Here is a 144,179-nt window from a genome sequence, read left to right as displayed (position 1 = left end):
AAAAGTTTCCAATTTGTCGGCAACGAAGTGGGCCACAAAATAAAAATGCATTGAAAGCGAGAATAAACGGCTAAAAGTAATTATCAGTTCCTGGGCTAGGGGAGTGTAAAATACTTTGCTTAGGATTGATCCAATAGTTTAAAAAAAATACTGTACATTCAGGTTTTCTTCTGGTCTCCCAATCTGCAATTATTAATTCAAGACAGACAATTAGCCTCATTGTCACACCTGCCACATCTTAAACCTTTAAATATAAATGACCCTTGGCTCCATTTGTTGAGAAAGGTATAATTTTATTAGAGATCAAGTGTATTGCAATATAGCCAGAACTGAGAACTGCGTGACAAAATCCCTAAGGATTTTGGCAAAGGAATTCTGGGAGTTGATGTCCACAAGTCCTAAAAGGGCCAAGTTTGAAGACCCCTGTCCTAAGTTCTACTTTTTCCTCCCTCCACTGCCCCTTGCCACCCACCCCTCTGTAACCAATCACTTGCAGCTCCCTCTTTCTTACTACTGGATGACCTTGGAGCAGCGTCTCAAGGAAGCACAGCCTCTACTTTTGTTTCCCCACGCGTGCCCTCCCCCCTATTTCCCCTCCCCACAGTTCATGGCAATCTGTCACCTCATAACAGTGAAGCACAGCAAGTATAAGGTCGCAGCTGACACCCAAGTTGATACCAAGTGTAGGTATCAAAGTTGTAACTTACTCTTGGTCTATCTGTTTTCATTAGCTGAGCTGGTGCTGCCACATGCACCATTGGCTCTTCCTAGCAAAGAGCCAATGGTGCATGTGGCAGCACCAGCTCAGCTAATGAAAACAGATAGACCAAGAGTAAGTTACAACTTTGATAACCTACACTTAAAAATTGGCAGAACGACTGAGCTTGGCTTGAGGATTCTGGTTGTAGTTTCATGTTTCTTCCCTGGCTATTTCCCCTCCGATCTGTTGAGAAGATTGTACCTGAGGTGTAAGGTATGCAAGTTACTGAAAAAAGATAAGAGAAAGATGAGATGAAATGAGATGAGGTAAGGCAAGGTAAGATAAGATAAGACAAGATAAGGCAAGGCAAGGCAAGGCAAGACGATAAGATAAGATAAGATAAGATGAGAGGAGAGGAGGGGAGGGGAGGCGAGGGGAGAAGGGAAGGGAAGGGAAGAGAAGAGAAGAGAAGAGAAGAGAAGAGAAGAGAAGAGAAGAGAAAAGAAGAGAAGATTCACAATGGAACATGAGAATCAGTATTGAGAACATGAGAATCACTCTAAATGAAAAAGATCCTAGAGATGTCCACATCTAGTTGAAGAAAATAAAAACTGATTAAAGTAACAGAACACTATTATCTGGGGACTCACTGGGGGTATAAGTTTTGGTATGAAAGTTGCAGCCGTGAGAGTTTCCACAATCTCTAGGATAAATTCAGAAGATCCTTAAATTGCCAATTTAATCTTTGCAGCAAATGGAGAATCATCCAATATTGGTTCAATCTCTGTAACCAGATCTGGATTTTTTCATTCCCAAAGAACTTCTCCCTTCTATTAACTATGCTTCAGATTTTTCTACCTTCATTCATTCCAAACTATAGCTTTTTTTGGATATATAGAAAAGAGCTTCAGATAAATTTTTTCAGATTCAGGAAGCTTTTAAAAAGCTTGGGTCACCATATTCCTTGATCATCCAAGGTTTAAACAAAGATAAGTATGATCAACTCAAGAATGGGAAAAATGGGATTTTTAAAAATAAAATTATATATTTGGTTATTGATGAGAAGCCTGTATCATCTAAGCATATTTTGCAAAGTAATAAATCATTTCAAATTGGTTTCATATCAAGCAAACTTCCTAAATTAATGAAATCTTGTCAATCAAGATCATTAACAACATTTAAGGATATAACCATATCATTTAGAAATAAGAAAGTCTTCAAAATTATACAAACCCCATGATGAAGTAAAACAGATTCTCTTGAAAGCTTTTTAAAAGAATGAGAAAAGGATATGAATACACTTAGTCAGCTGGAACTCTTTAGGTTATAAAATTCACTTAAAAACTACTCTGGCAAGTCAAAAATTGACAATAAAGGTAAATGGTACTGCTGTGCCTTAAAATTGCAATTTATTAATATCAGTGTAGATTTGGGGAGGTGCTGTAAGATCAATTCACGTTGCCATTTCTGGTGCGGTCCACTTGTAGATAAACATTTTGGATGAAAGATTTTGAGGTAGATGAAAAACTCTGCAACAGCCTTCAGCAGTTAACTGTAGGGCCCTTCCAAATAACTGCTTTGCACCAATCTAAGCTGGCATTGTTTTCATTCTATCGTCTCTTTCCTGCAGCTGAACTGATGAACCTCCAGATCAGCTGAAACTCAAGAGGGAATGCTGAAAAATTAGTTTCGCTGCTTCAACATCAGAGTTGAGAAAGGACAGTAAAGGATTGTTTTATTCTGTCTTTTGGGCTATGATCTCTCAATGGACTTTCAATATTTGTTTTCATAGTATTGACCATGCCATTCTCCCAGGCCTATTACATTTTCCAAAAATTCTTGCAAAGCCATCGTAGAACAAATGAAGGATAAAGGTAGAAGATAGGGTGTTGTCTTGGGCAAGCTTTGGCTCAATTTATCTTAAAACCTTCATATTTTGGGGAGGACAATCAAAAGCCAGCGTGAATCAGTTCCCCTAAAAAATGGGGAGTGAAAACAATAGCTCTGTCAAAGTGACAGTAGCACAGTTTCATTACTCGTTTTTTTCAGGAGAAAGAAATTAGTTCAATATTTATTGCAAGCTACTAGAGTTACCACAGCAAAACAGTGGAAAGTTAACATGCCTCTTTAGGGCAATGGCTTTTCAAAGAATGAGAAACAGCCTCGACAGAACAAGTAACAGATTAGCAGAAAATTCAGACAACTTTTAATTAAAATATATTTTACTCGTATTTTTGTGTGTTATCTCAATCAGCACAAATGTCTTTCTAGATGAAAATATAGGTGTTTAAACATTTCAGCTTTTCATTAATGTTACAAAGCCACATTGTGTGCCTGTGCCTTTTGTTCTTGTTCTGTTTTGGCTCTATGCACTTCTGCTTTATATTTCTTTATTTTATTTGGTTTCTTCACTTTCAATATGTTGATCATTATTTAAAAAAAAAAAATAACAGGAACAAGAAGTGTCCAACTTCATTTCCTGAGATCACCCGCTCAAGTAAAATTCAACATGCCTTTTAAAGTCCAAGGGATCCAGAAAGTTAACCAGGACACAGTCACTTTGTTGTTGTTAGTTGCGAAGTCGTTTCCAACCCATCGCGACCCCATGAGAACATTCCTCCAGGCCTTCCTGTCCTCTACCATCTTCTGGAGTCCATTGAAGCTCAGGCCTACTGCTTCAGTGACTCCATCCAGCCACCTCATTCTCTGTCGTCCCCTTCTTCTATTGTCCTCAATCTTTCCCAGCATTAGGCTCTTCTCCAGTGAGTCCTTCCTTCTCATTAGGTGGCCAAAGTACTTGAGTTTCAACTTCAGGATCTGGCCTTCTAAAGAGCAGTCGGGGTTGATCTCCTCTAGGACTGACCGGTTTGATTGCTTTGCAGTCCAGGGGACTTGCAGGAGTCTTCTCCAGCACCATAGTTCAAAGGCCTCAATTCTTTGGTGCTCAGCCTTTCTTATGGTCCAACTTTCACAGCCATACATTGCAACTGGGAAAACCATGGCCTGGACTATACGTACTTTTGTTGGGAGGGTGATGTCTCCGCTTTTTAGTATGCTGTCTAGATTTGCCATAGCTTTCCTCCCCAGGAGCAAGCGTCTTTTAATTTCTTGACTGCAGTCCCCATCTGTGGTGATCTTGGAGCCCAGGAAGATAAAATCTGCCACTACCTCCATTTCTTCCCCATCTATTTGCCAGGAATTGAGAGGGCTGGATGCCATGATCTTGGTTTTCTTAATGTTGCAGTTCAAGCCAACTTTTGCACAGTCATTAGTGCAAGTTTGCACAGTCACTAACAAGGTTGTATTTTTGTTTCCTGGCTTAAGTTATTCATCACTGGTGACCCAAAAGTCAACCTTGCCTGAATTGAAACAGATCCAGATAATACTACTGCAGGATCCAATCTGGGTTGGTAACCAGGACCAGAGATTGAATCTTCCGAGCTTTCAGATTTGTGTTGGAGCCCATCCTCAGGGAACTTCTCTCTCACCAGAAAGTGGTGAGATTCACTGGTGGGAGAAGTTCAATCCAATCCACCTTTGGGTATTAAAGAAATGTAGGCATCCTTCCAAGGGTCCAGCAGAGGATTCCCCTGTAGAATAGAATTGATTAAGTCCTTCACCAATGTCCAATCCAGTTTGGATCCTGCAACATTATCCTGGGATACATATAGTCAAGGCCATGGTTTTCCCAGTTGCAATGTATGGCTGTGAAAGTTGGACCATAAGAAAGGCTGAGCGCCAAAGAATGGAGGGCTTTGAACTATGGTGCTGGAGAAGACTCCTGTGAGTCCCCTGGACTGCAAGGCGATCAAACCGGTCAGTCCTACAGGAGATCAACCCTGACTGCTCTTTAGAAGGCCAGACCCTGAAGTTGAAACTCAAGTACTTTGGCCACCTAATGAGAAGGAAGGACTCACTGGAAAAGGGCCTAATGCTGGGAAAGATTGAGGGCAATAGAAGAAGGGGACAACAGAAAATGAGTAGCTGGATGGAGTCACTGAAGCAGTAGGCGTGAGCTTAAATGGACTTCAGAAGATGGTAGAGGACAGGAAGGCCTGAAGGAACGTTGTCCATGGGATCACGATGGGTCGGACACGACTTCGCAACTAACAACAATAACACGTATATTTGCCTTCATTTGCCATTAACCACCTTCCAAATAATAATGAAATCAGACTGTTTCTGTTGATTGGCTCAAAAAATGTATTAATAGCGGTGATGTAAGAAATCTGAACGTTCCTCAATGTTTGTAATTTGGTTTTGCCCAGCAATAGCTTTGTTTGGGTTTTAAATTCTACATACATCAGTATAATTTGGGGGAGAAATGTGATATTTGAGACTCTTAATGTAATGTTCAAGTATGGAATTTCTCATCTCATGGAGCACTTTGGCTCTATGAAGACTAGTGTGGCAAATAATATGAATTTATGTACCTGGGAAGAAACATACTTTGTGTGATTTTAAGGATTTGAGTTAGTTATTTTTTGGGAAACATCTCTGCATTTTAAACATGAGAAGGTAATGCAAAAAGTTTCCATACTGTCTAGATTTAATAAAAAGCTTAAGGAGTGAATTAACTGAAGACAGTCATCTATGCTTATGATATGAATTTTTTTACCCTTTTAGTTTTTCTTTTCTCACATTTAGTTTATTTTAATCACTATAAAATATCCTGGTCTTTGATCTTCACTGGCCATTTTTATTTTTGGAGTGCTTGGCTATGAGTTATCTATGAATAACCAGAATATATATTAATAAGTTTGGTTACAGAAAAGCCTTACTAAAAAGAAATAGAAAAACAATCACAAAACAAGCCTTACTAAAAAGAAATAGAAAAACACAGAAAAAGAAATAGAAATACAGATAGTCCTCGACTTACAATAGTTCATTTAGTGACCGTCCAAAATTACAACGGCACTGAAAAAAGTGACTTATGGCCATTTTTCACACTTACGACTGTTGCAGCTTCCTCTGACCACGTGATCAAAATTCAGGCATTGGCAACTGACTCATAGTTATGATGGTTGCAGTGTCCTGGGGTTATAAGATAAGATAACCTTTATTGTCATTTTTTTAATTGTGGGCACAACGGCGCACATCAAAAATGAAATTTAGTTGCCCGCTTTCAAAGTGAAACATATACATGACACACACCTAAACATACTATATAAAACATATGTATAGACCCACACCCCTATATATACATAACAAAAGAATATTAAATACTGTCCATCTTGAATATATAAAGGAAAGAGGAAGCTTGAGAGTTCACAAGGTTAATGCTGTATGGAATGAAACTATGGCTGAATCTGGGTGTTCTGCTTCGGATACCACGGAGCCCCCTCCTCCCAAAAGGTAACAAGGAAAGCAGGTTGTGAAAAGGATGTGTAGTGTCCCAGATAATCTTACGGACCCTGCTCAAGCAGCGCTTCTGTGCTATGTCCTGGATGGGAGGGAGGGAACGGCCAATGATCTTTTCGGCCATCCTCACCACTCTCTGCACCGCCTTCCTGTCTGAAGCAGTGATGCCTCCAAACCAGACTATGATGCTGTATGACAGGATGCTCTCGATTGTCCCCCTGTAGAAAGTGGTCAGGACAGGGGAAGGAAGATGTGCTTTTCTCATGCAACGCAGAAAATGCAGGCGCTGCTGTGCCCGCTTCACCAGTGTCTCGCTGTTGAGTGACCAAGCCAGCCTATTTGTTAACTGCACACCCAGGAATTTGATGCTGGTAACCATCTCCACAGGTGAATCATTAATGCACAGAGAAGTGTGGCTGTGCCTGCCTTTTCTGAAATTGACGATGATCTCTTTGGTTTTTCCAGTATTTAAAACTAGGCTGTTTTCCTTACACCAGTTCACCAACCCCTCAACCTCCTTACGGTAAGCTTCCATCTTGTCATCATGGCCCACTACTGTTATGTCATCTGCGATCCCCTTTTGTGAACTTCTGACCCGCAAAGTCAATGGGGAAGCCATTGTGTGACTAACTTAACAATTGCAGTGATTCACTTAACAACTGTGGCAAGAAAGGTTGTAAACTGGGACAAAATTCACTAAACAAATGTCTCGCTTAGCAGTGGAAATTTGGGGGTCAGTTTTGGTCTTCACCCTATTATGAAAATGAGATTTAAATTGGGGGGGGGAGAATTGGCAACGTTGGGATCTGTTCTACTTCCTGCTAAATCTTAAAATCAATATAATTCACCTCATTTTTAGGGGACCAAGTTAGATGGTGATTTGGAAATAATCAGGTAAACATTTGCATATATTGCCTATTTTTCTATAGCTAAGATTCCCTTTATTTCCCCAATGAGAAAGCAATCCTTTTTAACTGAATGCAAAATAACCTCCTTGCAGCGTTCTATGGCACTGTGTTTCTTTCTAGCAATCTTTTAAGTTTCCACTCGGATGCTAAAAAAGCAAAATGGATTATTGTGCTAGGAATTTAGAAAAAAGAAAAACAAAAATAGAGATACCTAGGAATTTGGAGTTAATTGTATGAACTCCCTTAAGAGTGTTCCTTATTCCTTTGAGTCAGTACTCAATTCAAAATCCTATTACATCAAAACACATCTCGACATCTACCATATATTCCGGCGTATAAGGCGACCCGGCCTATAAGACGACCCCCGTCTTCGGCGCCGAGTCGCATGCCTAGAAAGTCGTCTTATACGCCAGAAACTACCGTAATTTCCGGCGTATAAGACGACTCGGCGTATAAGACAACCCCCGACTTCGGCGCCGATTTTAACACTTGCGAAAGTTGTCTTATACGCCGGAAAATACGGTACTAAATATACATTTATTATATAGATTATTGTGCTAGAATTTAGAAAATAAAATGAAGATACAGATACATGGGAATTTAGAGTTAACATATATGAACTCCCTTAACACGGTAGAGAAGAGGGTGCTTAATCATTCCTTCTGTGTCTGCACTCAATTCAAAATCCCATTCCATCAAAACACATCTCTACATCTACTAAATATACATTTATTATATAGATTTATCAGTTCTTGCTTTTTTTTTAAAAAAAAAAGCATGCTTGTAGAAATCCCATTAGGTTCTGAACTGACGGGTCAGCAGGTTAATTAATATTTATTTCTTGTGATATTTTAAGGTTACTTTTCAGGATTAAGTCTCCCATGGAAGTCCAAACTTATTAATAGATAAAACGTGATAATATCCAGCAATCCACAAATCCACAATCTAAAAAAAAAGGAGAGAAGCAGTTCAACATTTCTAGCAGCAGAAAATGAAGCAAAAGCCAATGCAAAATATATTTTAAAAAATTGAAAACAGGAGCGGATCTTTACTGCACCAACTAAACAGCAGTTTGAAACGTTATTTTTCAAGACCCAAGTGCCATTTACATCTGTCCAGTAAGAAAGTTGTATGGATGTAGGCCAGCTTTTCTTGGCAAATGATGCCAGTATGTATGAATGGTAAATTCTCCAGTAGGAGCACAATACAGATTTTCTTGCAGATCATGATTAGATTAGAAGAAGCTACCATTTCTACATATTTAAGAAATAATTCCTAGATGTGGCAGACTAGCAGACCAATAGCAATAGCAATAGCAATAGCACTTAGATAGTCCTCGATTTACAAAAGTTCATTAGACAACATCACCACCAGATGGATCCGTAGCTGGCTGACCGGTCGTACTCAGCATGTGGTCCTCAATGGAACTGCATCTACATGGAGGGAAGTGTGTAGTGGGGTGCCCCAGGGCTCTGTTCTAGGCCCAGTGCTCTTCAACATCTTCAACAACGATTTGGATGAGGGGATAGATGGGAAATTCATCAAATTTGCAGATGACACCAAGCTGGCAGGAATAGCCAACACTCCAGAAGACAGCCTTAAGATACAAGAGGACCTGGACAGACTTGAACACTGCGCGCTATCTAACAAAATGAAATTCAATGGTGAAAAAAGTAAGGTTCTACATTTAGGCAAGAAAAACCAAATGTACAGGTATAGTATAGGGGGTACCTTGCTCAATAGTAGCAACTGTGAGAGGGATCTCAGAGTCCTAGTGGACAATCACTTAAATATGAGCCAGCAGTATGCTGCAGCTGCCAAAAAAGCCAACTCAGTGCTGGGCTGCATTAACAGAGGGATAGAATCAAGATCACGTGAAGTATTAATACCACTTTACAATGCCTTGGTAAGGCCACACTTGGAATACTGCATCCAGTTGTGGTCACCATGATGGAAAAAAGATGTTGAGACTCTAGAAAGAGTACAGAGAAGAGCAACAAAGATGATTAGGGTTAGGGTTAGGGTTAGGAGGAATGATTGCTGGAACTCGGTATGTCTAGTTTAATGAAGAGAAGAGAAGAGAAGGATGAGGGGGGACTTGATAGCAGTGTTCCAATATCTCAGGGGCTGCCACAAAGAAGAGGGAGTCAAGCTATTCTCCAAGGTGCCTGAAGGCTGGACAAGAAGCAACGGGTGGAAACTAATGAAAGAGAGAAGCAACCTAGAACTAAGGAGAAACTTCCTGACAGTTAGAACAATTAACCAATGGAACAATCTGCCTCCAGAAGTGGTGAATGCTCCAACACTGGACGTTTTTAAGAAGAGACTGGACAGCCATTTGTCCGAAATGGTATAGGGTTTCCTACCTGAGCAGGGGGTTGGACTCAATGACCTCCAAGATCCCTTCAAACTACTACTACTTCTTCTTCTTCTTCTTCTTCTTCTTCTTCTTCTTCTTCTTCTTCTTCTTCTTCTTCTTCTTCTTCTTCTTCTTCCTCTTCCTCTTCCTCTTCCTCTTCCTCTTCTTCTTCTTCTTCTTCTTCTTCTTCTTCTTCTTCTTCTTTTTGTTATTATTATTATTATTATTATTATTATCATTACATCACTGAAAAAAGTGTCCATTTTTCATACTTCTGACCATTGCAGCATCCCCATGGTCACATGATCAAAATTCAGACAATTCAGCAGGTCAGCGGTTCAAATCTCACCGGCTCAAGGTTGACTCAGCCTTCCATCCTTCCGGGGTAGGTAAAATGAGGACCCAGATTGTTGGGGGCAATGTAAATATATATATAAACATTGCTTACTGGTGTAAACTGCTTAGAGAGTGCTTGTACTTAAAGCAGTATATAAGTCTCATAAATAATAATAAATAATAATAAATAATAATAATCCCCTTTTTCTGACCTTCTGATAAGTAAAACCAAGGGGGTAGCCAGCTTCATTTAACAACCGGGTCACTAACTTACCAACTGCCACCATTCACTTATAACAACTGCATCGAAAGGTCGTAAAATGGGGCAAAACTCACAACAAATGTCTCACTTAGCAACATAAAGTTTGGGCTCGATTGTGGTTGTAAGACAAGGACTATGTCAACGCTGCTAATATTGAATATTCTTGCTTTGACAATATATGCAGAACTGTCTGGTATTTTTAGAGTTAAATCAGTTGACAGCGAAAGGGGAGGAGAATATAAGGAAAGCCCGGGAAAAAGAAACCGAAGTGAATCTTTGCCCTCCAAGTTAATTGGAAGATGTGAATCATGACCCCAAAATAGGGGAGAGGAAATGCCTGGAATGTTATGTGCAAAGGAAGGGAAATTCAGATCTTAGCATTCCACCATGCCGTGCTGACACTCTGTAACACTAATAAAGGATTTTTAGGTTAAAAAAAATGCCTGAAAGTTCTTTGAAGTGTTTCATTAATCAGACACATGACAGACTACCTGTATACCGCTTCACAGTGCTTTACAGTCTTTACTGAGCGGTTTACGGAGTCGGCCTCTTTCCCCCAAACAATCTAGATCCTCATTTTACCGACCTCGGAAGGATGGAAGGCTGAGTCAACCTTGAGCGGGTCAGACTCAAACTCCAGGCAGTGGGCAGAGTTAGCCTGCAATACTTCGTTCTAACTACTGCACCACCACAGCATTCCAAGGAAGTAAAGCTGGAATTGTGCTGTAAACTGAGGCTATTTGAGAGAAGGAGAAGAACACAGGATGTGTAAAATTCAATATCAAACCAACATTTCCTCCCATCAAAGACAGGAGCACAGACAACACTGAATATCAGGATCGTGGAATGAACATCGTCAACCATCCAAGACTCTGAATCTTCTATTTTCTCTTTTTACAACCAGCCCCTCTCCTCCCCGCCGGGCTATATGAGTGGGCTTTTTATTATTTATTTGTTTTTCAGGGACAGGATCCAGATATTTTTCCGTCATACAAACCTTCAGGAAGAGCTAACAAAAATGGCTTTAAGTGGGTTTGCAGTAAGCATCCAATATTATTTCATTTTTTTATTACTTTATTCCATATATATATATATTTGCCATACACAGTTAAAGGACAGCCTGAAAGCCCAGGATAATGTGGTTATTTCTCTCCTTGCCTCTGGAAAATGTCTAAATGAGGGATGTTTTCACAGGCTTCCTCAAGCCTCCCCAAACAATTTCCTGGAAATAAGACTTAGTTAAATGGAATTTTATTTCAGGGAAATTCCCCAAGATTGGGGTGTAAGAATGTTGATTTGCTTAAGACAGTTGTACAGCCTGATAGTGTCAGCCTGGCAAATATAGATATAAATATCCAAGACAGATTAGAGACATTTGGGTAAACAAACGTACGGAATCTGTTTTAATTTTAACAGAAATTTTTCATTGATGTAGGGTTTTTTTTTCCCCTGCCCTTTGTTTTCAGCCTGGCAGAGACTGCCTTCTTGTGGCAGAATTTTCCCTGAAGCATGTATCACCATCAAAATGTGCCTCCTACGTTTCTTTTAATCAGGACTAAATCAGGATTTATGAAACAATTATAGATTTGAGTGCAAAATTCACAACGGTAATATTTTTCATTAGTAGGTCTCAATTGAAAATATCTGCTATGGATTTTTTTTTAAACGGACCAAATACTGCTGTGATTGCTTTTTTTTTATTATTTGAAAACCTATTTCTTTATCGTAACAAATTAATGCCGATCTAGGAAAAGTGAGAGGTATAGGGATTAAGGCACCAAGATCGAAACCGGGAGGCTGTGAGTTCTAATCCCACCTTAGACACAAAGCCAGTTGGGTGACATTGGGGCAGTCAAACTCTCTCTCAGCCCAACCTACCTCACAAAACTTACCTCACAACTTACCTCACAAAATAAGATGAGGAAGGAATATTAGATATGTTCATTGCCTTGAGCTTTTTCTAAAATTAATAAAGGCAGATATAAACAAATAAAATGAAACTAGGCGTAGTCCTTGACTTACAACAGTTCATTTAGTGACCATTCAAAGTTACAACGGCACTGAAAAAAGTGTCTTAGGACCATTTTTCATACAACTGCTGCAGAATTCCTGCGGTCACATGATCAAAATTCAGAAGCTTGGCAACTGACTCATACTTATGACCCTTGATGTTGTCCCAAGGTCATGTGATCCCTTTTTGTGACCTTCTGACAAGTAAAGTCAATGGGGAATCCAGGTTTGCTTAACAACCATGTTAACACACTTAACAATTGTTGACATTGATCATGTGATCAGTATTCAGATGCTTGACAACTGGTTCATATTTATGACGGTTGCAGCGTCCCGGCATCACATTGAGCCCCTTTTGACATTGACAGGCAAAATCAATGGGGAAGCCAGATTCACTTAACAACCAGGTTACTACCAACTGTAGTGACTTAACAAATGTGGCAAGAAAAGTCGTAAAATGGGGCAAAACTCACTTAACAAATTTCTCACTGAGCCACATAAATTTTGGACTCCACTGTGGTCATAAGTGGTCATAAGCAGTCCAGAAAACTTAATTGCCAATGTACTAATAGAAGAAGAATGGAGAAAAATAGTGGACACACAAATAGAAAACCACATACAAACATGTAGATTATATAATTTTTTTGCTTGTAATTAATACAGATATAGATATTGGACCTTATGTAGAGAAATAATAATACAAACATATGAAACATTGTGGATGACAAAGTAGTGGGATCTTCTGTATCTTGGCAGAAATATTTAATGTTTAATATTAAAAGTAATGAACAAACCAGGGATAAACATTTTAACCAAATTGTTGAGTACAGATGATGTACATTTAGCAACCACAATTGGGACCAGAAAATCAGTTGTTAGGCAAAGTAGTCACTAAGTGAAACAGCAACCATGGTTAAGATCTTACCTCCGCTTCCCTTAACAGACCTGCAAAAGGCGTAAATGTGAGGATTTTTCATCACCATGGTAACTAGAAATTATACCTACATGAGGCAGTTGCGAAAGGAGGACTACCTACATAATTTGTGATACACAAATAACTCCAGTTGTTGTTGTTGTTGTTAGTTGCGAAGTCGTGTCTGACCCATCGCGACCCCATGGACAATGTTCCTCCAGGCCTTCCTGTCCTCTACCATCTTCTGGAGTCCATTTAAGCTCATGCCTACTGCTTCGGTGACTCCATCCAGCCATCTCATTCTCTGTCGTCCCTTTCTTCTCTTGCCCTCCATTTTTCCCAGCATTAGGCCCTTCTCCAGTGAGTCCTTCCTTCTCATTAGCTGGCCAAAGTACTTGAGTTTCAACTTCAGGATCTGGCCTTCTAAAGAGAAGTCAGGGTTGATCTCCTCTAGGACTGACCGGTTTGATCGTCTTGCAATCCAGGGGACTCGCAGGAGTCTTTTCCAGCACCATAGTTCAAAGGCCTCAATTCTTTTGCACTCAGCCTTTCTTATGGTCCAACTTTCACAGCCATACATTGCAACTGGGAAAACCATGGCCTTGACTATACGTACTTTTGTTGGGAGGGTGACGTCTCTGCTTTTTAGTATGCTAATAACTCCAGACAATTAACTAATATCTACATTTCTTACTCTATAATTTACAATAAAAGGAAATCAGCACTGTATGATAAGGTTGATGTGCCAGGTTTCTAAAATAAGTCTTACACAAAACAGGATTCATTTACTAAAAATGCAAATTAGTAATTTTGTCTGCTATCAGGCTTTAAGACTAGCATTTTGTTGGCATTATGTCTTGCTAGCTGTTATGTTCAGAGGAGAAGCATGGATAATGACAGCTACGACGATCTGGAGAAAAGATGCTTTTGAAACATGGATTCGCAGAAGATTACTTTAAATCAGGGATCCTCAACCTTGGCAACTTTAAGACTTGTGGACTTCAACTCCCAGAATTCCTCAGCCACAAGTCTTAAAGATGCCAAGGATTTTTGAAGATATGATACTGTGGGAAGAATCCAGAGAAAGAGATATTTTGGGAAATATTAAAAAGGCAGATTATATTTTCCCAGAGGAATAATGGAGAAGATCTTTCAAAAAGGCAGAAACTCAGCAGAAGCCAGCTTTTAGAAATGCAGATGTAATAATCCTTTAAGAAAGGTTGAAGCCTTCCAGCTAGAAACTGAAGAGATTAGGAAGACAAAGACCCTTAAAATCTACATACCCCACCCAAACTCTAAGGACAGGAGACATAATAGGATTAACCCACCAATATCAAAAGGGCACACTCAGACTCAAATCAAAATACATGACACAGGAAACACAAAGCCTCAAACAGGAACAGGAAACAACCTCAAGAGCCCCAGAAGGTATAAAAGCCCACCACTCTGGTCCATGTGGTCAGTTTTTCCAGAGCAACCTTTCTGTCTGGTTCTCCTCTTCAATACACTACAACCTTCTTTCTAAAGCAGTCTCCACATTGTTTATTCCCAGCTTGGGCTGGACCCTGATGAAGATTTTTCTTCCAACAGTACTTAATCCTGCTTAATTTTTTTTAAAGAACGGATGGTGTTGTTAGGTGTTCCTACTTTCTGTAACTTGCAAATTAAATCTAAAAAGTTGTAGATGAGTCTTAGTCTGGATAAGTTCTTTCGTGCTTGCTAGATTTGATCAAATTGGTTACGCTCTGTTTCCACAGGGTTATATTTGCATGGTAAAATGAAATTCAGCAGGCAAAGCCATTCTGGCTTTGAGATGCAATGCAGGGTTTTTAGCAACTAACTTCGAATTGTTCTTCCGCTACTAGTATCACTGCCTATTAAAATGTACAACCTAATAGCAGAGTAGAGCTGGCACAGCTTCTAAGCCGTTTGCTAATATTCCCCCGGAGAAAATTAAAGGAAATAGCAGGAATATAAATAGCTATAATTATATGCATATGCATTTGGAGCTAAAGATTTGATAAAAACAACAACACTGTGCAATTCCACTTCATAATGACTTTAATTAGCTAATTGGTGATGTAATCATGGATGCTCCTCCTGCATTGTGCTTAATTTCTAATATAAAGATTGGCTCAAGCATGTTTAGAAATCCATCATCAAAGGCAGTGGAGTAGTTTTCGTTAATTAATGAAAAGGCACTTATGTTAATGTTTGGGCATTCTTTGTTATGATGCCCTAACAATAAAATGGTTGCCAACAGTATCAAAAATTACCCCCAACAACGTTCATATTACTCAGAATAACAGAGTTGGAAGGGACCTTGGAGGTCATCTAGTCCAACACCCTGCTCAGGCAGGAAACCCTATACCATTTCAGACAAATGGCTGTCTAGTCTCTTCTTAAAAACTTCCAGTGTTGGAGCATTCACCGCTTCTGGAGGCAGGTTGTTCCACTGGTTAATTGTTCTCACTGTCAGGAAATTTCTCCTGAGTTCTAGGTTGCTTCTCTCCTTGATTAGTTTCCATCCATTGTTTCTTGTCCTGCCTTCGGGTGTTTTGGAGAATAGCTTGACTCCCTCTTCTTTATGGCAACCCCTGAGATATTGGAACGCTGCTATCATGTCAGCTCTCATCCTTCTTTTCATTAAAGTAGACATCCCCAATTTCAGCAACCGTTCTTTATATGTTTTAGCCTCCAGTCCCCTAATCATCTTGGTTGTTCTTCTTTGTACTCTTTCTAGAGTCTCAACATCTTTTTACATCTTGGCAACCAGAAGTGGATGCAGTATTCCCAGTGGGGTCTTACTGAGGCATTATAAAGCGGTATTAACACTTCACATGATTCTATCCTTCTGTTAATGCAGCCTAGGACTGTGTTGGCTTTTTCGGCATCTGCAGCACATGGCTGGCTCATATTTAAGTGATTGTCCACTAGGACTCCAGGTTCCCTCTCACAATTACTACTGTTGAGTTAGGTCCCACCTATCCTGTACTATATATTTCTCACCTTTCTTCCCAAAATAAAATGAAATGTTTTTGTGGCATCCATAGCTGAAGGACATAGGGCATATTCAATGTAGGTACTTGTTTGTTTGTTTGTTTGTTTGTTTATATGTAGGGACTATGGGAAAAATATTTATTTGGAATAAATCCTCTCTATTTTCTAATGCAAACTTGTATAAAATGGCTGTGGTAATATATGGTGAGACCAAAGGCAACTACAGTGGATCAAAAAAAGTCAAGATGGCAAGCAGGATTATGCAATCAAAGCTCTGCTTCTTTAACAACAACAACAACAACAATAATAAAGTTGGAAAGGACCTTGGAGGTCATCTAGTCCAGCCCCCAGCTCAGGCAGGAAACCCTATACCATTTCAAACAAATGGTCTGATTAATTGTTCTAACCGTCAGGAAGTTTCTCCTTAGTTCTAGCTTGCTTCTCTCCTTGATTAGTTTCCATCCGTTGCTTCTTGTCCTGCCTTCAGGTGCTTTGGAGAATAGCTTGGCTCCCTCTTCTTTGTGGCAGCCCCTGAGATATTGGAACGCTGCTATCATGTTTTGCATAATCCAGGCAGGAGAAAACAATTTTAGACTCTTTTTTTTTTTCAACTCAGGAACAACACAGCCTTGGATGAGGATGAGAAAAGTTCTCCATAAAGTTAAAAATGAATTTAATCCAGAACAAGGTGAGATTCTAATGAATGGGGGAACCTCATTTGCTATAATTCTGAAAATCAAGAATTCTGTTTCTCGATAGTTGATCTGTTCGTACTCTGGGTTTTTTTTTTAAAGTCTGGACTGTGAAAGGCTGTGGCTGGAAAATAACATAATAAATAAAGGCAGGAGGGTGCTTGCAATTCTGTAATCAGTGCCCAAGCTGCAGCTCATGTACATTGCTAACCATTCCTAAGTCACTTAATCTTTCCTTCCTGTTATATTTATTTAAACATAGCTTATAAGTGGAATACAAGCAAGTTAACTGGGATGTGACAGGTTGACTAACTGGGTTTTTTATTATTATTTTTGGTTTTTTACGGCAAATGGAGCCCTCCAGTGGACATTGCGGTTTGTTGTAACTTGTTAATTTAGTGTTATGGTAAGCTTAATAAAGCTTACATCCTAATATCACCAGGCACCATTTGCTCATTCTGCATACCTGGGTTTTTTTTACGCATGTATAGTGTTCGTGACTATATATAGTCCTTGCTTACAACCACAGTTGAGCCTAAAATTTCTCTAGCTAAGTGAAACTTTTCTTGCCACAGTTGTTAAATATTATGTCATTTTCCCAAGATGTCAATACTGTTGGAGATGCCATCGGGTCTTTACACATGGTGAGAAACAAGAGGATTGGTAGACAAAGAAATGTCCTATCATTCACCCACTCTTGTGCTTCCCTGCCTTCGACATAAAAATAAGGACTTTCTATCCTCACATATTTCTTCCAAAATCTAGCTTTTACTTCAAATGCAATGCGCAACCATTGGCTTTGCTGACAGTGGGGTAGCCCATAGATAGCACTAGTACTTAGACTTATATACTGCTTCATAGAGCTTCACAGCTCTCCCTAAGCGGTTTACAGAGTCAGCCTGTTGCCGTCAACAATCTGGGTCCTCATTTTACTGACCTTGGATGGATGGAAGGCTGAATCAATCTTGAGCCGGTCAGGATCAAACTGACCTGCATTCTAACCACTGTGTCACCACAGCTCTTAGTTGTATCATGGATCTTTTTATCCAGTGACATAGTCTGCTAGTTTGTTATTCACTACAGGTAGTCCTCAACCTACGATCACAATTGAGCCCAAAATGTGTGTTGTAGAGTGAGGAATTTGTTAAGCGAGTTTTGCCCCATTTTACGATTTTTCTGGCCATACTTATTAAGCGAATCACTGCAGTTGTTAAATTAGTAACACGGTTTTTAAGTGAATCTGGCTTCCCCATTGACTGCTTGTCAGAAGGTTGCAAAATGGGATCACGTGACCTCTGAACATGACAACTGTCATACATATAAGTCAGTTGGCAAGCATCTGAGTTTTGATCACCTGACCACAGGGATGCTACGTTTCTAAGTGTGAAAAACGGTCATAAGTCACTTTTTTCAGTGCCGTTATAACTTGGGAACAGTCACTCAATGAACAGTTGTAAGTTGAGGACTTATACGCCTGTCCACTTCAGATTCAATCCCCAATCTTTTTGATTAAAGAATCACGTTCTGTATTATGTGAAGCCGGCTATTATAAGAGGAATAGTGATAGAGACACTGGATGCCACATTCTGTCATATCCCCAAATCTGAGATTTTCCAGACCTTCATTACTTCATAACATAACATAACATAACATAACATAACATAACATAACATAACATAACATGTTGAAGGGACCTTGGAGGTCATCTAGTCCAACCCCCTGCTCAGGCAGGAAACCCTGGTCAGGCAGGAACAACCTGCCTTCAGAAGCGGTGAATGCTCCAACTGGAAGTTTTTAAGAAGAGACTGGACAGCCATTTGTCTGAAATGGTATAGGGTTTCTTGCCTGAGCAGGGGGGTGGACTAGATGACCTCCAAGATCCCTTCCAACTACTACTACTACTTATTATTATTATTATTATTATTATTATTATTATTATTATTATTATTATTATTATTATTATCCCTATTCCATTTCAGACAAATACCTAATTCCAGCAACCGTTCTTTATATGTTTTAGCCTCCAATCCCCTGCTCTTCTCTTTCTAGAGTCTCAACATCTTTTTTACATTGTGGTGACCATTTAGGAAACTTCATTCCATCATAGTAGATCCATCATAGTAGACCTGCTTCTTTGAAACAAACCCTGTATTTGTCCCAAAGGTGCTTTTTCAAGAAGCAACGGGACTTTCGTGTTTTTTCTTTGAAGACGTTTCCCTTCTCATCCAAGAAACTTCTTCAGCTCTGACTGGATGGTGGGGAATGGAAGGATTTATGCTCCTTGCAAGCAGCTGGTCATTTGCCTTCTTTCTGAGAGTCATTGAGGCCACTTGGAGGTTTGTCTAGGTCCTCAGGATCACCTGAGTTACTGTTGAACACTGTTGAACAAAGGCGCAGGCTGTTGGGGATGAGTCTGTGTTGCCTACATCTCAAACAGGGGCAGAAAACATCCTGCAAAAAGCACAGCTCCACAATGCTTTCAGGAGCTCCAAGAAGGCTCTACACCCATTTGCACCACTCAGATGACCCTGAAGTCACAGACAAACTTCCAAGTGGCCTCAACGACTCTCTAAAACAATGCAAATGACCAGCGGTCTGCAAGGAATATAAACCCTCCCATTCCCCACCATCCAGTCAGAGCTGAAGAAGCTTCTTGGATGAGAAATGAAACATCTGCAAAGAAACACAAGAAAGTCCAGTTGCCTCTTGAAAGAAGCACCTTTGGGACAACCATGATCTGGATGACTGAGAATCTCCAAAGACATAAACCCTACATTTCCCTATCATTAAATGTTACAGCTCAGCTGCAATTAATGTGGGTTTGAATCAGGTGATATTTAAGTTAAGGTGCATAATGATAGCAGATTGCATTTAATGCAAATCAAAATTCAGTTAATGCAAGGGTTGCCCACACACAGTTGTGATTACCAGGTTACTGTTGCGGTTTTAGATGCTACTACTTCAATCAATAGTGGTTCATTTTTGCATATGCAAAGTGGTCCAATGGAAGATTCCTTCAGGCTACAAGAGCAAAAAAGAATTAGAGCAAAAATGTAATGTGAATTGAACAACACGAATGCAGCCATACCACTCTAAAACTGAAGTGTCAGAATGCCTGATTTTTCTTATTTTATTTTATTTTATTTTATTTTTGCTTTGTATAATTACTCTGACCAAAATTTATGATTAATCTGTATGGATATATTTTTACTCTTGGCTGTAGTATTTTGCCAATATAAAAATATGACTTTTCATGGCCTATTTCCATCGAGCTGGATCCAATTAACGTACTTTGCATGTAATTATAACTTCGAATAATTCAAATTTGAATAATGCAGCTACTTCATGGTTTTCAAATTTAGACCTAGCTATGAAATCAAAACATGTTGTGGTGCCTTTGTAGAAAGTGTTCTGTCAGAAGAGAATCTGGCTTCAAATTCTTCAACACTGAAATCCCTTAACAAAGCAGCATAGAACAAACATAATTTGGGGAGAAACTAGAAGAAAAATATTGCAATAAGAAGTAGTATAACCATAACCTCAGCTGGAACCCCCAATTTATGGGATAAGTAGGCAGATATTTATTTCAATGCTAGGCAGAGGAGCTTCTGTTTCTATCTCTAGATTGATTAAATTAGGAGGACCAAGATCACTAAAATAAATATATGCAAATTCTGCCTTTGTAATATCACAGAAACATTATTATATTATATAAACATTTTTCTGATTTAAAAAAATGGAATTATATATGTTTATTCTTCCATGACTAAGTCACCTTTACTTCTCTGAGAAAAAGGTCCTTTTTAAAAAATAAAATAAAATAAGCATTTTAAGTCTTTAAGCATCTTACTTGAACGCTACACGTTGTTCAGCTTGGCTCAATGTGATACGATCTCAGTTGCGTAGAAAATGTGTTAGTATTCTTCTCTGCAGCTATTGCAACTGATGAGTAGTAGTAATTTCCACTATTTAAGTTAAAACTTAATAGTCTCTACTTTTGAGTCATGATGCTGCTTCTTCCAAAATCCTTCTCTATCCAGTGTTAGATATCGCTGAATTTTTCCAAGGATGTGAAAAAGGCCGACAAAATAGACAAGCCGAATTTGCATCCGTATTAATGAAATCATATTAAACAAAGGTTTCAGTGGAAACTTTCTTTCATTTCTGTCTTTTCCAGCCTGACCCTAAGTTGCTAGCCTTGCACATCATTTTAACACATCAAATACAAGTCTACAAGGCTTTTTTTTTTTAAAAAAAACCAATGAGTTTCTCAAATAGAAGCATAATCCAATCTATTTTTAATAAGCACAGGAAAAACTTTGATTTAAAAAAAAATAATGTTTGAAACATGCCCCAAAAAATTTAAAAGGGATGCTGCAGAAGAAGTCAACATTTCAGCGTTGAATATTGATGTCTGTTTTCCTTGTTACCTTCTGGGAGGAGGGGGGCTCCATGGTATCCGAAGCAGAACATCCAGATTCAGCCAGAGTTTCATTCCATACAGCATTAAACTTGCGAAGTCTCAAGCTTCCTCCTTCCGTTATATATTCAAGATGGATAATATTTAATATTTATTTTGCTAGGTATATGTAGGGATGTGGGTCTATACATATGTTGTTCATAGTATGTTTAGGTGTGTGTCATGTATGTGTTTCATTTTGAGAGCGGGCAACTAAATTTCATTTTTGATGTGTGCCGTTGTGCCCGCAATAAAAAAAATGACAATAAAGGTATCTTGCCTTGCCTTGCCTTGCCTTGCCTTGCCTTGCCTTGCCTTGCCTTACCTTACCTTACCTTATTTTATCTTATCTTATCTTATCTTATCTTATCTTATCTTATCTTATCTTACCTTACCTTACCTTACCTTATTTTATCTTATCTTATCTTATCTTATCTTATCTTATCTTATCTTATCTTATCTTATCTTATCTTATCTTATCTTATCTTATCTGTACAGGTAGTCCTTGATGTACAACAATTCATTTAGTGACCATTCAAATTTACAACAGAAAAGAGTGACTTGTGATCATTTTTCACATGACCGTTGACACATTCTCTTGGTCACGTGATCAAAATTCACTCACCTTTATGACAGTTGCAGTGTCCTGGGGTCATGTGATCCCTTTTCGTGACCTTTTGACAAGCAAAGTCAATGGGAAAACCAGATTCACTTAACAAACGTGTTACTAATTTAATAACTGCTGTGATTCACTTAACGAACATGGTAAGAAAGGTCATAAAATGGAGCAAAATTCACTTAACGAGCACCCCACTTAGCAACAAAAACACGGAGTACCAAACCATTTTTTTCCCAATTAGGAATAATGTAGCGAGTCACAAGGCAGCCAACAACAAGTTCTAGCTTGTGTGTGGCACATCAAACAAACGATGAGCAGCAGGCCAACATTTTTACGTCAAAATGCATTGAGTACCAAGTTCAATGAGTCTCAAAACCGTTGAGTACAAGGGACCATTTGCATTAGCAATGAGAAAAATTCACACAAAAAAGTTCACAGCGTTTACTCAAACACTAGATGTCTCCATAAGCACAAGTATTGCCTCTCACAGCTTCAGCTTCCGTTCTTAAACTAGTATAATGTGTACTACTGCTATTTACTACTACTTTCCTTGAACGTTTCTTTGGAAACATGATAACACTCCTACATCCAATTAGGAAACAGCTCCTTACTTCTCTTCTTTTTATCCAATCATGCATGGAGTCCAATTTTTTTTTTTTTTAATTATCTGTTAGCCACCTAGAATCACTGTGAGCAAGTAGGCGGCTACATAAATGATCTGAAAATAAATATAAATAAATAAATAAATTGGCCTCTTAAAGTTACCTCTGAATATGTTATAAGTTGTCAGTTTCCTAGTTCTCTAACCAAGGCCAGTATTTTTAAAAATGCCATCTCTCTTACTGCTTTCTCAGCTTGCGTCTTTCCAAGATTCACCCATTATGTCTTATCTTTTCCTCTTTTACTGTGTTGTCCATCTTTACCTGATGGGCTTGCAGAATTTGGGCAAATTCAAATTGGCCCACTCCAATTTTCACAGCTCCCAGGAATTGTGATGCCATAATTCAGTGGCTAATTGAATTGAAGAACGTTTTTTTTTTTTTTTTTCTGGAATTGAGTATGTCCAGTCTAGTGAAAAGAAGGACTAGGGGAGGCATGATAGCTGTGTTCTAATATTTGAGGGGCTATCTATTTGATGAGCATGTCAACTTATTCTCCAAAGCACCAGAAGGTAAGACAAGAAGCAATGGATGGAAGCTAATCAAGGAGAGAAGCAACCTGGAATCAAGGAGAAATGTCCTCATAGTAAGAACAATTAACCAGTGGAATGGATTGCCTTCAGAAGTTATAGGTGCTCCATCACTGGAGGTTTTAAAGAAAAGATTGGACAACCATTTGTCTGAAATGGTATAGGGTCTCCTGCTTGAGCAGGGGTTTGGACTAGATGACCTCCAAGGTCCCTTTCAACCGTGTTATTCTATGTTCTATGCCATACAACAAGGATATGACACTTTGCCCACTGAGCTCTCAGCCATGCCCCCCCCAATAAATGTCAAAGGAACACAGGTGACAGATACCACGTGGTCTTTATTTTTTTAATACCTTCTCATTTTTTGGACATCTGTTACAAATAATGAGGAAAGGGCAATTAAGATTTCATTTGTTGGCTTGGGTCCTGTTTTCCAAATGTCCAAGGGTGTCTAGATTGCCATAGAGCCCTACACAAAGGCACAGTGGCCTTTTTTTAAAGATGTGGGACAGCAAAATTGGGAGATCTCAGGCCATTCCTGGAGAGATTTAACATTAGTATCTGAATAGTGCATTGTCCCTATGAATATATGGAATAATGGTTTAAGGAAGAGCACAATTGTTTTTGCTTATGAGACCTGCCTCCCTGGTAGAGCTGGTACAAAACAGTATTCCAACCCAATTTTAGCGAAATTTAGTCAACAATTCAAAAAAAGAAAGAAAGAAAACCTGAAGAAATGGTTGTCCTGGTTTGGCAAAGATGTTTCAACAGTTCAGGAACAAATCCTACTGAGCTAAGTATTATTGATACTAATTCAAAAGAAGAAAAAGATCAGTCAGGTTAGGCAATCAATTGGACCTGTGAGTAGAGATCTACTCACTAAGCACCACCATCCAGCCCACGGGAACAGATATTAGGCCACTGTACTAAGGACCCGTCCATCTAAATCCAGATAGGATGGTAAACAGAAAAAAATCAAATATCATAAATTCTGACTCTGGGTGGAAATGTAAAAGGTTAAGCACAAGGAACCGTTTATTTCCTGAGTATGAAGGAAACAAAAGAGGGGGAGGGAGGGAGGGAGGGAGGGAGAGAAGGAAGAAAGGAAGGAAGGAAGGAAGGAAGGAAGGAAGGAAGGAAGGAAGGAAGGAAGGAAAAGGAGAGGGGGAGCGGGAGCGGGAGCGGGAGGGGAAGGGGGAGAGAGGGAGAAAGAGAAGGAATAGGAGAAGGAGAGAGGGGGGAGAGAAGAAAGGAAGGAAGGAAGGAAGGAAAAGGAGAGGGGGAGCAGGAGGGGGAGGGAGGGAGGGAGAAGGAGGAGAAGGAGAAGGAGAGAGGGGGGAGAGAAGGAAGGAAGGAAGGAAGGAAGGAAGGAAGGAAGGAAGGAAGGAAGGAAGGAAAGAAGAAAAGGAAGGAAGGAAGAAGAGAAAGGAGAGAGAGAGAGAGAGAGAGGGGGAAGGAAGGAAGGAAGGAAGGAAGGAAGGAAGGAAGGAAGGAAGGAAGGAAGGAAAAGGAGAGGGGGAGCGGGAGGGGGAGGGGGAGGGGGAGAGAGGGAGAAGGAGAAGGAGAGAGGGGGGAGAGAAGGAAGGAAGGAAGGAAAGAAGGAAGGAAGGAAGGAAAAAGAGAGGGGGAGGGAGAGGAAGAAAGAGAAGGAGAGAGAGAGAGAGAAGGAAGGAAGGAAGGAAGGAAGGAAGGAAGGAAGGAAGGAAGGAAGGAAGGAAGGAAGGAAGGAAGGAAGGAAGGAGGAAGCAGTCCCTTTCTTGAAAAGTCTTGCTGGAAATCTTAACATGTAAATATTTGCAGCAGGAGCCACAAATAGCTTTAACCTGCATTGATCCTGGCTTTCATTTCCCATCAGTCATGGTTACTTGCTTCTCATGACTGAATGGAGAAATATTCCAGTTATGATACATGTAATTAATTACTGTCAGAAGCTCTGCCCAGGCAGAACTGCTTTCTGCTTTAGTTCAGCTACCCCTTACAGTTAAGTAGGAGAAATTTAATTAAAAAAAGGCTTTGATGCCGTGCATCAGAGTGAGATGGAGTGGAAGAATGCAATTACAGCAGGCGCTTATGACAAAGAGAAAGGCAGGTAGGGGGTCTTTATGGTTTATGGTATAAAGAGAGGGGGATTTGGGGAGGGGGGTGCATCTGCATCTCAAATACCTAAAGAATTGATTTATGGAGGATGGCAAACTTACAGCCAGATACTGCTCTGACAAAACCCCAATTCGCCATACGTCTAGATCAGTGGTTCTCAACCTTTATAATGCCGCGACCCCCAACCGGTCATAAGTCGAGGACTACTCAACCGGTCGTAAGTCGAGGACTACTCGACTACTGTTGGAGCATTTACCGCTTCTGGAGGCAGGTTGTTCCACTGGTTAATTGTCCTAACTGTCAGGAAGTTTCTCTTTAGTTCTAGGTTGCTTCTCTCCTTGATTAATTTCCACCCGTTGCTTCATGTCCTGCCTTCAGGTGCTTTGGAAAATAGCCAGCCAGCCATGCTGAGGAATTCTGGGAGTTGAAGTCCACAAGTCATAAAGTGGCTAAGGTTGGGGACCCCTGTATTAGACCGAGAGTGTTTAGGAGGCCCCCAGCTGCATAGAAAGCCCATGTGAATGCTATTTGCCCCAGCAGTTATCTCACCTACGGAAATATCTGGTTTCAAGTGCAAGAAAGAGCAACCTGTTAGGCCTAAAGCACAATCTACAGCTCTGTTCTCTTACATGAGCATCCTTGAAACAGAAACAGTAGGGACAAAGGATGTTACAAGAGTTAGAACATTATAATATCCACCTTTGGCATTGCTAGGATGATTTCATAACACCCAGAGCCCTATACAGAATACAGAATAAGAGAGTTGGAAGGGACCTTGGAGATCTTCTAGTCCAGACATGTCAAACTGCCAGTCCATGGGCCGGATGCGTCCTACCGAAACTGCACCCACCCTATTGCCGGCAATGGGGACAAAGTCATGATACGTCGCACAATGTCACGTGATGTTGCGAGTTTGACATGCCTGTTCTAGTCCAATCTCTTTTTCTCTGTCTATCATCTCTCTTTATCTATATCTATCTATATCTATAACCTCTATCTTTACCTCTATCTCTCATCTCTAGCTCTCTATATCGGACTCTCTCTATCTGTCTGTATCTCTATCTCTAGCTCCATCACCTTCTCCATCTCTGTCTCTGTCTCTCTTTATCTCCTATCTCTATCTATCTCCCTGTCTCTCAATATCTCTATCTCCTATCTCTATCTCTCTGTATCTTTCTGTATCTCTATCTCTATCTCCTTGAAGCAGTAGGTGTGAATTTAAATGGACTCCAGAAGATGGTAGAGGACAGGAAGACCTGGAGGAACGTTGTCCATGGGGACGCGATGGGTTGGACACGACTTCGCAATTAACAACAACAACATCTCTATCTCCTATCTCTATCTCTCTGTATCTCTCTATCTCCTATCTCTATCTCCTATCTGTACCTCAATCTATCTCTCTATCTCTCTGTCTCTGTCACTCTCTCTCACTCTCTGTCCTATCTATGTCTCTCTATCTCTCTGTCTCTGTCTCTCTAAAGCTCTCTCTCTATATCTCCTATCTTTCTCTCTTTCTCTCTCTCTCTGCCTCTCTCTCTATTGTTCTCTATCTCTATCTGCTATATCTATCTCCGTCTCTCTATCTCTCTTTCTGTCTCTCTATCTCTCTGTCTCTGTCATCTATCTCTCTGTCTCTGTCTATCTATCACTTTCTATCTCTATTTCCTGTCTCTATTCCATCTCTCTCTGTGTGTCTCTGTCTCTCTCTGTCTCTTTCTCTGTGTCTCTCTTTCTGTGTGTGTGTCTCTCTCTTTCTATCTATCTATATCTATCTATCTATCTATCTATCTATCTATCTATCTATCTATCTATACTGCTCACAAAAATAAAGGGAACACAAACGTATAGGATTTTTTTGAGCAGTATCTATCTATCTATCTATCTATCTATCTATCTATCTATCTATCTATCTATCTATCTATCCATCTATCTATCTCCATCTCTCGCTCTAGCTCTATATATGATATGACCAATCAGGGAAAAAAATCCCTTTTGTTTATTCTTCAACTATGCAAGGGTATATTTTCATTATTCTGCTTCTACTTTTCTTGATACACAGGTGGTTGATTATCTTAATACACTTTTATTTAGAAAACTAAAGTCATTGCTTAATGTTTAAAAACATTATACCAGTTTCTACGGCGACTTGAAAAACTCAGCGCTTAGAGTTTTCTCATTTTATAAGATTACAAGGTTAGGGTAATACTGCATGAAATCAATTGCTATGGCCCTGCCCATTCAGTTTAGACAAACACCCGGCTAAAGGGATTTATAAGTTAGCTGTGTTTACCTACAGAAAGATGATCTTTCAAGTAACTTTAGTAAGAGCAGTACAACTCTAAAGGCAAACAACAATCTCCCTTTAAAAGGATCTGTCAACAAGCTGAGGGTAAAGGACATGATCTTGAAAAGTTTGTAGCTTAATTTTGGAGGACAATCGTTCGTCATTGCCATGAATTCAGCTTTTTCAGAGTCAAAATATTTTCTGAAAAAACATTATTAGAAACTCAAGCTGATGTCAGAAGAATACAATATGTTGTTTGCCTTAAAGGTGTACACTGTGGTTATGGTGTAACTATCTCTGCACTACACTGTTTGCTTTTAAAGCCCTGGTCGTGAAAGGCTAAACTTAAGCCATATTCCATCCAACTTAAAGAGATGGATTGCTGGAGAAAAAACAGGAAACAAAGAAGAAGAAAAAAGCAATGGATCTGAAGTGGCTAGAAAGGCTAGAAAGGAAAGAGATATAATTAAGCAGATTTTTTTTTCCCCAACATGGAAACCTCTGAATTAGAGAAAGCCGAATTGTTGACTTGCTGACTGTGAAATGGAAGTTATCAGGGAGTGTTCCACCCATATCAGCTGGGTGTGGTAACATTATTGCATAAATGAGGCATTGATTCCAGTTCATCGTTTGATTCACCTGTGAAAATTCAGAATCAGAATCAAAATAGAATTGCAATGGACCATTTATTTATTTATTTATGAGACTTATATACCACTTTAAGTGCAAGCACTCTCTAAGCGGTGTACACCAGTAAGCAATGTATATATATATTTACATTGCCCCCAACAATCTGGGTCCTCATTTTACCTACCCCGGAAGGATGGAAGGCTGAGTCAACCTTGAGCCGGTGAGATTTGAACCGCTGACCTGCTGAACACAGTCAGCTAAAGTGGCCTGCAGTACTGCACTCTAACTGCTACACCACCTCGGCTCTTCATGGAGATCTTCTAGTCCAAGAAGGAGACCTTATACCAGGGGTGTCAAACTGCCGCCCTGCAGGCCGGATGCGTCACGTGGAAGCCACACCCACCCCATTGCCGGCAAAGGCAAAACTGTCCTGATACGTTGTGCGACGTCATGTGATGTTGCGAATTTGACATGTCTGCCTTATACCATTCCAGACAAGTAGCTGTCCAGTCTCTTCTTGAAAGCCTCCAGTGATGGAGCATCCACAACTTCTGGTGGCAAGCTGTTCCACTGGTTAATTGTGCTCATTGTTAGGAAGTTTCTCCTTAGTTCTAGGTTACTTCTCTCCTTGAATAGTTTCCATCCATTGTTTCTTGTCTTGCCTTCGGGCGCTTTGGAGAATAGGTTGATCCCTTTTGTGGAAGCCCTTTAAAAATATTGGAACACTGGTATCATGTCACCCATAGTCCTTCCCTTCACCAGACTAGAAATACCTAATTCTATTTCCAATTGGTTGGTTGTAATCTATTTTCTTAAACTGGTTTCCATTTAGTACCAAAGGATCTTTTTAAAATTATAGTAACTGGAGAGGATAATGTTAATCAGTTCTATCTACCTCAATCACCAAGCTGCTGGGAGAAGAATTGAAATGACGTAGTTGTTCAGTCCCTATAGTACAGGGGTTTTCAACCTTGGCAACTTTAAGACTTGTGGACTTCAACTCCCAGAATTCCTCAGCCAGCAAAGCTAGTTGAGGAATTCTGGGAGTTGAAGTCCACAAGTCTTAAAGTTGCTAAGGTTGAGAACCCCTGCTATAGTAGGTAGCAGCATCCGGTCACTCTTGCCTGACTTGAAATGGTTGAGATTGGAAAGAAAATTTTAAAAAAATGAAAAGAAGGAGAAAGGGTGACATGATAGCAGTGTTCCAATATTTGAGGGGCTGCCACAGAGAAGAAGGGGTCTGTCTATTCTCCAAAGCACCTGAAAGCAGGACAAGAAGCAATGGATGGAAAATAATCAAGGAGACAAGCAACCTAGAACTAAGGAAAAATTTCCTGACAGTTAGAACAACAGTTAGAACAACATCAGTGGAACAACCTGCCTCCAGAAGTGGTGAATGTTCCAACACTGGAAGTTTTTAAGAAGAGATTGGTCAACCATTTGTCTGAAATGGATTCCTAACTGAGCAGGGGGGTTGGACTAGATGACCTCCAAGGTCATTTCTAAGTCTCTTATTCTGGATGAGAGACCACTAATAAACCCCCAGCTGGAGGCTTGATCAGGATGATTTCTTAAAAAAAATTACATCCAGAAGAGGTCAGCAGGCAAAGTGCTTCCTTAATGTTGTCATGTGGCTGTACTGCCCATAAAGTCACAAGAAGTTCAACCCACCTGGAGGTAGATGTTACCTTTGGGGACAGAGTCAGCCTCATTTAGCCTATGAAGTGTTAATCTCACTTGGCAGGCAGATATATACAGAAAGGGGGAAAAGATAAGGTGTGAGGTGAAAAAAAAAGGAATGAAATGCAAACATACTGTGATAGTTAACAGAAAGCTGAATTGTGTAAGATAAAATATATTGACCCACAAGTGATAGCACAAGCGTCAGTCATTTGTGAGCTAATAATACCTAGAGGGATTAAAGCCTGGTATTTTGATCTGGGTCATGGATGATAGAATTAAACAATAAAAGTTTAATCCTCACCCGTCGTTGACATACCATAACGCAGAGGGAAATAAGAGCGGAAGGAGGCAGCCTGGATCAAATTTTTACCTTGAGAAAAAGTATAACATTCAAAATAAAAAAAACGTTTGCATGTATAAGTGTATTGTGATGAGTGATTGGTGGCATCTGAGGAAAAAAAGACATGAAACAGCATAAAAAGTGTACATTTTATATTATAAAAATCTTAAACTGAAAGTGATATTTTCCTGCATAAATCCATAGTGGCGGTACAGAACGCTGAGACTTTCTGTTCAGGTTCAAATTCAGTTGTATAAAACAAAATTATCCTTCAGTTAGCCAGCGTAGGATGCAGGTTCTTAGAAAAAGGACTCTGAGGGACTGTACGAACTAAATTCCTCCCAATTACAAGAGCAAATTTGTACTGGAAAAGAGATTCTACTTGACTATTGTGCTTCCGTCCAATATGGCAGATGGCAAGAGGTTAAAGTGAGCCAGCGTCGTGTGCTGAAGTTAGCCCTTCAAGGCAAGGCAGACTATGAAACCAAAGTCAATAACAATAATAGAGTTGGAAGGGGCCTTTAAGGTCTTCTAGTCCAACCCCCTGCTCAGGCAGAAAACCCTATACCATTTCAGACCAATGGTTGTCCAGTCTCTTCTTAAAAACTTCAAATAATCACTAAGCACTGCTTGTAAGTCAAGGACAGGGGTCTTCAGACTTGGCCCTTTTATGACTTGTGGACTTCCAACTCCCAGAATTCCTCAGCCCAGCGTACGCTGGCTGAGGGCCAAGTTTGAAGACCCCCGGTCAAGGACTACCTGCAAGTGATTTGCTGGCATGAAGAATTTCCTGACTATATCCTGCCTGTATTGTTTAGCATCACTCTGATCTATTTGCGGAGCTTCTAGGTAGAATTGTCCCTCTAGGTCAGGGGTAGGCAACCTTGGCTCTTTTGTGACTCGTGGACTTCAACTCCCAGAATTCCTGAGCCAGCCATGCTGAGGGGAAAGGGAGAGGTTTCCAAGCTGAGCCATGCTGGCTCAGGAATTCTGGGAGTTGAAGTCCACCAGTCATAAAAGAGCCAAGGTTGCCTACCCCTGCTCTACGTCATGGAGACCAATTGGTATGAAAGTACCCTAACATAGATTATTCTAGATTCTATATTTTTTTCCAGGAGAAAGAAAACTCAGGGTTCTGACAGGCAGGACATTTCTGGAAAGAGGAAGCTTAAGCCCAAAATGCAGTTACCATTAGGATTTATCCTTTTTTTCCCAAATAGCATGGAGATGCACCTTCATCACCCAGCCAGCCATTTTTACCTGCAAAAGGCAAAAATTACAGGGAGCCCATGTCTTCCCCAGCACTGGAAGTGGTTCAGGGCACAGGGCATCTGGAGAAACCCATCAAATGCCTTTAAAGATGACCTCAATTAACACCAGCCAGCTCCTTCGTTTGGGCTATAATATCAAGTGACTGTGTAATCCACAGTTCTCTTCTTTAGAGAGCTTTGGTGGCGGTTTTGTTTTCAAAACAAACAGTCAGAGGGCACGATTCAAGATTCCAGCCCAGAACCAGGTCTCTTGAGGATTTTGCAGGACTGAGGCTGAAATCCTACAAATAAACCAAAGAGTTACTGAAAAAGATCTGCCTTGATCATCCTATTTCAGAAGAAGGGAATTGTCGTCAAGCTCGAAATGCTATTTCAGGCAAAAACAAAATCGTACAGGATGGAGGATAGACAGATCTTTTTAAGAATCATTTCACCAGCTTTTTTTTTAAAAAAAAGTCTTTTCATCATTTCCTCCGACACAACAAAGCCTAGCGCTTTTTGCAGCAAGATGTTTTATAAGTTCGGGTTTATTTTAATGACCCAAATGTTTATGTTTTATAAACCAAATGCTGATGTTTTTGTGTTGATGTTCTACGACAGCGGATCCAGTACAAGGTGTTGGGGATCCCTGTTCTATGAAACATTAGTATTTCTGTCCCCAGTCCCCCTTAGAGCTGAAGAGGCAAATAGTTTAACATTGTATGATCAGAGGCATACCCAACTCAACAATATTGCAGAAGACAATGACATATTATTTCCATATTGTTGCCAATAAAAGTGTGCAGTTGTGTTCCGGAAATCACCAAGAATTGTGCATAGTTCAAAGGAATCCAACTGTGGATTTTGGACACTGTTGTTCTTTTTTTTAGTGCTGTTGACTAGGAGCACTAAAAACTGTTCCACTGAACTTCAGTATAGAAAAAGCCACTATATGTGAAGTCCTGGAATTAAAGAATTGTAGAGATAGATGGTATCAGAAGGATCATCTAATCCAGCCTTCTTCACTGTGTAGAAAACGAGTTAAATCACTCTTTATTTTATTTTTTATTTTTTTTACAACTATTTTTTTTTATTGAAAATTTTTAAAATTTTACAAAAACAAAACAACCCTTGCCCAGACCTCCCCGACCCTCCCATTCCCTCCCCCGACCTTCCCAGAGCTGAATATAGGCTTAATTGAAATTTCTTCAAAAAATCTTTAAAAGATATAAACCATAAATAAATCTAAATACATTACTTAAACAAATTATAAGATAATTAACAATAATGTATGTATAAAAAACATAAATATTAGAAAAAAAATGCTTAAAAAGAAAAAGAATAAAGAAAAGGAAAAAAGAAAAAAGATATAAGAAAATAAAATAAAAATAATAAAAAATAAAGTCTATAAAATATTAAATTTTAAATATAAGTTATTGAAAAACTAAATAATATTTTTTTATATCCAACTTATATTGTATAAAATCTATCCATTTTTTCCATACCGCAAAATACTTCTCTTGCGATTGATCCTTCAAGAAAGCCGAAATCTTTGCCATTTCCGCCAAATAAGAAACTTTAAAAAACCAATCTCGCAAAATAGGCAAAGATTCCTTCTTCCAATATTGCCCTACTAACAACCTTGCGGCTGTATCAACCTTTTTATTAAAAATTAAATAGGCATGCCATCCAAAAAGTAAATCCCAACCCTCCAGGAGGAGTATTTCTACATTTGTTAAATTGACCCAATCGCTTATTAATGTTAAAACCACAGCCTCATAATACAATTTCAAATTCGGTACCTTGAGTCCACCTCTCTCACGAATATCTTGTATAATTTTAAGTTTTACTCTTGGTTTTTTCCCTGCCCAAATAAATTTACTAATACCTTTCTGCCATTCATCTAAATTAACCTCATTCTTTAAGATAGGTATCATTTGAAATAAAAAAAGAAACTTTGGCAAAACATTCATTTTAATCACCGCAATTCTTCCCAAAAGAGATAATTGCAATTTCTCCCAATTTTTCAAATCTCTTTGTATATTGACCCACAGCCTTTCATAATTATTTTTGTACAGTTTTGCATTAGAAACAGATAAAATAACCCCCAAGTATTTTACCTTATTAACAACCTCAAAATCTGTCAGATTAACCAAAATCTGCTTGTCCCGATTAGTCATATTTTTGGGCAATATTGAGTTAAATCACTCTTGAAAGGTGGCTTTCCAACTTCTTCTTTAAAACTCTAGGGACAAAGAACCCAGATGTCAGATTCTTTATTCACTTCAACCTGTATTATTTACTCTGACGGGTCACAGCTTTCCTAAGACAGTGGCCAAGTTCTTTCCCTTCTTTGATAACAGAATTACCTGTGATCCTTTGAATTAGAGATGCTAGGAATTCTGGGGGATTGTAGTCCTTAAACTTCTCAAGATCACCAGATTGGGAAGGCTACAATTACTTCCTCTCTTTAAGAATTGTATATAAAGATCAATTCCAACAGAAAAAAATTGAATTTAGGGGAAATTTGATATATTTTGTTTCTCATGCTTGATCTACGATGAAGTTTCATATATTCAAGTCACCATTTGGTGTTTCAGTCATTAACTTGTGAATATGGCCAAGGCCATGTAATAATAATAATAATAATAGTAGTAGTAGTAGTAGTAGTAGTAGTAGTAGTAGTAGTAGTAGTAGTAGTAAAGTTGGAAGGGACCTTGGAGGTCGTCTAGTCCAACCCCCTGCTCAGTCTGTGCATATATCAGAAGTGATCCTTGGCAATTTCCTGAAACTTAGCCCTTGCAGTTTTCTTAAGAAGTGGTTTGCCATTATCTCACAATCACAATCTCCTAGTTTCCAGCCTGTTACTTTAATCCCTGTTCTAAATTATTTCAGGTCTAAGGAACTAATGTATGTAAAATAGTATGTGATGTGTGTATTTGTCTGTATCAATTTATGTGCTAATTTGAAGCAAATTTTATTCCGTTTCCTTGTAACTATTGAAATCTAAAACGTGACATGGATGTCAAATGGAGATAACCAGCAAACAGGAATAAGAGGACTCCCCAGATGTATTTGACTGTTGGTATTGTCCCTTTCTCTTCTTTTACTTTAAAATAAGAGAATCATAAAATGTTAGATGTTCAGAAGACGTGGAGATCATCTCAGGGGCTGCCCCAAAGAAGAGGGAGTCAAGCTATTCTCCAAAGCAACTGAGGGCAGGACAAGCAAGAGATGGAAACTAACCAAAGAGAGAAGCAACCTAGAACTAAGGAGGAATTTCCTGACAGTGAGAACAATTAATAAGTGGAACAACCTGCCTCCAGAAGCTAGCAATACTCCAACACTGGAAGTTTTTAAGAAGAAACTGAACAGCCATTTGTCTGAAATGATATATGGTTTCCTGCCAGAGCAGGCAGATAGACTAGATGACCTTCAAGGTCCCTTCCAACCTCTTCTTCTTCTTCTTCTTCTTCTTCTTCTTCTTCTTCTTCTTCTTCTTCTTCTTCTTCTTCTTCTTCTTCTTCTTCTCCTTCTTCATTATCATCATCATCTAGCCCAGCTTCCTGCATAGAACTGGATCAAGGTATGTAGTGATGGAGATGTGTGGACCATTTTATAGTCCTATAAAAACTTCATCTAAATACTAATTCTAATATTAATTGAGTGAAGTAATTTTTTAAAAAAATGTTTATGTCCATGCACAAGTGTCAGAGCATTTACTTCATTTGGGAATAAAAGTTTGTTTTACAAAAGCAATGTACATTTCCTGTCAACAGGAATACTCAGGCCACAAAGGGATGTGTTGATATTTCTTCTATCTAAAATTTACAAATAAACAATAACAGTGCAATTTCTCTACAGACTTCATTCAATAATTTTTGAGGGTTTTTTCCCCCCCTCTTCCTTTCCCTCTTAAGAATAGATAACATTCCCATGACAATAGATATGGACAGGATATCTATACTTAGAACGATGGCTTTTTTTCCCCTCTCATCTTGTTGAGAATGCGTGGGAAACTTATTTAACTGGTTCCTAAATCCGTAGTAGATTTCCTTTTACCTCAATCCTTGGAGATTGCTGGGGTCCCAATTGCTTTCTTGCCTCTTTGAAATACTAACAGTGAATTATTTATTTACAATTCAAATGCAGAACAGGTAGTTCTCAATTTACAACCATTCATTTAGTGACTGTTTGAAATTATAACAGCACTAAAAAAAAAAGGCGAGGAGTGGTCCACACACTTATCACCATTGCAGCATCCCCCTTACTCACGGGATCAAAATTTGGGCACTTGGCAACCGATATATACAGGAAGTCCTTGACTTAACAACAATTCATTTAGTGACCATTCAAAGTTACAATAGCTTGGGAAAATGTGACTTATTATCATTTTTCACACTTATGACCACTGCAGCATCCCCATGGTCACTTGAGCAAAATTCAAACGCTTGGGAACGGATTTATATTTATAACGGTTGCAGTGTCCCGGGATCATGTGATCCCTTTTGTGACCTTCTGATAAGCAAAGTCTTATCAGTGTGTGTGTGTGTGTGTGTGTGTGTGTGTGAATAATATCATTAAAAACACGATTCCGGGGTATAGTCATACTACAAAAAACAAACAAATCCGAACACCAGGAAAGATTAAAACCAGAAAAATTTAATATAACGCTGAGCTTTTGTCAGAAAGTACGACATCATCAGGGCTTAACGCCAGTCAATGGGAGTGTCCTCTATAGGATTGGTCAATATCTGCACTCGGCTCCTGAACCTCGTCATCGGTCCCAGTTGATTAAGCTGTGTTTTAAATGTACCCTTAGCATTGGTTGCTATTATCGTTCTGCTACTGGCCCTTTCACTTCTATCTCCCTTTCTTGTACATGTATAATTATAAGTCATAATGTTCCAAATACATTTTTCCTCTGTCATCTCTGTGTAGCATTTTTCTCATTGTAATAGGCCATCGGTGGCGAACCAGAGATGGCACTCAGAGCCCTCTCTGTGGGCACGCGTGCCATCACTCCAGCCCTGCCTTCCCCCATGGCCCCCTCCTCACCAGCAGCCTCCCCGGAGGTCGCCCCTGGGTGCAGCCCACGCAGAGCAGCACAGCCAAGGACATGGCAGCCGGGTAGCGGGGACAAGACTCCACCCTCGTGCTCCGTCATGTACAGATGCTGCAGCAGAGCGTGGGTGGAGGGTGTGGCCACCATGGCACTACTGGGCTTCCTAGGCGATCTGCGGTGGCCGTGGAGGCAGTGGGTGGCCCTGTGGGCAGGCGGGGCACAGGGTGGCAGGCAGGGCGGGGGCGGGGTGGTTTTTGGGCACTCGGTCTCTAAAAGGTTCGCCATCACTGGAATAGGCAAAGCAACCAGAGATCTTTTCCTATACTGTAGTGTAGCTCATGTCAATCAGTATAATACTGAAGAGCAATAAAGCACCACAAGAAAAGAAAAAGACATGTAGGGATGTTCCCATTTTTGAAGGCTTCTTCAACGTTTGGAGGGTAACATTCACCGTTTAATTCCACCACCAATTTTTGCCTTCCAGCGTATCAATGATATTTCATTAATTCGCAGCCACCTTTCCCATTCTGGGAGCTTTCAGGCATGAAGGACTACAATTCTCATCATTCCCAGCCAGTCTGGGTAAATGGAGGGAGCTATAATCTAACGCACTTGAATGAACTAGATGGGGAAGATTGATCTATATATTAAAAGCAGGCTATATTTATTGTGGAAGAAATCAACATTATTATACTATAGTGCTATCTGCAGCAGCCATAAAGTTAATGTGAATTGCAAATTGCTAATAAAACCTAATTATCTTCATCAAGAAAGCAGTCAAATTATTGGGAGAACATGGTTGAAAAGGCCATTTATTTAATAATATGTCTGGTCTTTGTGTTGATAATTGCATTTGCTTTATCTGCTTATGTCATGCTGGTTTAGTACTTAACCAAGCTGTGACACTTAACAGCCCCTGGCACTTTAATAGTTTTATCAGAAAATGTAAAGAAGTCTTGGGAACTGTAATTTAAAACTCAACATTTAAATGCATTCCAAGAGCTGTTATTGTAAAACTATCTCCCAAAGACTCACATATAAGCTTGCATTTTATGCCATGAAACAAAAGTTCATAAAATGATCTCCTACAAAATTAAGGGCTGTATTTCTCCATTCTGTTTGTGCCTCCCAGTTTGAATGGACGTATAGTGGGAATTTATTAAAAAGAACAAGCATTAAGATAGATTTCTTCTTCTGCCATTTTCCCAATAGAACCGACAGAGAACAAATGAATGTTTCTCCTTCCAGTTTAAATGGCCAGTCCTCCTAGGACAGTGGTTCTCAACCTGTGGGTCGGGACCCCATTTGGGGTCAAACGACCATTTCACGGGGGTCGCCAAACAACGCAGTCCGCCATTTTTTCCCCCCTTTTCCTTAGCTGTGCTACTCCCTTTTATTCTATTGGCTTTTGAAAGCCTATAGAATAGACTCTCTTGAACAGAGTCTAATTCTATTGGCTTTCAAAACCAATAGGAATTGTCCAGGCTGTCTCTGCCCTGCTGAGCCCGCCAAAAGTCCCATTCTGCAAACGGTGCTGCACCAGTGGAGTAGTTATGACTTACGACCAGTTGAGTAATCCTCGACTTACGACCGGTTGGGGGGTCACAGCATTAAAAAGGTTGAGAACCACTGTCCTAGTAGGTTAATCTCAGCAAATAACAGCATCTGGCTGACTCTTGCTTTGTGTGGAAGCATTAAGATCAACATAACCTTTATTGTCATTTTTTACTGTGGGGACACTGGCACACATTAACAATGAAATTTTGATGGCTGCTTTCAAAAGTGTCCACATACATTACACATATATAAACATACTATATACAACATATCTATAGACAACAACCCGTTTTTGTTATTAGTTGGGAAGTTGTGTCCAACCCATCGCGACCCCATGGACAATGTTCCTCCAGGTCTTCCTGTCCTCTACCATCTTCTGGAGTCCATTGAAGCTCACGTCTACTGCTTCAGTGACTCCATCCAGCCACCTCATTCTCTGTCGTCCCCTTCTTCTCTTGCCCTCAATCTTTCCCAGCATCAGGCTCTTCTCCAGTGAGTCCTTCCTTCTCATTAGATGACCAAAGTACTTGAGTTTCAACTTCAGGGGTGCTATATTTGCTTTCAGTTTAAATAGTTAATTAAAGATCTTTTGATTCTGGCATTTGAGGAAGTTTCCAGATGTTATATACAGGGCAGCAGCCAACAAAAGCTGTCGACTTATATTCAAAATTACTGTGCATAGTCCGCAGTTTATGTTTTAGCTCCTGGTGAACCTAAGAAGATTAACAGCTAATTACATCTTTGGATTAGGCTTTACACAGTCCCACTTTAGAGTAACAAAAAGACAAGTTTCCCAAATCCCATTAAACAACTTCTTCTCTTAGATACTTATCAGCAGCATAAAGTAAAGAGCTCCTATTCTTCTCCCAAATGAGGCCTAAATGATGTTTTCCAGGACCTGATCAGTCTGAGAAGCTGGAGAGGGTGGGATTTAAATCACATTTAGTAAAAACGCTTAGCCTAAAGCTCAGCATCCTGTGGGACTTGAATAATGTTATCTTTAAACAGTTAGACGTGTAAGTCAACATAAGGCCCTTCACCTTTTTTGAAGTTCTTCCTCAATCCTTGCTCTATGTAGTATCTTAATGTTTAGGATTGTATAAAGCAGGGGTCTTCGAACTTGGCAACTTTAAGACTTGTGGACTTCAACTCCCAGAATTCCTCAGCCAGCCTGGCTGGCTGGCTGAGGAATTCTGGAAGTTGAAGTCCACAAGTCTTAAAGTTGCCAGGTTTGAAGACCCCTGGTATAAAGAGAGAGAAAGACATATAGCCTTTCGGTAGCTCCGGATATTATTTTGGTAGCTTGGAAGGATTCTGCTTGGTCTCCAAGAGCCATTAAAATCCACCCCTGATATGAATGTAGTGATTTTTCATTCATTTTCTTGGCCAAATCCAGTGCATTCCCTTATTTGTTCAATTGTGAAATGTTGGGGAGTTGGAATCTAAAGCGTGAATCTAACACAGAATCTTCTACAATACCTAATATTCAGAGTACTGGCTTGTGGATGATCATGCAGTTGCTGTGCAGAAGAAAAAAATCTGAGTTGGACCCAGAAGCCATTAAATATTTTTCCCCCCTGGGGATTCAATGATCTAGGACAGTGATGGCGAACCTTTTAGAGACTGAGTGCCCAAACTGCAACCCAAAACCCACTTATGCATCGTCAAGTGCCGGGTGGGTGTGGCCCATTGGGTGGGCGTGGCTGCAGTGGTAATGGCAGACTGGGTGAGACTAAAAAGTTCAATCAATCAATTCCAACTTTGCAAGATCTTTTTTTTTCCTGCGAGAAGTTGAAATTGACTGAACCTTTTTTTTTTTTTTTTGCACATGGTGGCAGAGGTCTAAAGTGAAAAGGTTTTATAAAACCCAGCTGAAGGCCTAGGAATGGGGCGACGGCGTGCGGCCCACAGAGAGGGCTCTGAGTGCCGCCTCTGGCACCCGTGCCATGGGTTCACCACCATTGATCTAGGAAAAGCAGTCCTTTTTAAGTTTCTTTTTACTGCTTTATTCCTTTGCAAAAAACATATGCATTGACCGTGTGTGCAATAAGTAGTCTCTTAATGACTAAGATTGCCGTTGCCTGCATTAAGTTATACAGGAGTTATGTTACAAACACACTTAATAGACTTTGTTTCCAAGTAGACTTGTTCAGAGCTGTAAATGACAATATACATTTCCCGGAACAAACTCAACATCCATCTCCCCAAAGGTTAAGACATACATTAAGCACTGGGTGTACACGTGTGCAGGTGCACAAAAAAACCCATCTTCATTTACAGTGTCATCATTAAAATATTGTGCAGTCTGACATCTGCTAAAACAGATGTGACCCAGCTGGCATTTTGCCAAGAATGCAGAGACTAAATATATATATTTTGAAAGGAAGATGTTTTGAAAGACCAGATGTTTTTTCTAAAAAAAGGACTAACAGAGCCACAGATTCCTGAGATGTGCCAGGATGTTAAAAAATAAAACAAAGTAGAAACAAACAAGGCCAGGTGTGGGATTGTTCTTTTGCTGATCTGAATTTTTTTTGCAGGAGAAAAAAAATTCTAATAAAAATGTAAGCATGTTGACTATTTGAAATGACACAGAACCGATTTACTTAGTCCATCGGATATAAATGTTGGAATACTTACCTGGCAGGTGAGATACCTTGATCCTATAAATGTTGGAGAACGAAAATGTAACTTGCGAAAGACTACACGAAGCTCCTTTCAGATTGTTGTGAAGTGATGAATTTACACATCAACGACTGTACAAAATCACCCGCATTCAAAAATGTTCAGCTGAGAACTGAACCCTTTTTAACCGTGAGCCGAACATCCAGCGAACTGGAGAATAAGTTCCACTGAGCTTTCATTATACAATATATTTATTTATTTATTTCCATAATATATTACAAATCTTTCTACCTATCCAGACTATAAATACTGCATTGTGCCTTTTTATTTTTATTTTTTGTTGTTGTTAATTCATGGGTTTGTTAGGCTCGAGATATTAAAAACAAAATACAAAACCATGAATGGAAAATACAAAAGTAACCAAAACGACGCTAGTCAACATAGCTTCATGGTATTTTTCCTGTAAAGAAAAGTCAATGTACGTCATGATGACAGTTAGAGCTGTAGGTGACCACGTTGTGGAATCTTTCCACTTGAAAAGCCCATCAGAACATTCTGAGCAGTAGTAATGGTATAGGGCAGAGGTCCCCAACCTTGACAACGTTAAGACTTGTGGACTTCAACTCCCAGAATTCCTCAGCCAGCCAAACTGGTATAGGGTCTCCTGCTTGAGCACAGAGTTCGACTAGATCAGAGACCCCCAACCTTTTAGGCACTTGGGACCGGTTCTGTGGGGGAGAGGGGTTTTTTTGCGGACCAGAGGGGTGTGGTTTTGTGTGCTGCCTGCATCCCGTGGATGGGGCTTCGCTTGTTTGTGCAGCCTGGCTTCTGGCATGCCAGGGCCCGGTGCCAGTCTACCTTCCAGGGGTTGGGGACCTCTGGACTAGATGACCTCCAAGGTCCCATCCAACTCTGTTATTCTGTTATCTCAGTGATAAAACTGGTTTTATGGACAATTTGATTGGCTGCATTACAAGGTGGCTGTTTCCCAAAAAAGGAATAACAGCCTTCAGAACCATACAATTCTAATCGAGTAAAGACAAGTTCACCACCATTCTTTGGTGAGTAATGGTTAAAACTCTGGAGTGATTTGCTTCATTTTTAAGCATTTCTCAAGCCTACAGGATTTATTTCAGTAGGAAGCCTTCTTTGAAAGGCCCAAAAGGACATCAAGGCCCATGTACTAAAACAAAGCTTTTCACAAAGACAGTTACCTTGCCTTCAGCAGCACTTAATGGCTTATTTTCAACAGCAAGGTTTAGACCAGGGATAGGCAACCTTGGCTCTTTTATGAGTCGTGGACTTCAACTCCCAGAATTCCTGAGCCAGCATGGCTCAGCTTGGAAACCTCTCCCTTTCCCCTCAGCCTGGCTGACTCAGGAATTCTGGGAGTTGAAGTCCACAAGTCATAAAGCGGCCTAAGCCTAGGCCAGAGATAGGCCACCTTGGCTCTTTTATGACTCGTGGACTTCAACTCCCAGAATTCCTGAGCCAGCCATGCTGAGGGGAAAGGGAGAGGTTTCCAAGCTGAGCCATACTGCTCAGGAATTCTGGGAGTTGAAGTCCACGAGTCATAAAAGAGCCAAGGTTGCCTACCCCTGGTTTAGACAGAAGAATCCTTCAATGGAATAGATCAGTGGTTCTTAACCTGGGTGATATTGCCCCCCAGGGGGTGATTTCATTTTTCAGGGGTGCGATGGAATGAAAAGGGGCGACGCGTGGGCGAAGGAACGAAAAGGGGGCGATATGGGGGCGATGGAGCGAGAAGTTTGGGGGACACTTCTGAGACTTTTCCGTACAGTGAATCGCTGTATATCTGTCGTACAAAAACATCAGATCGCTCGCTATTAGTAGATTGAATTGTGTTTTCAAATGTTCCTCCAGCTAGCTTCAGTACAGAAGGCCGTACATATGTGAAGACGCATCGCTTATCTTCATGCGCGTTGCGCAGCAGCCTCTACCCATATAGCGGCACGCCATTGGCCAGAATATGGGAGATATGGGAAAAAGACTGGAAAAAAATATTTGCATCGATATGTCCTGATGACAATTTGAAAGAAAACAAAAAAAAGGGTTTGCATAAATTGAAGAATTATTTCCTATGTTGTGATTGAGAGGTTATGTTGGGGGAGGGGGGCGATGACAACTTCCTTACTGGCTCAAGGGGGCGATTCATTCAAAAAGGTTAAGAACCACTGGAATAGATAAAAGAGGATTTAGGAAAGGCAGGGGCTGTACTGTCAGGCACTGTCTCGGACTCCACCATCCACATTTCTGACACCTCATTGCTGACCAACCCAAAATTCAAAGGATTCGGACTGAGCCTCTTTCCATCGTCACATAACAGCATCGAGAGATGGCCTCCTTTATCAGATTTTACGATGTTCTTGTGTTCAAACTGATGATGAAATGATTGTGACTTTCAGCAATGTCTAATATATCTTTAAGCTCTCTTAAAGTCTTGCACTGCCTCCAGGATTCCTTATTGCAATTTTTCTTCATCATAAAAGGTTTTTTGGGGGAAAATTCATATTTTTCTCCCTTCCTATATTCTGGGTATGAATACAACGGCTTTTGGGAAAAGGCGATGTTTGGCACAAGTTCCAGTTGTTGCCTTTTTTTTTTTTTTTGGAGAAGTCCTTATACAGACTGTGAAGTCAGAGAGATAGCGGGGCCGTAGGCAACGTAGCAGGTCTGAGAAGCATCATCCCTGAGCGTTAAAAGTTCTGTTTCTTCACTAGGACAAATGGTAGTGTCCATGTCGTCTGAATGATAGCCTGACTGGTAGCCACTGGTGGGATTTGAAGCTTCAGACATAACAGATTCGTTGCTTTTACTGGAAATCAGCCCACTGAAAAACAAAAATGAAAACGGCTAATTTTGCACTGGGGTTCAGAGTATGCGTAATGGCGTGTGAGAGTGACCTAGGGAGACAGAAGGAAGAGACCCAGAATGGACAACCAGCATATCAAAGATGTTCCAGTCCACAGAAGGAGAGGAGTTAGTACACAAAGCTCTGCTGCATTCTGAACTACCTGAAAGGGCTATCAAGATGGGATTTTTGCCTTGGCCAATAAGTATGGAGGACATTTCTGTCTGATTTGATACAGCACCCAAAACAGGACCGGTACAGATTTCAACAGATAGTTAGGACTGCAGAAAAAAAACAATTTCAACCAGCCTAGTGTCAAGATTCCGGATAAAGATCCCAACAAGATAAGCACACCTGAGACATTCCGATCTCTGGTGCAAAACTTTATTGAGTACAGCATTCTGGCGCTAAAGAGTTGAAAACCAGCTCTGACAACGTGTGGGGAAAAGATAATTAAAAGAATAAAACCTTCCGTCAAATTGATTCTTTTATCCAAAAGACACCTGCCTTCCATGGAGGACCTGTCTATTCCAAGGGTCAGAAAGAGGGCTGAGAAAATATCTACAGAGCCCTCACATCCTGGACATAAACTGTTTCAGCTCCTCCCCTCAGGATGGCACTATAGGGCATTACATGCCAAAACAACTAGACACGTAGGCAGTTTTTTCTCTCGGGCCATCACTCTGATGAACACCTAATTCTCATATTACCGCTTTATGTCTAAGTATATTTATCCATGTTATAATATTATTATTATTATCATTTCCATCTTCTTTACTACCCTTCTTTATTGATATCATTATTATGATTATTATTACTCTGTTCCTTTGCACGTACACTGAGAGCTTCTGAACCGGAGACAAATTCTTGTGTGTCCAATCAAAATATTGGCCAACAAAATATTCTATTCTACATTCTATTCCAGGAGTGTCAAACTGCCGGCCCACGGGCCGGATGCGTCATGCCAAAACCGCGGCCACCCCATTGCCAGTAATGGGAAAAAAAGTCATGATACGTCGCAAAATGTCATGTGACGTTGCGAGTTTGACACCCCTGTTCTATTCTATTCCACGTGAATGAAACACAAGGAGAGATGGAGAAACATCTCCATCTATCAGTGACGTCTCTCCCTGACACTAACGGCCATCTAGTAGCAAATATTCTATCAAACTGCTATGGAGGGAAAAAGGGAAAGAATGCCAGAATAAATAAACATGGAATATAATCGGAGCAGTGATTCCCAAAGCAACATTGGAACCCCAGGAAGTCAAAATGCTGATGGACAGTTTAAGCCTTAGCTTACGGTATTGGGCACTGATATGATCTTTTCTCCCATTTCCCAAGAGTCTGACATCACTGATGGAACATTACAAGAATAAATCTATCCAAAAGAGAGGTAGATAACTCTAGATCAGTGGTTCTCAACCTGTGGGCCGGGACCCCATTTGGGGTCGAACGACCATTTCACGGGGGTTGCCAAACAACGCAGTCCGCCATTTTTTTCCCCTTTTCCTTAGCTGTGCTACTCCCTTTTATTCTATTGGCTTTTGAAAGCCAATAGAATAGACTCTCTTGAATAGAGTCTAATTCTATTGGCTTTCAAAAGCCAATAGAATTGTCCAGGCTGTCTCTGCCCTGCTGAGCCCGCCAAAAGTCCCATTCTGCAAACGGTGCTGCACCAGTTGAGTAGTCCTCGACTTACGACCGGTTGAGTAGTTCTCGACTTACGACCGGTTGAGTAGTTCTCGACTTACGACCGGTTGGGGGTCGCGGCATTAAAAAGGTTGAGAACCACTGCTCTAGATATTTCCTCTCAAGTAGAGAATTATATTTATTTATGTATTTATTTACATAATAACATTTATTGGCCGCCCATTTTACCCTAGGGCAGGGGTAGGCAACCTCGGCTCTTTTATGACTCATGGACTTCAACTCCCAGAATTCCTGGGTCAGCATAGCATAGCTGACTCAGGAATTCTGGGAGTTGAAGTCCATGAGTCATAAAAGAGCTGAGGTTGCCTACCCCTGCCATAGGGTAAATTCTGGGTGGCTTAGAGGCAAAAAAAAAAAAAGTCTATATAGACATAATTAAAACACAAATAATTAAAATCAAAACATTAAAACCCAAGGGCACTTGGGGAGATCAACCACTTCTACTGGGCTGTTTCCCCACGGGGGGCACTTTGGTTTTTTATTCAGAACCACCTTGATTTATTTTTATTTTTTTTAATAAAGTGGATGTAATGATTGTTTTTCCAGATTTACCTGAAGGGCAACACCAGTTCTTTAGCTTTCTCTTCTAACGCCTTTAGTTCTTCAGATGCGAGAATCATCCCACTATCTGTCTGATTTTCCTGAAAGAGTCCAAAAAAGAGGGGGGGCTGTTTGGACAATCAACGGAAACACAGACGGACGGACAGACGGACGGACCGAAAGTCCAAAAAAGAAGAAGCTATAAAACGGACTTACATCCTGAACCACTTTCATGATTGGTTCTATGGGCACAGATTCAAAAGTCTTCACACTCACCCGGCGACTGTTTCTTTTGCTTCCTGGGCAATGCTGACTGAAAAAGAAATAGATCTCTTGTTAGTGTGCCGAAGCTAGTAAAACTGGATAGTCAAAACTTGTATAGCTAGCATCCCTCTTGAGCTGTGAGCATCATCAATTCCAGGTATCACTGAAAGATTGCCAGAATCTCATATGATCTGAGCGATTACAACAGTGATGGCGAACCTTTTAGAGACCGAGTGCCCAAACGGCAACCCAAAACCCATTTATTTATCACCGGGTGACAGGTGGGTGTGGCCCACTGAGTGGGCATGGCCATGGTGGTCATGGCAGACTGGGTGGGTGTGGCCAAGGTAGGTGTGGTCACTTCGATGTTGTTTGTGGGGAGGGATGCCTGTGGGGGCCGGGCAGGGTTGGGGGAGATCCAGATGGTCTCTGGCAGGTGGGGTGGTGGGCAGGAGGCTCGTCCTGCAGGGTAAGGCAAGGCGAGGCAGGGTGGGGGTGCCATTGTTATAGGGCAAGGTGAGGCAGGGGCCGGGGTGGCCGCTGCCTGACACCATCAGCCCCCACACACAGAGGCCAGCGAGCGCATGGGGGCCGACAGTGTCCATCAGCAGCGCACTCTGGGGCTCTGCAGCCCACTGCCAGCAGTTCAGAGAAGCCGCCTCTGAGCTGGACGGCTGGCCGACAGCTGAGGAGGCGATGCAGTGGGTCGTGCACGGGAAAAGAAGAGCATGCAAGGCCAGGAGGGATGGGAGTGGGGAGAGGGAAACCACCCATCCTGGGATGCATCCGGTCACGTGGGACCTCAGCGAGTTAGCGGGCAGCTGGTGGAAAAGGGATGGTTGCCATCTCCGGGGCATGGCACGTGTGCCCACAGAGGGGGCTCTGAGTGCCGCCTCTGGTACCCGTGCCATAGGTTTGCCACCACTGGATTACAATTTTATCCAGAAGAAAGAGGCACTTCCTGTGGATTCAGTCAACCCCTTGATGCATCTAGGTCCTGTACGGATTCTGCAACCTGTATTGGATACCGGTGTGTGTTTGTGTGTGTATGTGAATATGTGCATATTTAGTGTCACCCTATTCTGTCCCTGAAGGCTGCTTCTTACACTTCCTAGATAATCCACCCTTCCAGCTTCTTTCTCCCAGGGACCATCCTAAACCATTTCCTGGAAAGAAGTCAAACACGTGCTTCCTTTAGACAACCTTTGGGCATCAAGGACCAGGTTTCTGTTGCATGGATTCTGATGGCATTTCTGGGAAGTTAACTGAGATTGTACACATTCATTCATCTATTGTTTACTTGTACATTAGTCACCTGGTCTCTTGGGTGGGACACAAACAGTTATCATTTAGCGCGACACATTGCACTGAATAACGAGCAACACAAATGCCTTTCTCATCTTTGCTATGATCACCACGTCAACTATCAGCCTTTGGGAAGGGGTGGTTGAAGACTCCCAGTGGAACGCTCCAACTATTACAAACCTTGTTTGCGACGTGCTGTCATAATGGAACTGAGAATCACACACTTCCTCTTCTTCCGTGCAGGAAACAGGTGACGTTGGCAAGGAGAGCCCAGAATCTTCTTCAGTATGAAGCAACGTAACTTGGGGAAGGACAACATAATCTTTACCATCCTGATGGGAAAGACAGACAAAAATAGGTTTACTTTTTATTATTAATGAATGGAGCGGGTTAAAAACAAAAAACAAAATTCAGAGAGTTGGTGGCAGCCTGTAGAACAGAGGTAGGGAACGATGTCCCCTTTATGACTTGTGGACTTCAGCTCCCAGAATTCCTGAGCCAGCATGGCTGACTTAGAAACTCTGGGAGTTGAAGTCCACAAGTCATGGAAGGTCATCCTTTCCCATCCCTGTTGTAAAACATTCCTGTACCTTGTGAACCTTTGCTTGCAGTAAATTCCCCAAGTGCTCCACCAGATCTGAGAAGGTTGGTCTTTGTTTGGGTTCACCATGCCAGCAGTCCAACATTGTTTGATACCTGGAGAATTAAACCTACAATAAATAAATATGTCCCGGACTTAAACCCATTCAGCTAACTATTAATGGTTATGGTTGTAAGGAATAAAGGGAGAACGGGAAAAATAGATTTGCTGTATTTGACTTTGCTCTTCTATCCCTTTAACACAGTGGTTCTCAACCTGTGGGTCGGGGCCCCATTTGGGGTCGAACGACCATTTCACGGGGGTCGCCAAACAACGCAGTCCGCCATTTTTTCCCCCCTTTCCTTAGCTGTGTTACTCCCTTTTATTCTATTGGCTTTTGAAAGCCAATAGAATAGACTCTCTTGAATAGAGTCTAATTCTATTGGCTTTCCAAAGCCAATAGGAATTGTCCAGGCTGTCTCTGCCCTGCTGAGCCCGCCAAAAGTCCCATTCTACAAACAGTACTGCACCAGTTGAGTAGTCCTCGACTTACAACCGGTTGAGTAGTCCTCAACTTACGACTGGTTGGGGGTCGCAGCATTAAAAAGGTTGAGAACCACTGCTTTAACATCAAAGTTGTGTTGGCCGACTAATGGATGTGTTTTATTGGTACTGGAGCATTCCTAAATGAAATGGAAGGGAACGGAACGAACGTATGATCAGCGTCTGCTACAAAATGTGTTTTCAACTGCAAAATTTCTTACATTTCAGGTGTTGTGTAATCTGGTGGCCTCATCCTTGTTCCTTCTTTTAGTCTTCTACAGAAATCTTCATCAATTTTTACACCTGGATATGGAGAGGCCCCTAAAAGAGTAGATTTTCTTTTAAAAATTGCCTAAAAATTCTGGTCTCATTGTACTGCTTATCTACACTTCGCCAATATGAAAAAACAGCTACAAATTTAACAGGTACATCACTTCCACCAAAAGTGGGCAGAAGATAGATCAGGATCGGCAGCAGGTAAACCGATCTTTTGGAGACGATCAGAAAAAGGTCAAGACTGCTAAAACAGTTGACTTAAAAGTGGTCATTTAAAAACTGTTTTGAGTTATGATGGCCTTGCAAAAGATGCTTTATAGCCCCTAAACCAGGGGTAGGCAACCTTGGCTCTTTTATGACTTGTGGACTTCAACTCCCAGAATTCCTGAGCCAGCATGGCTCAGCTTGGAAAGCTCTCCCTTTCCCCTCAGCATGGCTGGCTCAGGAATTCTGGGAGTTGAAGTCCGCAAGTCATAAAAGAGCCAAGGTTGCCTACCCCTGCCCTAAACTATTTGTGGTCATTGTAAGATGTTGTGCCACCCTCTGCAGCCACATGATCTCACCTGGCAACTGGCTTACATTTATGACTGATTGCAATACTCCATAGTCATATAACTACGATTTCTGACATTTTTTGCCAGTACCTGGCAAAAACATGCATTGAAAAATTGAAACATTTGGAACGTAAGAGCCTTCTTTGAAGCCCAGAGTGGACTTGATCTCCAAGTTCTTCCCAATATTGAAAGTTTACTGCCATTTGTCAAAAAAAAAACAAAAAACCCTGCGCATTCGGAAGAATGGGTTCTTACATACGACTGCATGATTTGGACTTATAAATGTGTGATTTGCTTAACAACCACCATACAAATGTTGAGCAATCAGGTCCAATCACATGGGCGTCTTGACTTCTATGAGTGTCAAAATGTACGACCAAAATTGTAGACCCAATTGTGGCAATAAATCAAGGAGTAGCTGTAGCTTAATAATGGGAACAACAAGATTGATTCCACTTCAAACATTTGGTAGGACCTGGAGATCAAGGCCAATCTAGGATTCAAACAAACTCTTATATTCTGAATTTCTCTATTTTGAAATGCACGTTTTTTACAGATAATTCTAATAGTTCTCTGGTGAGGTCAAATTTCTGGCTGAAAACCATATAGGTACCGCCTGGCTGAAGTGTGCTATCGCCAGCATAGAAAGAATCCATAATAAATCTAATGTGACAACATTAATTTTTTTTAAAAAAAATACTTGGATATTGTTTTGCTAGACATTTTCCAACCAAAATATGGGAGTCCTGTAACAGCATATAAAAAGTGTAATAATGTATTTATCATCATGGTCCAATAAATTTATTTTCTAAGATTTGGACTGAGGGAAAGGTTTCTTGATCTAACAAAACAGACCCTTTCGCTCCCTCATCTTTTGAAACACTTTCCTGGGTATCAGAGCACCTAGAAAAATGGAGTACGATGTTTTAAGGGCAACCCTCCAAAATTAGATGGCAAGAAGTTCCAGATCCATGACAATCCATGGAACTCTAGAAAGAGTGCAGAGAAGAGCAACAAAGATGATCAGGGGACTGGAGGCCAAAACATAAGGAACGGTTGCTGGAATTGGGTATGTCCTCTAGTTTAATGAAGAGAAGGACGAGGGGGGACATGATAGCAGTGTTCCAATATCTCAGGGGCTGCCACAAAGAAGAGGGAGTCAAGCTATTTTCCAAAGCGCCTGAAGGCAGGACAAGAAGCAATGGATGGAAAATAATCAAGGAGAGAAGCAACCTAGAACTACGGAGAAACTTCCTGACAGTTAGAACAATTATTCAGTGGAACAACCTGCCTCCAGAAGCTGTGAATGCTCCAACACTGGAAGTTTTTAAGAAGAAATTGGACAACCATTTGTCTGAAATGATACAGGGTTTCCTGCCAGAGCAGGGGGTTGGACTAGATGACCTCCAAGGTCCCTTCTAGCTCTGTTATTCTGTAACATTTCATCAGTATAATAATATGAACAGGAATCAAACTCATGGACATAATTGGGTCTTAATGAAGGTCTTGGGTTTTTATTAAGGAGCAACAAATAAAAATATTCCAAACACTTAAATGTTTACTAAATATTCACTTTTGTTTTCTACATTGGTGGAGAAATAGGTATCTATAATGACACTGCATTAAAAACATGGTTACATTCCCGTAGTCTTTAATGTTAAAACCTTGAGAAGAATTAGCCAGCAAAGACATTCAACTTACCTAATGAAAATATTTCCCACAATAATACACCAAAAGACCAGACATCACTTTGAATTGTGTATACACGATCAAAAATGGTTTCTGGGGCCATCCATTTCAGGGGTAATCTAGCCTAAATATTTAAGAAACAACATTATATATCTTTTTTTTTAATTGAAAATTTTTTAAAAACTTTTACAAAGACAGAAAAAAACAATAACAACTACAATAAGACAAAAAAAAAACAATACAACCCTCCCCCAACCCCTCCCAAATCACCCCCTCCCTCTCCCCCCGAGCTTCCCAGAGCAGAATATAGGCTTAATTAAAAGAAATTAACAAAATTATAAGATAATTAAGAACAAAATATATATGAATAAAGAATTATAAACCTTAAAAAGAAAAAAATATTTTAAAAAAAAGCAAAGAAAAGAAGAAAAAAAAAGTAGAGTTTTTATACAAGTTATAAAAAAGCTAAATGGTATTTTTTCATATCCAATTTAAATTGTATAAAATTTATCCATTTTTCCCATACAGCAAAAAATTTCTCTTGCATTTGCTCTTTTAAGAAAGCCGAAATCTTTGCCATTTCCGCCAAGTAAGATACTTTAAAAAAACCACTCTTGCAAAGTAGGCAAAGATTCCTTCTTCCAATATTGACCTACTAGCAGCCTTGCGGCTGTAATCAAATTCAACATCAATAACATTATATATCTTAAATACCACCAATTAATAACAAAAACATTATTGACACAGTAATTTACATAAATGTTAAAAGTTATAAAATAGTAAAACTCGAAAGCTTGTAGTAAACTGATCACAACATGGTTGCTAATCGATGAAGTGAAAGTGGGGTTAGGCACTTAGGATGTCACGGTTAGCATGAATTTTAAATAAATGTCTGAAAATTTCAGACACTGAACTTACATCTCCTTTTCTGACGTAATCTGGGTCTTTGTAGATGTCCCGAGCTAATCCAAAATCACAGATTTTGACCACATTGCTCTCGGATAAAAGGATATTGCGAGCGGCCAAATCTCGGTGTATACACTGAAGCAAGATAAATATGAGTTTAATGAGTAAACAGAAGCGTATATTATTCCCCACAGCAAGGAGAAGCAGAGATGGTCAAATTGATTCTTTTATCCAAAGAAGAGGATATATTTAACTTTGTTTCTATTTGGAAATTGCTTCTGGATTTTGTGCTTACCGTGTGAAAAAAAATGAAACATTGATTTTGTTTTTACTAATTAGATAGGTTTACTGGGAAGGAAAGCTATGGCAAATCTAGACAGCATACATTCTTGGTCAATAGGTTTTTTGGGGATTTATGGCTCCAACACCACTTGAAAATGTCAGGTTGGACAAGGCAGATAGGGATAAATGAAGGAAACTCTGTAGTTTAATCCACACGAAGCCAGGGATAAGAATAGAGACATGGACTCAACAGCACAAGCAAATTCCCTTCTAGCATATTTTTAGAATCTCTAAGAACTAAAAACGCTCGCTCCTGGGGAGGAAAGCTATGGCAAATCTAGACAGCATACTAAAAAGCAGAGACATCACCCTGCCAACAAAAGTACGTATAGTCAAGGCCATGATTTTCCCAGTTGCAATGTATGGCTGTGAAAGTTGGACCATAAGAAAGGCTGAGCGCCAAAGAATTGAGACCTTTGAACTCTGGTGCTGGAGAAGACTCCTGTGAGTCCCCTGGACTGCAAGGCGTTCAAACCGGTCAGTCCTAGAGGAGATCAACCCCGGCTGCTCTTTAGAAGGCCAGATCCTGAAGCTGAAACTCAAGTACTTCGGCCACCTAATGAGAAGGAAGGACTCACTGGAGAAGGGCCTAATGCTGGGAAAGATGGAGGGCAATAGAAGAAGGGGACGACAGAGAATGAGGTGGCTGGATGGAGTCACTGAAGCAGTAGGCGTTGAGCTTAAATGGACTCCAGAACATGGTAGAGGACAGGAAGGCCTGGAGGAACGTTGTCCATGGGCTCGCGATGGGTCAGACACAACTTCACAACTAACAACAATTGTTATAGAAATGGCTAATATGTACTGTTGTGTAAAAGTAAAAAGCTGTGGTTGTAATGTTGTCATCTTCTGCTGTGCTAAAGAGAGTTGGAAGTTGGTGCCTTCCCCCCCCCACCCTTTTCCTTCTTTAAACCATTTTTTTTTCTTTTTCTTCCCCCTCTTCCTAGTTTTCTATTACTTTTTCGAATTTCTCTTAGTATTTTGATAAACTAATATAAAAGTGAAACTAAAAAAAGAAAGCCTGAATTTCTGAAAGCTGCTTTCAAATGTGACACCTGTTTTAAAAAAAAAAAAGTGGTGGCTTCTAATGGCTGTCATCTTGCCTTTTTTTCCTCCATTCATGGGCACTCCTGGTCTACAGAACAAATATTCTGTTCCATACCAAAGAAGGTCTCTTACAAATTGCACAAGAGCAGTGTGGATAGCAAGGTGTTAAGTCCAGCAGAGTCTACGGCAGTGGTTCTCAACCTTTTTAATGCCGCGACCCCCAACCGGTCGTAAGTCGAGGACTACTCAACCGGTCATAAGTTGAGGACTACTCAACTGGTGCAGTACCGTTTGCAGAATGGGACTTTTGGTGGGCTCAGCAGGGCAGAGACAGCCTGGACAATTCCTATTGGCTTTTGAAAGCCAATAGAATTAGACTCTGCTAATTGGTGACCCCCGTGAAATGGTCGTTCGACCCCAAATGGGGTCCCGACCCACAGGTTGAGAACCACTGGTCTATGGCAAGTCATACTTTATACTTCAAGTTAGTCTAGCTCAGGGGTCTTCAAACCTGGCAACTTTAAGACTTGTGGACTTCAACTCCCAGAATTCCTCTGGCTGGCTGAGGAATTCTGCGAGTTGAAGTCCACCAGTCTTAAAGTTGCCAAGTTTGAAGACCCCTGCTATAGCTCTTTTGCTCTGTTGGAGAGCTTCACTGAATAGAAATTTCACTTCTTCAAAAGTTCCTCAAAGATAAATGGAGATGAGTTGAACTAGCCCAGGGGTAGGCAACCTTGGCTCTTTTGTGACTTGTGGACTTCAACACCCAGAATTCCTGAACCAGCCATGCTGACTCAGGAATTCTAGGAGTTGAAGTCCACAAGTCCACAAGTCATAAAAGAGCCAAGGTTCCCTAGCCCTGAACTAGCCCATTCCTTCTTCTCTTCCCTTGGTTAAGAATTCTTGAAGAAGACTTCAGTCTGCACCATATTGTTTCTACTGAGGTTTAGGTTTCTCAAAATAATATTGAACCCATGAAGGAAAAAAAAACCAATCTGATGCCTATAATTCCTTGCAAATAGAAAAAAAAATACGTGTCAGGGAGAAGGTGTGGTTTTAACTATTCAAAACGTGGAAAGGCTATGAATGCTTTCCAACAAGAAAATCTTCACAGGGTAGAGAAATCCTCTATGTGGAATTTTGAGCTGTGCCTCACCATATTAAGGAACCTAAACTAGGCTTGAATTTTGGCAGATTTGGCGATTTATTAAAGGACAAATGGGTGCCTTGAGCTTCTGTCAGACTTGGAAGCCATGTTTGTTTTACTTACTTAAAAAAATTAAACAGCTACCTATCTTATGCAACTTAACCCTGGGCAGCTCACAAACCATTAAAAAAATATTAAAAAACCATAAAAACCTCCAACACAGATAATTCAACATAATGCATCCCCACACATCCCCAAGGAAGCTTTGTTGAGTTCTGACCTCTTGAACGCTTGTAGGAAAGCCAGATTTTAAAGCTTTTTGGAAGGCTAGAAGGTTAAGGATCTGTCAGGTCTTAGGGAAGAATATTCCAAAGGGAAGGCTAGCTACACAACATTTAAAGGAATAGACTAGGAGTGATCCTGTTGCCCCTGAAAATCAGGCCTTAACCCACAAAATATACATTTTCGTAACTCTGCCGACTCAGGGGTGCTCCAATGGCTATCAAAGAGGTTTAGATAAGCTTCATGCAGGCGAGTAGACTGTTATTTCTGTATCTCTCATACCCTGCAGATCTGGATGGCCCATTGCCCTAGGACACAGGTCGGCAACCTACGGCTCCGGAGCTGCTTGTGGCTCTTTGAACCTTCTCCTGTGGCTCCCAGTCTCCTCTGCCATTTGCAGAGAGAGAGAGAGACAGAGAGAGGCACTTGCGCTTCCCTTCTCTCTCTCTCTCTCTCTCTCTCTCTCTCTCTCTCTCTCTCTCTCTCTCAAAAAGAGAGTGGCCTCACACTGTCCTTCAACGAGCTGACAAGCTTATTGGGCAGGGCTCCTGCCTTCGCTGCATCTCTGCAAGAAGCAGGAAGGGCAGGAGAGAGCCAGCCCAATAAGAATGTGTGTCAGTTTGTTGGAGAACAGCCTGAAGCTAGCTTGCCAGGTGAGCAGAAGATCGGAGAGAGGGAGAGAGAGGGGGAGAGAGAGAAAGAGAAAGAGAGAGAGAGAGAGAGAGAGAGAGAGAGAGAGAGAGGAGAGGGGAGAGAGAGAGAGAGAGAGAGAGAGAGAGAGAGAGAGAGAGAGAGAGAGAGAGAGAGAGAGAAAACTCATGCCCAGCAGCCTCTATTTCTTTTTAATTAAACTCTTCAATCAAGCTCCCCATCCCTTGCATGCGCGTGCACAGGTTTTGTGGCTCCCAGTGTTTTCTTTTCTCTGGGAAATGGGTCCAAGTGGCTCTTTGAGTGTTTAAGGTTGCAGACCCCTGCCCTAGGATCACCTACAGCCCTTGGTGTAAATTCATGTTGATCTCAGCCTAACTTTAAAACTTTCTATAAGAGATCTAGTCAGATCTTTGGAAAGGCTTCTCTCTTTCTTTCCTGGAGTAGAAAACAGAAGTAGAAGGTGAAGAAGGTGTTAGAAGGGTGAAAAAAAAAGTCAAAAGAAAAAGACTATTATGAATAAAATGAAAGGATGAATCCCAGAGAGAGAAATGAAGTCCTCAATAAGTTTGGACTCTGGCCCAATCCACTTCTTGCTTTAGTTCTGCTCACTATGGAGGAGTTTGCTCTCTATTTTTAAAAAAAAGGTTCCTTATGTCTAATGGAAGAAGGAGCCAAATACATTGAGAGAGGACATTTCTGGATGTCTCTAACTGGGTCATCCTTTTTTTTATTAGTTCCATATCCTGCTTTTCAGGTGGCCTACATAAAATCTTCCTCCTATTTTTTTTCCTCCCATAACAACCAGCCATGTTTGAATCTGAGTGTCCCCTATTACAGTATAACATCTCAACTATTATACCACATTAGAACAATATTTACCTTCCTTCCCACAGGAACATCTATCACTAACTGTCTTGTTTCAACTAAACGCACCCTTATATGTTGATTTGAGGGTGTAGTTCTTAATAAATGTATTAACAACAGTTTTCCTTAGATGTACTGTACATCCGTTGACCTCTGTATGGCTTACCCCAAGATATGTGCATGTTCGTATGCATTCATGAAATAAATAATAAAATCTGATTAGAGGACATGGACAGAGTGTCAACGCTGCTAACATCAGATGTTCTTGCTTTGACAACATAGATGCAGCCATTTTCCTTTATTTTATGTTTTACTCTTAGAGTTAGAATTACATGATACTAGAGGGGAGGGGGAGGAATATGCATGGGAGTTTAGTTAGACATAACAATACTGTATAAGGGTGAGAACCAAGGTTTTTTGAATTAAGAGATGATAAGAAATGGCGGGTTGAAGAACTGGAGGGAAAGCCGGCATTTCAAACTAATTGGAGAATGTGATTTATGACGGTTAATTAGAGGAGGGAATTGTGCTTTGATACTATGTGCTCAGGGGAGGGGAATTCAGATTTTGGCTTGGCCTATGTACGTGCTGTTGCTATGCTACTCGAATAAAGATTCTTTAAGGTAAACAATGCCTCAAAGTTCTTTGAAGAGTTTCATCTGTCGGAACCATGACACAGAGAGCTTCCAACTCGTATTTCAGTGTTGTTGGTGAATTCACAATACTTTTATCAAAGCACTTAGGAGTATCAATAGCTTAAGCCCAAGAATGCTCTGAGCTCTTGAATGAATTCCAGACACAAACATTACAGTTTCCTTCCCCCAAACCTCATCCTTATTACAATTATTTCCTGAAGGATGTTGTCATTCTACAAGTGTCATTTCCCTACAAGAAATTCCTTACTTTCCGGGACGCCAGGAATTCCATCCCCCGAGCCACCTGGAAGCTGTAGCAGATAAGGTCCTCTAGGTTCAGAGAAGCTTTGCAAGGATCTTCTGATGTGGCTGTAGAGAGAAAGAAATGAATTTATATACAATGCATACTCTGCTGCACATCCTGAGCAATACAGTTAAAATTGGCGATGATGAAATATTTTCCATGGGAACTGCTGAAGGTGGTATCTACATCGGTTGAATGAACAGAATGGAATATTTTCCATGGGAGATGCCTTTATCTACATTTATTTGTTGTATAACAGGATTTTAAGAAAAACCTCACTGTAGACTAATGATATATTAACAGTGAATGAGTATGCTGGGAACATCTGGCTATGGGTGGTAAAGCTAAGGAAATACCAATTAATAATATTAATAGCCTTACTAATTTGCCCTTGAAGGTTTCTTCTCACAGAAATTAATCCTTGATTTCTTCAGGTTATTTGAGTGTATAGAGCAGTGGTTCTCAACCTTTTTAATGCCACGACCCCCCAACCGGTTGTAAGTTGAGGACTACTCAACCGGTCGTAAGTCGAGGACTACTCAACTGGTGCAGCACCGTTTGCAGAATGGGACTTTTGGCGGGCTCAGGAGGGCAGAGACAGCCTGGACAATTCCTATTGGCTTTTGAAAGCCAATAGAATTAGACTCTATTCAAGAGAGTCTATTCTATTGGCTTTCAAAAGCCAATAGCATAAAAGGGAGTAGCACAGCTAAGGAAAAGGGGGAAAAAAATGGCGGACTGCGTTGTTTGGCGACCCCCGTGAAATGGTCGTTCGACTCCAAATGGGGTCCTGACCCACAGGTTGAGAACCACTGGTATAGAGGGTTTTATTTCATATATTTTATTATTCGTTTCAACTTCGGTTGTAACACTTGCTCAAAAAAATATGGCAAATCTCACTTTCTCCTTCTTCCACGTCGCTGAGGGATCGCTCCTCGACAAATCCTGAACTTGTTGAGCTCTGGCTGCTTGCAATGCTGTCCAAGCGTTTCTTTAGGTCTGCAGAGAAGTCACTGTGTCCTCGCCCAGATCTGGTATTATTGGTCTGTGGCAATTAAAACAAATAAAGAGCAAAAGACGCAATCAAATTTGTATCATTGTCTTTGAAGGCAAGAAACAAAGCGGGGTGTGTGCAACTTTTTAGTTGCTGGTAAATAATGGAAGCTACATAACAGGAGATGCAACAAAATATGGCAAAGGTGATGGTACGATTTTGTTGGAGCTATATGCAGTATTTGCTTCACACATGCAAAGATTCCACATCATTGGTTAATCTACGCCACCTTCATCCTTCCTTTAATGAATGCCATTGTCGTCCCACATTTTAATGTGGTCTGCCTTTTTTAGCAGTTCAGCCCCAGAAATGTTGTCGATACAACCCTTGGTTTGATCAAAATTGAGTGCCCTTGCCTTCAACTGTGCCCAGATGACACTCTTCCACTGAAGTAAAATTAGATGCCTAGCTAAATAGCTTGTTTACATGGAAAGCTGCCATTTTGCTCTTTACCTCAGGGAGCAAAATACTCATGAGAGGCTCTGCTCAGAAATCAGTCCTGGGAAATTTATGTCTGAGCTTTACATGGATTAGAACAGGGGTAGGCAACCTTGGCTCTTTTATGACTTGTGGACTTCAGCTCCCAGAATTCCTGAGCCAGCATGGCTCAGCTTGGAAACCTTTCCTTTTCCCCTCAGCATGGCTGGCTCAGGAATTCTGGGAGTTGAAGTCCACGAGTCATAAAAGAGCCCAGGTTGCCTACCCCTAGCCTAGGCCTAGACTGCTTTATGACTTGTGGACTTCAACTCCCAGAATTCCTGAGCCAGCCTGGCTCAGCTTGGAAACCTCTCCCTTTTCCCTCAGCATGGCTGGCTCAGGAATTCTGGGAGTTGAAGTCCACGAGTCATAAAAGAGCCAAGGCTGCTTACCCCTGGATTAGACTCTTAGTGATATATCATAGATGACTTGGGACTATTGAGTAATATGAGAGACAGACTCTCAAGGAAGCAAATGCTATTTTACTGGAAGAATATTGGTGAAGGCCCCAGAGTGTATCCTGATTAGTCAACGGCTTCATGTTGAAATGTTAAATGTGTACTTTGCTGAGAAAAGGAGTGCAGCTGCTCTCCACATCTGTACCCTTCACACTTGCAAAATGTGAAAGGAGCATAGCAAAAGTAGAAAAAGGGAATGTCTGCCACAAAGGAAGGTCTGTGGCTGATGGCAGACAAGAACCTGAGTTTTCTATTCTTGTTCTAATGCTTTAACCTCTATGTTACACAAAGTTCAACAAATCTCATCATGACCACAGTGAATGGCTCTCCACGTTGCGAAACCTCACCTTGCACAGAACAAAATCATTTCGCTTGCTTCTTAAGTAGACAGACAAGTTCCCAAACTTGCAGTATTCCACAATCACCATGAGTGGACCTGAACAAAGTACAGTGAGAAAAAAAGATCAGATCAGATCATGAAAACAGACCAAAGGATGTTCAATATTAAAACAGAAATAGGTCAACCATCATCAGACAGAATCTTACACAAGTCTTCAGATAGGAAGACACAAGAGTATTAAGCAGTCATCAACCTGCCCGACTGACTAATTCTCTGTTAAGTTTTCTGTTAAATATTTCTGCTTAGTTCTGTATCTTTTTTCTTCATTGCTGAACTCCAAGAAAGGTCTACAAGGGGAGCTGTCATGTCAATCCATTCATTCACTCATCCATTCAGAGTAAAATCAGTTAATGCAGTTTCTAAGATACATCAGAAATGATCTTGAGTAGCCACACTGACCTCCGGGTTTTGTGCAAGCTCCAAGTAGGTTGACTACATTGAGATGATGGCCAATATGAATAAGAATTTTGAGTTCGGACATCAATGCTCGGTGTTCACTGTGTGTTGCACCCTCTGCAAAAAAAAAAAGGCACACAAATAATAGCAGTAATAAACTGAATTCTATAGACCATAGCTGCAATTTATCAGAAGGGCCTCAGTTAGCTCAGCTGCCAACTTCCATTTCAAAGGTAGGGAAGAATTACAAAATCCATTGGGTCTATCTAGTTTCCTTGCAGCAACATGAGATAAACCCTTAAAAGTCTGCTCTAAACCTCGAGTCATATTTAACTAAAGCATCTTATAGGAATGGCCAGTCTACCAGGATTTTTTTTTTTTTTTTTACTTTCCTTGGAGAAATTAACACCTCTATTTTACATCCATTCTCTCATAGGTTGAGTTACTATAGACAAGTCTAAATGGTGTGGGGGGGGGCGGGGTTGAGTCAAACCACAATAGAAATTAAAATAGTATTTTATACTATTTTATACTTAAATAGTATTTAAGATTTGTGAGCAAGCTTAATAGAAGTTTGTTGTTATTAGAAACTGCATAGATAATGTGCATAACGTGCATAGGAACTAGGCATTAGCCCATGTGTAAAAAGGCCTGCAGAATTTACATATACAAATACCACGGGTAAGGCATATAATAGCACAGCTATCATGCATAACCCCCACCCTCCAGGAAAGTTTATGCAAGCTAAGATTTCAGCCCTGCAATTTGTCCATTGGTCAGAAAATGGCTATATTCATTCCATTTAGATCAGGGGTGTCAAACTTGCAACGTCCCATGACGTGTTGCGATGGATCATGACTTTTTTTCCATTGCCGGCAGTGGGGTGGGCGCGGTTTTGTCATGACACATCTGGCCCGTGGGCCGGCAGTTTGACACCCCTGATTTAGATGTTACATGCTTGCTAATATTAAGAGATTTGTAATGTGTAACACTGTCCAGCAACAGCTAATAATTACCCAGAGTAGATGGGAAATGCAGAAATGCATCTGTTAATACAGTCAGATTGTACACATTAGTTGTCTTTTGGTAATTATGGACAATTGTCTGAACCAAAGAATAAAGCAGAAGACCATCTTCCATCCCTAAAACTGCTAAAACCATCTAAATACAATTCTCCTCATCCAAGAATTATAATCTGTGTAGCTGTTACTTTTGCTTACCATCCCTTCCTTGTTGGGTGAGTGTAGATTCTTGATTCTTACCTTTAAGCATTTTGACTGCTACAGTTCTACAAGTAGTTGTTTTGTCGATTCCAAATGCATCAGCTTCAATAACTTGACCAAATGCTCCTCGACCTAGTGGCTTTCCTGGATACATGAGAAAAAGAAAAGAGTATTATTCATTCCCAAATGGCAGGACAGAAATTTACCCATTCCCTTAAAAAAAAATGTGGATGAAGGAAGGAAAGGAAAACATATATATCCTAGTTGGTGATCCTTGCAAATTTGTTTCAGTACTGGCCATGAAAACTTTGTCATCAAATCAAATATAAGGTTGCATTATTTTTGAGTATATGAGATTGTTATACTGGTCTAAGGAAGGCAGCAAAATGCAGGAGATCCAGGCAAGAATTTGTTGTGGTTAGTTGCAAAGTTGTGTCCGACCCATCGCGACCCCATGGACAACGTTCCTCCAGGCCTTCCTGTCCTCTACCATCTTCTGGAGTCCATTTAAGCTCACGCCTACTGCTTCAGTGACTCCATCCAGCTACCTCATTCTCTGTCGTCCCCTTCTTCTATTGCCCTCCATCTTTCCCAGCATTAGGCTTTTCTCCAGGGAGTCAATAGAAAACCCTTAACTAGACCACTATTATTTAGCTACAATCAATCGATCAGAATAGAGTTGGAAGGAGCCTTGAAGGTCTTCTAGTCCAGCCCTCTACTGTTCTCACTGTTAGTAAGTTTCTCCTTAATTCCAGATTGCTTCTCTCCTTGATTAGTTTCCATCATTTCTTGTCTCACCTTCTGGTGCTTTGGAAAATAAGTTGACCCCGCTCTTTGTGGCAGCCCCTCAAATACTAGAACACTGCTATCATGTCATCCCTAGTTCTTCTTTTCTCTAGACTAACCATACCTAAAACCTGCAACCGTTCTTCATAATGTTTTAGTCTCCAGCCCATTCATCACCTTACTTGCTCTTCTCTGCAGTTTTTCAAAAGTCTCAACATCTTTTTTGTAACTTGGTAACCAAAACTGGATGCAGGTACTCCAGGTGTGGTCTTATTGAGGATTTATAAAGCGGTATTAATACTTCACATGATTTTGATTCTAATATTCTAACGTTCCTGTGAGGCCAGCCAACAGTACTGTAGACATTAGGGGACTGACACCGGGATTGCTTGACCACCGAGTGAGTTTGTAGCTGAAGCAAAATGGGAGCCACAAAATATCCTGATCAACTCTTTTAGCCTAGTCCAGGGGTAGGCCACCTTGGCTCTTTTATGACTCGTGGACTTCAACTCCCAGAATTCCTGAGCCAGTATGGCTCAGCTTGGAAACCTCTCCCTTCTCTTCAGCATGGCTGGCTCAGGAATTCTGGGAGTTGAAGTCCACGAGTCATAAAAGAGCCAAGGTTGCCTACCCCTGGCCTAGTCTATGGAGATTCTCAGTCATCCAGGTCATAATTGTCTCAAAGGCAACTATGTTTTCTCCTTGAGGGAGAAGAAGAAGTAAAAGATGTTTCTCTTCTCATCCAAGAAGCTTCATCGGTTATGACTAGTCCAGTCTTCTTCTTTTTCTTCCTCAAGGAAAAAAAACCCAGCCTTCTGATTAAAAAAAAAGCACCTTTGAGAGCTATACAAAGTCATTCTTCTGTCTGAAAAAGCAACAATGCTAGTGATGTGATCTTGATCAGCCCCAAGGATTCAAAATCAGAAACTTGGTGGTCAAGAGTTGCCCACCTAATGTCACTTGAAAGAATAAGACAGGTGCCAGGAAGGGCTGCCCTCCTCTGATTGACAAAGTCCTGGCTGCCAGCTGCCTAATTCTGACTGTGTGTTTGGGCCACTCTGCGAAAAAGCGTGTATTCTGGTTATCTTGAGTTTCTTTTTTTATTATTAAATAGAATTTTTAAGATATGGATTCCAAGAGCCACAGCTTTGGCACATTCCCTGGGGTGTGGCCTAGCTGAGATTTCACTGCTACACATGATATACTACCAGTGACTTCACCACTCAGAAATGGTAGAAATTACTGATGATGTGCCCTGTCTTTTTCTGTATTCTGCCACACTCCTCTTTGACTGTCTGATGACCTCCCTCCAACTAAAGGATGGGACCTGGCTGGCTTCCAGTGATAATTAAAACCCATGAACCCTCCTGGGAAACTCAAACATGAACCCGTTGACAAAGAGTAGCCTGTAACACAGCCTATGAACAATCTACAATGTCTACAAATTTACTCTGTGGTCTTAGGAATGCCAATACACTGTTCTGCATTTAAGGATTTTCCCAGTGGAGGTTCCAAGCACAAATGAGCTAACTTTCCAAGTGTTCTGTGATTCCCCCCAAAATTGTGGAAACCTTTTGGGAAAAGTGTACAGTAGAAATGCCAGCTATGGTTAAGTTTCCACCACTTTTTCTTCTAATTTCTTTATAACTGTAGCCTTGTTCACTTAATAATACTATTTTACATCGCTTTCTGGGCGACCAGTCAACTCTTTGCACCATGACTTTAATGTTATTACGTTTTACAAGCTCACTAAAGGAAAGAACCCAAAAAAACCCCCCAACCAACTTGATAGTGACCACATAACACACTGACAAATGTCCTCCTCTCAGCTTCAATACATGACATCAATCATTGAATCCTACTGTGGTCTGATTGGCTCATGGCCAAAACAAGATGACTCCTGATTGGCTCTCTAAACACTCAAGCTCATTGGCTACAATCGGATGAAGGAAAGCTACCTGATCTCAACCTAAGCAAGTTGTGCTTCCTTTTTCTGATTATAACGTTTCATAGAATACAGTACGGATAATTGAACAAACTTTGTTGCATTACATTCTTGATTAAATTATCTTTCCATTGATATATAATTTTATGGTACTACTTCTCCCCAAAAAAGTGATGTTATTAGCCATCAAACCGCAAAAATACACTTTCCACAATTTTGACCACTACTGTATATCCACCTGCAAAAAGTTCTAGTTTCGTGGCTATCAGGACAAACACATATTGGTCGGAAGGAAGAGAGCACACCTAGCTTCAGCCTATCCCGAGGGAATTCCCATTTATTGGCATCATAAGGGAGACGTTCACACTGCTCATCCGTAGGGACTTCATCGGGATCCATGATGATAGATAGGTAGCCAGCTTTCAGTTCTCCCCCATTGGCCTGAAAGAAACACAATATTAACAATAGTAGCTTATACTTACTGTTGAGTCATCTGCCATCTCTCACATTTACTAGCATTGTTAAGATTTGAAGGGTGGTGGGGTTTTTTTGTTTTTTGTTTTGCCAGAAACGCAAGAACGTTGTTTCCCAATACGGCTCCATGAGGCGCGTACCCATCAGCCATCGTTAGAAACTTGCTTTATTAATATCTGAAAAGAGGACTTTTTTTCCCCCTCCCCACCAATTAAAAGCAAAATATTTGCAGGCCTTCAATGCTCTGGAGGGATGTGATGCCCCAAGAAAGGGAGGGGGGGAGCAGCCTCTGTTGATTTCAAGACAAAGCCGAGAAGTAGACAAAAGGATACCCATCAGGTTTCATTTGTTATGCAAGACTAATGCCAACAGACAGGGGTGGCGGGGGTTGGTTTCATTACCCGTTTAACAGTCCGGAGAATGATTACAAGGAGTAGCCAGAAGAACATGGCAATGACTGCTGTTCCAACAAGAATAATGAGCTCAAGGTTCCTTTTCTCATCGGTCCCTGGGAAGAAACAATGACATGATTCATTGATAGGATCCAAAGCTGTTGGAACAGGTCATCGGCTGAAATACTTAAAGGGCACTCTTGTCCAAGAAAGAAAAAAATTTAGATGCCCAACACCTAACAAGTCTAAGACACCCCCCCCCCCAAAAGAAAAACACAACTTGTCAAGAAAATATCATATTTTTCTTCGGGACAAAATGCAACCACCACCACCATCATCCTGTACTACACAAGTACTGAGCACAAATACTGATTACAATACTGTCCTGGTAAACGTATGATCAAGTTCTTCTTCACTATTCTAGTATAAGCCAAAGATTCACATGGCCAGAGATTCACATAGCCAGAGATTCACATAGCTAGAGATTCACAAAGCCAAAGATTCATATGGCCAGAGATTCACATAGCCAGAGATTCACATAGCTAGAGATTCACAAAGCCAAAGATTCACATAGCCAGAAATTCACATGGCCAGAGATTCACATAGTTAGAGAATCACATAGCCAGAGATTCACATGGCCAGAGATTCACATAGCTATGGCAGCAACAGTGACCTACTGATAAAGTCAAATAAATGAAAACCAATGTTGAATATTTTCCCATTTAAAACAACTGAAGGTTTTTCAATTGGCCCGAATCTTTCAGCTCGGGGAGATATGTGCAACTCCAGAAAAAAAATGCGACAGTTTAGTAATCTCTCTAAAGGCACACCAAGGAGTGATCCAGCCTGCATGAAAAGATGGAACAAGCCAAGGAGCTAGAAATGGATCATTTCATCAGTGACACGAGAGGGTAAAGACAAAGTATAATCAGGCTTAGGTGGATAAGGATAAGAAGCTAACTCCACAAGAAAGACTAATCTTGTGAAGGTGAATGGAGAAAGTGAGCTACCGTAAAAGGAGATTATTGGGTCTAACTAACAGAGGACGTGATTGGCCTTCCCCCACGTGTTCTCCAAATCTGTGGGATTTCAAGTCCCTATTCTTGGTCAAAAGGGTTTTTTGGGATTTATGGTTCCAACATCACTTGAAAATGTCAGGTTGGACAAGGCAGATAGGGATAAATGAAGGAAACTCTGTAGTTTAATCCACACGAAGCCAGGGATAAGAATAGAGACATGGACTCAAACAGCACAAGCAAATTCCCTTCTAGCATATTTTTAGAATCTCTAAGAACTAAAAATGCTTGCTCCTGGGGCGGAAAGCTATGGCAAATCTAGACAATATACTAAAAAGCAGAGACATCACCCTGCCAACAAAAGTAGATCTAGTCAAGGGCATGGTTTTTCCAGTTGCAACGTATGGCTGTGAAAGTTGAACCATAAGACAGGCTGAGCGACAAAGAATTGAGGCCTTTGAACTCTGGTGCTGGAGAAGACTCCTGCGAGTCCCCTGGACTGCAAGGCGATCAAACCGGTCAGTCTTAGAAGAGATCAACCCTGACTGCTCTTTAGAAGGCCAGATCCTGAAGTTGAAACTCAAGTATTTTGGCCACCTAATGAGAAGGAAGGACTCACTGGAGAAGGGCCTAATGCTGGGAAAGATTGAGGGCAATAGAAGAAGGGGACAACAGAGAATGAGGTGGCTGGATGGAGTCACTGAAGCAATAGGTGTGAGCTTCAATGGACTCCAGAAGATGGTAGAGGACAGGAAGGCCTGGAGGAACGTTGTCCATGGGGCCGCCATGGGTCGGACACGACTTCGCAACTAACAACAACAACAAAGAACTAAAAGCTGATCTTATTAAGCTGGACCCCTTAGAGTGGTAGAACTAAATGTTAAATGTCATCCTCCTACTGCTGCTTCTATTTTTTATTTTTATTGTTAATACTTTGTTGGGATTAAGGAGACAATTGGTGCCTAAGCCTTTTGCCCCTTAAAATTCACCCAAATCATGCAAAATTCACTTCGTTTTAGGGTTTGGGTCTCAACAAGCCATGGATAGTCTAGTGCAAATTTCACTCAATGACCCATCAGCCCCAGGAAGGACCTTCTGACCCATCATCCAATCTGGCCGATCAAGAAAGATCACCAATGCTTGATGTCCTTTGTCATTGGTATAACCAGATGATGTTAGGCCAGTGATGGCGAACCTTTTAGAGACCGAGTGTCCAAACTGCAACCCAAAACCCACTTATTTATAACTGGGTGCCGGGTAGGCGTGGCCCACTGGGTGGGCGTGGCTGTGGATGGCAGATTGGGTGGTTGTGGCCAAGGTGGGCGTGGCCATCTCAATATTGCTCGTGAGGAGGGATGCCTGTGGGGCGTGGGCAGGGTTGGGGGAGATCCAGAGGATCTCTGACAGGTAGGGTGGTAGGGAGGAGGCTCGTCCCATGGGATGAAGTGAGGCAGAGTGGGGGTGCCATTGCCATGGGGCAAGGCAAGGGCCGGGGTGGTTACTGCCTGACACCATCAGCCCCCCAGACACAGAGGCCAGCGAGTGCATGGGGGCCGACGGTGTCCGTCAGCAGCCACAGCCTGCCAGCCCCTCAACCAGCACACTCTGGGGCTCCACAGCCCGCTAGCAGCTCAAAGAAGCCACCTCTGAGCTGGATGGTTGACCGACGGCTGAGGAGGTGATGCAGTGGGTTGTGCCCGGGAAAAGGAGAGCATGCAAGACCAGGAAGGACGGTATGGGAGGGAGGGAAACCAGCCATGCCGGGATGCATCCGGCCACGTGGGAACTCGGCGAGTTAACAGGAGGCTGGTTGAAGAGAGACGGTTGCCATCTCCCGGGCATGGCCGCGTACCCACAGAGAGGGTTCTGCGTGCCGCCTCTGGCACGCGTGCCATAGGTTCGCCACCACTGTGTTAGGCGCTGAACTTAAGAACTGAAGCTATTTAAAGAAGGATTCCTAGTCTAAATGGCTATGTAGAGAGTGGGCTTCCTTACTAAATATCAACAAGGATGAGGATACTCATTTCCAAGTGAGTAATGCATTACTGCAGCATTAAAGGCTTCCTTTCTGCTTTATGCTTGGGTGCTTTGCTCTGATTGATAGACAGTGCTAAAAAAGATAAACAAGGACTCTGAATTATTTTAAGGAAGTTTTTCCATGTGCTTGCCCCCGCCACACACAAATGTCAGTTTAATGAAAACAACATTATTATATTTTCCAGAGCGAACAGTCATTTCAAGTACTAAGTCCCATCATTATATACTGCATGTATATTACGGTGAGAGTCAGAGAGATCCGAGATAGAGAGACAGAGAATAAGGTTTCAGTTGTTTCCACTAAAAAAAAGGGAAGAAAACACGTTAGATTCTAAGGAAACAAATCTTATTTGTTAAATAACTGATGTTATATATTTGCACAAAGGATTATTTACAGGCATCTTTCATCCAACAATAAGAAGTTGCTGAGCACAACACATCCACCCCAGGCTCCAAAACTGTAAGAATAACAGGATGTAACTCTGACGTACTTGTTTTTTTTTAAAAAAAAAAGAACTTGTGACATTGAAGCAGTACTTTTGAAAAATGGTATAGGGAAATATCTAAACATATTAACATTCAATCACAGGGCTGTGCATTCAGTATCAGAACAGCATGCAGAGGCATGAATAGTTCACTCATCTGAAACTCTTTCAAGCAGCTGTATCCTTTCTTAAGACGACACATCAACTGCAGAATCGTTCGTAATCTCAAGAAAGGTGCCGCTGCTTTAAAAAGTTGAGGACAGGTACCGTATAATGTTTGCATTGCCATGTGCTCCGAGGCATCTTTTTTTTAATGGTCCCCAAAATATTACCGTATATTCCGGCATATAAGACGACTTTTGAGAGCGTTGAAACAGACGCCGAACTCGGGGGTCGTCTTATACACCGAGTCGTCTTATACGCCGGAAATAAGGTAGTTTCCAGCATATGACGACTTTCTAGGCATGCGACTTGGCATCGATCGTCTTATATGCCGGAAATAACGTAGTTTCCGGCCTATAAGACAACTTTCTAGGCATGCGACTCGGCGTCAATCATCTTATACCCTGGAAATACCGGTAGTTTCCGGCGTATAAGATGATTTTCTAGGCATGCGACTCAGTGTCGATCGTCTTGCGACTCGGCGTCGAATTCAGGGGGTCGTCTTATACGCCGGGTCGCCCTATACGCCGGAATATACGGTAAATAGCCTTATTCAATACCATAATATAAAGAGTAAATATTTAAGTAATTGGCACGCTTGGCTTAAATTAAAAGAGCCACTCAGAAATTATCTAAATGTAGTATATGTAGGAGAAAGGATGGCAGAACCTACACTGCCAGTGCAGAACTAAATCTAACTTCCCTTTAACTAATTCTAGGCAGGTGCCAACCATTACTTGAGAAGATCCCTGTGCATAAACTTTTAGCAATAAATCAGTTTAATTGAACCTTCGTGTGTAGGCCTGGTCTTTCACGCCTGGCAGTATAATCCACACCTGTCACAAGTTCCAAGGTTTTCCACTTAAACTTTGGCACTTCTCCTATGGCTGCCATCCAGCTTCTGGACTTCCTTTCTGGCCTCAGATTTGGCAAGCTTGCTTCTTCTCTAAAGCTCCCTTTTTAATTTCACTATCAATTGATCTAGTAACATCTGGACTTGCATTAACAAAGTTAACACAATTCTAAGGCAGGGCTTTTCAACCTGTTCACCCATTGTACCACTTTTAGGATATGGCAAATATACCACCAGTCGCCTAGCAAGGTGTCAAAAACTTGATGACCTCCCCCCCCCAAAAGGGAAAAAAGAGATGAAGTACAGGTAGTCCTTGAGTTACAACAGTTCGCTTAGTGACTGTTCGAAGTTACAATGGCACTGAAAAAAGTGCCCCACAAGGCACAGCCGAGCAAGACACCTGCCCGCCCGCCCAGCCGCGCTCTTCCTCCTGTCCGAGGTTTTCATTGTTGTGAGCATTTCCATTGAGGACTGGCAGCGAAGGTGGGGTGGAGAGGTGTTTGGTTTTTATTCCCCCCGTCTGCTGGGTGGTTGCAGCAGATTTTGGTCACTTCACATGACTATGTGACACTATGACCGTCATAAAAATGAATCAGTTGCCAAGCATCTGAATGTAAATCACAAGACCCTGGATATGGTGCAACATTCCAGCTGATCAGTGCTTCTTCTGGGCTCAGCAGAAGCACCAGGATCAGCGCCAAGCTCCAGCTGGAGCCTGGCGCTGGTCCTGGCACTTCCGCTGAGCCTTGACAGCCCCGAAGAAGCGCTGATCTTGGCGCTTCCGCTGAGCCCTGACGGCCCTGCAGCTCCAGCCATCTCTCACTCAGACTTGTGCGGTGCTACCACCGGTTCATCTCACTCCCCTCCCCTGCTACCATTTTTCTAGTATGGTTGCATACCACCTTCCAGGTGCCAATGTACCACGGGTGGTACCCGTACCACTGGTTGAAAAGCCCTGCTCTAAGGAGTTAGCTAGCAGAGTTAACCCAATTCTAAGGAGGAATGACCCAGTAAGACTTTCCACCATCAGCCTGGACATGCATGGTGCCACCAACCTTCCACTTCAAAAAAGGCAGCTGCTTTCGTACAACCCACGAGATTGCAGGCGTAGCACATATAAAGGCCTTCATCTTCCTTCCTCACCCTTTGTATGGTGAGACGCTGGTTCCCATCTTTCAGGACGATACCTTGTAGCAGACACAACAAGAAGGACAAAGAACTTATTTTGCTATCACTTGGTTGACTCTGTGGTTCAAATGAAAATACTGAGGTACAGGTATTTCTAGTTTGGGACTTTCTTCTCCTCCCACATGAAAGAAAAACCAAACTGGAGCATTCTAAAACTCCACATTACATTGTCTTTTTGAATAACCGAACTACGGAGCTGGAGGTAGCATTTATCTGAACCTGAGCTTATCTGGATAAGCACACCTGGAATGAAGGAGAAGCTTCCTAACAGTGAGGACAATTAAGCAGTGGAACAGTTTGCCTTCAGAGGTTGTGGGTGCTTCATCACTGGAGTTTTTATGAAAAGAATGGACAGCCGACACCTGTTTGAAATGGTATAGGGCAGTGATGGCGAACCTTTTAAAGGCCGAGTGCCCAGAACTGCAGCCCAAAACCCACTTATGTATTGCCGGGTGCTGGGTGGGTGTGGCTCTAGGTGGGCGTGGCCTACTGGGTGTGGCTACGGCGGTCATGGCAGATGCATGGGCGTGGCCAGGGTGAGCGTGGCCAGCTCAGTGTTGCTCCTATGGGGGCCGGGCAGGGTTGGGAGAGATCCAGGGCGTCTCTGGTGAGTGGGGCGTTGGGTCGGAAGCTCGTCCTGCGGGGTGAGGTGAGGCAAGGTGAGGCAGGGCGGGCGTGTCATTGTCGCAAGACGAGGCAAGGCAGGGGCCGGGGTGGCTGCTGCCTGACACCATCGGTCCCCGCACACAGAGGCCAACGAGTGCATGGGTGCTGGGATGCATCCGGCCGCGTGGGACCTCAGCAAGTTAGCAGGCAGTTGGTTGAAGAGGATGGTTGCCCTCTCCAGGGCATGGTGCGCATGCCCACAGAGAGGGCTCTGCGTGCCACCTGTGGCACGCGTGCCATAGGTTCGCTACTACTGGCATAGGGTCTCCTGCTTGAGCATGGGGTTGGACTAGAAGACCTCCAAGGTCCCTTCCAGTTCTATTCTGATTGATTGAATGGATTGGGAATAGGGTGGGGACGGTTACGGTTGGGGTTAGGATTTTTTAAAATAACATTCTTAATATTTAGCAAACAGCATGTTGTCTGGATTCATGTATTTAAAAAAAAACAAAGAATAGTAACTAATTATCATAAACAAGATGTTAATTAATCGCTCAATAGTTTTTTTCTTACTAGTATATATATATTCAATGTTACATATCACATTGCTTTCTCTCTGACTCGTTTTTCTAGCCATTGATAAAAATTATCCCATGCTCTAAAATGCACTGAATCTTCTTTCTCTTTTATCTTTAAAGCCAATCTATCCATTTCTGCACACTGTAAAATTTTCTCAGTTAGTTCTTCTTCAGTTAGTAAATTTTCATTTTTCCAATATTGGGCAAATACAATTCTTGCTGGAGTCAGTACATGTAAAATTAAATATATGCAGTCTTTCTCATAATTTGCTGCTATCATTCTTAACAAAAATAATTCTCTTATTACAGAATTACAGTCTGTTTGTTTTTTTGGACTTGATTTTGAGGTACTGTCCTAAGACATATATAGTCATGATAACGGAGATACAATATGAGTAAAACCAGCTCAACACATTTCTATTTATTTATTTATTAAAATTTATAGACCGCCCCACTCCCGCAGGACTCCGGGCGGCTAACAATAAAAACACAATACAACTTAACAAAACAAACAATACAGTAACATTAATCCAGGGGTCAGATTTTATAAACCCCAGGCCTGCTGGAAAAGCCAGGTCTTAAGCAGCTTGCGGAAAACCAACAGGGTGGGAGCGGGTCCTAATCTCCGGGGGGAGCTGGTTCCAAGACGTGGGCGCCATCACAGAGAAAGCCCTCCCCCGCGGCCCCGCCAAATGGCACTGCTTGGCCGACGGGACCTGAAGGAGGCCCAGCCTGTGGGATCTAACCGGACGAAGGGAACTAGCCCTAGTAGAGGCTTCCAATCAAAGTGCAGGACCTCAGTATCAATCTGACAACTGTAAATATAATTAACCAATAGTTGGTTGGACTGTAGACATCTATTTCTCCTGATGGGACATATATCTTTATCATTTTTTGTTCAATCAGCTTTTTTGTCAATTTATTTTTGTTTAGTCATTTTGTTTAATCACAAAAAATAAATCAACGGTCATGGTTTTTTATGGTACAACCCTTCAACATGATAAATGAATTGTATAATGCTCCTTGTGAATAAAATTGATGATTTACTGGGGTTAGAATTGGGCAAGAAATTAATGCAGCTCTTATTAAAAGATATAACTGTCAGGCATCAGCAAGGGAGGGAATGTCAAGGGGGGGAGGGAAATAGATGCCCAATGGCATCATAGTTTTGTTCACTAAATGATCAATAAGGACTGATAAGAGCATTTAAGAGACATAATAGAAAAAAAGTATTTCTTGGATAAGCAATACATTGAGCTTTGCAACATCAACAGGCATTTTAATCTAAGCAATGGGTAGAGGAGAACTTTCTCACCTGAATCTTCAATAAGAGAATTGTTGTTTTTAAACCAAGTGATGTGTGGGGAAGGGATCCCACTTGCCGTGCAAACAACTTCTATTGTTTCGCCAACGTTGGTGGTCTGATTCTGAGGGTGTCCTGTAATTGTGGGTGCCACTGGTTCTGTTTGCAAGAAATATACATGTTAAGAGCAGGTCCTGGAAAATGCTCCTCTAGGAAGGCAAAGCTGAAAGCAACGGATGCTTCATTAGAGTCAATGGGAGGAATACAACGGTTAGTAGCCTTGCTATAAGTTCTTCCCTAAAATTGCAGAATGAGCACAAAATGTTCCAGCATAAATACAGGGAATTTGTTCATGTCAATTAAATTTCTAAATTATTTCAGATGCACAACCTAAATCCTTGGGAAATGGGAATACAGCCCCTAGATAAATCTGATCAAATTTAATGGTTAAAGTACAAAAACAAACAAACAAAAAAAAAAAACAGGGAACACATCTGGAATGTAGTCATAATAACTCAACTTGATTTCCATTCACTGTAAATGAAATCAAATGCATTTTTTGCTCTAGCAACACCCACTACTTTTGGAATGCGGTCTCTTGCACATCATTCAAGTACTAATGCAGCCTTTGGCCCCATAAAGTTGCACAACCCAACCAATGGCTTACCCAGTAAATAAACCTGCAAGAAAAGACACACTTTGAGAACAATCTTAAATATATTTATTTTGGTATGCTGCATTTTGATCTGTATTTTCTGGCTTTGTACAATGATCATTGCTTAAGTGTCAAATTGCTCCTTGGACAATGATTGTTGAAACTAACAGCACAATTTCCTATTATTTGGAGCCTGGGAAATGCATGAAAATTATAGGGTGATTTCTAAGCTTGCCATTGGATAAAACCTGACGGGCTCTATCTGTCCACCATATAGAGTCTTTGCCTACCAATAAAATTAACTGTCCTGGCTGTAGAGCATTTAGAGGGACACTACAGTTACTGGTGTACACCGCTTAGAGAGTGCTTGCACTTAAAGCAGTATATAAGTCTCATAAATAAATAAATATACAGAAACACGGGTGAACCCCCTCATCCATAATCAGTGGAACTATCAGCCTCCAGAAGCGATAAATGCTCCAACACTGGAAGTTGTTAAGAAGAGATTAGACAGCCATTTGTCTGAAATGGTATAGGGCTTCCTGCCTGAACAGGGGGTTGGACTAGATGACCTCCAAGGTCCCTTCCAACTCTATTATTATTATTATTATTATTATTATTATTATTATTATTATTATTATTATTATTATATTATCATTATTTTGGCCTACTACTGTTGTTATTCTTAATTGTGAAGTCGTGTCTGACCCATCGCGACCCCATGGACAATGTTCCTCCAGGCCTTCCTGTCCTCTACCATCCTCTGGAGTCCATTTAAGCTCAGGCCTACTGCTTCAGTGACTCCATCCAGCCACCTCATTCTCTGTTGTCCCTTTCTTCTATTGCCCTCAATCTTTCCCAGCATTAGGCTCTTCTCCAGGGAGTCCTTCCTTCTCATTAGGTGGAAAAAGTACTTGAGTTTCAGTTTCAGGATCTGGCCTTCTAAAGAGCAGTCAGGGTTGATCTCCTCTACGACTGACCAGTTTGAACGCCTTGCAGTCCAGGGGACTCACAGGAGTCTTCTCCAGCACCATAGTTCAAAGGCCTCAATTCTTTGCCGCTCAGCCTTTCTTATGGTCCAACTTTCACAGCCATACATTGCAATTGGGAAAACCATGGCCTGGACTATACTCACTGGCTGGCTGGATTCAATTTGGGTGAGAAATAAATCAAATAAAATTGAATGCAACATTTTCCCCCAGTGGTCACACAGCATTGAGCTTACCATGAATGGAGAGATGTTTGACATGGCAATGTTGAGTTTTACTCTTCCTGTCCAGAGCGATGCAGACGTACTCCCCGCCATCTTGGAGGGTGATATTGTGGAGAAAGAGACTCAGGGTAATGTTCTCCCTATTGACCTTTATGGTGGTGCCGTTTAGTTTCTGGAGGGCCTCCAAATTCTTGCAAACAGGCATAGGAACTCTATCCAAATGAGTCCCTGAAACGTGAGGGTTGAATTTAAACCAGGTGAGGTTTTGAAAGGTGTGCTTGTCTGCGGTGCATTGCAAGGTTACGTTGTGCTTCTTAGTAGGCTGGCCTTGAGGCTGAAGGCTGATCTCAAGGCCTCCTGGGAATGAAAAAATAAGAATAAAAGAAAAGAATCAGAAAGGATCTAAAGCAGTGGTCCCCACCCTTTGAGGCTTGGCAGCCCAGCTGAGGAAGAGAGGGAACTGGGCCACACGAGCGGTGGGCTCGTGCATGCGCACAGCTCAACTCACGTGAGTGGCAGACCGGCATCCACACGCAGGCACATGCAGCTCGACTAGTCAACCCGCCACTCGCGCAGCCCAGTTCCCCTCTCCCCCCCCCAGCCGTGTGAAGTGCAGTGTGCGAGTTACAAGCGCAGGCATGCGCCCCAGCCTGCCACTCGCGCGAGTTCAGCTGTGCGTGCACACGTGTGCCACTTTGCCATTCACGCAGCCTAGTTGTAAATGGGCCACAGCCTGATAGTGGACTGCAGTCCAGGGATTGGGGACCCCTGATCTAAAAGAAATTATCAGAGAGCCATTGCCTGTCACACTGTAAGAAAGAATAATGTTTGATGAGTCCTTTATTGAAATATTCCGAGATCTCTTTGGAGGCATCTAATAGGAAAGCATCCACAATCACTCAGGCAAAGCCTCACTCCTTTTCACATGTATGAAAAAGGAAGAAGGTTTTGATTAAGCAACTGAGACCGCTATCTTAAACTTTTTCTTTTTTTTTTTTTTTTGACTTTCCTGGAAATGGTCATTGAGAAAATGAGTGGACTGTATTTCTACTGGTTACTTCAAGGATGGGCTACGCTACAGGCTGGAAAGAACATTCTTTCAACCAGAGTGGATGGAACTTAAACTTCTGAGAAAGGTTTAAGGAAGGATGACATAAGCCTGACCTCTGACACTAGGCATCCCACTTCAAATTCTGAAACATCCACCCCCAAATCTGGAAGGTTTTTCCCATTTTGAACCCATCAAAACAGACTGGGTGTTCCTTGATCCCAAAAGCCTGGCCTTCCCGCCATGATCGTTTACATTCATTTGGGAAGTATTTCTATGCACACATAATCAACAGGAGGGCAGGCTCAGAAAAATGTGGTAGAGGTATTCAGAAAGCAAAACTTACTAGTTACATGAAAGGAGATGACTCTTTCACCCTCTCCAGCTTTATTATTTGCTACACATCTGTACAAGGTGGACACATTTGCTGCTTGAATGGTGAGGCTGCTAACAGTCTACAAGAGAAAAAGTCAAGTGGGCTCTATGATTGAACAATACATTTATTTTAAAAAGAAAAAGTCAAGAGGTTTAAGGCTAAAATCGTGAGCTGGTCTTTTGCAAAATGAGTCAATGGAACATGTCATCATATTAGTTTATCCAGGCTATTCCTTCTACTGCAACACAAATCCACCCTTGTTTGATGTATCCTATTGGCATCTGAAATTTAGATGATCAGTTGACTACCCTCTGGGGTGAATAAAAGTAAAACTGTTGATCATTCCTCAACTCTCTTGCAACAATGGTTAATAGTTTATTTTTGTCCATAAAAATCCAGAGATGAAGTGAAGCTGAAAAACCAGCACACATCTTTCCAGACTTAACCCTGACTCATATAAAACTTAGACCCATTGAGTTCAGAATGAATTTCCTGCTAAGAGTCGATTCATTGACTTAAGAATTGTAATATAAATAGAGAAAGATACAGTATTAAATAATGTTGCATAAAACTGCAGCTTGAAGCTATAAAGCAATGGTCTTCAAACTTGGCCACTTTAAGACTTGTGGACTTCAAGTCCCAGAATTCCTCAGCCAGCCTGGCTGGCTGAGGAATTCTGGGACTTGAAGTCCACAAGTCTTAAAGTGGTCAAGTTTGAAGACCACTGCTATAAAGGAAACTGCATACTTACTAGAGAAAACCCATTATCTTATGGGGCTTAACTCCAAATAAACACATAAAGGACTGTCATCATCATAATTTCTATATTGCTTCTCATATCATATTAAAATCTTATTGATGCACAGCAAGAGTTGCAATGTAGCAACTTAGGGTCTGCTACCAAACTTTCCAACAGCTTTGCAAATAGCAAATAAGAAAATCAGTATCTCACCTTCATTTTCCCAGCCACAGCAACAAACTGATCTTTTAAGATCTCAATCTGATTTCCACCTCTTCGGTCTGCTATGGTTTTCCATTTCTTACACGCATAGGGATTATTCCCGATTCCAGCTCGGCTGAGAAAAATATAAGAACTGTCACCTTACACATCTATGCTGTGCTAACCAAATTATCACCCAAAAGGTATCACAATTGTTAACAGCAGGTGGCAAACTACAATTTTTTCCTGCAATGTTCATTGTGGAGCATTGTGGAGCATTCTCTCTACAATACACTAAGATGGTTAACTGGCCAGATATAATAATAACTAACTAACTAACTAACTAACTAACTAACTAACTAACTAACTAACTAAATAAATAAATAAATAAATAAATAAGTTTTTTATAAGGAACGGTTGCTGGAATTGGTTATGTCTAGTTTAATGAAGAGAAGGATGAGGGCGGACATGATAGCAGTATTCCAATATCTCAGGGGCTGCCACAAAGAAGAGGGAGTCAAGCTATTTTCCAAAGCGCCTGAAGGCAGGACAAGAAGCAATGGATGGAGACTAATCAAGGAGAGAAGCAACCTAGAACTAAGGAGAAACTTCCTGACAGTTAGAACAATTAACCAGTGGAACAACCTGCCTCCAGAAGCAGTGAATGCTCCAACACTGGAAGTTTTTAAGAAGAGACTGGACAGACATTTGGCCAAAATGGTATAGGGTTTCCTACCTGAGCAGGGAGTTGGACTAGATGACCATCAAGGTCCCTTCCAACTTTATTATTATTATTATTATTATCGATCATCGCACAGTCAGCCAGATGTTCAGACTGGATTTGGCATTTTGTCTACCTATCGAGTCCTTACCCAGGACCTGGGATAGGCAGATGTGGATGTTTGATGGTATTACAGGTATCGTCGCAGGATGGAAGCAGTTCCTAATAAGGCCGCCTTTTGCAATTGACTAATAGCAAATTTGTCAATGCCAATGGTGTTCAAGTGGTGCTCCAGTTGTTTTGGGATTGCACCCAAGGAGCCTATGACTATTGGTACTACCCTTGCTTGCTTTTGCCACAGTCTTTCTATTTCTATTTGTAGGTCTTTGTATTTTGTTATCTTCTCCAGTTCTTTCTCTTCTATTCTGCTGTCTCCAGGCACTGCCACGTCCACTATCCAGACTTTTTTGTCTTTCTTATCGACAATTGTTAAGTCTGGGGTGTTATGTTGCAGGTGCTTGTCTGTTTGAATTCTGAAGTCCCAGGCAGTTTAATTTTATCATTTTCTATGACTTTCTCTATTTTATGATCCCACCAGTTTTTGCTTACAGGCAAATGATATTGTTTGCAGATCTTCCAATGCACCATTGTTGCTACTTTGTCATGCCGCTGCTTGTAATCAGTCTGTGCAATCTTCTTGCAACAGCTTACCAAGTGGTCCACTGTTTCTTCAGCTTCTTTGCATAGGCGGCACTTACTGTCTGTTGCTGTCTTCTCAATTTTGACTTTGTATGCATTTGTCCTTAAGGCTTGGTCTTGTGCAGCCAGAATTAGTCCCTCGGTCTCTTTCTTCAATTTTCCTGCTCTTAGCCATTGCCAGGTTTTATTATTATCTGCTTTCCCAGCTATTTTTTTCATGTATTGGCCATGTAGTGCTTTGTCTTCCCATGCCTCTATTCTGTTCTTCATTTGGTCTTTCTTGTAGGCCAGTTTGGTCTCTCCAGTAGTTAGTAAGCCTTCCTGATATACTAATTTCAGTGCATCTTCATCATTGTTCTTCAGATATTCTTCCAAAGCCATTTTTTCTTCTTCAACCATCTGATGTACTTGTAGCATTCCACGCCCACCTATTTGCCTTGGTAGATAAAGTCTATCAATGTCACTGCGTGGATGAAGGGCGTGATTCATTGTCATTATTTTTCTGGTCTGCCTATCCATTGCTTTTAGTTCTGCTTGAGTCCAGTCCACTATTCCAGCTGTGTATCTAATGATTATTATTATTATTATTACTACTACTACTACTACTACTACTACTACTACTACTACTACTACTACTTCAAACTTTGTTATTCTGTTATTCCTTTCTCAATGTCTGTGCCCTGCAGCTGTGCAACATTGAGTTCCAAGAATTCTTAGTAAGGGGTCTATCTTCAGAAAAGCCATAGCGAGCAGAGATAAGTATTCAGGGCACTACTGAACTGCATCCTCAACTGGTTGGGTATAACACAGAACAGCAAAATGTCTTATGAGCTGCAATATTTTTCGGCATCTCTTATTTTAGGATCACACGTGAACTCCTATAAGATGCTTAAATGCCCTTGCCACCAAGATAAATTTTCCTTATTTGGGCCAGCTCAGCCCAGTTGGATATTAAAGGTGAGAAACAAGTGTTTTGCAAATGAACCTCCATTCATAAAATCAACAATCGGAGCTAATTTTGCTAAAAGGAAGGCAAAGATTAACACAGAAGTCCATATTTCTCTGGACTACTGAACCTTACATAGGAAATAGTTAGACACCAAAGGAAGAAGGCAGAAAGGAAGTTATTTTCAAAACAACAACAGGAAAACAGATTCTCTTTTCTTTTTTTTTAATTCTAAAAGGAAGTCTGTTCTTGTGCAAAATTCAGATAAGGGAAGCCTTTTGTCAGAAGCTGCACTCTATCACTCCTACCATCCATCAAGGGGCTTCCGCTGACATTCACTTTCACAGAGATAAGACACCCAGCCAAAAGAAAACTGGGGGGGGGGGGAAACACTGCAGATCTGTCATATGTATCAACAACAATAAAAACTTCCAAAGTGGAGAGTTAGCAGTCATCTATAGCCAAAATCTGGCAGACAATAAAGTTGGAAGGAATCTAAGTACTTTTGACTTGTGGCAGAACTGGACGTAGTTGAAGGTTAGTCTATTCATTTATATTTCACATTGCTAAACCATCCATATAAGGAAAGGCTGCTGGAATTGGGTACGTCTAGTTTAATGAAGAGAAGGATGAGGGGGGACATGATAGCAGTGTTCCAATCTCTCAGGGGCTGCCACAAAGAAGAGGGAGTCAAGCTATTTTCCAAGGCACCTGAAGGCAGGACAAGAAGCAACGGATGGAAACTAAGCAAGGAGAGAAGCAACCTAGAACTAAGGAGAAACTTCCTGACAGTTAGAATAATTAACCAGTGGAACAACCTGCCTCCAGAAGTGGTGAATGTGCCAACACTGGAAGTTTTTAAGAAGAAACTGGACAGCCATTTGTCCGAAATGGTATAGGGTTTCCTGCCTGAGCAGGGGGTTGGACTAGAAGACCTCCAAGGTCCCTTCCAACTTTATTTTTTTATTATTATTATTATTATCGATCATCGCACAATCAGCCAGATGTTCAGACTGGATTTGGCATTTTGTCTACCTATCGAGTCCTTACCCAGGACCTGGGATAGGCAGATGTGGATGTTTGAGGGTATTACAGATATCGTCGCAGGATGGAAGCAGTTCCTAGTAAGGCCGCCTTTTGCAATTGACTAATAGCGAATTTGTCAATGCCAATGGTGTTCAAGTGGTGCTCCAGTTGTTTGGGGATTGCACCCAAGGAGCCTATTACTATTGGTACTACCCTTGCTTGCTTTTGCCACAGTCTTTCTATTTCTATTTGTAGGTCTTTGTATTTTGTGATCTTCTCCAGTTCTTTCTCTTCTATTTTGCTATCTCCAGGCACTGCCACGTCCACTATCCAGATTTTTTTGTCTTTCTTATCGACAATTGTTAAGTCTGAGGTGTTATGTTGTTGTTGTTGTTGTTGTTGTTGTTGTTATTATTATTATTATTATTATTATTATTATTATTATTATTATTATCTCTCTCAAAGAGGGGTTCTGGGTGGTGAACAATAAAACATTGACATGTAAAACAGTATATAAAAAAAATAAAATGTGAGAGTCAAATTTTTGAGTTAATTTTTTTAAAATATATATATATATAATTTTAAAAAATTAAGTCAAAAATTTGACTCTCACGTTTTAATTTTTTTATATATTGTTTTATATACTATAATATATACTGACTCTCACATTTTAATTTTTTTATATACTGTTTTATATACTATAATATATACTGACTCTCACATTTTAATTTTTTTATATACTGTTTTATATACTGTAATTTATATATATATATATATATATATATATATATATATATATATATAAGTTTTCTGTGGTTTTCACGGGTGTTTGTATGAAGGTCTTTGGTTATTCGGGTTTTCTCCCGCGTAAAATTGGAAGTGTCTTGGCGACGTTTCGACGAAGTCCCATTCGTCATCTTCAGGCTGGTGCTTTCAGCTTCGTGCTTCGAGGAGCATTGCTCCTCCTTAATATATATATATATTAAGAAGGCAAGATTAACCCTGTTAAAATTTGGTGGACACAGGCAAAGGAAGGGCTCTTGTGACACTAATCAACCCCACAACTCTTTTGGGTTCCCCAAGCATGGCTACAGAACCATGTTTTAACCCCTTTTCAGAAGACCAGGAAAAGGGACAGGCTGCCTCATTTCCGGGGGAAGAATTTTCCGAAGGATCCGAGGAGAACAGATTTGTGACGAGAGATCTAAACAAGTCGCCAATGCAATATAATTATATCAAATCAAAGGTGGGAAAATGGCGTTCTACTTACTATGGATTGAAGGTGCATTCCTCTTCCAATTGCCAGTACCACTGAATGTGGCTCACCATTGGGACCGCATACACTGTACACGTAAGAGTTTGGATGGAGCCATACTTGTAAGAATCCACAGAAGACAGGAGAGCATTTTCCCCAATCTGAGGTGGAACTGCCAGAGAAAAAAGATAAATAAATGAGCAGCCGTCAGCAGGAAGTAATTCTGTGAGAAGAGAGGGACATGCTTCGAAAATCAGAACTTGGAAGAACATTCATTGCTGTAATTTCAAACAGAAATCTATTTAATCAGGGCCGGTCACCAGTATTTCCCCTTTTCGCTCCTTCACTGGCTAATAAGAAACAATGTCTAGCGTTCCTTTTCTGTTACTTTCATGAAAGGAAACAAACTTTAATGTCTGCCAACCCTGAATGAGAGATTTAGGACTTGAAAAAGGAAAGTTTTCCGCAAATGATGCCTTAATGAAACTGCTACCAGAAGATCTGATGAAGACTGTTAGATGTGGGATTTGACAAATTGATGGTACTGTAGGAGAAGTCATCAATGGCTCGCAGTCACGAGGCCTCCAAGCATTCTCTATCTCCCAAATGTAGGGAATAATAACAGGACAATGAACTCAACCTTCAACTAGAATGTTAAACCAAGCTTGGTTTGCACTTCCCTACTAAATGAAAAATAAGCAACCACATTATGACTTAGGGCTGCATGCCAACCAACCCAATGGTACTTTTTTTTTCTGATCAACCATTTAGTCCCTTTCTTTCCTTATTCCAGTTTAAGTGAAAGGTTAATTCATTTCTAGGAGAAAAAACAAGAATGTCGCCCTAAGAATGCATCGTGGCAGAGAGAGAGAAAAAAAATCTGCTGCCTTACTCATTCGTCACACAGTTAAAGGATCACAAAATAATTCATGACATGTATATAATTCAGTGGTTCTCAACCTGTGGGTTGGGACCCCATTTGGGGTCGAACGACCATTTCACGGGGGTCGCCAAACAACGCAGTCCGCCATTTTTCCCCCCTTTTCCTTAGCTGTGCTACTCCCTTTTATTCTATTGGCTTTTGAAAGCCAATAGAATAGACTCTCTTGAATCGAGTCTAATTCTATTGGCTTTCAAAAGCCAATAGGAATTGTCCAGGCTGTCTCTGCCCTGCTGAGCCCGCCAAAAGTCCCATTCTGCAAACGGTGCTGCAAGTTGTCTGCAGGAAAGGCGAGCTGTCTGGAAGTTTCCACCCCTCCCTGCTGAGCAACTACTAAAAATGTAAGTAAAAGAGGGCCAGGGGTGGGAGGTGGGAGGCCAGTGGGCGCATGGGGGGTTGTTGGCACACATGGGGCCCTGCGGGTGCCTTACCTCCCTTGGGCTGGGCCAGCTGGTGGCCCAGCCAGTGGCCGCCCTGCGCCGTCTCTGCCGCTTGCCAGCTACGCCTCGGCCGGCGCAGGGGGCGGCACCATGCATGCGTGGCACTGCCGGGCAGGGAAAGTCCTCAACTTACGACCGGTTGGGTAGTCCTCGACTTACGACTGGTTGGGTAGTCCTCGACTTACAACCAGTTGGGGGTCGCGGCATTAAAAAGGTTGAGAACCACTGATATAATTGATTCTTCCTTAGGTGCAGTCAGATTCTGAAAGGGACAAACTGCTCTTTGTTCCCTGTTACCATCCTGAAGCATTGAACTGAATAACAGAAAGGGTTTGGAAGGGACCTTGGAGGTCATCTAGTCCAACCCGCTGAAGAAGCAGGAGACCATATACCAGTGATGGCAAACCTTTTAGAGACCCAATGGCCAAACTGCAAGCCAAAACCCACTTATTTATCGCAAAGTGCCAAGGCCGCATCAGCATTGTGGTGCCCTCAGGGGAGTGAGGGTGGCCCACTGGGTGGGCGTGACTGTGGTGGTCACAGCAGACTGAGTGGGCATGGCCGGGATGGGCGTGGCCATCTTGATGTTGCTCGTGGGGGGGACGCCTGTGGGGTCTGGGCATGATTGGGGGAGATCCAGGGGGTCTCTGGTAGGTGGGACGGTGGGTAGGAGGCTCGTCCTGTGGGGAGAGGCAGGAGGTAGGACGGGGGTGCCATTGCTGTGGGGCAAGGCAAGGCAGGGGCGGCTGCTGCCTGACACCATCAGCCCCTGCACACAGAGGCCAGCGAGCGCATGGGGACGCACTCTACCATCTCTACTTGAGCTTGCTAGCCAGCTGCTTTGCCTCCTTTGTGCTGGGTAGGGCTGACGCTCTGGGCACCAGCGGTGGCCTAATGGATCTGTGTGAGCTGCTGGCAGTAGGTGTGCCCACAGAGAGGGCTCTGAGTGCCGCCTCTGGCACACGTGCCATAGGTTCGCTATCACTGCCCCAGGGCTCTGTTCTAGGCCCAGTGCTCTTCAACATCTTCGTCAACGATTTGGACGAGGGGATAGGTGGGGAACTCATCAAATTTGCGGATGACACCAAGCTGGCAGGAATAGCCAACACTCCAGAAGACAGGCTTAAGATACAGGAGGATCTGGACAGACTTGATCACTGGGCGCTATCTAACAAAATGAAATTCAATGGTGAAAATAGCAAGGTTCTACATTTAGGCAAGAAAAACCAAATGTACAGGTATAGTATAGGGGATACCTTGCTCAATAGTAGTAACTGTGAGAGGGACCTCGGAGTCCTAGTGGACAATCACTTAAATATGAGCCAGCCGTGTGCTGCAGCTGTCAAAAAAGCCAACTCAGTGCTGGGCTGCATTAACATAGGGATAGAATCAAGATCACGTGAAGTATTAATACCACTTTATAATGCCTTGGTAAGGCCACACTTGGAATACTGCATCCAGTTTTGGTCACTGCGATGTAAAAAAGATGCTGAGACTCTAGAAAAAGTACAGAGAAGAGCAACAAAGATGATTAGGGGATTGGAGACTAAAACATATGAGGAACGGTTGCTGGAATTGGGTATGTCTAGTTTAATGAAGAGAAGGACGAGGGGGGACATGATAGCAGTGTTCCAGTATCTCAGGGGCTGCCACAAAGAAGAGGGAGTCAAGCTATTCTCCAAAGCACCTGAAGGCAGGACAAGAAGCAACGGATGGAAACTAATCAAAGAGAGAAGCAACCTAGAATTAAGGAGAAACTTCCTGACAGTTAGAACAATTAACCAGCAGAACAACCTGCCTCTAGGAGCGGTGAGTGCTTCAACACAGGAGGTTTTAAAGAAGAGACTGGACAGCCATTTGTCTGAAATTGTGTAGGGTTTCCTGTCTGCCTGAGCAGGGGGTTGGACTTGATGACCTCCAAGGTCCCTTCCAACTTTATTATTATTATTATTACTGCCTTATACGATTCTGGACAAATGACTGTCCATTTCATGAACACTGATTCAGCCAGCATCGCCCCTTTCTTAGTAAGTGACCAACATCACTCTGTAGCAGTACTTGGGTATGGGAGTTGCTAATTTTGGGATGCTGTTCTTCCTGAACCACCACCTGGCTATTATTATTATTTTTTAAAGCAAAGGCAAGGAAATTTCTTGAGGATGCAAAGGAAGAAGGGATGCAAAAGGTGAAGCTCAAGACGGCAGGATGGGCGAGGTAATGGGAAGTAAACAATGTAGTCCAGGAGTTAGAAGAAGCATGAAGACAGGAAAAGACCAGGACACAAAACCCAAACCAAAATATACAGCAAACTGAAAACAACATTCTTTCTGTAACAAAATTGGATTTTCAAAAGCCTGCCTCGTTCCCTTCCTCCAAAAATAAATAAACAGAGGAGGTTCCTGAAATCAAATAAAACAAATGCATCTAGCTCTGGTGCTGGAGAAGACTCGCAGGAGTCTTCTCCAGCACCATAATTCAAAGGCCTCAATTGGGCTAAGACAGGGGTAGGCAACCTTGGCTCTTTTATGACTCGTGCACTTCAACTCCCAGAATTCCTGAGCCAGCCATGCTGAGGGAAAAGGGAGAGGTTTCCAAGCCGAGCCATGCTGGCTCAGGAATTCTGGGAATTGAAGTCCACGAGTCATAAAGCGGCCTGGGCCTAGGCCAAAGGTAGGCAACCTTGGCTCTTTTATGACTCGTGGACTTCAACTCCCAGAATTCCTGAGCCAGCCATGCTGAGGAGAAAGGGAGAGATTTCCAAGCTGAGCCATGTTAGCTCAGGAATTCTGGGAGTTGAAGTCCACGAGTCATAAAAGAGCCAAGGTTGTCTACCCATGCATTAACCTATATTGGGGATTTTTTTTGGGTGCTTGCCTATGATTGTAAAAAAGTCCAGGTTCTATCAAAGCACCAAGAAAGAGAAAACATCCCACCTTAGTTCTCATGGCACTTTAAAGTCAACGGAAAGCAACCTTTATATGATCGGCCAGAAACCACATTTATTTTTTTTTATGACATCCAAGGACCCTAAAGGTTAGGATGGCTACTTTGGGAGATACCATCAGAGAAGGAGGAACAAAAAAATGAGGGTGACCAACCCTGATCATCCCCAATGAAGCCTTGGGTGAAATCATCAAATTCTCTTGACTTCTCAAAGACTCAAAATATTAATCCAAAGTTCATCTTCTTGCGTCAGAACTATATTTTACAAACTCATAAACATTTAGAAAATTATTTTATTTAAGATGGCTGGAGAGGGTTTTTTTTTTCTAATCTGCAACCTTTGTCTGTGGACACAGCTTTTTAGACACTTGTCTACCAAACTAAGGGCTCTTCAACACTTTAACCTAAGCTGCTAATCTTCTCTGCTGCTCAAAACTGCTATTCATGAAGTCAATTTAAACTCAAGACTCTAGACTGCAGTGGATTAGCTACGGAGCCAGATTAGTATTTAATTCAGATTAAGGTCACTACAATCAGTGAAAAGTTGGCTTGAAACTCAACATTAAGAAAACCAAGATCATGGCATCCAGCCCTCTCAATTCCTGGCAAATAGATGGGGAAGAAATGGAGGTAGTCACAGATTTTATCTTCCTGGGCTCCAAGATCACCACAGATGGGGACTGCAGCCAAGAAATTAAAAGACGCTTGCTCCTGGGGAGGAAAGCTATGGCAAATCTAGATAGCATACTAAAAAGCAGAGACATCACCCTGCCAACAATAGTACGTATAGTCAAGGCCATGGTTTTCCCAGTTGCAATGTATGACTGTGAAAGTTGGACCATAAGAAAGGCTGAGCGCAAAAGAATGGAGGCCTTTGAACTATGGTGCTGGAGAAGACTCCTGCGAGTCCCCTGGACTGCAAGGCGATCAAACCGGTCAGTCCTAGAAGAGATCAACCCTGACTGCTCCTTAGAAGGCCAGATCCTGAAGTTGAAACTCAACTACTTTGGCCACCTAATGAGAAGGAAGGACTCACTGGAGAAGAGCCTAATGCTGGGAAAGATTGAGGGCAATAGAAGAAGGGGACGACAGAGAATGAGGTGGCTGGATGGAGTCACTGAAGCAGTAGGCGTGAACTTAAATGGACTCCAGAAGATGGTAGAGGACAGGAAGACCTGGAGGAATGTTGTCCATGGGGTCACAATGGGTTGGACACAACTTCGCAACTAACAACAAAATCCAAATTGATCATCCCCCTGCTTCTTGCCCTTCCCATGTAGGAAAGGCAGACCTCACTGTCTGGCTACCGAGTCACAGGTAGATCAACTGGAAGAAAAAATACCGTATATTCCGGCATATAAGACGACTTTTGAGAGTGTTGAAACAGACGCCGAACTTGGGGGTCGTCTTATACACCGAGTCGTCTTATACGCCGGAAATAAAGTAGTTTCCAGCATATGACGACTTTCTAGGCATGCGACTTGGCGTCGATCGTCTTATATGCCGGAAATAACGTAGTTTCCGGCCTATAAGACAACTTTCTAGGCATGCGACTCGGCGTCAATCATCTTATACCCTGGAAATACTGGTAGTTTCCGGCGTATAAGATGACTTTCTAGGCATGCGACTCGGTGTCGATCGTCTTGCAACTCGGTGTCGAACTCGGGGGTCATCTTATACGCCGGGTCGCCCTATACGCCGGAATATACGGTAGTTAGATCAACTGTTTTTCCAAAACAGTTTCCAACTCGGAACATAACAGCCCATTGCACTTGAATGGTTTCATAGGACAGTGACTAGCCATTGGAAGAGGGGCACGATCCAGAGTTGTAGCCAATCAGAGCTTAGACTGGAATAAAAAACAAAGGGACCAACACTCAAATGACCTTGAGGAGGATCAAAATGGAAAATGTGAGCTGGGAATGGAGTTGCAATAAATTAGGAGAGGAGGGTGGGTGATATTGTTAACTTGCACATTCTAGAAATAGTGGGTGGGTGGGTGGATTTTCAGAGAACAAATGGTGACCTGAAGATGGCTCTGCTAAAAGTGGAGTCAATGACCGCAGCTAAATGAAGAGCTGGTGGGCAGAATGGCTCTTTTTAATTCCCCTCTGGACAAGGAGAGGACTTGAGATTGCCCTCAAGTGCTCTAAACCAGTGGTTCTCAACCTTTTTAATGCCGCGCCCCCAACCGGTCGTAAGTCGAGGACTACTCAACCGGTCGTAAGTCGAGGACTACTCAACTGGTGCAGCACCGTTTGCAGAATGGGACTTTTGGCGGGCTCAGCAGGGCAGAGACAGCCTGGACAATTCCTATTGGCTTTTGAAAGCCAATAGAATTAGACTCTATTCAAGAGAGTCTATTCTATTGTCTTTCAAAAGCCAATAGAATAAAAGGGAGTAGCACAGCTAAGGAAAAGGGGGGAAAAAATGGCGGACTGCGTTGAGAACCACTGCTCTAAACAGTTGTTCCTCTTGATAAGATTGCAAGAAAGTGGTCCAATAAGTTTAGAATTCTGGGAGATGAGGGAATAGCTACTTTGTTCAAATCGTAGTCAGTACATTTACAAGTACACTGGGTTGACATATTTCCTTTTCTAATCACTTTTAGAAATTGCTTGTCAACTACTTTTCATCTATTAGGAACTTTCGAACCAAGAAGTATGAAAATACCAGGTGATAAAATTGTGGAATTAATTATAAGAAATCTTCCCATGGGAAAATGCTTTTGTTCTGAGTTCTTTTTAAAAAAAAAACATGATCTGATGGGACTTTTAAAGTTGCACACAAGCGGGAACTAGAAGCAACTAATGATTACAGTCAAAGAAGAAGAACATTTAAATTGACTTACTAATTCAGAATGGAGCAAACTATTTAAACACTGGATATATTGAAGGATGTTTTTGAACAAGGGGACAACTACTTAATCTTACATGTGTCTATTTCTATAGATGGAGCATATTCAAAGGATGTTATGGAAGAGGACCAAGTTTTAATGGACAAGACTGAGATTGATCTCAAAGTGGATAAAAAAAATACAACAGGCCACAAAAATGATATGGAAAAAGATGCAACACTGGACACATCAAAGAATTCAGCTGATCTCATAATGATTAAATTCGATATGCAAATAATGACCTGGATAAGGATTTGATTATAGATAAAAGATGGGTATATAGGAAGAAGCTATCTTTTCTTCTATTTTAAGAGAAGGTTATTCATTATTAAAATCGTTTATACTTTTCATGAAGGAGGAGATGACTTCTTTATATATTTTTTTTTTCTTGACTGTATTCGTCATTTTCTTTTTTTTTTTCTATTCTCATTTCCTTCCCAGCCGCTTCGATTTATTTTTAAATTTGTGTAGGTAGTCCTCAACGTGCGCCAACTGAGCCCGAACTTTCTGTTGCTAAGTGAGACACTTGTTAAGTGGGTGTTGCCCCCGTTTTATGACCTCTCCTGCCACAGTTGTTAAGTGAATCGCTGCAGTTGTTAAGTTAGTAAGTGAATCTGGCATTCCCCCGTGGACTTTGCTTGTCAGCAGGTCGCGAAAGGGGGATCACGTGACCCCGGGACACTGCAACCGTCATAAATATGAATCAGTTGCCGAGCGCCTGAATTTTGATCACGTGACCACGGGGGGGGGGATGCTGCAAATGGTCGTAAGTGTGAAAAACGGTCACAAGTCACTTTTTTTTAGTTCTGTTGTAAGCTTGAACGGTCACTAAGTGAACTGTTGTAAGTTGAGGACTACCTGTATTGGTGTTTTATTGCTGTAATTGTAGTTTTTAATGAAATGACTATTAGAACGGATGGATAGCCCATAAGAGCAATGAGGAAGCATGAAGGACAGATCTGGCCTAGCAGTAATCTTCCCAAAGATTCTCACCCAGCACATTCCCGATATTATTGAAAGATGGTTGCGTGTCAACATTTTACCGTTTACCACTAGATGAAACGTGTGCTTCTCACGCTGCTTGTTAATGGGATTGGTCAGCACCACGGTGTAATTCCCAGCATCCTTTTCACTCATTTCAGTAATCATTAAAGAGTAACCAAGTTTCACGGTACGATTTGCGACAATGGCTTCTCCATTTTTATACCTGCAAAACATAGTTGATTCTGTGGTTTGAGAGATGAGGAGAGAGAGAACTGATAATAAAACAATCGAACCATTTTCTACATTTCTACATTCTCAAGATGCAACGAGAGAATCTAATTTTGCCTGCAAAATGTTCCTAAGATTAGGTTAGAGTTATCTATTTGAAATTCTCAGTGAAGTTCAGGGCTAAACAGGGATTTTCATTTGTTTGAAAAGATAAATTTAAAAGAAAATGGAAGCAGTTAAACACTAAGCGCATAGTTTTATAGTAAATAATATCACCGTAATAACAAAAGCATAAAACTTTATTACGGAGTATGCTTTCTACAGCCGTTCACAAAGAAATCAGAAGTCCAGCATTTTCTTTTAGAACTTCAATGTTTCTATGTGATTGGACGTTGTAAAATGTATACAGAAAGGGGGAGAAGCTAAAAAAAGAATAAGATTTGCTGAGGTTCTTACCATTTTGCTTCTGGAGGTGGATATGCTTTGAATAATACAGGAACTTTTGCTGGTTCTCTGAGAACGGTCTCCACCAGAAGTGGCATTTTACCCAAAAAGAGAAAAGGCTTTTCTATCAAAAAGTTAAAAGACAATTATTTAAAACAGTGGACAATATAGGTCAAGAATAGGCAACCTTGGCTCTTTTATGTCTCGTGGACTTCAACTCCCAGAATTCCTGAGCCAGCAGAAATTCTGGGAGTTGAAGTCCACGAGTCATAAAAGGTTGCCTACCCCTGATATAGGTGATAATATTAATAATATAATGGATATTGCTACCCCTAGTAAGAAACACAGTTTTCAAATTGCTTATTGACTTTAGAAACCAAAACCAACCGTTAACCTCTCAAAACAATCATGTTATGATGTTTATTTCACTTACCTATGGTAAAAAAACAACAACACTGAATTGACGAATATGGATATCCAGCTAAGCCATAGTTTGTACAACAAGCCACAGTAGACTGCTTACGGACACAATAAGCCATGTTTTTTGCTAAACTAAGACCCAGCAGCTTAGCTAGCACATGTTTGAACCCATTCATCAAACCACAAAGTCTCTCAGTCAAGATTATCACAGTGGTGGGTGAGTAACAACAGCTAAATTTGATGCTCACGAATATGGAGAAAATCAATCTTATCAATATTTAAAGTTAGCTTATTTAGTCCAGCGTGGCCACGCTGGTTGAAGTTGATGAGAGTTTTCGTTAGGAAGTCTTAGTAGACGGGAGATTCTAGGTTGAAGTTACTTCTGATGTCTTATTTCGAACAACCTTGCTCACTTTGCAATTTTCTGCTAAGACTAGGCATGTGTGAAAGGGGTGATATTCCAGATTATATTTTCATTCCTTAATTATTTGTTAGATTTCTACTCTACCTTTGCTTCAGGAACTCAAGACTGTGTGGATAGTATTTTCTCCTCCAATTCTTTTCCAACAACTATATGTTAGCTTGAAAGAGAGACGCTGGTCCTAGTGCACCAATTCAGGTTCTCTGATTAAGGGTGAATTTAACTCAGACGCTACTTCAGGGGTCTTCAAACTTGGCAACTTTAAGACTTGTGGACTTCAACTCCCAGAATTCCTCAGCCAGGCTGAGGAATTCTGGGAGTTGAAGTCCACAAGTCTTAAAGTTGCCATGTTTGAGGACCCCTGCTCTGCTCAAGTCTAGCCCAACCCTGTAGCCACTATATTGTATATTTAACTGATTCTGATACTACACTGATTGAAACTGTCTTACCCTATCGTTACCGAACCTTTTTGACAGCAGCTAGTCAACAAAGTGAAGAGGAATGCTAGAAGAGGGAAGAATTTATTCCAACAGCTGTCTTGCATTTCTAAACATGCTCACTTGTGATCTAGCAAGGCACTTTTTTCCTCATCGATTCAGATGTAAGTGGCTCTTATTTGTAGACTATACGTTCATTTTACTTTTGGCCATCCTCAAAAAGAAGGTAGCTTATTAGCTTATAGCAGTGGTTCTCAACCTTTTCTTCACCAAGGACCCCCTTTAAATACCTGTTGTGGCCACAGACAATGCCCCCCCCCCAGAACTAAGATTTAAATCATAACATTTTTTTTCAAGTCTTTGCAGACTACCTGTGATATCATCGCGGACCACAGGGGTCCACAGACCACAGGTTGTGAACCACTGGCTTATAGGGTTCATTCTGAAGATGAACGAAAGTTGGGCTCAAGTTGTTTGCCTTGATTTTGTGGACAATCACTTTCATGGTCTCTCCCAGGAGCTCACATTTTAGGACTGTAAAGCCCTAATCAACCCCAAATCAAGCCTTACCGTGAACAATGACATTAATTTTGTGTTTCTTGGTCATCAGGCTGTTGGTGGCCGTGCAGATATACAGACCTCCATCACTTAAAGTCACGTGTTCAATGGTGAGGGTGCTCACAAATTTCTTCATTTCGCTGCCCAAGGGGGTCATCACATCCTTGAATGCAGCATTCATTCTCTGCAACAAAGTTCAACGTCATTTACTCAGCATTATCCTTCCAGCTGTCCCTCACCTGGAGACTGGGATGGTTCATGAGAAAGCATTGCAATCAAAGATCCATGTGGGCGGTATTATTGTAGATTTTGATGTTAAGGAAACTAATTTGATATTGAATTTAATAACAGCAGCAAGGCTGGTGGTAGGGCAATATTGGAAGAAAGATTCCTTGCCAACTATAGAAGAATGGACCCTTAAGGTTTCAAATTTAGCAGAAATGGCAAAAATCTCGGCTTATTTGAAGGATCATTCACAAGAGAGATATATTTCGGTTTGGAGAAGATGGATAGACTATATTCAGAATAAACATGGGACTAAAAAGCTCCATTTATTTTATGAATAAATTTTAGAATTATTAGTTATTATTATTATTAATAGTTTATTATAGTGAAATGTTTATTACATTGTATTGTTTATGAATTAGGATTTTAATTTGTTTAAATGATTAAGTTTATTTGTAAATTGTTTACTTTGTGTTAAAAGGGAGTTAAAGCGCATTATAGTTGTTTATCTATATAGTTGGTTAATGTTAGTTAAATTATGATTATTATATTTGTTACGCTGTATTCAGCTCTGGGAAGTGGGGGAGGGGAGGGGAGGGGGGAGGGTGGGTGAGTTTTGGGGTGTATTTTGTAATTCTTGTAAAACTTTTAATTAAAAAAAAAAAAAAGATCCATGTGGGCACAAAGGGGCAAGTCTTATTCACAACGCTGTGTCCAAAATCTTGCAGATTTTGACTCACAACCCAGCAGATGTCCCGGCCCAATGGCCTTAAAACGTGTAATGAGACCAGAAGGAAGAAAACAGGGATACATTTATTAGCGTTAGGTCTCTGACTCCTGAGACAAACTCAGCGGATGTAGCCACTGGAGTAGATGAACATCATCCTTCTTGTTGTCCCAAAGATGCTTCTTCAGGAGGCAGCTGGACTTTCTTGTTTTTCTTTGAAGACGTTTCGCTCCTCATCCAAGAAGCTTCTTCAGCCCTGACTGGATGGTGGGGAATGGAAGGATTTCTACTCCTGGCAGACAGCTGGTCATTTGCATTCTTTTAGAGCAGTAGTGGCGAACCTATGGCACGAGTGACAGAGGCGGCACTTGGAGCCCTCTCTGTGGGCACGCACACTGTCGCCCCAGCCCTGCCTCCCCCCACAGCCCACTCCTCACCAGCAGCCCCCTGGAGAAGAATCATCCCCGGGTGCGGCCCACATGGAGCAGCGCAGCCAAGCACATGGCAGCTGGGCAGCACATGATGCTGCGGGGCACGGGCGGAGGGTGTGGCCACCATGGCACTGCAGGGCTGCCTGGGCGATCTGCGGCAGGCCGTGTATGGCCCTGAGGGCGGGTGGGGTGAGGACGGAGCAGGGCGGGGGCAGGTGGGTGGAGTGGGGGCGGGCCAGGGCCGGGGCAGTTTTGGGGCACTCGGTCTCTAAAAGGTTCGCCATCACTGTTTTAGAGAGTCGTTGAGGCCACTTGGAGGTTTACCTGTGTCCTCAGGGTCACCTGAGTAGTGCAAATGGATGTGGAGCCTTCTCGGCTGCTGGATATTTTCTGCCCGAGGTTCCTTCACTGTTGAAGACAGGCACAGGCTGTTGGGGATGAGTTTGTGTTGTCGTTCAAGCTGAAACGGTTCCTGAAATCTGCCATGTTTTCTGGAACATCCATTCCTACTCCTGCACCATTCGAAGGGTGTTCATCCCCAAGTGCATAGCTAAATGTCTACGGAGATTCTCAGTCATCCAAGCCATGGTTGTCCCAAATGACCATTCCTCACCGTCCAAGTCAGAGCTGAAGAATCTTCTGGATGAGAAGCAAAACCCTGTATTTGTCCCAAAGGTGCTTTTTCACGAGGCAACTGGATTTCCTTGTTTTTCTTTGAAGACGTTTCGCTTCTCATCCAAGAAGCTTCTTCAGCTCTGACTGGATGGTGGGGAATGGAAGGATTTATGCTCCTTGCAAGCAGCTGGTCATTTGCCTTCTTTCTGAGAGTCATTGAGGCCACTTGGAGGTTTGTCTGGGTCCTCAGGATCACCTGAGTTACTGTTGAACACTGTTGAACAAACGCACAGGATGTTGGGGATGAGTCTGTGTTGCCTGCATCTCAACAGGGGCAAAAAACATCCTGCAGAAAACACAGCTCCACAACACAACGCTTTCAGCAGCTCCAAGAAGGCTCCACACCCATTTGCACCACTCAGATGACCCTGAAGACACGAACAAAATTCCAAGTGGCCTCAACGACTCTCTAAAACAATGCAAATGACCAGCGGTCTGCAAGGAATGTAAATCCTTCTATTCCCCACCTTCCAGTCAGAGCTGAAGGAGCTTCCTGGATGAGAAGCGAAATGTCTTCAAAGAAAAACGAGAAAGTTCAGTTGCCTGGTGAAAAAGCTCTTGTGGGACAACCACGATCTGGATGAGTGGGAATCTCCATAGACACCCCTCTTGTTAATAATGGCACCAGATGGGAAGTAGCCATTCAACCGTTGCTCATGAGGTTCCTGTCCCATGAATTTCCTCTCTTTGTCCATCAACCAAAGTTTACCAAGCAGGCCCTCTATGGGAAAATAAAGAACGGTTCTCTGCCTGCAACTCAGTGACATTTTGGGTAAAAAAAAGAACAAAAAAAAATACGAATGTATGATTTACAGTTTTGATGACTTGTCAGGGTAGATTATAGAAAGAAGAGAGGTAACGTAACCATGGAGTAAGAGGTAAAATTATAATTGTAATTTCTACAAAGATTGGAAGTTACTTCATTGTATCTTTTAGCTTTCTTCTCTGCCTTTCTTTCACTTTTTTCCTTCCTTGAACTTTTAGCTTTTTCTTTCATTTCTTTCTATTTCTTCCTTCACACGAGTTTTCATCAGTGTTTATTCTCAACGCTGCTAATATTGAATATTCTTGCTTTGACAAAATATGCAGAGCTGTCTGGTATTTTTAGAGTTAATTCAGATGATAGAGAAAAGGGAAAGGAAATAACAAAAGCCCGGGAAAAGGAACGGAAGTGAATCTCTGCCCTCTGGGCTAATTGGAAGATGTGGCTTGTGACTGCAAGGTAAGGGAGGGGTTAGCAAGAAAAGTTAGATGCCAGCAAGAGGAATTCAGATTCTGGCATAAACCTCCATGATGTGCCATCAATTTGTAACAATGGTAATAAATGCTTTAGGATAAACATGACTGGAAGTTCTTTGAAGTGTTTCATTAGTCGGAACCATGACATTTTTCTTCTTTAAAAAAAAACTTTAATAAAAAAATAGCTACATAAAAAAACACGCTCCCCAACGTTCCACGGACGATCACACCCCAGATATTTTCCCCTGCTTAGCCCTTCCATCTCAGCATTCTCTACTTTTCCCCTTACAGAGCATTTTCTCTCTCTTCTTTCTCACAAGCCGGGCTTCATGTTAAGTTTTGTGTAAATCAGTTGTCTCTAGGAAACAGAGGGGGGAGGTGGAAGAGAACCCAAGCTTGGCTCTCAGTGATCCAGCTCAACCAACTTTACTACGATGATGATGATGATGATGAAGATGATGATGATGATGATGATAATAATAATAATAATAATAATAATAATAATAATAATAATTAGCACAAGCATTAAAAGATGCAAATACTGCAATAGCAAGTATAAGCACCAATTCACTGCAAGAAACAAACCAACTAATGTACAGCACAGCTGCAGTTATAACAGAATACCTGGGATGCAAAATCAACAAAGAAGAAAAACAAACAAACAGTGCACCAGAAAAATGGAAGGTTAGACTAGAAAATAAGATCAGCAAGTTAAGATCACATGCAAGCAAGCTAGAACAGATGAAAGAAAAGAAGCTGAAGAACAAGAAGACCAAAGAATACCTAATCAAGAAATACCACTTAGAAACAAGGAAGATCAAGGAAGCACTGGAAATAATAAAGCAACAAATAACAGCTATAGCCAGGAAAATCAGTAGATATGAAGCTCGAATTGCAAACTATAGGCAGAACCTCCAATTTCAATCCAATCAGAAACGTTTCTACCAATCCATCAATGGAGAAACTGCAAGGAATCAGTCAGTACCTGACAAGGAAGAAACAGTGCAGTTCTGGAAGCAGATATGGGATAACCCAAAGAAATACAACAAGGATGCGGCTTGGTTAAAAGAGGTGGATGCAAATAAAACAGAAGTTGAAATGAAAGAACTAGTAATAACAACAAAAATGGTAGAAAAAAGAGCAAAGAAAATCAAAAATTGGTCAGCACCAGGTGAAGATGAACTGCATGGGTTTTGGTTGAAACATCTAACTGTTATACACCCACTCATTGCCAAACAATTCAACAATATACTACAAGGAGGAGAAATTGAAAAGTGGCTAACAACTGGGAAAACCTACCTAATAATGAAAAATCCAGCAAAAGGGGCAACACCAGATAACTACAGGCCAATTACTTGCTTACCAACAACTTTCAAATTACTAACTGGTGTAGTAGCTGATGCAGTGCAACAGCATCTAGTTGAAAACAATCTCTTTCCACCTGAGCAGAAAGGAAACCGCCCCAATAGCAGAGGAACAAAAGATCAACTCCTAATAGACAAAATGATCTTGGAAAACTGCAAGAGAAGGAAGACCAACCTGAATGTGGCATGGATTGACTACAAAAAGGCATTTGACTCTCTGCCACATGATTGGATAATAAAGTGCCTAGAAATAACAGGAGTCAGTAGAAACATCAGAAAATTTGTGCAAAGATCGATGGCACAATGGAAGACACAGTTGCAGATCAATGGTGAGAGGCTGGGAGAGGTTAATATCAAGAGAGGAATATTTCAAGGAGATTCATTATCACCATTACTATTTGTTATTGCACTGTTTCCTCTGTCAACAATACTGAATAACTCAGGACATGGCTATCAAACATCAAAAACATCTGCCAGACTATCCCACCTCCTTTATATGGATGATCTGAAGCTGTATGGAAAAACATCATCTGAAATAGAATCGCTGCTCAACACTGTCCGTATATATAGCCAAGATATTGTAATGGAGTTTGGCTTGGACAAATGTGCCACACTTACTATCAAACAAGGAAAAATAATGAAAACTGAAGGAATCAAGATGCCCCACGAAAATAACATTAAGAGTCTGGATGAGGAAGAGTACTACAAATACTTGGGTATCCTTCAAGCTGACAACATCAAGCACACTGAAGTCAAGAAAAAGATTAGAGGTGAATACATCAAGAGAGTGAAGAAGATCTTAAAATCCAAACTCAATGGAGGAAATACCATAAAGGCAATCAACACCTGGGCAATCCCAGTCATTAGGTACACAGCTGGAATAGTGGACTGGACTCAAGCAGAACTAAAAGCAATGGATAGGCAGACCAGAAAAATAATGACAATGAATCATGCCCTTCATCCACGCAGTGACATTGATAGACTTTATCTACCAAGGCAAATAGGTGGGCGTGGAATGCTACAAGTACATCAGATGGTTGAAGAAGAAAAAATGGCTTTGGAAGAATATCTGAAGAACAATGATGAAGATGCACTGAAATTAGTATATCAGGAAGGCTTACTAACTACTGGAGAGACCAAACTGGCCTACAAGAAAGACCAAATGAAGAACAGAATAGAGGCATGGGAAGACAAAGCACTACATGGCCAATACATGAAAAAAATAGCTGGGAAAGCAGATAATAATAAGACCTGGCAATGGCTAAGAGCAGGAAAATTGAAGAAAGAGACCGAGGGACTAATTCTGGCTGCACAAGACCAAGCCTTAAGGACAAATGCATACAAAGTCAAAATTGAGAAGACAGCAACAGACAGTAAGTGCCGCCTATGCAAAGAAGCTGAAGAAACAGTGGACCACTTGGTAAGCTGTTGCAAGAAGATTGCACAAACTGATTACAAGCAGCGGCATGACAAAGTAGCAACAATGGTGCATTGGAAGATCTGCAAAAAATATCATTTGCCTGTAAGCAAAAACTGGTGGGATCATAAAATAGAGAAAGTCATAGAAAATGATAAAATTAAACTGCTCTGGGACTTCAGAATTCAAACAGACAAGCACCTGCAACATAACACCCCAGACTTAACAATTGTCGATAAGAAAGACAAAAAAGTCTGGATAGTGGACGTGGCAGTGCCTGGAGATAGCAGAATAGAAGAGAAAGAACTGGAGAAGATAACAAAATACAAAGACCTACAAATAGAAATAGAAAGACTGTGGCAAAAGCAAGCAAGGGTAGTACCAATAGTCATAGGCTCCTTGGGTGCAATCCCAAAACAACTGGAGCACCACTTGAACACCACTGGCATTGACAAATTCGCTATTAGTCAATTGCAAAAGGCGGCCTTACTAGGAACTGCTTCCATCCTGCGACGATATCTGTAATACCATCAAACATCCACATCTGCCTATCCCAGGTCCTGGGTAAGGACTCGATAGGTAGACAAAATGCCAAATCCAGTCTGAACATCTGGCTGACTGTGCGATGATCCATAATAATAATAATAAAGTTGGAAGGGACTTTGGAGTTCATCTAGTCCAGTGATTCTCAACCTTTCTAATGCCGTGACCCCATAATACAGTTCTCCATGTTGTGGTGACCCCCAAGTGGGTGTGGCCACCAATAAGAGGGAGTAGGAAAGCTAGGGAAAAGGGAAAAAAATGGCGGACAGCGTGGTTTGGCGACCCCCGTGAAATGGTCATTCGACCCCAAATGGGGTCCCGACCCACAGGTTGAGAACCACTGATCTAGTCCAACCTCCTGCTCAGGCAGAAAACCCTATACCAGTGATGGCGAACCTTTTAGAGACCGAGTACCCAAACTGCAACCCAAAACCCACTTATGTATTGTCGGGTGCTGGGTGGGCATGGCCCATTGGCTGGGTGTGGCCAACTGGGTGGGCGTGGCTGTGTTGGTAACGGCAGACAGGGTGGACCTGAAAAGTTCAATCAATCAATTCCAACTTTGCAAGATCTTTTTTTCCCCCGCGAGAAGTTGAAATTGATTGATTGATTGAACTTTTTTTTTTCACACAGCGGCAGAGGCCTAAAGCGAAAAGGTTTTATAAAACCCAGCTGAAGGCCTAGGACTGGGGCGACAGCACACGTGCCCACAGAGAGGGCTCTGAGTGCCACCTGTGGCACGTGTGCCATAGGTTTGCCACCAGGGCCCTATACCATTTCGGACAAATGGCTGTCCAGTCTCTTCTTAAAAACTTCCAGTGTTGGGGCATTCACCCCTCCTGGAGGCAGGTTGTTCCATTGGTTAATTGTTCTCACTGTTAAGGAAGTTTCTCCTTAGTTCTAGGTTGCTTCTCTCCTTGATCAGTTTCCATTCGTTGCTTCTTGTCCTGCCTTCAGGGGCTTTGGAAAATAGCTTAATTCCCTCTTCTTTCTGGCAGCCCCTGAGATATTGGAACACTGCCATCTTGTCCCCCCTCGTCCTTCTCTTCATTAAACTAGACATACCCAATTCCAGCAACCGTTCCTTATATGTTTTAGCCTCCAGTCCCCTGATCACCTTTGTTGCTCTTCTCTGTACTCTTTCTAGAGTCTCAACATCTTTTTTACATCGTGGTGACCAAAACTGGATGCAGTATTCCAAGTGTGGCGGACTAATCTGATGACTCAAATTGATTGCTTTGATCAATGCATTTGGAATATTAAAAAAAAAAAAGAGTAACACCCAACATGGCCTCTTAGCAAATCCTTTGATTTGGAGGCCCCCTTGTTTCTGTTACCTGTTTTGAAGGGTAATCCCACTGAAACTCGATTCTCACATTCAGCTCGGTCCTTGCGGTACAATTTAAGGATAGCTTCTCTCCTGCTGCCAGCTCGACGTGGTGCAGGGGGCTCACGTTGAGTTCGTGGATTTTATAACCTAAATGGAGGGGAACAAATCAGAAGTGCAACTCCACCGAAAGTTATGTAGAGAACATACAATTGTTCCCATTCTCAAAGTGGGAAATGAACAAATGACATGGGGAAACGGGTAGTCAGAAACAAATTTTAAAAAAACAGTATTTTTGGCCTCGAATGCAAACAGTGCATGCCCCATTTAGTTCTGCTACTCAGGCTTCGCTACCTGTCCAGTCTGTGGAAACTTCTCGATGATGAACGTTGAATTGATTAGCTAAATATTTTAACTAGAATTGATAAAGCTCAAAACAGCAAGTCTATCAATAAACATTGACATCTGAAATCCTCGGAAACTATAAGTTGTACCGGAACATTAGAAGAGCGAAAGAGAACATATAGTAGCCCTCAACTTACAACAGTTCCTTTAGTGACCATTCCAAGTTACAACGGCACTGAAAAAAGTGACTTATGAACTGTTTTTCACACTTATGACCAATGCAACATCCCCATAGTCACGTGATCAAAAACGGGACACTTGGCAGCCGATTCATATTTATAACGGTCGCAGTGTCCCCTTTTGTGATCTTCTGACAAGCAAAGTCAATGGAGGAAGCCAAATTCACTTAGTAATCATGTTGCTACCTTAACAACTTCAGTGATTCACTTAACAACTGTGGCAAGAAAGAGCAAAACTCACTTAACAACTGCCTTGCTTAGCAATAGAAATTTTGGACTCAGTTGTGGTCATAAGTTGAGGACTACCTGTACTGAAAAAAAAAAGCAATAAAAAGTGTTTCAAGAGAAAAAAAATTGATGTCAGCTACCAGGTCATTAAGAAAACCAAGAAACTCAACATTAAGAAAACCAAAATCATGGCATCCGGCCCTTTCAATTCCTGGCAAATAGATGGGGAAGAAATGGAAGTAGTGACAGATTTTATTTTCCTGGGCTCCAAGATCACCTCAGATGAGGATTGCCGCTAAGAAATTAAAAGACGCTTGCTCCTGGGGAGGAAAGCTGTGGCAAATCTAGACAGCATACTAAAAAGCAGAGACATCACCCTGCCAACAAAAGTACATCTAGTCCAGGCCATGGTTTTCCCAGTTGCAATGTATGGCTGTGAAAGTTGGACCATAAGAAAGGCTGAGCACCAAAGAATGGAGGCCTTTGAACTCTGGTGCTGGAGAAGACTCCTACGAGTCCCTTGGACTGCAAGGCGTTCAAACCGGTCAGTCCTAGAGGAGATCAACCCCGACTGCTCTTTAGAAGGCCAGATCCTGAAGTTGAAACTCAAGTACTTTGGCCACCTAAGGAGAAGGAAGGATTCACTGGAGAAGAGCCTAATGCTGGGAAAGATGGAGGGCAACAGAAGAAGGGGACGACAGAGAATGAGGTGGCTGGATGGAGTCACAGAAGCAGTAGGCGTGAGCTTAAATGGACTCCAGGAGATGGTAGAGAACAGGAAGGCCTGGAGGAACATTGTCCATGGGGTCACGATGGGTCGGACACGACTTCGTAGCTAACAGCAACAGCAACAGGTCATTAAGTTCCATCTGAGTGGGACTTTATCTTCCCCTTTTGATTATCAATCTATTGTGGTGTTTTAAATTCTCATTTTCCAAATGGTTGCTTTATAAACACCCAAATAAATAAACAAAGCCTATTGCTTACCTAAAACCACCACGACGTACATCACGGATTGATAGCTTTCACCATCTACCTTAGCTTTGCAGAAGACCATCCCTACATCACTGATCAGGTTAGCGGGAATTGTGAAACCCTTTTGATTATCCCAGATAATTGACTTTCCATCAGGAACAAATGTTTTCTCTGGATATTTCTACATGAACAACAAAACAACAATAACTTTAATTTGGATGTTCTCTAAAATAACCTAGCAGTTAGATGCAGAACTAAAAAGCCCCATTTGACTTTGAAATGGCATGTCAAGAGATAAGACATCAGTAAAGTCTAAATCAGTGGTTCTCAACCTTTTTAATGCCGCGACCCCCCAACCGGTCGTAAGTCGAGGACTACTCAACCGGTCGTAAGTCGAGGACTACTCAACTGGTACAGCACCGTTTGCAGAATGGGACTTCTGGCGGGCTCAGCAGGGCAGAGACAGCCTGGACAATTCCTATTGGCTTTTGAAAGCCAATAGAATTAGACTCTGTTCAAGAGAGTCTATTCTATTGGCTTTCAAAAGCCAATAGAATAAAAGGGAGTAGCCCAGCTAAGGAAAAGGGGGGAAAAAATGGCGGACTGTGTTGTTTGGCGACCCCCGTGAAATGCTCGTTCGACCCCAAATGGGGTCCCGACCCACAGGTTGAGAACCACTGCTCTAAATCAAATTTCAACTGAAACATAATAAAAATGAAAACCAGTTAAATGCAAATGCATTGCAATGATTATTCTCCATGCGCTGAATTATGTTTCCATTATGCCAGGTTTAAATTTACAAACACGTCATCATTTTTGGGAAGGGTTTTGGAAGTCACATCAAAACTTTGGGGAACAGAGACCTAATATTGGGCCACAGTCATGCACCTTGGACCTAGTAAATTATGGAAGTATCTTTCATAACCTAATTTCCCCTTTCTATTTACATTTTTTTTACCCGTTATCAGACCATCTGCCTCAAACGTAAAATAGGTGACGTCACCATGAAAATAAAAAAGAGCTAGAATCACTGAGAAAATGAAATATGATTGTTCGCCTTACTGCATGGAGTGACACGTTCAGATTTGATGAGGATCCGAGGCATGGAATCACCACAGTTTTGTTTCTGGTTATATACACAACCCCAGGCTCATTGGCTGACATCACAAATGGAGATCTGTAATCTGAAGAATGTAGAAAATCTAAATATCATTGAACTTCAAGAATTCTCTTATTGAAAGCAATTCATTCACAGCAATCTATCCTAGGAGTTGGAGTCCACCGACTGTACTTATAGGATCGTGGTGGCGAACCTATGGCACGCATGCCACAGGTGGCACACAGAGCCCTCTCTGTGGGCAGGTGCGCCATCGGCCCAGTCCTAGGCCTTCAGCTCGGTTTTATAAAACCTTTTCGCTTTAGGCCTCTGCCACTGTGTGCAAAAAAAAAAAAAAAAAAAGCTTCAATCAATCAATCAATTTCAACTTCTCACGGAAAAAAAAAGATATCGCAAAGTTGGAATTGATTGATTGAACTTTTTAGTCCCACCCAGTCTGCCGTTCTCCGCAACCACGCCCATCCAATGAGCCATGCCCACCCAATGGGCCACACCCACCCAATGGGCCACACCCACCCAATGGGCCACGCCCACCCGGCACCCGACGATACATAAGTGGGTTTTGGGTTGCAGTTTGGGACTCGGTCTCTCAAAGGTTCGCCATCACTGTTATAGGAGATTGAACACTGATGTCACCAGGGGTGAACTATGAATTGGGGCAGCTCCTCAAAACTCATAGATCAGTCAAACAAGAAAGAAAGCTAAAGAGGAACGCTGGCTGTAGTTTAAGTGTGCGCTGTTTTATAACTCTGGTGGTGCGGTGGTTAGAATGAAATATTGCAGGCTGACTCGGCCCACAGCCTGGAGTTCGATCGTGATGGGGCTCAAGGTTGACTCAGCCTTCCATCCTTCCAAGGCTGGTAAAATGAGGACCCAGATTGTTGGGGGCAACACATTCAGCACCTGTTTTAGCAATATAACAACAAGCCAGTACAAATTCCAAATGGCCTGTAAATTGACTACATATCTAATGCCAGCCCTTATACGTGTTTCCGCACTATCATATTCTGCAGAACTATAACTATTCTGCAGTCCTGCCGGTGCTGAGTATTGCGAAATAACAGCAACTGGAGCCAAGTTTCTCTTTTCTTAAGAGGTAACAGATGCGAAAAATTCCATGGGCCCTTTTAATTCACTTTCTGATTATCCTCATGATAATTAGGAAAAAAAACTACAAGCAGAACTGCCAGGAATAATCTATAATTCAACTTCATTTGGAACACAGTGTGCCCAGTCTACATACATACATATATACATATACATATACATATACATATACATACATACATACATACATACATACATACATACATATATATATATATATATTCCGAAACAGAAGAATGTACAGGGGAAAAAAAAGCTGTCCAAACTTCCTGTCCAAACTTCCTGTTTGGGAATAACCGCAATGTTTGGGACTTACTAAGTTTGGAAAAGGATAAAGGAGAAAATGGTACTGAAAAAAATGCATCAGAAGATTACTTTCGCTTTCTCTCATATTAGCGGAATCCAACAAATCTGAATGAAGATTCAAAACATCATCAGAGTTAGTCCAACCCCCTGCTCAAGCAGGACCCTATCCCATTCCAGAAGCGGTTGTCCAGTTTCCTTAAAAGCCTCCTGTGATGGAGCACCCACAACTTCTGAAGGCAACCCGTTCCACTGGTTAATTGCTCTCATTATTAGGAAATACCGTTATCTTCTTAGTTCCAGGTTGTGTTTCTCCTTGATTAGTTTCCACCCGTCGTTTCTTGTCTTGCCTTCTGGTGCTTTGGAAAATAGATTGACTCCTTCTTCGTGGCAGCCCCTCAAATATTGGAACACTGCTATCATGTCACCTCTGCTCCTTCTTTTCATTAGACTAGACATATCCAATTCCTGCAGATGTTTAGCCTCCAGCCCCCTGATCATCTTTGTTGCTCTTCTCTGCACTCTTTCCAGAGTTTCAAATGTTTTTTATATCACGCTGACCAAAATTGGATGCAGTGTTCCAAATATGGTCTTACCAAGGCCTTACTGAGCAGAATTAATACTTCATGAGATCTTGATTCTATCCTTTTATTAATGCTGCCTAGGGTTGCACTGACATTTTTGGCTGCTGCCACACACTGCTGGTTCATATTTAACGAATTGTCCACTAGGACTCAGAGATCCCTCTCACCATTACTGCTATTGTGAGAAGTTTCACTCACATTTGGTTTTTCTTGCTTAAGTGTGAAACCTTACTTCTCTCACCACTGAATTTCATTTTGTTAAATAGGGCTTAGTGTTCAAGTCTGTTGGGCTCTTTCTGGATCTGGAACGTATTGTTGTTATAGAACAAATACGAAACAAATAAGGAAATAAAAAAACATTCTCCTTCATGACATGAAGGGAATGGGGGCAATGCTTGCAAATGTGGTTGTTAAGGCCCACCAATTTGTGTGGTTCCTAAAGCCAATTAGATCAATTGGTTTAGGACAGGGGTAGGCAACCTCGGCTCTTTTATGACTGGTGGACTTCAACTTCCAGAATTCCTAAGCCAGCCATGCTGAGGGCAAAGGGAGAGGTTTCCAAGCTGAGCCATGTTGGCTCAGGAATTCTGGGAGTTGAAGTCCACCAGTCATAAAAGAGCCAAGGTTGCCTACCCCTGATTTAGGAGAACCCATAGCTGAGCTTTGTTATAAAGTTTAGGTATATTTGGAACTTGGAGAATACTTGCCTCTTTGTACCAGTTGCTGGAGAACACAAATGAGAAGGCAATGTTGTAATGCCCATTTGTGATTGGCATGGTGGGATCGAGAGGATGAGTTGTTGTTGAGGTTCACATGACATAATATTAAGCCATTTTCTCGTTAAACAGAAAAAAGTCATTATCCCAGCATGCTCCTACCTTGTACATAAACATAAACACTTGATGAGGCATGATTGTCTTGGTAAAAACACTTGTAGGACCCCGTGTCATTGGCGATTACTTCCGTCAGAGTGAGCATCTTACAATAGGTATCACTGGAACACTCCGTCAGCGCGACTCGGTTTTCCATGTCGGTTTGATTGTTAGGCAAAAGCCAATCCAAAGCCCTCTCACCACTGGGGAATAAAAAGAGAAATCCATAAGCTACTTAAGGATATGTGAGCCCTATGGCATTCTCCATTAATGGTCTGCATCAACATTGTTAAAGCCATCAAAAGGCAGTCACTTCAAATACAGTCATGTTTAACGGAATGTATTCACTTATGTATCTATGATCCACTGAACAAGATACACGTGCATGAGAATTTAGTTTTTAACTATTTTCAAAAATAGTTTTTTTAAATGTAACCACTGTCTTTCAAACCTCAAATCACACTTTCCAAGTTTAGCATGATGTTCTATTTGTTTAGCTCCTCCATTATCAAATTGCAATGAGTTTATCTATCTATCTATCTATCTATCTATCTATCTATCTATCTAATTATCTATCTACCTATTTATCTATCTATTTTTCACATTTGTGTTCCACCATCTCCTTCAAAAAGGAAAAAGTTCACCAAATATAAGTGTTTGACTGATGCATTATTGGGGGTGATATACAGCATAGTTTGGTGTTAATGTGGAGAATGGCTATTTAATCTTTTTTGTTTGTTTTACTAATCTCAGCATGAACTGCTCAAATCTATCTTAAGCTTGCCTAACCATAATTTATCTAAACTGTCTTTGATCCCTGAGCTGAAATATTTGAATGCTTAAAACTGGATCATTGGATTGAGTCTAGTTTGAGCTAGTCTTAGCTGGTGCCCATTAAAATCAAAGGGTGTTAAATCAGCCAGGACTAAAAACAACTTTACTGGATCAAATCATTTTCTATGCAACCATATGCATGAAAAAAAAAATCTTTCTTGTGCTATATATGAATAGCATACTTTATTTGGTTGTGTGATTAGACACACAAGGAATTTGCCTCCAGTGCCAAAGCTCCCTGTGTATAAGCATGCAACAAAATAATAATAATCGTAACAATAATACCACCAATAAGAGGGGGCAGTAAAGATAATAAGGATAATAATACTACTACTGCCATATTACATAATGTCTATCTACACAGACATTAGGTAGTATTGTGGAAATTAGGTGTTCAACAGTTTGATGGCACAAGGGGGAAAAATATTTTGCCCTATAGCAGGGGTAGGCAACCTTGGCTCTTTTATGACTCATGGATTTCAATTCCCAGAATTCCTGAGCCAGCATGGCTCAGCTTGGAAACCTCTCCCTTTCCCCTCAGCATGGCTGGCTCAGGAATTCTGGGAGTTGAAGTCCACGAGTCATAAAAGAGCCCAGGTTGCCTAACCCTGCTCTAGATGATAGATAGATAGATAGATAGATAGATAGATAGATAGATAGATAGATAGATAGATAGATAGATAGACAGACAGACAGACAGATAGACAGATCTAGATCAGGGGTAGGCAACCTTGGCTCTTTTATGACTCGAGGACTTCAACTCCCAGAATTCCTGAGCCAGCATGGCTCAGCTTGGAAACCTCTCCCTTTCCCCTCAGCATGGCTGGCTCAGGAATTCTGGGAGTTGAAGTCCACGAGTCATAAAAGAGCCAAGGTTGCCTACCCCTGCCCTATAGCAATGTCCTGAGGGGAGGAGCTGAAATAGTTTATGTCCAGGATGTGAGGGTCTGCAGATATTTTCTCAGCCCTCCTTCATCCATACAATATACAGGCTGGTTGCAATTGTTCTTTCTGCAGTCCTAACTATCCGTTGGGAGTCTGTACCTGTCCTGTTAAATTGCTGTACCAAACCAGGCGGTCGTAGAAGTACAAGTGACAGCTTCAATAATTCCTGTGTAGAACTGTATCAACAGCTCCTGGGACAGTCTGAATTTCCTGAGTTGACACAGGAAGAACATTCTTTGTTGTGCCTTTTTAATGATGGTTCTAATGTCAGATGTCCATTTAAAGTCCTGGGAGATTATAGATCCCCCAAGACTTGGAAGGACTCCACTGCTGATACTGTGCTGTCAAATATAGTAAGAGATGGTAGAATAGCAGGGCTCCTCTTAAAATCTACTATCATCTCTCCAGTTTTAAGCCTGTTCCGCTCCAGATTGTTCTGGCTGCACCACAGGGCCAGTTGTTCGACTTCCCGTCTATGTGAAGACTCATCACTATCTCGAATGAAACCAATGACTGTTGTATCATCGGCAAATTTCAATTCTTTAAGAGAGGGATCCTTAGACATGCAACTATTGGTATATAAAGAGAAGAGCAATGGAGAGAACACACAGCCCTGAAGTACGCCTGTGCTAATTACTGGGATACTAGATGTAATTTTTCCTAGCTTCACCTGTTGCTGAGCTGAAGTCTACAAAAAAAGACCCCTGCATAAGGAATTCAACGTTGCAAGATACAGTGCCATATTGACAACGTCATCCACCGAACTATTTGCTTGGCAGACAAACTGCAAGGGGTCTAACAGCAGGTCTGGGATGACTTTCAGGTGGGCTAGCACTAACCTCTCAAAGGCCTTCATGACTACGGATGTCAGAGCCACCAACCTATAGTCATTCAGCCCGGAGGGGGGGAGATTGTTCTTAGAACCGGAATGTTTGTTCAGCGTTTGAACCAAGAAGGGTCATAACACATCTCCAGTCATTTATTAAAGATCTGGATGAGAATGGGGGTCAGTTGTTCAGCACAAGCTTTTAAGCAAGGAGTTACTCCATCTGGGTTTGGTGCTTTTCCAATCTTTTGTCTATGAAATAGGACCTGCACATCTTTTTCTATGACCACTAGAGGTGGAGGGCCTAGAGAGATAAAGATAGGTTTAGGAAATTTGGCTACTGTGTTCTCCTCTCATACCGACAGAAGGACACATTCAGATCATCTGCCAGTTGACGGTTCCCTTCAGTAAGGGAGGTCTGTCTGCTGTAACCAATGATGTTCTTCAACCTTCCCACAAAGTATGTCATTGTTTTTTTTATGAAAAAGTAGAAAGCACCATTAGCATCCGTAGATGCTTCTGCCTATGTTTCCACTATTTACACAGGAAGCCCACATAAAAGGATGTGGTAAACAATATTCCAAAAATAAAAAGGGTGACTCTTCCCTTTCTATACACAGTGGGAAGAAGGCTAGCACCAGAACAAGAGATGGTAAACACAGATATCTAAACTTATACGATGCCAACTTGGATATATTCAATAGTAGCAGCACTTATGCTAAACACAAGCTATTAATCAGTCCCTAATTGGAGGGCAAATTGTTACAAACTGGGGAGGTGAGGTTGGCAAATAAGGGACCCAATTTCCTAAACTGGCAACAAGCGGTCACTCTGATCACGCCATAACCATCAGAGGCCAGAGGGAGGGAGAATTGGATGAACATGAGCGGATAACATTGGCCAAATCCTTAGCCTAATTTCTTTATCCGAATTGTAATTTCCTACAGGGAAAAAAAACCCCTCTATTGCTCTATTAAGGGTTTTACCTTTCCTTCAAATACATGGTGTGGACTAGTGTTTTTCAATTTTGGCAACTTTCAGATATGTGAACTTCAACACCCAGAGCCAATGTCGTCACTTATATTTGTCCAGCATTATCGAAGCATCATTCCTGAATGGAAAATGGCCAGGGAATTTCTATTGGATATTGAAAACATCTCAGAAGACTACAACATAGCACTTCTACAAGGTTTCTAACAAAATTACATAGTTCTACCTGTGCAGCCACAAAGAATCACGCTCTACAGTACTTTAGCCTTTTTAATCGCTTGAAAGAATTGACTGAATTTATCTGCTCTGAACCTTCTAATTCTGTGTGTATACAGGTAGATCTGTTGGGAACACACAGAAAGGGTCAATAGGGAATGATGGAATAATTGACATTTGCTCTTTAAAGGTATCAGCAAAGTCAAAGTAAATAGAATTTATAAAAGACTCAAGACAAGAGGATGTCTTTTGTTTTGTCCTTTTGAATGTTAAAAGCTTCAAATGCTTGAGTCAAGAAACACCTGGAACAATAAAATTCTTGGGGCACAATAAAATTCTTTATTTGTATTCTTTGTTTTATATAACTATTTTGTGTGTTCGTTCATAGTCACGTATCATGGGAAGAAATTAAGACAATGCATTAAATACCAATAATAATCACCTTCCGTCCTTACCTGCAAGTAATCTGTAACGTATCATGTGCAGCTATGGTAATCATATGTTTTTGGATACCAAGAGATGGTGGATCCAATGAACTAGATGAACCTGTAAAATGCAAATATATATAATTATATATGTATACATTTATCAGTACTGTAATTGAATATACAAAATTTCATGGACTCCAAACAATGGGAAAATACGTAACAGCAGGATACAATTTATCTTGAGCCGTATTTTTAGTGTTTCAACCAGCAATCTAGACTAGTGTTTCTCAACGTTGGCAAGTTTAAGATGCATGGACTTCAACTCCCAGAATCTCCAGCCAGTTGCCAAAGGTTAAGAAACATGCCCTCGGCTAACGTACCAATTATAATATAGCAATTCCTTGTTTATAAACTAAAGCACAATTGAAACTAGAGGCCTTTTTTTCCTTGGGGCTAATGGAGAGGCATCTAGAAAAAGTCATAGTAACTCAACTGCAGTGAGATTATTATATGCTCAAAAGTGGATAGATTGAATACTACCCACCATGGAGAAATGGCAAACGAAGACAATGGAACTTGCAGTGATGACTAAATTAACTTCTTTGCTTAAAGAAAAGGCCTGTATGTACCTGTACGGCTGACTAGAAATCTCTTAGAAACTTTTGCATAAAACAGAAAACAATGCACTTATGGTTTGTGGTTCTCGTGATTCAAAAAAAAAAAATGGATGATAGAAAAAAAGGAAGCTTTTTTGTAATCATAGAGCAGACATGTCAAACACAAGGCCCGGGGGCCGGATGCAGCCCGCGAAGTGGTTTCATGTGGCCTGCAAAGCCATCCTGGAAACAGTGAGGGAACGGCCCCCATTGCCTTGGCCCTGGCCCAGGCTGGCCAAGAGCCAATGTACAATTTTGTGGTGGCCATCTACGCTGAAACTCATTCAGACTTAGATCCATAAGCCCCCCCCCCACGTGGCCTGAGAGGAACAGTGAGGTTCTTGCAGTGGACCATGCCTTGGCACTTGCCCTGGTCCCACCCCCTTCTGCCAGAGACCCTCAGATCTGTCCCACTCTTGCCCAGGCCCCCTTGACGCGAAGGATGTAGAGCTGGCCACACCCACCCAGTAGGTCACACTGACTCCATCCACGCCCACCCAGTAGGCCACACCTACCCTGGCCACACCTGCCCGCCCCCCCCCCCCGAGGGCAACCACAATGCTGATGCAGCCTTCAATGAAATTGAGTTTGATCCCGTCATAGAGTAAGAGATAACTTTACAAACATGCTTGCATTTGGTGCAAAGGAAATTGGAAGCTTCTTTTTTTTGTTTTTTTAAAAATCTTTTATTTCTGCACGCTTGTTTCTTTTTCTTTTTTCTCTTTTTCTTTTAAAAAGAAAAATTAATTATACACACAGACATTATACACATGCACACACAACCACACAGGGAAAGACAGAGAGATAGATAGGCACATGTATACATACATAACATACACACACTCCCATACTTATTTCTTGGGTGCAGGCTTTTAATGAACGCTGCCTTTCAGAATTACAAAACGGCATACAAAATGCATAAGTTTGGGGAAATGGCCTACAAAGCTAGAAACAAAAAAATCTTGCTTTTTTATGGCAGCAATGGATTATGATCACATTGTATCTGAAGCCATGGGACGCTGTTGTGCATTAGATATGAACTAATTTGTCTACATAACCTGTTAGCTAATTTATGTCAGCAAATAAATTTAAGAGGATGCTGAATAGCAGCATCCAAGAGAAAATTCCCTTTTGTCCATTGAAAGGGTTAAATTATGAAGAATGAAACATCACACTGAAATTCATGAGTGCTATCATAACAGGAAGAATGGGCAGATGGTCAGGAGCTAGCAACTCAACTCTACAATTCATATGGCCGGGGTGGAGTTCCTGTTTGTTTGCACTTCTAACTTCAAGGTCTAGCTAAAGGATATGCGCATTGAAACATGCTGAATGTGGTTTTAATAATGATCTCATTTTTCTTAGCCATGACTTAAATGTCCCCTCAGTTTAAAAAGAAAACCACAATTTGCTCCCTGATCAAATTAATTAAATTTGCTTGGACGGGTTCCAAATAATCTGTCCGTATAAGATTATGCTATCGAAATGAAAGCAGCCACTCTGTAATAAAAGAACTTTGCAAGACGATTGCATGAAACAGTTGCATCAGTACGGATCAAAACATTCATTCTTCTTTTCATTGAAATGTTTACTGTGCAACTTTAGACACATAGATAGGTAAGTACGTGCCCGTTATGCTTTTGATTTTTAGTTGTTTTTTCTCCTTTTATAATGTTTTGTGTGGTTTTACTTTATTTTGTCTTTTCTACTTAACTTAAGAAAAGAGATTATTCTTTCCAGCAGCATCTACCAGTGGGTGGGTGGGGATTAGTAAAATAGAAAAGAGAGGTATCACAATGCAAGGCCCACCCCATTTGCCTCATTTGTGTGATGTCAATGCACGTGTAAAACTAGTGAGGCTGGCATCACACTCCTCCATCCATCACCTGCCATTTGTGACCCACTGTAGGCACCATTGTGTCCCATTGTTGTTGTTAATTGCGACCCACCGTGACCCCATGGAAAACGTTCCTCCAGGCCTTTCTGTCCTCTACCATCTTCTGGAGTCCGTTTAAGCTCAAACCTACTGCTTCAGTGACTCCATCCAGCCACCTCATTCTCTGTCGTCCCTTTCTTCTATTGCCCTCAATCTTTCCCAGCATTAGGCCCTTCTCCAGTGAGTCCTTTCTTCTCATTAGGTGGCCAAAGTACTTGAGTTTCAGCTTCAGGATCTGGCCTTCTAAGGAGCAGTCGGGGTTGATCTCCTCTAGGACTGACCGGTTTGAACCCGCCTTGCAGTCCAGGGGACTTGCAGAAATCTTCTCCAGCAACATAGTTCAAAGACCTCAATTCTTTTGCACTCAGCCTTTCTTATGGTCCAACTTTCAGTCATACATTGCAACTGGGAAAACCATGGCCTTGACTATACACACTTTTGTTAGCAGGGTGAGGTCTCTGCTTTTTAGTATGCTGTCTAGGTTTGCCATAGCTTTCCTCCCCAGGAGCAAGCGTCTTTTAATTTCTTAGCTGCAGTCCCCATCTGCGGTGATCTTGGAGACCAGGAAGATAAAATCTGGTACTAACCCCTGCCTTAGAATATTCAATGAAAGAAGTCTTTCTCTTCCTTCCTGATATGTACTCGTTCTTTCATGACACCAGACTTGGTGTTCCCTGGGAACCAAGGAGTGTAAACCCAAATGTGGGACCTTTAGTCCCAATATCGTCAAAAGATCTGGAAAAATTCCTGTCCCCAAAAATTGTTTGAAAGATTATTGTCAAGTTATAATAGTTTATTTAGTGACTGTTCAAAAGTTACCACGGCAATGAAAAAAAAACCGACATGACCATTTTTCACGCTTACAACTGTTGAAGCATTCCCAGAGTCACGTGATCAAAAATTCAGATGCTTGGCAACTGGTTCATATTTACGACAGTTGCTGTGTCCTGAGGTCATGTGATCTTCTTTTGCGACCTGACAAGCAAAGTCAATGGAGAAGCCAGATTCACTTAACAACTGCGTGACTAACTTAACAACGGCAGGGATTCATTTAACAACTGTAGCAAGGGGCAAAATTCACTTAACAACTGTTTCACTTAGCAACAGAAGTCTGGGGTTCAATTGTGGTCATAAATTGAGGACTACCTGTATTTTAAGCAGTACTCATCGAGATGGGCCCACTGACCTAAACAGTATATCAATGTCATGAAATAGCTTTCCATATTCTTTTTAACACTAAAAAAAAAATCCTCTGTAGTTTCCTCAAAAGGCATAAATGAAGTGGACAAACATCTATATCTTCAACACTATATTTTAGAGGTAAGTTCAATGAATTCAGTGGAACTGGCTTATAAGAAGACACAGACAGGTTCCAGACCCTAGGATCGAAACAACTGGAAGCAGGGGTCTTCAAACTTGGCCCTTTTATGACTTGTGGACTTCAACTCCCAGAATTCCTCAGCCAGCGTGCCAAGTTTGAACACCCCTAATTTAACATCTCCCTGAAGTATTTCAGAATATTCTTCATATCCCAGTTTGGGCAGTATTCAGTATCAAAAGAGAATAATCTTGCACAGTATGGCTCAGGAAATACTTCTCATCCTTCAACGTGAGCTCTACTCTGGACCAAGTGACCTGGCAGAGGGAGGGAGTGGCCTTAAGAATAGCAACATCGATTCCTGAGCCACTGTCCAACTTCCTTTTCTATAGGGAGGCTCTGGGGCAGAGGTAGGCAACCTTGGCTCTTTTATGACTCGTGGACTTCAACTCCCAGAATTCCCGAGCCAGCCACGCTGAGGGGAAAGGGAGAGGTTTCCAAGCTGAGCCATGCTGGCTCAGGAATTCTGGGAGTTGAAGTCCACGAGTCATAAAAGAGCCAAGGTGGCCTACCCCTACTCTGGGGGAAACTGTTCTGGATTTCTTTTCCCCCATGGCTATTGGTCACATATGACCCATTTTCAAACTTGGTCACATTCCAATCACTTTTTGAAGAGTCATCTTGATGAACAGCGAGAGATTCCTAAGCACCATTATGTAATTTCTTTCCAACCTTTTACTAAGCTGGAAAGAATTGCAAATGGTGTTTATTTGAATTTGTTTTTCAGGCAAGGCCTTAATTCTGGAATTAACATAATCATCATTTCCACTTATGCTAAATAGATTCCTATCACATATGTTCTTTGCAAGTAAACATTCCACCGTTTGTTATTAACGTCCAAGAGAAATATTTCTGCTTTGAGAGTTTCTGGGCTATTTGAAACACATACAGTAATTTTAAACAATCTATTCTGTGCTAAATATTCTTGCCTTTTACTTATGTAAGTCTACAGTCCAAAGCACACTTATTCCTTAAGAAGTCCCAATGAACTCAACATGTTTAGCGTAAATCCAAATCCATGAGCATCCATCATAAGTAATTACTATCAGCCATTCTTATTCATGAGCATATATAATAATAATAATAATAATAATAATAATAATAATAATAATAGTAATAACCCCAAAACAACTGGAGCACCACTTGAACACCATTGGCATTGACAAATTCGCTATTAGTCAATTGCAAAAGGCGGCCTTACTAGGAACTGCTTCCATCCTGCGACGATATCTGTAATACCATCAAACATCCACATCTGCCTATCCCAGGTCCTGGGTAAGGACTCGATAGGTAGACAAAATGCCAAATCCAGTCTGAACATCTGGCTGACTGTGCGATGATCAATAATAATAATAATAGTAATAAAGTTGGAAGGGACCTTGGAGATCTTCTAGTCCCACCCCCTGCTCAGGCAGGTAACCCTATACCATTTCAGACAAATGGTTGCCCAATCTCTTCTTAAAAAATTCCAGTGTTGGAGCATTCACCGCTTCTGGAGGCAGGTTGTTCCACTGGTTATAATTGTTGTAACTGTCAGGAAGTTTCTCCTTAGTTCTAGGTTGCTTCTCTCCTTGATTAGTCTCCATCCGTTGCTTCTTGTCCTGCCTTCAAGTGCTTTGGCGAATAGCTTGACTACCTCTTCTTTGTGGCAGCCCCTGAGATATTGGAACACTGCTATCATGTCCCCCCTCGTCCTTCTCTTTGTTAAACTAGACATACCCAATTCCAGCAACCATTCTTTGTAAGTTTTAGCCTCCGGACCTCTAATCATCTTTGTTGCTCTTATCTGTACTCTTTCTAGATGGGATGGATGACTTTGGCCCTGTCATTCTATAGATCTAATTCCCAAATTCTCTGCTAAAGTTTGATTAAAGGTTTATCTGGACTGAGAAACGATGTTATCTGGAGTGAGAGTTACAATATGAGCATGGGGTTGGACTTATTCTTATACTTGTCCTGCCTTCAGGCGCTTTGGAAAATAGCTTGACTCCCACTTCTTTGTGGCAGCCCCTGAGAGATTGGAACCCTGCTATCATGTCCCCCCTCGTCCTTCTCTTCATTAAACCAGACATACCCAATTCCAGCAACCGTTCCTTATGTTTTAGCCTCCAGTCCCCTAATGTCTTGTTGATTTCACTATGCTGGTTTATGATCCTGGTAAAGATTTGATCTGACTGATTTGAATGAGGATCATGTGCAGGTGTCATCTCTATATGTTTATCTGGCAGCAGAATTTTAACACAGCTCTGAGTTGTCTCTTTCATGACAAGTGGATTTTGAGGTTTATGCTAGTAATAAACAAGAAGCCCACATTCTCCTTTATTCATTTCAAGACAATTTTGAAAGACAAGCATTCACTGGCCTTTCAGTCTCTACCCCAAAGATGCTTTTTCAAGAGGCAACAGGACTGACTTTGTTTTTCCTTGAAGACCTTTCGCTTCTCATCCAAGAACCGAAGAAGCTTCTTGGATGAGAAGCGAAACGTCCTCAAGGAAAAACAAAGAAAGTCCAGTTGCCTCTTGAAAAAGCATCTTTGGGACAACCATGATCTGGGTGACTGAGAATCTCGCATAGACACGTTGAGTCTCTACCTATCAAGCTAACAAAGCATATCTCTCCTACACCGCATAATTACAGGTAATCCACAACTGAGCCCAAAATTTATGTTGTTAAGTGAGAAATTTGTTAAGTGAATTTTGCCTCATTTTAAGACTTGCCTTGCCACATTTGTTCAGTGAATCACTGTAGTGGCTAAGTTAGTAGACCGGTGGCTAAATGAATCTGACTTCCCCACTGACTTGGCTCGTCGGAAAAGGGGATCACGTGACCCCAGGACACTGCAACCGTCATAAATGTGAGTCAGTTGTCAAGCAGCTGAATGTAAATTACATGACCATGGGGATGCTACAATGGTCGTAAGTGTGAAAAATGGCCCTGTCACTTTTTTCAGTGCTGTTGTAACTTTGAACAGTCACTAAACAAACTGTTGTAAGTTCAGGACTAAGTGTATTTGCTATACAGGGAATAGAAAGCCTCTGAAACAGTCTTTAGTCCTTCACATTCTTCGCAGCATCAAAGTTTTGCTATTTCCATACAATATCCACTTCTTCCTTAGCCTGAATAATTAAATACTACCTGTAGTCATCAAGCTATCGGTGACTACCAGGCTGCGTCCATGGATTTTTCTTAAAGAACAACTAAACCTTTTGCTCCTTTTTGCCTGTGGCATGATTTTAATGACTGGTAGTTTATAACATTGACCTTTGTTTATTTGGAAACAAAGATTATGGATATGGATTACTGTCTTACAGTCATTATGAAGTTTACATATTAATCTTCTACTACGTTAAAGAACTACTAAGAACAAGCAATGCACTCGTTTATTCTCTTTGTCATGGACAGGTTTTTGGGAACAGAAGACAACTGGAAATTCCAACCGGTGAAAAATTCCATTGGACAGAATTGATAGGAATTGGACTCTCTGGATAGAAATCATAAAATATGCATTTCTTTATAAGCCGGCGTTCCATCAGAGCCTTCTGATCTAGCATATAACAGAATAACAGAGTTGAAAGGGACAGTGGAGATCTTCTAGTCCAACCCCATATTGTAGCTTTCACTGCAGATAACATCGTTTCTCAGTCCAGATAAACCTTTAATCAAACTTCAGCAGAGAATTTGGGAATTAGATCTATAGAATGACAGGGCCAAAGTCATCCATCCCATCTAGAAAGAGTACAGAGAAGAGCAACAAAGATGATTAGAGGTCTGGAGGCTAAAATTTACAAGGAATGGTTGCTGGAATTGGGTATGTCTAGTTTAATGAAGAGAAGGATGAGGGGGGACATGATAGCAGCGTTCCAATATCTCAGGGGCTGCCACAAAGAAGAGGGAGTCAAGCTATTCTCCAAAGCACCTGAAGGCAGGACAAGAAGAAACAGATGGAAATTATTCAAGGAGAGAAGCAACCTAGAACTAAGGAGAAACTTCCTGACAGTTAGAACAATTAACCAGTGGAACAACCTGCCTCCAGAAACGATGAATGCTCCAACACTGGAAGTGTTTAAGAAGAGACTGGACAGCCATTTGTCTGAAATGGTATAGGGTTTCCTGCCTGAGCAGGGGGTTGGACTAGATGACCTCCAAAGTCCCTTCCAACTTTATTATTATTATTACTACTATTACTACTATTATTATTATTATTACTATGGTACATTTGCAGGTTCTCCATGGACAATTGCTTGCTAGTTCTCTAACATCCAACTTATTTCACCTAAGAGATGCTTTCCTTGGCCTCACGTGGCACACCATCTACTATGGAGATTATATATTGCAAACATAAACGGGCCTCCTCAGAAACAGAGGCTGAGTGAGTAGTCCAAATATTTTGTTACATGCCCCTTGTACCTCCTGTGGCATCTGGCGTTCATAAATCCAATTATCAGAAATGTTCATCTTCTTTCTGAACAAGAGATTACCATTTTCGTCCTGCAAACCTAACTTTATAAAAGTTGCCAACTTTCTAGCACTACCTATGGGTTGCAAAAACTGGATTAATAAATTTATCTCTTTATTCATTATTTCAAGTTCATTGGTTGGTTTGCTTTTCTGCATGTTTAATGTTGCATTTGGTTTTATTGGTCTGAAACACCATATAAAATGAAACAAAAGTAAGCCATCCTTCCTATCTGGTATACTCTTAAATGCCCTGGACTACAACTCCCATATTTTGCAGCATGATGATAATTATATGAGATTTTGGGCAACAATATTTGGCCTAAACAAGGTTTAATTTGCTCACAAGGTATTTTGTGCACCCCACTTCCATTGCTACAGACACCCTTATAAGCTACAAATGAGCATTGTCACCCTTTTAATTATTTCCTTTATCTTGTTTGGCTTCAAAAGTGCCTCCAGTCGCTGTGCAAGGGAGAGATTACACCTTTCCCCAAGGCCCGCAGGGGTCGGCAACCTTGGCTCTTTTATGACTTGTGGACTTCAACTCCCAGAATTCCTGAGCCAGCATGGCTCAGCTTGGAAACCACTTCCTTTCCCCTCAGCATGGCTGGCTCAGGAATTCTGGGAGTTGAAGTCCACGAGTCATAAAAGAGCCAAGGTTGCCGACCCCTGCCCAAGAGATTACAATCCAAAATGTCCACACTTTTCTTTCTTTAACTCCGAAGTGGATGTCCCCTTTCCTTACTCCTTCCATCCACTACCTCCAACTTGCATCTGGCTGTGGAGGGGATAGCTCAGGAAATGTGTGACTTTTCAGCAACAGCTAATCCTGCTTCCTGTACAGTAGGTGAGGGAATTTTTCTTTGTTTACTCAATTGAAAAGAAAGGAGCTCAGCGTCCTCTCCAAAGATCTCCTAGCAGGGACCACAAACTGAAAACTTTTGAAATGCGGAAGAGCTTATCGGTCTACTCTACAGAAAGCCTGGCAGCCTGGCAGGTCTCTTGCCCAGGGCTCCCTTTCCTGTGGGAATTCTGACATCTACACACCGGCCTGGTTTTCTGCGTTATTCTAGGACTGTGTGCGTTACGCTCCAGGGCCGTCTCCTGTGACTTGCTTCTCCCACTAGATGCAGGGGTAGGCAACCTTGGCTCTTTTATGACTTGTGGACTTCAACTCCCAGAATTCCTGAGCCAGCCATGCTGAGGGGAAAGGGAGGTTTCCAAGCTGAGCCATGCTGGCTCAGGAATTCTGGGAGTTGAAGTCCACGAGTCATAATGCGACCTAGGCCTAGGCCAGAGGTAGGCAACCTTGGCTCTTTTATGACTCGTGGACTTCAACTCCCAGAATTCCTGAGCCAGCCATGCTGAGGGGAAAGGGAGAGTTTCCAAACTGAGCCATGCCAGCTCAGGAATTCTGGGAATTGAAGTCCACGAGTCATAAAAGAGCCGAGGTTGCCTACCCCTGAGCAGAAAATGCTAAACTGTTAGTACAGGTAGTCCTTGACATACAACAATTCACTTAGTGACCGTTCAAATGTTACAACGACAATGAAAAAAGTGACATGACCATTTTTCAGTTACAGCCTTTCCAGCATCCCCACGATCATGTGATCAAAATCCAGATGCTTGGCATCTGGTTCATACTTACGACCGTTGCTGTGTCCCAAGGTCACGCAATCCCCTTTCGCGACCTTCTTACAGGGGAAGAGCCAAAGGCACTTACCCTTGTGACTAACTTAACAACTGTGGCAAGTAGGGTTGTAAAATGGGGCAAAACCCTCTTAACAAATCTCTCACTTAGCAACGGAAATTGGGCTCAATTGCTGTGGTAAATTGAAGGCTACCTGTGTTATTTTACAGGAGAGAAGTAAAATGCTTTTTGCAACCCAAAGAGAACATCAAAAGATGGCCCGAAACAGAATCAGGGGAGATCGCTAGGCTGACCAACCCACAAACACACCCCCAATTCTCTTAATAATAATAATAGTAAAGTTGGAAGGGACCTTGGAGGTCATCTAGTCCAACCCCCTGCTCAGGCAGGAAACCCTACACCATTTCGGACAAATGGCTGTCCAGTCTCTTCTTAAAAACTTCCAGTGTTGGAGCAATTGCAAACGCTGGCAGCTATAAACACTCATTTTATTCCTTTGACTATTACTGGTTGAATATGTCTTTAAAATGAAATGGTGGCAACTCTGGAAATGCACCAGCAGGCATTTCCCTCTGGCAGCACCAAGTTGGAGACAATTCAGATCCACTGAGAGAAAATGCTAGAATTATAACGCTTTTATCCCTACTGTTAAGAAAATTGACTCACATGTTAATTATCTGTCAAGCATGACGTGAATCTCAGTTTATGGTTCTGAGGGGTTTTTTTTACCTTTTCAGTCTCTAATAACACAACAATTATTTATTCAAATAATAATTTATTCAACTATTATTTTATGGCCTAGATTTATATCTCACCTCTTCTCCAGAGCAGCTCTATCCCCACTACAACAACCCTCTGAGGTAGACTGGCTGAGAGAGAAATAAACTCCTCCAAATTCAGTGAGTTTCCAAGATGTCGTGTGAATCTGAACTCGGCTCTCCCAGCACCAAGCCCAACCTCTTAATCTCTCACGACAACAGGATCCATCATTCACGACCCACCTCCCCAACCCCAATCCTGCCCCAGCGGAAAATCGAGACCACCGTGATATTTTCTTTGCCCCAGTTTCCCCAACCTGGTGCCCACCAGATGCCCAAGAGTGGTGGCCAGCTGGTTGCTGGGTCCCTTTAGAGTACAGGTAGTCCTCGACTTACGACCTCAACTGAGCCCCAATTTTCTCTTGTTAAGCCAGTTTTTGCCCCATCTTACGAACTTCTTGCCACAGTTGTTAAGTGAATCACTGCAGATGTGGAGTTGGTAAGATGGTCGTTAAGTGAATCTGACTTCCCCCTTCCCCCCATTGACTCTGCTTGTCAGTAGGTCTCCAGAGGGGGAAATCGCCTGACCGGGGAAGACTGCCCACGTCATAAGTGTGAGTCATTTGCCAAGCGTCTTGAAGGTTAATCCCGTGACCATGGGGATGCAGCCACGGGTCCCGAGTGCGAAAAGCAGTCGTAAGCCATTCTCTGCAGTGCCGTTGTAACTTTGAAGGGTCACTAAGCTGAGCGGTTGTAAGTCGAGGACTATCTGTAATTTATTTAGCCGGCTGGCAAATTCAAACGGCCGGCCGTCTCCCAAGGCGGTGCACAACCACAGTGACAATAAAACACTTCAGTACAAAAAATGAAAACAGAGAAAGACCCAGAGCGCGGAAGATCCCCAATCGCTCTCCCGGAGGACCTCAGGCTGTCCTTTCCCATCCCGGAATCCCGGGGGAGAACCTATTTCCAACCCAAGCCAGCCGGATCGATCAGAGCCCTGCCTGGATCCAGCTAACGGCCAAGCGAGGCAGAACGGACCGACCCTTCCCCGCGCTTTCCCTAGCTTGACCCGCGCCTCTCCCGCAAAGCCCCGGTCGTTCCCCCGGGGCGCGCCTTACCCGAATCCCCCAGGCAGGGCTCGGCGGCCAAGCAGAGCGCGAGAAACAACCCCGCTCCGGCCGCGAAGTCCATCGCAGGAGGCGGACCGAGGCTCCCAGCGAAGCTCCGGCGGAATTCAGCCCAGCCTTCAGATGGGAAACTGAGGGTCGGATCCCAGGGAGAGCCCTCCTCCCTCCAGCCGCCGGGCGAGAGGCGTTTGGTCAAGCGAAGCCTCGGCCGAGCGCTTCTTGTTTCGGAAGGGGGAGGAGCTTGGCGGGGAAGCCCCGCCCCCTTCTTCAGGTGGTCCCTGGGGGGCGTGGTCTACCTGGAGTCTCGGCTTCTTAGGCCGGACGTCTTTTTCTCATAGATCAGGGTTTCTCAACCTTGACAATTTTAAGGCATGTGGACTTCAACTCCCAGAATTCCACAGCCAGCAATGCTGGCTGTGGAATTCTGGGAATTGAAGTCCACATGCCTTAAAATTGTCAAGGTTGAGAAACACTGTCATAGATGCTCCAGCCACTTGCTGGAGGTCAGAGGGCGCTTCTGATCCTCTCCAGACACAGCCATTAAGGAGTGTGGAGAATTTTTTTTTTAAAAAAGTAGGTTGTGGAAAGGAAGACAAGTTTGTGGGGAGTTTTGTCTGAGGCCTGGGGACTTAATTATAGGAAAGACCAAAAAAAAACTTAGCTAAGGGAGTAGAGAGCACTGTTTTGTCCAAATTCAGCAAGTTTAAGATGCGTTGCAATTCTACTCCCAGAATTCCCCAGCCATGGAATGGAAGCCCCCAGCCATGGAATGGAATTACCCAGCCATGGAATGGAAGTCCAACGCAGTTTAAACTCGCTCAGCTTGAGAAACACAGCCTTTTGCAGGTAGCTTGCAACAGTTCCTTTAGTGCAGTGGTTCTCAACCTTTTTAATGCCGCGACCCCCAACCGGTCGTAAGTCGAGGACTACTCAACCGGTTGTAAGTCGAGGACTACTCAACTGGTGCAGCACCGTTTGCAGAATGGGACTTTTGGCATGCTCAGCAGGGCAGAGACAGCCTGGACAATTCCTATTGGCTTTTGAAAGCCAATAGAATTAGACTCTGTTCAAGAGAGTCTCTTCTATTGGCTTTCAAAAGCCAATAGAATGAAAGGGAGTAGCACAGCTAAGGAAAAGGGGGAAAAAATGGCGGACTGAGTTGTTTGGCGACCCCCGTGAAATGGTCGTTCGACCCCAAATGGGGTCCCGACCCACAGGTTGAGAACCACTGCTTTAGTGACTCTTTGAAGTTACAACGGCACTTGAGAAAAGGGACTGGCGGCCATTTTTCACACCGGTGACTGTGGTTTACATTCTGATGCTTGACAACTGATTCGCATTTATGACAAGCAAAGACGATGGGGAAACCAGATTCACTTACTGTAACAGCCATGTTGCTAATTTAAGAACTGCAGTGCTTCACTTAACAGAGGTGATGAGAAACGTCGTAAAACGGGGCAAAGCTTGCTTAACCAATTTCTCACTTAGCAACATAAAGCTCGCTTAACCAATTTCTCACTTAGCAACATAAAAGTTTGGGCTCATGGTTTTGAGCTTTAACATCAGGCTGCCCTAGTTTGCAGCTGTGTGCTCACTGAGTGTATTTGGAAGTGGGGAAGAGTAAGACAATTCCATCTAGTTTTCTCGATAATAACTGGGTGTATTGTCAGGATTCCCACCCTATATTTAATCACCTGCCCTTTGCACTCTGTTAATATACATAACAGCACCATAAAATCCGTCATAAAAAAATATAAACACTATATCCATAACTAAATCCAAGAGGAAGGCAAGAAAAACAGAATATTTAATAATAAAAACATTTCACAGAAAGAAGCAGCCACAAAATGATTAGATATAAAAAGTAGGCAACAGTAAACTTTGTAACACAAAGAAGTTTCTGATGCCAACACTTGGCAAAGCTTTCATCGTTCTTGACCAAATTCCTTCAGACAGGTTAATGTTCTAATTTATCAACTTTCTGGCACTCCAGCATCGAGACTGATGTAACATTTAAAATAGCTGGACCAGACTATCAGCCAAATAAAAGCAACACACACACTATGTATGTTTGTGTGTGTGCGTCCAATCAGTCTTAGTTCGGACGCCATCTATGCTAAATGTTCAACTTTTTACAAATTAATTAGAAAGAATTTAACCAACAAACCAGCCAAAGTCAGCCTTCATAAGCCCATCTTATAAAAGAAATGTAAATATTTTTCTCATATTGTGGAATTAGGTATGTATTCCACTCCAATTCAAGTTGATCAATGGTATGAAATTAGCAGTTGCAATATTCTAATGAGTTCAGATGGTTTCTTTAGGTAATGACTATAGCACATTTTGCATCCAAACCTTGCAGGCTTGAATGTTTCATTTAGAATTCCAATCTTGTCAGTCCCATAATTTCCATTTCCAAACATACCTCTCCCCAGTTTTAGTGTCCAACAACAGTTTATCAGCCATATTGCTTACTTATTTTGCCTGGTTTAGGAGATGCTTCACTTGATCTGAGATTCTTTGGTAACACACCTTTCTTTGTTCATTCCACAAAACAACAAATGTGTTCTTTGATTCGAAAAAGACAAAAACCATGTCAACCATGTATTATGGTATACAATTTACGGTAGCATAACAGAAACTCCTTGAAATCAATAGATTTGGACCACAAGGACAGGAAGGCAGTGCAGAGAGTGGTGAGGATGGCCGAAAAGATCATTGGCAGCTCCCTCCATCCCATCCAGGACGTAGCACAGAAGCATTGCTTGAGCAGGGTCCGTAAGATCGTCTGGGACACTACACACCCTCTTCACAACCTGTTTTCCTTGTTACCTTCTGGGAGGAGCCTTCATGGTATCCGTAGCAGAACATCCAGATTCAGACATAGTTTCATTCCATACAGCATTAACCTTGTGAACTCTCAAGCTTCCTCCTTCCGTTATATATTCAAGATGGACAGTATTTAATATTTATTTGTTATGTATATGTAGGGGTATGGGTCTATACATATGTTGTACGTCAGTGTTTCCCAAACTTTTGACATATGTGTACCCCTTCTATAATTTTCGTAACGCTGAGTACCCCTCATAAAAAACATATGCTTTAATAAAAATCAAAATATATTTATTTTTTATTTTTTTTGTTGCGATACGATGTATGATGGCCCCAGTTCCCGTGTAAAAACTGCGATACGCGCCTATTTCTTTCTTTGTTCTGTGGGCGCAGCTAAGCACAGTGCAGTGGATATTCCCATGTGATGCCCACTACACTCCGGTGCAACGCGTACCCCCACCAAACTCTTCCCGTACCCCTGGGGGTACGCGTACCACACTTTGGGAAACACTGTTGTACATAGTATGTTTAGGTGTGTGCCATGCATGTGTTTCACTTTGAGAGCGGGCAACTAAATTTCATTTTTGATGTGTGCCGTTGTGCCCACAGTGAAAAAAATGACAATAAAGGTTATCTTATCTTATCTACAAGACCATGAAGCTGCTCTTCCGGGTAGGAAAAAGTCTAAAGGTGTTTCAAGATGTGATTTTTTTTATCCTTCCACGACCGTGCCTTGCATTGATGGCATCTGATGGGTGTCTTGAGAACGTGATCTTCCATTAGGTGGGGTCTTTCATTGACCGCTTCTTCCACTATTCTAATAAAATCAATATCATAATTGATTGGGAAGGGGGGAAAAAGACAGAGCTTCACGAGCTGCTGAGAGATTTTTATTTGAAAACAACTTAATAGGGATTTTCAACCAAGGCTGCCAGAGATGATGATGGTGATGATGATGATGATGATGACGATGATGATGACAGTATCCACAATGGCGCAATCAAAACTCTGCCTGATTTTTATGTGAATGGCACAGAGCTTCAATTGCACCATTGTGGCTGTACCATTTTTTGACTTTTTTGACCATACCTTGCAGATATGGCCCAGGATGAGGAGCAGGACTACTCTTAGCTTTAAGGAGAAGTTGGGGAGAATCTTTTGTCTGTGTAATATGGTGTGTTTCTTGGTGATCAAAATCCCATTCACAGCAATGCAGAAGAGAGGGGAAATGAGTGGGAAATGCTCTCGGGAATCTACAGGAAACGTAAAAGAGGCTGACCCTTCTCACACCTCTTCCCCTCCTGCTGCTCCCGATTCTGTCACGATTTCTCTTTCCTGGTCTGCTGGGGGAACACCCCCCCCCCAACAGACAGCCTGATGGAAGGAGTCTGGCTTCAGCAGAAGCAGGCCTGTTAACAAGCTGCCTTTTGTTTCCTTAATTGTTGAAAATAAGAAGAAATTCCTGACCCCAAAAGCCCTGTCATATAGTCAGATTTATCACTTCTGCAGCCAGTGGGCAATAGAAATATTGTCTCGCTTGAAACTGCAGAATAATCTGACTTCAAAACAAAAAAAAAGGGGGGGGAGCAGTATTGTTATTATTTTTCCCTGGCATTAGGCACAAGGTCTCGTTGATTAATCAGAACAACTTGGAAGCCTGGAAGAAGATAAAGAGCACTAAGCTGGTCTAAAATGAGAATCCGGAAGAACAATAAGAAACATTTGAAGATCACGCTGAATGTTATTATTTCTGTAAATCCAATGAGGATCCCCTCCACCTCTTCGTTTAAATTAAGAATACCAATTCAGGACTGCTCCTTATGTTTCCTCTCTCCAATATAATAATAATAGTGATAGTGATAATGACAAACTGATTATAAAGCTAGACATGACCGAGTTGCTAAATTAATCCACTGGGCATTGTGTAAAAAATACGAGTTGCCTGTGTCTGAAAAGTCGTGGGAACATAGGGTGGAAAAAGTGGTTGAGAATGAGAGGGTGAAGATCTTGTGGGACTTTCAAATACAGACAGATCACCATCTGGAACACAACAGTTGTAGAGAACCGAAGCGTACAGCTGATTGAGATCGCTGTACCAGGAGATGCCAGAGTTGAAGAAAAAGAACTGGAAAAAAATTATGAAATATCGCGACCTGGCCATCGAAACTGCGCGATTATGGATGAAACGTGTAACAGTGGTACCCATTGTCATCAGAGCACTTGGAACTATGTCCAAAATATTTCAAAAAACTGTAGCTTCCTGCAATAACTCCAGCAATGCTACAAAAAACTGCGCTACTTGGAACATCTTACATTTTAAGGAGGTACCTGGTTGATACCTAGGATGCTGGTACCAACCCATGTCAACCATCAGCGTCAGCCAATTTCAATGTTCAGTTGACTGAGGTTCATGTCTAATGAATAAAAGATAATATAATAATAATAATAATAATAATAATAATAATAATAATGAGGAGGAGGAGGAGAAGGAAGAAGAAGAAGAAGAAGAAGAAGAAGAAGAAGAAGAAGAAGAAGAAGAAGAAGAAGAAGAAGAAGAAGAAGAAGACGAAGAAGAAGAAGAAGAAGAAGAAGAAGAGGAAAGAAGAAGAAGGGAGGAAGAGAAGGAAGAAGGAGGAGGAGGAGAAGGAAGAAGAAGAAAGAAGGAGGAGGAGGAGGAGGAGGAGGAGGGAGGAGAAGAATGAAGAACAAGAAGAGGAAGATGAAGAGAAAAGAAGAAGGGAGGAGGGAGGAGGAGAAGGAAGAAGAACAAGAAGAGGAAGAGGAAGAGAAAGAGGAAAAGAAGAAGGGAGGAAGAGAAGGAAGAAGAAGAAGAAGAAGAAGAAGAAGAAGAAGAAGAAGAAGAAGAAGAAGAAGAAGAAGAAGAAGAAGAAGAAGAAGAAGAAGAAGAAGAAGAAGAAGAAGAAGAAGAAGAAGAAGAAGAAGAAGAAGACTGGATAGTGGCAATGTCTGGAGATAGAATAGAACAGAAAGAACTGGAGAAGATAACAAAATACAAACACCTACAAATAGGTCTTAATTTAATTGTGCCATTTTTGCTGATTTTTATACTATTTTTTTCCTCTTCTTCTTTAGATGTGTGCAAATATGTCCAAAAATATACACTTTACATTAAAAAAAATATTATTATCTTTAACATCCATCACTAATCTCAGTTCATTCTAAGGTTTGGCATTTGTGACACCGAAAATAGAGTTCCAGGCTTTTTTGCTTGATCTCTTCTTTTCTAACCTGTCTCGCTTCCTTTTCTTCTATGTGCCCTTTTTTGTGTTTTTAGTTCCATATTAAGTCCCTTCTATGGTCACCTTGGTTTCTCCTGTTGTTCTCAATTTTCTTCCCTTATTGGAATTGCTCACCATTGTGTCTTAGTAGTCTTATTCCATCTTGGGTTCACTTTCCCATTAATTTCTTCTGCCAAGGGATCTTAGTAATTGCTGTTCTGAGCATAGTGAAAGCAGCTTAGTCCAAAATAAGCATTTGACTATGTTCTGGTTTCATTTTCCCTAAAAATCAAGAATTGCAGCATTATCTGGAATTCCCCCGCCCACACACATACAAGGTTCCCGTTTCTTTCTTCGCTAATCTTCTATTTTTTTTTATTAAATGTATTACAAAAAAGTATAAAAGAGAGAGTTAACATACAAGTAAAAACTATGAAATACCAATAAATGCACAAGAGGTCTAGAACGTTTTGGAAAGTACTTTTTGCATATAGCATGAATTACTTATTAATTATAAAATATATCACTTTTTTTAAAAAACAACAATTTAGGAATCAGTATTAAGCTTTTTAATTTATTTATAATTAAAATTGTATTCAGCCTGATTCACAACATCAAAACGAAGAAATTTTACATAGAACCAATTCAGCTCAGGATACATATCAGAAGCTACCCCACTGAGTAAACCAGATCAATAAATCAACTCTATAGGAAGGCTAACATCTACTTTTATAGATATTAGCTCTAATAACAGAATCTTTGCTGTTCCTCCTCCCCCTTTTATTGAATTCAGCATAAATCTGAAGTATGAATCAGATTGGCATCTACCTGAGCCACTTCAGAATGTTATCTTGTTTTCCCAGGACTAAAAAAAAAAAAAAATGCTTCATCCTTTTTGCCTAGGCAACTGCTCCTCCATATTTCTGTCGAGGTCAATTTCCTAATTCTCCGTAGGAAAACACAGTGTAATTAGATCTCCTCTATCGATTTGAGGTCAAGGTAAAAATAACTGATCTTCTTAGATCTTCCTTTATCCACCGGAAAGAGAAAGTTATCAGCAACTTAAATGGGGAATTCCCTGCAAGATCTATGCCAGTGTTTCTCAACCTTGACAATTTTAAGGCATGTGGACTTCAACTCCCAGAATTCCACAGCCACTATTGCTGGCTGTGGAATTCTGGGAGTTGAAGTCCACATGCCTTAAAATTGTCAAGGTTGAGAAACACTGATCTATGCTTTCAGAGTTTGCTCACCTCAGCTGCAGTATGTCAGAGTCATTAAATCTCCCACCATGATGACTTCATAGCCTGCTGATATTTAGTATTCAGTGTATGAATATCTGGTTTTATCCATATTGCAGTCTTCAATCAATCTGAATAGAGCTGGAAGGGACCTTGGAGGTCTTCTAGTCCAGCCCCCTGCTCAAGCAGGAATCCCTGTATCAGTGGCGGCGAACCTATGGCACACGTGCCAGAGGTGGCCCTCAGAGCCCTCTCTGTGGGCACACGTGCCATCGCCTCAGCCCCGACTCCCCCGCTCCTCACCAGCAGCCCCCAGGAGGAGAGTCACCCCTACGTGCCGCTTGCGCGGAGCAGCACAGCCAAGAACATAGAAGTCAGGCAGACTTTAACAAGACTCTGCCCTCATGCCCCATCGTGCGCAGATGATGCTGTGGGGTATGGGCAGAGGGCATGGCCACCATGGCGCTGCTGGGCCACCTGGGCAATCTGCGGCAGGCTATGGAGGTGGTGATGGCCCTGCGGACAGGCGGGGGGGTGAATCAGGGGCAGGGTTGGGGTGGGGCTGGATCGGGGTGGGGCAGGGGTGGGACGGGTTTTGGGCACTCGGTCTCTAAAAGGTTCGCCATCACTGCCCTATATCATTTCAGACAAATGGCTGTCTAATCCAGCATTGCTGGCTGTGGAATTCTGGGAGTTGAAGTCCACATGCCTTAAAATTGTCAAGGTTGAGAAACACTGGTCTCTAATCTCTTCTTAAAAAGCTCAAGTGATGAAGCTCCCACAATGTCTGAAGCCAAGTGTTCCACAGGTTAATTCTCCTCACTATGAGGAACTTTCTCCTTAATTCCAAGTTGCATCTCTCCTTGAATTAGTTTCCACCCATTGTTTCTTCTTTTAAGTTCAAACTGTTATTCTCCATTTGGTTGGGATTGGCTGGAGACAGGAAAGGACTTCCCTACCAACAACATCCCTCAGATTTCCTAGTAATCTCCCTCCAAATATGAACCGGATCCTATATAGCTTTTTCAAGAGCAGCCAATATGAAAAAAAAAGAAAAAAGAAATAAATTAACAATGGAAAGCATATAAGAATAATTCATATAATCACATACTAATAGTAAGAAGGTTAGCTCCCTGTGGCATCACACCCATTGGTGGGATTCAAATATGTGAACAACTGGTTCTCTATGTGGATGCCGCTTCCGGAAGTCTGTTCTGGGCCTGGGCAACAAAAAATTAGCTACCGATTCTGCTGAACTGGTGCGAACCTGCTGAATTCCACCACTGATCACACCTATGATTTAGATAAAAGTTTGGAGTCTTTTGCAATCTGCCTGGTTTTGTTCACATGGCTATGGCCACCGCTTTGCCTTTTTTTTGACCGCCTTCCTCCATGGACACTCCTGCTTTTCATGATGCCCTTGAAGAGAAGCCCAAAAATTAAAGTCATGCTATCTTATTATCAACTGTCAGGCTGCCTTATTTTCTTTTCAGAATGCACTGGAAAAAAAATGAAAATTACTCTATATTCTTAACAAGCTAGAGAGTCAGTCTTAGCAAAGCATCACACCATGATCATTGTTCAGATAGACCTGAAATGGTTAGATCAGCGGTTCTCAACCTGTGGGTCAGGACCCCATTTGGGGTCGAACGACCATTTCACGGGGGTCGCCAAACAACGCAGTCCGCCATTTTTTTCCCCCTTTTCCTTAGCTGTGCTACTCCCTTTTATTCTATTGGCTTTTGAAAGCCAATCGAATAGACTCTCTTGAATAGAGTCTAATTCTATTGGCTTTCAAAAGCCAATAGGAATTGTCCAGGCTGTCTCTGCCCTGCTGAGCCCGCCAAAAGCCCCAGTCTGCAAACGGTGCTGCAAGTTGTCTGCAGCGAAGGCGAGCTGTCTGGAAGTTTCCACCTCTCTCTGCTGAGCAATTACTAAAAATGTAAGTAAAAGAGGGCCAGGGGTGGGAGGTGGGAGGCCGGCGGGCGCAGGTGGTGGCCCAGCCAGCTGGTGGCCCAGCCAGTGGTCGGCCTGCTCCGTCTCTGCCGCTTGCCAGCTACGCCTCCGCCGGCGCAGGGGGCGGCACCACGCATGCGCGGCGTTCCCAGGCAGAGAAATTCCTCGACTTACTACTGGTTGGATAGTCTTCGACTTACGACCAGTTGGATAGTCCTCAACTTACGACCGGTTGGGGGTCGCGGCATTAAAAAGGTTGGGAACCACTGGGTTATTTGGTCAAAGCCTATTCATAAATCCATCGGATACACTGTTAAAATGTTGGTGGCTTTTTTCAAACCAAGTTGCTTCCTTATTCTTCAGCTTGGAGGGCATGTTAGGTTAGTCAACACCGTACCCGTGAGTAGCTTGAAAAGCTGGAAAGCTGGTCTTTTAAATATCTTCTGTGAGAAAGTGGATTTTTCTCTGCCTTTTCACTTCAGATACATTAAAAGTGATCTTAGCTGGTTATGCTACATAGTAGAATATTCAGTAAAAAAAATAGGATACATCTGCAGATTTTGGAAAATAGTAACATTAGTTCAGGGAGCACAATCTTTAGGAAAAAGAAAATTAGTAAGATCACACATGATCACACACACAAACACATTTAAAAAAAATAACCAAGATAGGACTCACTCTGCAATGGACTATTCTGAACGATGATGCATCCAGCATTGTATCATTATGATTACAAATCACACTTGTGTGTGTGTGTTTCTAAAATCTGTTTGAGTTCGCAATGATTGCAATATATGGCTTTTAAGAGACTATGAAAATCAATTCCCAAGAGCTTCCACTGGGTTATGTATTTCCTTTCTTTTTGGCAGGTGTTAAATGGCATTTATCATTAAATGGTTGCCTTTATTGTCATAGATAATAGCCTTGAGTATCATTCATTTAAAGAAAAGCACGTATACAGACATAATTCAGGTATAGAAGAGTGAGGAGAATGGGCTTTAAGTAGCCAACAACATTAGGAAAGAAATTATAAATCAGTGTACATTTAGTACATTAACTGGGTCTTAGACTGCAGAAACCAAGAAAGCTAACATGAATTTTGCACATGGAAGGCTCCAAGATCAGAACTCATTCTTTAGTGTATGTTTCCTACACTGATTTGCCTAATATCGGGTGTAAAGCCTTAAATATGTTCTCCATGCAATGTTGCAGCTGGTCTTTCTATATTAAGTTCTCTTCTTAGGTGCTCTGCTTTAAAGCAGTGGTTCTCAACCTGTGGGTCGGGACCCCATTTGGGGTCGAACAACCATTTCACGGGGGTCGCCAAACAATGCAGTCCGCCATTTTTTCCCCCCTTTCCTTAGCTGTGCTACTCCCTTTTATTCTATTGGCTTTTGAAAGCCAATAGAATAGACTCTCTTGAATAGAGTCTAATTCTATTGGCTTTCAAAAGCCAATAGGAATGGTCCAGGCTGTCTCTGCCCTGCTGAGCCCGCCAAAAGTCCCATTCTGCAAACGATGCTGCACCAGTTGAGTAGTCCTCGACTTACGACCGGTTGAGTAGTCCTCGACTTACGACCGGTTGGGGGTCGCGGCATTAAAAAGATTGAGAACCACTGCTTTAAAGGCTGGGCACTCTCACCCACTTCTGCAATGACAATTAATCTTGTTGAATGGTGGAAGACTTAGAAATCAAACTCGTATGCCACAATGTCTTAAAACTGACAAAGAATGTCTTTTGTAATAGACATTTATCACAATTAACTGAAACATTTTTTCTAACAGGTGTAAATTCCATAAACTGCATGTATCAGTGATTATCAAGGCCTTTTTCTATTAATCAGAAGCACAGTTTTCCTATATTTAGTATATGTAGTTAGAAGTGTCTGAACAGTCTGTTGGATAACAGCAAGTTTTTAACAGCCTTCTAAGATGGGATCTCATTCTTATTTGCCTTTAGCATGTAGAAGAAAAGAGGAACCATATCCTACTTTTAAGAAAAAATCTGCTGGGAGTCAGACTTCATGTTCTCCTTCCCTGGTAGCTACATAAATCAATTTATAGATCAAGTTGTGCCCTTACAAACATTCATTTAGAAATAAATGCCACTGAAATCAGTGAGTCTCCCATTTGATTAAACACACTCTGGATTACACTGTCAGAATTTTGGATCGCATTAACTCTGGAAGGGGCAAACAGACAGTTCAGTTTAGTGATGTATAAACGATGAAATTTTTTATCGTGAGTTTAGTTACCACATTGAATTTTCATTGCAGTTCCTGCCTGATGTTTTAAATCATTTCTGGCAGTGATAGACAGCCGGTAATCATCCATGTCTAATAGCTCTCCGTGGGGATCAGCTTTTTGCATAGCTGCCATTTCAAATATGACTTTTTCTCTGCTGTATCAAGTAAATATGGATTTCTCATTGATCGTTACCTTATAATAACATGCCCCAACTGGAACAATTTGAAGGGTTTTCTACCCGCTGACACATTCAATTCCACTTATGTGATTATGGGGAAGTGATTCATTTGAATCAATTGGACCAAATTCCAATTGTTGGAAAATTAATTACAGGTATTCCTCGACTTAACGACCACAACTGAATGCAGAATATATGTGGCTAAGTGAGAAATTTGGTAAGTGAGTTTTGCCCCATTTTACAATTTTTCTTCCCACATTTGTTAAGGCACAGGTCACCAATCTTTTCATGCTGGTGGACCGGAGGGAAAGGGGGCAGCTGGGAAATTTGTGCGCACGCGCAAGCATGTGTGTGCAGAAACAGGGCCACGTGCACCCATACAGCGCTAGCGGCCTGATTTGTGTAGGCGTGCAGGGCCCTTGCAAACATTTCATAAAATAATATTTCTGTTGCTTGGAGTGGCGAGAGATACAAGATTTGGGCTCTTTGGAATAGGATGTAACTCTCTGGAAGGAGACAGAATTGTTAGCTAAACTGGAAGACTGAACTATTATTCTAACTTGGAGATTAAGACTGCACTGTAAAAATTAACAGCAGCCATTTCGCAAAGGCCTGTTGGTAAACCTTGTTTAATTTAAAAGTCAACAGGAAGTAAAGCAGTGGCTACTAAGCTGGGCACACCAGTAAGGTTTTGCTTCTTGAATGCTGGCAGAAGTGTCAGCCTGTAAGTCTCAGCTCATAAGGGTAAATTGGCTTTATTTTAGGAGAGTCTTCGTCTGGTTTTCATTGCAAGTGATCTCACGAGCGTTATCTCCGACACATGTTACCTGGAGGATTGCTTCTAACTTTTTCTTCCAGAGAAGAAAAAAAGGTTTCAGAAAGAGAGAACAAAGAGAACTCCCCCTTTTCTCAATTTTTCACCTATAATTTATTCAGCACTGCCCACCGTTGTGCTGTTAGAGAAGGCAATCCTCAACAGAAAAAGTTTGCAAGCCCTTTTCATGCGAGAAGATCTCATAGTAATTAGTTCTGTCATAACTGTCAAGCATCCAGTATGATTTTGTTTTGTGCATTTAACATACGTTGGTGGTCCTGAGGTTTTTAGAATGAGGAGAAAAGTGGGGGAAGGATGAGCCCCATTCTGCTCCAAACCATCTCAGCCAATTAAAGCTTTTTCTGGATATATCAGAGAAGAACAGGAGAAACTTCCCATTATTCTTGCAGAGAGTCCACAATCAGGGAATGTCATTCTCCAATGCCATTTGCTCCCCTCTGCAGAAAGGTGTCACCAGGAAAATGAGCTGCAGTCTGCAGATTGCTGTTTTGGCTTCTTCCCCAGTCCATCCACATGTTTCCTGACTTGTGGGCTTTTCCAGGATGGAGCACTGCCCCCCCCCCCGTGCCTTCAATCTATCAACAGAATTACATCCTATCCCTTTCACACACTCAGAAAATGTTCTTTTAACAAAACCTTTTGTGTATACTCCACAGCTATTCTGGTACATAAATCCAAATGTTGGCAAGTAGTCTAGGATGTGGGCATGAGTCTCAAAATAAAATTGTGTCTGTCTGGATGTCTGCAGCTGTGGTCAAAAAAGTCAGAATGGTGGCCATGATGATTTGATTGAAGCATCACGTACGTCTATGTGTCTTGCACATTAAAAAAAAGCTGGCGCTTTTATTGGACATTATGATTGCCATCTTTTTTTTTAACCATACACCCTCTGCCTTCTCAGCCTATGATGAGTATACGTTGAGTATATACCAGCTAATAGTGGCTTCTTCCAGGTTAACCCATTATGCGTTTGCACCAACATTCAGCCAACATTTCATTCCCCATTGGACACACCAATCTTCCTTGATGTGTTTGGAAATTTTCTCTCTTGAGGTCTCCACTTTAGTTCTGCATATTTTGAAGTTCCCACACGATTATTGATATTTCCCTTTTATATGTAGCTGTGGGTATTTTTTTATAACAGCATGCAGAGCTAGTTGATAAAGTCTCATTCATTTTGCAAAGCTAAGGTCAGACCTGCTTTGTACCTAAATAGAGAACCATCAAACTAGATTAAAAATTGGGAAATCCAGGAAAAGCATCTCTGTATGTTTTCCAAGAAAACTATGCAGATTGTAAATTTGTCTCAATGTGAAGTTCAGACTATATGGTTGGGCATCAGGTTTGAAAGGGCTGGCAAGTAATAAAATGCAGCTCTCTCTGACTGCCAGTTGAATGTTATTTTGATTTTATTACTTATATCACTCCAAGATTAATGCCATCTTAGCTGCAATCTTAAAAAAAAAAAATCCTTGCTACCTTATGAGTGGTATGTGTCTTTTTCCATCTTGGGTTCTTTACCAGAGGCCCAGAAATTGAAAAACCTGCACAGTATTCCTAGCACCGAACTCTTTTGGACCGAAAGTTCTGATGTCGTTCCTGGGATCTGTTGGAACCATGCTCTCAACTTAGGAATTGCAGCTCCAAGCCTTCCTACCAGCAATGCAAGGGTCTTCAAACTTGGCCCTTTTATGACTTGTGGACTTCAACTCCCAGTATTCCTCAACCAGCGTGCCTGGCTGAGGAATTCTGGGAGTTGAAGTCCACAAGTCATAAAAGGGCCAAGTTTGAAGACCCCTGCAACACTGAGACCTTTCCTTTCCACATCTTCTCTAGTTCCTCCTTCAGGCCCTGGTACTTCTCCAGTGCTTCATACTCCTTCTTCCTAATGTTGCTGTCACTTGGGACCACCAGATCTATCACCACCACTGTCTTCTGGTCCTTGTCTACTACCAAGATGGCTTCTTGTTTGGCCAGTACCTGCCTATCTGTCTGGATCTAGAAGTCCCATAGGATCTTAGCCCTCTTATTTTCCATGACCTTCTGTGGAAACTCCCATCTGGTCTTGGGAAGGTCCAGCCCATACTTTGTGCAGATGTTATTTTATACAAAACCAACTAGGGATGAAACAATATGTTGTAAGAAAATAACCATTTGTCTACAGAGAAATGTATTAAGGTCATGCCAACATTTACAGAATTCATGGGATGGCACAAAACCCTGCCTTAATTGACTGACATATTGTTTAGACTTCCTTATTTTGTCTCTGTTCTCTGTTTTCTGTAATATTTTGCTCGGTGAAGCACCATTTCTGTCTGAATTTCACAAACAGAAAAGACCATAGTCTTTCATTCAACATTTGCTAGAACATTTTTATGGGCTGCGTTGAACTATTATGTATGGGCTACTACATTGTTTATATTTATTGATAAATTTTTGCTCCAAGTGATTGATTTCTGTATTTTTAAGTCTGTATGACTTAAGTGGAATTAGTGGAACAACCTGCCTCCAGAAGCAGTAAATGCTCCAACACTGAAAGTTTTTAAGAAGAGACTGGACAGCCATTTGTTCAAAATGGTATAGGGTTTCCTGCCTGAGCAGGGGGGTTGGACTAGATGACCTCCAAGGTCCCTTCCAACTTTATTATTATTATTATTATTATTATTGTGTGTGTGTGTGTGTATCTCAAAAGAAACAAATTGCCACAAATAGCTTGAACTATATGGAAATGGCTTCATAGGGAAGCTTCCTCTACACACACACACACACACACACACATATGTGTGTGTGTGTGTGTGTATGTGTGTGTAATATTGCATTATCATATCACTGGGTGCCTGTAAACCTTGGAGTTACACTAGCATTCAGTGGCCAAGTACCAGCAACTTGGTAGGCACATCTGCTGGGAAATTAATCTCTTGTTTTCCAGGAGACCAAAATGCTCATGGCTCCTTAGCTGGGCACAGATAAAGCTTTTTAAAAAATCATAATAAAAGCCCCCGTTTGGACCATGATGCTGATTGATTACTTTCAAAGCACAATGTGTGCTGTGTGATAGGTAGGAGCTCGTTATGATTAGCTCAGCCAGACATCCTGCATTTCAAGGGATGCCCTACACTTTAAAAAAACTCTCCAGTTCCCAGTGGGCCCCCTCCCCCTGTTTTAATCTCAAGAACCTTAATTATGTTTACAAAGAGAAGAAGCAAGAGCAGAAAGTTGAGGTTTAAGATAAGCAGGCCAGATAGCGGAATTCGTTTTAATCAGCTGGCCTTCCAAAGGCTGTAGATCACAAATGATAGACTTAGACTTTAGCGCCCAGCATCTGGTGGTTCTTTTTAACAGGGCTCTTTCATTCTCTTGCTCGCTCCCTCTCTTTTTAAAAACAACCCACGGTTTGCTTAGGTGAAGGAAGTGAAAACAGGAAGCCATAACCCAGATACTCTTTAACAATATCCAGAAATGGAAAGCAGTCAAACTTCAGCTAACTGTAGCCTAGATGGAAGCAGTGTGCCTGAATGGGCTATATACAATGACAACTTGTTGCCATGACTCAATTTTACTAAATTGGATGCTCTGCCTGTTCTAATCTTCTTTCTCTTTTATTTCCTTGGTCACAAATGTGAAGCACTATCTTGCATTCATTCAGGTATCTTTCTGCACCAAACCAAACCACTCAGACAACATCTTAATCAACGGAGGATACAGAATTCTCTGTTTATTGTAATGCAATAAGCAGAGCTGCAAACTGATCCAAGCTTTTCTTGCCATTACGAATAAGCACACACACACACACACACACACACACACACACACACCCCTGTGGGCCAAGTTTTTAAAACTGCAATTCTATATTTACTTTGCTAAGATTAAGCCTTTTGAATTTGGTGGGGTTGACTTTTGAGCAGACATTATATATATTATGTATGTATGTATGTATGTATGAATGTATGTACTCAATGTATTCAGACAGTATCCTTAGTAATAACCTCATTGGAAGCTAGCAGTAATCAAAGACTTTAAAAGAGTCTGGATTATTTTTTTCCAGTCGGTTGTTCTAAATAATGATAATAGACAAAAAAAAAAAAAAAGTCTGGCTTGTGGACATGGCAGTACCCGGAGATCACAGAATAGAAGAGAAAGAATTGGAGAAAATCACAAAATACCCATTGTTGTTGTTAATTGCGAAGTCGTGTCCGACCCATCGCGACCCCATGGACAACGTTCCTCCAGGCCTTCCTATCTTCTACCATCTTCTGGAGTCCATTTAAGTTCACACCTACTGCTTCAGTGACTCCATCCATCCATCTCATTCTCTGTCGTCCCCTTCTTCTATTGCCCTCCATCTTTCCCAGCATGAGGCCCTTCTCCAGTGAGTCCTTCTTTCTCATTAGGTGGCCAAAGTATTTGAGTTTCAACTTCAGGATCTGGCCTTCTAAGGAGCAGTCAGGGTTGATCTCCTCTAGGACTGACCGGTTTGATCGCCTTGCAGTCCAGGGGACTGCATACCCATACCCATAATAGACCCATAAATAGAAGTAGAATAAAGAATGCAAAAGACAGTACCAATAGAAATAGGATTGAGTTCAATCCTAAAACATCTGGAGCACCACTTAAACACATCAGCATGGACAAAATCGCCATCAATGATGGCTATTTTCTTACAACGTATCATTTCGTTCCCAGTTGGTTTTGTGTAAAATAATATCTGCACCATCAATTGCAAAATGAAGCTTTAGCAAGGATACCTTTAATGCCATCAAACCATAACATCTGCCTATTCCAGGTTCATAAAAATGCCAAATGCAGTCTAAACATCTGGATACCTTTGCGACAAATCATAATAGTAATAATGCCAAATCCACTTTAAACATCTGGCTGATTGTGTGGTCAACCATAACAGCACCAACAACATATTTCTCTGTTAATAATTGGGTGCCCAGCTGAAATACAGGGGGGGGGCTGCTCACTACAACTGAAGCATCAGGTCATTAAAGAAGGGGGACCGTTCATTTGGGAGATGACCAAGACGAGTCTTCTGTGTGGTGAATATAGGACGGATGAACATTCTCAGAGACAGAAACAGGATCCAAAATGCAAAGAAGACTGAAGTCTTGAGATCCTGTTTGGATAACTGTGAGAGTAACTGTGAGAGGGACCTCGGAGTCCTAGTAGACAATCACCTAAATATGAGTCAGCAGTGTGCTGCAGCTGCCAAAAAGGCCAACACAGTGCTAGGCTGCATTAACAGAGGGATAGAATCAAGATCACGTGAAGTATTAATACCACTCTTCAATGCCTTGGTAAGGCCACACTTGGAATACTGCATTCAGTTTTGGTCACCACGATGTAAAAAAAGATGTTGAGACTCTAGAAAGAGTACAGAGAAGAGCAACAAAGATGATTAGGGGACTGGAGGCTAAAACATATAAGTAACGGTTGCTAGAATTGGGTATGTCTAGTTTAACAAAGAGAAGGACAAGGGGGGACATGATAGCAGTATTCCAATATCTCAGGGGCTGCCATAAAGAAGAGGGAACTAAGCTATTCTCCAAAGCACTTGAAGGCAGGACAAGAAGCAACGGGTGGAAACTAATCAAGGAGAGAAGCAACCTAGAACTAAGGAGAAACTTCCTGACAGTGAGAACAATTAATCAGTGGAACAGCTTGCCTCCAGATGCAGTAAATGCTCCAACACTGGAAGTTTTTAAGAAGAGACTGGACAGCCACTGGTCCGAAATGGTGTAGGGTTTCCTGCCCGAGCAGGGGGTTGGACTAGATGACCTCCAAGGTGCCTTCCAACTTTACTACTATTATTATTATTATCAGTTTAAAGACCACTTCAAAATGCAGGGTGAAATGCAATATTATTCGTGCCTACGCCAGGCACAGGGAGAGTTCAGTGAAAAAACTAAACAGCAGTTGGAAACTGTTTATCACTCTGGTTCTTCCACTGGAGGTGTCAGGGGAAATTCGAGACATAATCAGCTGTCAATTGACAAATACGTATTTTTATTGTATTGCACTTGTGTGATAAGATGCATTATCTGCGGTTGGCATGACCTGTTTCTGGCATACCTACAAATTAGGCACCGTTGTTAATATAAACAAGACTTTTTCACTTCTGGGATTTCCTTCTCGTCACACCAGTTCAGGTGCTCCTTGACATAATAAGGCAGCTCAGCCGAATAAATAAATCGCACACATAAAATAAACCGCTAACAAAGTGGTCGTACACCTTTCGTCTCATTTGACAATCTTCTGTTCTACCATATTTGTGCTTCCTGTCTCTTTTTGCCCCTGATAAAAAGGAACTCAGTTACTTGCTGAAAAGCTAAAAAAACAAATGAACAAAAAAAAATCTAAGGTTATGACTGCATATATAAGCAGGGCGCAATATTATGACAAGAGTTAGAAAATTTGGAAATGTCATTAACAAGCTTGTTGTTGTTGTTAATTGCGAAGTCGTGTCCGACCCATCGTGACCCCATGGACAACGTTCCTCCAGGTCTTCCTGTCCTCTACCATCTTCTGGAGTCCATTTAAGTTCACGTCTACTGCTTCAGTGACTCCATCCAGCCACCTCATTCTCTGTTGTCCCCTTCTTCTCTTGCCCTCAATCTTTCCCAGCATTAGGCTCTTCTCCAGGGAGACCTTCCTTCTCATTAGGTGGCCAAAGTATTTGAGTTTCAACTTCAGGATCTGGCCTTCTAAAGAGCAGTCAGGGTTGATCTCTTCTAGGACTGACCGGTTTGAACACCTTGCAGTGCAAGGGACTCGCAGAAGTCTTCCATTAACAAGCTAATGAAGTCCAAAAGACACTGCTGTTGACATTTCAGATCTGGTCTTTACTGTAATGCAGTTGATTTTGACTCTTTTCCCAAAGGTAAATGTAGATGCTCACCCAGGTAGTCCTTGACTTACAACAGTTCGTTTAGTGACTGTTCAAAGTTACAATAGCGCTGAAAAAAGTGGCTTATGACCATTTTTCACACTTAACAACAGTTGCAGCATCCCCAGGGCCCTGTGATTTACATTTGGATGCTTGACAACTGGCTCGTATTTATGATGGTTGCCCTTTTGCGCCCTTCCGACAAGCAAAGTCAATGGGGAAGCCAGATTCACTTAACAACCGTGTTAAGAACTTGACAACTGCATGGTTCACTTAACAAAGGTGACAAGAAAAGTCATACAATGGGGCAAAAATCACTTAACAAATTTCTCACTTAGCAACCCAAATTCTGGGCTCCGTTGTAGTTGTAAGTTGAGGGCTATCTGTATTTAAGTCTCTTACTGAGTAAGTTAATACTGTAGCTCACTTTAGCTAAACAGATCTACTAGGGTTAGATGTGTCGATTGAATCTTGAATGTATGTCGGTTCGTTGCGTGTCCCTCCTGGTTGTTGGGTTAAGGGAATCTAGTAATTCTCTTGCTCAGGGGTAGGCAACCCTGGCTCTTTTATGACTCGTGGACTTCAACTCCCAGAATTCCCGAGCCAGAGTTGAAGTCCACGAGTCATAAAAGAGCCAAGATTGCCTACCCCTGCCCTTGCTAGTCAACATACTGTTACTCTCCTCCTACCAATTAGAAGGGACATGTAATGTACTAATATACTATACACATAGGTTGCAGTAGAGGTATCCAATCAGGTAAATCTGTTGAGCTAACCTGAGCTATTAACTTATTCAGTAAGAGATTTAAAATATGCAATGAAATCAAAAGTAAATGACTAATATAAAAGGCATATATTAAGATGATTTAGTCATATAGAAAGAATGAAAGAGCTTATGTCACAGAACAAATGTATGAAGGAAGGAACGCTGAGTCAAGAGACAGGGAAATTAAAAAGTCACGAATCCTTTGAAAAGAGAGGTGTGGCCTCTAAACAACAAAAGGTGGTATATAAATCACCATGTTGTACAGACAATGGAAACAAGCATAGTTTGCAAGGATATTAGGAATGGAGAAGTACAATAAATGTTAAAATTAACTATTTTTAGCTATATTTTATTTCCTGCCTTTCATCTCTGTATCTTAATATTTCTTAGTCCTTATGTATGACCCACCCGGAGTCACTCTGAATAGCTGTAGACACAGGTATGAATAGCATTATTAATGTAGGATGGCTTGAGAAAGCAGAATTGTTACATTCATGATATTCAATAGGCATTTTGGATTCCTAATGCTTGCTTTAGGTTCATCTTAGTCAAATCAAACTATCTCTGATGGGATTATGTGACGGTTTCTGAACTGACCTGAATCAAATCAAGCTCTTAAGTGAATCTTAAGACCAATGCAAACCCTAATTGATTAATTTAGTTAGATAATTTAATTAAATATTTCTTTCTTTCCTATGATTGCTCAAGGCAGCTTATAATGAGATTGGTATCTAATAGATAGCAATCCTGTGTGAGAAAGATTGGCACAAAATCAGCAATGTGCTTCCGTGTTGAGTGTTCGTGAGGATGTACTGTAGCTTGGTGTAATATCTCACGTACAGTTTAAGTACGGACAGCTAATATGTTGCTCTGAATATGCTCAAAAAATTGAGTATGTTTTAGGGGAGAACTAGGCCTTTAAACCAGTCTTAACTTCTGGCCACTACATAGAAGTCCCTGCAGTTTCTCTGGTGATATCTTTCAGAAGTGACTTTCCAGAATCTTCTTCTTAGAGCTGAGATCACGAATGCTCCAAAACCATTTATGTGCCTAAGGCTGGATTAGAACTCATAACCCACCCACCCCCCCAGACACACACTTTCTAGCCCAGTGCCCATAACTGTTACACCAAATTAGCTTTCTACAAGTACGTTAGGCATCATTAAAGTGTGGTCCAGTTAATACGATCCATAGAAACGAACATGCTTATTCTGCATGGAGCTAAATGGTCTGCTTTAATAGCTAGCCTTGAATGAGTTTTTCAACAAAGGAAGAGGAACAGGATTATGTGATGGTTTCCTATCCTATGAAGTGAAAATCGGGTGACTTCAGCAAGTTTATAAGAGCTGATGGAGGAATTTTTTTTTCTCAAAAGGATAGTACAGCTGCAGAGCTGCTTTTCAAGTTGTTATCCTGTACTGTATGGTGCACTTTGACCATTGTCGTTTTTCAACTTCAGCATCCTGAGTAGAGACACCTAAAGAGCCAATCCAATGAAAACAGTTCTATGGGGAACCATTACAGGAAGCTTCTAAACTTCTAAATATTTATTTATTTAGTCTACGTTGAGACTTCAACCAACTCTGGGCAGCATATAAAATGAAGAACAGCATAAAAAAATACAATAAATTAGAATGGCGGGGGGAAGCAAAATAATTACAAGATGGCAATCCAAGCAACATATCAAAATATAAAACCTCACAAACAGATCACACCTTCCACCTTATCCTGGGAGAACAGACAGGTTTTTAAGATCTTCCAGAATACCATCAAGATGGGAGCCATACAGAACTTAG

General features: G+C 41.5%; 1 protein-coding gene across 1 annotated transcript; it reads right to left on the bottom strand.

The window, feature by feature from the left end:
• Window positions 1-42,954: 42,954 nt before the first annotated feature.
• Window positions 42,955-122,409, bottom strand: KDR (kinase insert domain receptor). Its single transcript, XM_039362889.1, has 30 exons — window positions 122,192-122,409; window positions 110,261-110,351; window positions 106,001-106,197; window positions 103,074-103,195; window positions 102,024-102,192; window positions 100,235-100,374; window positions 92,289-92,460; window positions 90,453-90,564; window positions 89,828-89,991; window positions 81,581-81,737; window positions 76,931-77,054; window positions 75,949-76,057; window positions 74,567-74,911; window positions 72,699-72,845; window positions 70,067-70,198; window positions 64,468-64,574; window positions 63,898-64,033; window positions 60,901-61,005; window positions 59,642-59,755; window positions 59,190-59,278; window positions 57,754-57,898; window positions 56,818-56,918; window positions 51,594-51,716; window positions 50,688-50,799; window positions 48,378-48,477; window positions 47,624-47,729; window positions 47,214-47,365; window positions 45,681-45,777; window positions 45,477-45,565; window positions 42,955-43,190 (listed from the first exon to the last, which is right to left on the bottom strand). The coding sequence occupies exons 1-30, from the start codon at window positions 122,262-122,264 to the stop codon at window positions 42,980-42,982; spliced, it is 4,041 nt and encodes a 1,346-aa protein (XP_039218823.1). The 5' UTR covers window positions 122,265-122,409; the 3' UTR covers window positions 42,955-42,979.
• Window positions 122,410-144,179: the final 21,770 nt, after the last annotated feature.

This window comes from Crotalus tigris, unplaced genomic scaffold (genome assembly GCF_016545835.1).
Source record: "Crotalus tigris isolate CLP2741 ecotype Arizona unplaced genomic scaffold, ASM1654583v1 scf7180000019483.1746242, whole genome shotgun sequence".
Lineage (NCBI taxonomy): Eukaryota > Metazoa > Chordata > Lepidosauria > Squamata > Viperidae > Crotalus > Crotalus tigris.
This window is presented reverse-complemented; position numbering and strand designations above follow the sequence as displayed.

What these genes read in the sequence shown, in the direction of transcription:
- KDR (XM_039362889.1), bottom strand. Translation starts at nt 122,264, where the DNA reads ATGGACTTCGCGGCCGGAGCGGGGTTGTTTCTCGCGCTCTGCTTGGCC. An exon ending in GTTTCATCTAGTGGTAAACG is followed by an intron (nt 81,738 to 89,827) that starts GTAAAATGTTGA and finishes TTTCTCTGGCAG; the next exon opens with TTCCACCTCAGATTGGGGAA. An exon ending in CGACGTGGAAGAAGGAGAAA is followed by an intron (nt 56,919 to 57,753) that starts GTGAGATTTGCC and finishes TTCTCTCTACAG; the next exon opens with CCACATCAGAAGATCCTTGC.